At 41.8% G+C, this 141,995-nt stretch overlaps 6 protein-coding genes and 2 long non-coding RNA genes across 16 annotated transcripts; 5 read left to right on the forward strand and 3 right to left on the reverse strand.

The window, feature by feature from the left end:
- The first annotated feature begins 769 nt into the window (after positions 1-769).
- On the forward strand, positions 770-22,245 carry ZDHHC5 (zinc finger DHHC-type palmitoyltransferase 5). Its single transcript, XM_032488711.1, is given in 13 exon segments — positions 770-1,056; positions 4,077-5,265; positions 12,299-12,420; positions 15,385-15,542; positions 16,325-16,372; positions 16,374-16,498; positions 16,653-16,755; positions 17,393-17,484; positions 17,910-18,042; positions 18,505-18,628; positions 19,027-19,139; positions 19,616-20,475; positions 20,903-22,245. Coding segments are annotated over 12 exon segments (2,148 nt in total). The 5' UTR covers positions 770-1,056; positions 4,077-5,161; the 3' UTR covers positions 21,069-22,245.
- An 818-nt stretch (positions 22,246-23,063) lies between these two features.
- On the reverse strand, positions 23,064-27,863 carry MED19 (mediator complex subunit 19). Its single transcript, XM_006172940.3, has 5 exons — positions 27,598-27,863; positions 24,685-24,941; positions 24,426-24,522; positions 24,026-24,120; positions 23,064-23,925 (listed from the first exon to the last, which is right to left on the reverse strand). The coding sequence occupies exons 1-5, from the start codon at positions 27,812-27,814 to the stop codon at positions 23,857-23,859; spliced, it is 735 nt and encodes a 244-aa protein (XP_006173002.3). The 5' UTR covers positions 27,815-27,863; the 3' UTR covers positions 23,064-23,856.
- Positions 27,864-28,137: 274 nt separating this feature from the next.
- TMX2 (thioredoxin related transmembrane protein 2) lies at positions 28,138-35,766 on the forward strand. Of its 3 annotated transcripts, none has more exons than XM_006172941.3 (8): positions 28,138-28,451; positions 32,578-32,638; positions 32,882-32,995; positions 33,273-33,349; positions 33,576-33,682; positions 33,864-33,929; positions 34,009-34,138; positions 34,897-35,766. In XM_006172941.3, exons 1-8 carry the CDS (start codon positions 28,263-28,265, stop codon positions 35,041-35,043), a joined length of 891 nt encoding a protein of 296 aa, XP_006173003.1. In that variant the 5' UTR covers positions 28,138-28,262; the 3' UTR covers positions 35,044-35,766. The 3 variants fall into 3 exon arrangements, with proteins under 3 accessions (XP_006173003.1, XP_032344603.1, XP_014409073.1); XM_014553587.2 differs by lacking the exon at positions 28,138-28,451 and adding an exon at positions 28,510-28,628 and having other exon boundaries at positions 34,897-35,043; XM_032488712.1 differs by lacking the exon at positions 34,897-35,766 and having other exon boundaries at positions 28,206-28,451; positions 33,864-33,918; positions 34,009-34,101.
- A 264-nt stretch (positions 35,767-36,030) lies between these two features.
- Positions 36,031-38,012, forward strand: SELENOH (selenoprotein H). 2 transcript variants are annotated; one of them, XM_032488713.1, is made up of 4 exons: positions 36,049-36,476; positions 36,560-36,705; positions 36,854-36,984; positions 37,821-38,012. In XM_032488713.1, the coding sequence occupies exons 1-3, from the start codon at positions 36,355-36,357 to the stop codon at positions 36,952-36,954; spliced, it is 369 nt and encodes a 122-aa protein (XP_032344604.1). In that variant the 5' UTR covers positions 36,049-36,354; the 3' UTR covers positions 36,955-36,984; positions 37,821-38,012. The 2 variants fall into 2 exon arrangements, with proteins under 2 accessions (XP_032344605.1, XP_032344604.1); XM_032488714.1 differs by lacking the exon at positions 37,821-38,012 and having other exon boundaries at positions 36,031-36,476; positions 36,560-36,766; positions 36,854-36,989.
- Positions 38,013-38,106: 94 nt separating this feature from the next.
- Positions 38,107-44,034, reverse strand: BTBD18 (BTB domain containing 18). Its single transcript, XM_006172980.3, is given in 4 exon segments — positions 38,107-39,734; positions 39,736-39,951; positions 39,953-40,875; positions 43,500-44,034. Coding segments are annotated over 4 exon segments (2,190 nt in total). The 5' UTR covers positions 43,624-44,034; the 3' UTR covers positions 38,107-38,807.
- A 6,602-nt stretch (positions 44,035-50,636) lies between these two features.
- Positions 50,637-94,675, forward strand: CTNND1 (catenin delta 1). 6 transcript variants are annotated; one of them, XM_032488716.1, is made up of 21 exons: positions 50,638-50,874; positions 71,136-71,251; positions 72,473-72,762; positions 74,759-74,830; positions 75,573-75,725; positions 76,082-76,617; positions 79,761-80,224; positions 81,297-81,480; positions 82,394-82,511; positions 82,986-83,139; positions 83,581-83,598; positions 84,070-84,138; positions 84,902-85,029; positions 85,129-85,279; positions 86,015-86,207; positions 86,563-86,677; positions 87,234-87,321; positions 90,056-90,118; positions 90,893-90,996; positions 91,408-91,494; positions 91,768-94,675. In XM_032488716.1, the coding sequence occupies exons 3-21, from the start codon at positions 72,568-72,570 to the stop codon at positions 91,777-91,779; spliced, it is 2,904 nt and encodes a 967-aa protein (XP_032344607.1). In that variant the 5' UTR covers positions 50,638-50,874; positions 71,136-71,251; positions 72,473-72,567; the 3' UTR covers positions 91,780-94,675. The 6 variants fall into 6 exon arrangements, with proteins under 6 accessions (XP_014409091.2, XP_032344607.1, XP_014409100.2 ...); XM_014553605.2 differs by lacking the exon at positions 74,759-74,830 and having other exon boundaries at positions 50,637-50,874; XM_014553614.2 differs by lacking the exon at positions 91,408-91,494.
- A 4,330-nt stretch (positions 94,676-99,005) lies between these two features.
- On the forward strand, positions 99,006-102,762 carry LOC116666386. Its single transcript, XR_004323206.1, has 2 exons — positions 99,006-99,256; positions 101,939-102,762. It is a non-coding gene; the product is annotated as an uncharacterized LOC116666386 (long non-coding RNA).
- A 5,839-nt stretch (positions 102,763-108,601) lies between these two features.
- On the reverse strand, positions 108,602-122,405 carry LOC116666387. Its single transcript, XR_004323207.1, has 3 exons — positions 122,396-122,405; positions 117,544-117,548; positions 108,602-108,978 (listed from the first exon to the last, which is right to left on the reverse strand). It is a non-coding gene; the product is annotated as an uncharacterized LOC116666387 (long non-coding RNA).
- Positions 122,406-141,995: the final 19,590 nt, after the last annotated feature.

Here is a 141,995-nt window from a genome sequence, read left to right on the forward strand (position 1 = left end):
GCACTCCCTGCGCCTCTTTCCACGGTCGGCACTACGGCTCCAAGGCTCGCGCCCGCTCCCTTTCCTCTTCCTCCCGGCCTTTGGCAGGAGCTTCGCCCCGCAAAGACTTCCAGTCCCGGCCGCCCCACAGTGCGCGCAAGCCGCGGCCTAGACCGTCCCATTACCCTGGCATTCTGCTGGTCCTGGGGAACTTGTCAGACCGAGGACTGCTCCAACAAGATTGTTTTAAATAAAGTTTTCGCCACCAAAAAAAAAGGGGGGGGGAGGGGTGGGTAGGGGAGGACTATTTAGTGGCCAAACGGTTGGCCAATGCATGAAGCGGCTGAAGCAGGAAGACCGCGGGGCCTATGGGTGATTGGTTACACCAGAAGCCTGTCTGGACTGTACCATACTTATTTGGAGGGGGTTTGGCGGATTCGGGAGGGTAACTACTCGTTTTTGAGTACTTTAAGTCAACACATACAATTATTTTTTACTTCTGAGGATTTCTGCTTCGACACACTTAAGGTAGAAAGCAGGACGCAGGAACAGGCAAGACTCGCCCGGCCATTTCCCCATTTCCGACTCCTGCGCAGTACGCCCACCCTCCTCGCCCAGTCGTCAACGGTGCCCGACGGCCCTGCGCGCGCGTTCTCGTCTTCTCGCGTGGTACGGCGCTGTGCTCCTGCGGCCAATCAGGCGGCGAGGTCGCCGCGGTCGCCGGGGTTCGCGCGCACGCCCTAGAGCGGAGTGGGGGTGGGGGCTACGGGTGAATGGGAGAGTGAGCGGGGGCGGGCGCGGCGACGCGAGCCGCATGAATGAGAGAAACGTGCCCCGCGCGAGACGTCGCGCGCGCCCGGGACAGGGAACCAATGGGAACGCTGCGAGGGCTCGAGACCGGGCTCTGAGGGCGACGGCCGCGCGCCGGCTCGAAGACGAGCGTCGCAGGGCGGGAGCGCGCAGAGCGGGGCGGGCGTGGAGCGTGCGGGGGCCGCGCGCTGCCTCTCAGAGGCCGGACGGCACTGCCGGGAGGCGGCGGCGACAACGACGGCGGCTGTGACGGGAGCTGCGCCGGGGGTGAGTACCGGGGACACGGGCCCCTGCGGAACCGGAAGTGCTGGGCCAGGGAGGTGGGAGGGGAGAGTGACCTCTAGGGAAGGGGGACCCAGGAGGGGGAGGCGGTTTGAGGCCCCATTCCTCCTCCAGGCCGGGTCATCCAACTGCGGTGGGACCCGTGGGCCCTGGAAACGGACGACGGGTGGAGGCCGGGGATCCAGGGGCTGCCGGGGCTCAGAACAGGTTAGTGCCGGGCCTCCGGGTCCTAGCTCGGGACCCCGGTCCTTCCGCGCCAGGCGCCCAGCCGCCGCCCCTTCCGCCCCCGGCCCTGCGCCCGGGGGCTCTGCCACCTCCCGCACCCCGCTCCCGCAGCCCTAGTGGGCCCTGCCGCCGCGGAACCCGTCTTCTGTGTCTCGGCCAGCCCTGCCCCATACGGTGCTTCTCAGTGCCCCAGCTCCCGGGTGGGTACTGGGTGCTGTTCTCTCCCTACGTTTCAGGTCCGTCGCCCCACTCTGCTGATACTTATTTTGGCTCAAGCCTCATCCTGTTACCTGTTCCCTCGCATCCGTCCGCTTCCTCCCCTACCCCCACGAGCCCGGTGCTCCAGGCTGTTAGTACTTTGTACTTTTTACAAGTGGAACTCGAATGTGTTTGCCACTATTTTACCTATAGGAATGTCTGTTGGGACAGGGAGGCAGCAAATGTTTTACCCACTTGGCCGAATGAAAACACTGAAATGAGAAGTAAGAAAGTGACTTAGTTATTATGGAAGAAGCTGTAGGATTAGATATGTTATACTCTGGACCATTTTTCTGCCTTGGATTTTTCACTTCCTGGTTAATTCCATCTTGTCTAGGTTGACTTTACATTTGCATCCCTATCCTTTTATCCCAGTATCCTTTTGTACTGTATTAAGTCTCTTCAGAATGTTCATTATCATCCGTACCTAATGCTTACGAGATTTATATTGCCTTGTACTTTGCTGCCTTGGTATATAATCATAACATCCACATTAAATTTGTTTGACTCTTCAGCCAGTATCTTGACATGTGGATTATTCCTTGATACCTTGACTTTATATTCAGGTTTACTGTATTATACTATTTTACCGCTTGCTTCAACAGTCGTGCTATCAGCTGTGCTGCCACATTTATTCACCCCTGTAAGGAGGCACTTGTATTAAACCTTTATTAAAGCCTTCAAACCACATAGTCTTTAGTTTGTTTTATGTATACATTATTCCATTCCGTAAGTTACTCTGTGCCTGAATGTGTCATACACATTCTTGTACACCTCTCTCCTATACTGGTGTGGATCCAGACAGCTGGCTCTGATGAGCCCCACTTCCCCTCATCCCTACTACCCACAGTACAGCCTTCTGCTAAGACTTGATGCATCTTTACTATACCCAGTAAGTTCTTAGGTATTGTTTTGTCCCTTTTATTGTAGATCCCCTAAACATCTCAGATGCTGATCTCTTGTTCCCCAGTATGGTACTCCCCAAATTGCATGGTCTCTTATGACTCTGAATTGCTCTGGCAGTATTAGCCAAAGTGACTTTTTTTCCTGTCATAAAATGTAATCTGAAATAATATGTGGTGTCTGAATGATATATTACTCTAGATAAAATATAAGCAGTGCAGTTTTCCATCTTCTCTGATCTTGGGGGTTTTGAGGGGAAAGTTTACTTTAATAGTACTGTCTGCAAACCAGGAATTTACTTCTCATTGTTAACAAACTTACTTAGGCCTAAATTCAGTTGGGCTTTGATTCCTGTAGGAATCATTCTATTCTAATAATATTTTTTGGCCCTCTAAAACCCCATTTTTGAGAGAGAGAGAGAAAGATGATGCATCTTGAAGGAAGGCGCCTTTGCCTTCCATGCCACAAAAGAGAGAGGAAGTCATAAATTCCAGGGTACATTCATCTTTCACTATTCAAATCTTCTGATGTTTTAATTTCTGCCTTTGGTATTAAGGGAAATACTGTACCACTTGCACTTGGGCTGGAAAAAAAAAACAAGTAAAATTTTTGGTCTGCAGATTCAAGTTGTCATCCCTGGGCTGGTAGTGTAGTGGATGAGAAAGAGGTAGAAAGGCTTTGTGTTGGCAAAGGGGACTGTGAACTCTTGGGTTCTGAACCTGACTGTTCAAGTTATTAAGTGGAGTGGCCTCAGGCATTCTGTAGCCTTCAATTTTACAGAGTGGGATAAGGAACTATGTCACCAGACAGTATGAGTTAAGTGCTTTGAGATCACTGGATGAAAAGCATCCTGTAAAATCCCAAGTGCTAGTGTTATTTTGCCACTACCATCAACAGAAATAATTGTTATTCTTAATCATATTGGGGAAGGTGGGGCTCAGTCGACATCCTAATAGGCCAATGTAGGAGTTAAAAACTGTTGAATTGGGAAGAAAAGGGCCAGTTGACTCAGTTTCTCATAGAGGGCATCTCGGCTTTCAGTGCAAGAACATTTCTCATCCAGATCCTTTCATGAGTTGTTCCAGAAGACCAAAAATTCAGCTTTTGCCTCTTGAAGGTTATAACTAAAAAGCGTAGAGGGATGAGAGAGGCATACACAGAAAGGAAATGAGACTTACTGTCCTAATTTTGTCCTACTTTTTTCTTTCTTCTTTGTAGCAATAAATATTCTCTTTGTTCAGAGAGAAATCTCTTTTCTAGGACTGCCCTTCACTGTTGTGCCCTTGTTTGTTTTTAGATTTTGATATTCCTGATATTTGTTACCACCCATCTGTGTCAGGGGAGATGGGCCCCTTACAAGAGCTAGTTCTTTGATGACCTTAGCCAGGTGAAGCCATGTTTTTCTTTTTTCAATATGAACATGCTTTAGAAGAGTGAAGAATTCTGAACCCATTGTCCTCCCAGTTCAGAGTCCTCTGCCACATACACAGAGTGAGGTGGAAAATCATCTTTCTTTCAAAAGGCACTTTTTTAACAGTAGCTTGCGGGGTTTTTGCCTTGATGTTCTTAAGAAATACTCCGAAAGAATTTCTCTGATGAGTATATTTGTTTTTCTCCAGGTGAGGCACTGTAACTCGGTTGAACTCTGCATCCAGAAAGCCCAAGATTGAAGATTAGAAACGTTGACTAACCTGGAAACAGGGACCTCTTTGGAACTTTGCTTCCATCTACAGTAACCTTTTAAAAGTATCATCGAGTGGAATTGACTTCTTCATCTTATTCTGCTTGTTAGGAAGAGCATGGCTTCAGGGATTTTATGTTTCCCTTTAGTTTTGTACAAACTATAGGAAACGGAGCTCGTAAACAGTTGGGGAATAACAAGAGATTGAAGACAGACAAGCTTGCGCTTTCTCTCTCTCTCTGTTTTCCCTCCCCCTTTGAAGAAAGGGATTTACAACTCAACCTTGTAACAGCTGCTGCCCAGCTTTAGCCATCAAGAGAAAGTAAATAAAATTAAACCACCATTGCCAGACTGCAAGCCCTGAAGTCAAGGTGCGGGAGTGGTGGCACTGAGAAAACTGCCTAAAAGGGACAAGCACTGCAGTAAAAACAGCTTCTCTTTAAAGCTGGAAGGGGCCCCTGGTTCCTGCTTGGACTGAAATAGAAGCACAGGGCACACGTCTTTGAGGTGCCACTCACATTCTGTGGACGTGTGGTAGTCGTGGGGGTACTACAGTATCTCCTCCGGAGAATTTTTCCTTGCTTGAACTGTTCTGTCCTAGCCTGATAGCCCGCCTTTTCCTTTTGAAGACTCGCCTCCGTCCATGAACTGTTCCTTGATCTGTCTGACTGCCCGTGTTCTCTACCTGCAGCCATTTGCATGTGTGCAGCCTACAGTGCGTCTCCAGTTTTTAAGCTGTACAAGTTGTGTTTCTTAATCTCTCCTTCTGCCTTGCTCTGGGGAGGTGGTTATTCATCGTTTGGAATCACCTTTCCCCCTCCCATATGCTTTCCTGCATTTGAGATCTTTTGACCTTTGGTTTTCTTTGGGAGGGGGAAGGGTGATAATTCTGAATTTTCTGTTTCCCTGGTTTCCTTCCGGACTCTTCTCTCTGTTGTCTCCCTCATCCCATTTTCTTGTCTGTTCTGCCGCTGTGTGGGCCTGGGCTATGCGGCAGGGCAGATCTCCCATCAGAGCTCCAACATGCCCTCAGAGTCTGGAAAGAGATTCAAACCCAGCAAGTATGTTCCGGTCTCAGCAGCCGCCATCTTCTTAGTGGGAGCTACGACCCTCTTCTTTGCCTTTACGTGAGTCCTTCCCCAGCTGTGGTGTAGGGGGAGGGTGGGCTCCATGGGAGGTGAGGGGGGATTTTTCCTCTTGAGGTTGGCTACCTATTTGCCAAGCCAAGTGACTGGGAGAGTTTGAGGTCTGATACAGGTTAATCCAGATCCCAGAGACACGGTAGGAAGAACAAGAACAGGCCTACCCTTTGGCGTTGTTTTGAATTTTGCTCTGCTGAATCCTCTACCTTCCCCTGCCTCTCTTCCTTTGGAGTCACAGATGTCTTCATATTTTCCTACCCAGCTTCATTATTAGATGGTTCTGAACTAGGAAGGAAGTGGGAGGGAATCACCAGAGAGGTTTGAAGCAGCTTAAGCATTCAGTTCTGTGAGAGAACTAGACTAGATGGAAGGTTTTTTCAAATAGTAGTGGGTTTTCCCCCAGGATATCTGAAGCTCAGGTTTGAGATCGTGGAAACTGAGAGGACTGGAGAATTTCAGAATTGATTTAGAAGTTACACCAAGGAGATAGTTTTGGCTTTTAGTTACTTGGATGGTTTTCTCTGTACGCTAAGAGCCAAAGCCCAGAGATGTGAAGGCCACTGAGAAAGGGCAAGTTTTATTTAGGAAGAAGAGTCCTAGAAACCTTCCTTTATGTTAGTTCCTGCTGAAGGGAGTGGCAGTAATTTCTCCCATTCCTTGGTCCTATTAGGAAAAGCAGTTGGGGTTGAAAGATTTCCCGCTTAGGATCTTCAGCCTTTGTTCATCTGCTTGTTGCTGGAGGAGCCCTGAGTGATTTATCCTCCTTTCCTCCAGTATTTTAGCTGCCAACTACCTGGCAAGCATCTTTGCTGTTACCTGCTAATAAATTAACACGTGCTAGGCTTCTGAGCCTTAAACTGTTGAGTCACTGAGTCAGTGTTCTAGTTGTAGCTCCTGGGACAATCAGAGCGTGCTAGGTTTTCTGGGGAGTTTACTTTGCTGTCATTCAGGCTCAAACCTAATTGTGAGGTGCTGTTTCAAGAGATGTAAGGTTGCTGGCAAGAGGAAGAAAATGAACTGAAGTGCCAGGGAATAAAAGCAACTCGAATTCATTGAAGGATGAATGAAGCAGGAATTGCTGGAGTAGGGCCAATAACTATTATGGGGAGAAGATAGGACAGAAATTAAATCTGAGATAGAAAGGAAGAAAGACCCCCCCCAATTGAGTTTCTGATGCCAAAAGGAATTCTAAAAAAAAAGTGGGGCGTTGGCCCAAAGAGTTAGCAAAGTTATGATATTTTTCTAGTTAGTTTTTAAACAAGGAAAGAATGAATCTGCTGAATAAGATACGAGCAGATACTCCTTTCACCTCTTCCTCTGAAGAGCAGAAGGCATAGATTCTCTGGCCCCCAGCCCTGCAGCCTGAGCGCACCTGCTGAATCCTTCAGGGATCAGAAGCGGCCCTACTCTTCTCTGACTTCTCTTTTCTTCACAGTCTTTTTCTGTTGCTTATGCTCAGCATGTTCAGTGTTCTGTCCTTAACACACTGACTACCAGTAAGGAGTGAGTCTTCAGTGTCAGTCTTGTTTTGGTTTCTGCTATTATGACCACTAAATAGAATTAACATTTTAACCAAGGGACATTTATGTGGGATCTCAGCATCTTTGTAGCAGTTGTGGTGCTGTCAGGAGGGACATGTACAAGACCAGTTTGACACCCTTAGACCTGCTTAACTGGGGAGAGTCTCTTTTCCTTTTAGAGGCAAAGCTTTTGGGAAGTTAGGAGATTTTAGGGACTGCCTAAGAGGTCTCTTTCAACCCATCTAATCTTGAGTCTGGGCAAGCAGAGTCCTTGTTCTTACTTTGCTAATCTGGAACCACTGGAGTGCTTGGCTGGTTACACCAGTTTTGCCACAAAGAGTTGTCCTGACATAGGCATTTTCTCAACTGATAGTTGAAGCTATTTAACCTACTTTCCCGTTGCCTGGTGCCAGAAAAGTAGGGGGCCCTCCTTATTCCGTGGTGTCTCAGCCCCAGGAAAAAGAATGTTGGAGGGCAGTACTGACCCTGGAGTTACTGCCTCTAATCCAGAGGGAGACGAGCCCTAAGTCTTAGCTAGAGTGCCCCTAGCAGTTTCCTCAGGACAGGTTTCTGGGCTGTCTTTCCTCCCTAGGCTCCCCTGCCCGCCTCGTGGAGACATAAACACCCCGTTTATCTCACTCACTTAGCTCTTGGTCCCTTGGAAATTCTCACCTCTTCGTCTACACATGACCTTAGTGGTTCCTCTGCCAGCATATACCTGGGCTGAGGTACACTGTTCTCCAAAGCTGTTCCCCTGTGGATTCTAGCCCTTTTGAGGTTCAGTTCTTTGAAGAACCCCCTGTTTAGAACCATAGACAACCTACAAAAGAATGCATGGTTTTGAATAGAGACAAGAGGAAGGCTCTTTTGGAACCAGGTCCTTTTTGGGGCCTTAAATCTGTAGCTACTGCGTCATCCTCCTGTTCTAGGCTACAGCTGTCTGTTCTTACATCAGTATGAGCCCCAGGTGAGAATTACTTTGGGCCCTAGAGGACTGGGAGTAGGAGGAAGAGCCCTTTCAATTGGCGGACATAGTTAGTGGAGGCACGTAGGCTTCAGCTAGTTAGGAACAACTTACCCTCCGTGTTTCTTTGTCACGTAGGGAGAGCTATGAGCAGAAATTATCAGTTGGGTTTGGTCATCAAAATAAGGTGATCTTCTGCCGCAGAGAAGTTGAGGTCTCCCCCTCAATCCCTCTCATTCATAGAATTTGTCCAGTACTAAAACTGAGCAGGAGAGTTATTGGGGAGCCTGTTTTAAGTCTTCTCCCTTTTCACCATTTGGGAAGGAGAGCTAAAGTAACCCTTGCTGTCCCAGTTAGGTGCTGGACACTGCTTTTAAGATAACAAGCCTGGATCCTCATCTGGCCTAGTTTAGTGTCCTTTTGTGATTGGCAAGGGGGCAGTGCCCTGTGAGAGCAATAAGCACTGTTTGGAGGCCAGGAGACATTGTGGTACAGTCTCTTGACCTTTGTGGACCCCTTTCTTCTCTGTATAATGAGGAAGTTAACCTAGAGCAGTTTAAGCAATGTGACCATTTTTTTCAAGTGAGATCTTACGTGAGACCCCATTATTTAAATAATAAGAGTAGGGCTGCTCTGGAAGCGAGGCTGGTGCAAGGAGGCCCAGCCACTCACTGGGTGTCTCCATTTTTGCCTTCCTGGGGACCCTTGAGACCTTCTTAGGGCTGCTGGCAATACCATTAGAAATAAATCACTGAATTGTACCCCCTAAAGTCTCCTTGAGCAGTGAGTTAAGTCAGCTAGTGTCTTATTTTGTCTGTTTCTACAGTTGGTGGGGAGGGCATAGGGGTAAAGTCCTCTGCGGGAAGAATGAAAGTCAGGGTTGTCCAGAAAATCTGTGATGGTCTTTCCAGTGTCCCATCCATGAGAGAGCTTTCTCCTTTTCAGTTTCTGCCCCTAGCCCCTCCCAACCCTTGTATCCACAGAGTTGGGCAACCTCAGTGACTCTCCCTCGGGTCCTTTTTTTTTTTTTTTTTCGTGACTGCAGAGGTGCTAGCACCTGATTTGAGTGGGAGCAGCCTCGTGATTTGAGGCACTAATTGAGCAGTGGTTGTTCCTTCCCTTCCCACGTTGTTTTCTCATCCAGAAATAAGTGCCCAAGTCCTACATCTTGCACTCAGCTGCTTGAAAGTCTAGGTAAGACACGACAAATCAAGTGTTTTACGAGAAACTTACCCACCAGGAAGGGGAGAGATTGTTTTCCCATGGAATCTTGAGGCTCCCCAGGGGCACGAAGTGGGATATTCATTGCAGCCTTACCTCATCAACAAGGAGCACTAGTCATACACTCAAGAGTATGTGCTCGGCCTGGGAGGAATGCATAGACCTATTCTTTAAGAGCGCCTCTGTTTTAAATGTTCTTGAATCTAGTACTTGAGGTAGAGGAAGTAGAGTTAGGGATGAAGGTGGAGCTGGAATGATAATTGATGATAATGTGAAGACAGTTAATAATGGTTTTGTTGTGTATCCCTCGAATGCTCAGTATTAAGCCAGCTGGTTTAAAAAGAATTCCAGGCTCTTTTCAAACATCGTCTCCTTCATTCTCATACTTTCATTCTCATGTTATGTAGCTGAAGTAACAAGCTTGGAGCGTTTCCTGTGGATTACCTAAGGCTACATAGCAAAGCGCTGATCAAGACAGGATTAAAATCCGGAGGTTCTTGACTCCTACTTTGTTTTTCTGACCAGGAACTCAGCCATTTTTTAATTACAGAGTTAGGGTTAGGAAACAAGATTTTCAGGAGTGTGGGTATTGAAACCCAGTCTCCCAATTTTATTTGGCCTTGAAAACAGGAGTGCTAAATGGGTGGGCAGAAGAACCTGTTCTCCCGGGGATGGTGCAGGGCTGGGAGTCTCATCAGTGAGTCAGCCAGCCTTCTGGGCTGCGGCCACTCCCTGTGCTTTGGAGCGCTGTCATTACTGCCATAGGCTGAGGACGAGCCCCAACAACTCCTCCTCAGCTCAGGCCTCATCTCCTAACATCAGAGGCAACAGATTCAGACAGGCCACTTGGGGTGGTCATCTAGAAATCTGGCAAAGTGCTGTAGCATCAGCAAGCCTCTCCTGGAGTGCGTGGAATGGGGGATATGGCAGAAGCAGACTCTGCTCACACAGGCCTCTCCTTGGTGGGGCTTTCCCTCCGCTAGAGTGCTAAGGTTGGAAGCCGTGGTCTTCAGTTTGAATCTAGGAGCAGCTGCTGCCTGTGAACTTGAGTTATTTGCATCATTTCTTGATACTGCCACTGTGGGGGTAGGCTTTATTTTGGCAGCAGATATTGGAACTTGATTCTGGAGTTACACACTTCAGCTGGGATAGGTTGATACCAAGAAGGCTGTAGAGGTAAAGTTGGTTATCCAGGGACAGGTGGTTGGCAGGATATCCAAGAAATGGAGTGACTTGCTTTGTTTGGAAACGCAGAGACTGAAGGAAGAATGGGGTCAGAAAGATTGACATCCGGGCCTGCGAGGGGGCTGATGTGTCATTCTCATTCACCTTAGTTTCCCTCGGAGATGGACGTACCCTTAGTTTTCAGAAGCTCAAGAGGCCACAGTAGCCAGTTCTAGGAGTGAGATTTCTAAATCATGGACACCTCAGTGTTCTAAGGATTTAATTTCTTTTTCCCTTCTAATTATCTTCCCAGGCCGTAGGAGTCAAGTGAGTGACTCACCCTTTCTCCTCTTCCCTGGGCGGAAATTGAAGTGACAGCTAAGTACTAGGGAGGGGTTCTGACCTGGATGACTGGTTTTCAGTTTCTCTCCCTCCCTCCCTCCCTCCTAAGGAGCCTAGGAGGTCAGGCTTTATGTGGGGCTGTGTAAAGACTACCTTCTTGCTGTATTCCACCCCAAACCCTGCTGAAGTATGGGGACTGCTTTTCTGAATCAAAGAACCCCCGCAGAGGCAGCGGCTTCTGTAGGAGATTTTAATAGAATAAAACTGGAGCCGTGACTGAAGGTCTGTTTTCTCCTTGAAATCATTGCCTTCATTTTAGCTTCATTATTTTGTCCCTCAATTATGTACTGACCCATCAAGAGAAGCAAAGAGTTAATTGATATTTACTATCTAAAAAGCCTGGTGCATTATAAATATTTACTTAAGTTTTTTTTTCCTTAATGAATGGCTAAATGGAATTTGAAATAAATGGTGGTGGTAAAGATTTGTGAGATGCTTTGTGACAGTCAGTTTTGCCTCTTACCATTTGTTTACTTATCTCTCATTAAGGAGCTCAGTTCTTTCGAATTGTCCTGAATCACTGTACAGGGCAGTGCTTTTTATCTTGATAGAGGCATATCACCTCTCAGCAGAATCCAGGATTGCTGTGGATGAATTCTCCAGACTCATTGGCTGTCTTGTTCTCCTGGCCCCTTCTTCTTTTCCTTCACTGAACTCTTCCTTTCCTTCCAGTTGGTCTAGATAAAGGGGACAAGGATAGATGCTGGCCTAATTCTGGAGATTAAGTTCTCAGCCACAAAGCAGATTAGGGTATTTAGCCACTGTCTTGTAATGGGAAGTTCTTCCTGAGTGAGATAGGAGAGAGGGGTTTGAGACTACTGACCAAGCAAAGCAGCGTATCAGATGCTCTTCTGAAACTTCCAGCTCCCAGGAAATCATCAGAGAAAGGATTCTCTGCATTCCTATTTAGACTCGCATCCTGAAAGCAACTAAGCTTAATTGTGGGCTAGGCCACTCTTTTTGTCAAAGAAAAGTTACCTGAAGTATATCTCTTGATTTGGGCCCTGTGGAATATTGGGTATGTTTGGCTGGTTTCTTTTTCCTACAGAATTTAGGGCTGCTCTGGTCTAATATCTTCTCCTTTCTTCTCCTCCACTCTCCTGCTTCATTTATTGACCTCAAGGGGTCTGGTCCTGTGTCTTGGTATCCTTCCTTAACTGTGTATAGTTTCCTTTTCATTACCTTGAGAACTAGCCTCTAGTTGAATTAAAAATGTCAGGAATATTTGATGCAGAGAAGAAACTGTAGGCAGTTGAGAGTAGTTCAGAGCCAGCTGGGAAGAGGGAAGAGGAGCCAGAGAGGCAGGTGGTGTCCCATGCTTTGGGCCAGTGTGCAGGTCAGTGGGGCATGGCTGGGATCCAGAAGCCTCAGGCTGTTCCAGAGAAGGGAATGTAGCTGGTATCAGTTACATGCTTCGTCCCTAGCTCCTGTGCCTGGTTAAAAAGGGGGTAAAGACAGAGTCCAAAACATGTGGAAAGACCCACAGGGTAAAAGTGCGTCTGAAGAACATAGACTTTAGTGCAAGGGGTTATGGTAGGAGAGACGCTGAGTCTCGTACCTTGATCTAAAATGAGCATTTCTGTGGGAAACTAGACCCATTTACTGGGAAGGAGGAAGATAATTTGAGACAGTGAAGGTGAACTCCACAAGATTTATATATAGATAGGAGACTGCGTCTTCATGGGTGTTTATCTGGCCGATGTCCAGAGTTAGAGGCAGCCCCTCATTTTCTTTGTTGTCTGTGCAGCTGTCCAGGACTAAGCCTCTATGTGTCACCTGCAGTGCCCATCTACAATGCGGTTGTTTTTCTCTTTGTGCTGGCCAACTTCAGCATGGCCACCTTCATGGACCCGGGGATTTTCCCTCGAGGTAAGATCTCCCTCTTCTCTCTTGGAATTTCCTTACTGCTTTTGAAAAATAATGATTTTTGGACATACACATTTGGTCTTTTATAGTCTAACGATGAAAAGCAGGTCATGGTCCTAGGAATATATGTCATAACTTCTAGCCATATGATCCACTTTGGTTACTTATTCAGTAGAAATTTATTTTGAGCATGTGAGTTGGGCATTATTGCTAGCTTTGATAATAATCTAAGATGCATTAGAGAGTAACAGTGTGATACAAACTATAATGGAGGCATGAACAAGGTTCTGTGAGACCTTATATCTGCATGGATAAATTGGGGAAATGCTGTTGAAGGTGGGTAGGAAAGACTTCACCAAGTAGAGGATGGAGGGGAAGGGCATTCTAGGCAGAGGGAGCAGCAGGTACAGAAGCTTGTAGCCATGAAATGCTTGGTCAGTGAGGTGGAAGATAGAACACGTGGTGGGGCCAGAAGGGGCAAGAGATAAACCCAGCGCCAAGTGTGTAAAGACTTTATATGCTAAATTAAATAGATGATAGTTCTTCCTTTGGACAGCAAGACCTCTTTCATTGGAGGAATCACAGCATCAGATATCCCTTTACAAAAATAAGTTTTGTTAGAATGTACAGATACCTTTTGGGAGACTATTGCAATAATGCAAACCAGATGAAGGCTTGAATTCAAGGCTGGATTTACAGATTTTCAGAAGTAGACTCAGCAGAATTTTTCATGACTAATTGCTTTTATTGGGTTAGGGTGAGACGGTGAAGAAATTGTCTAGGGTAGTCGAGGTTTCCTAACTTGGGAGATAGGTTGGATGCTGATTTTTCTTAACCAAGACTCAGGTTATAGGAATGTTGAGCAGGTTTGGAGGGAAGATGGAATATCTTAGAAATGTTGAATTTGAGACAGTTAATGGATATTCAAATAGAGTTACCCAGTGGGCAGTTGAGTAGTCAAACTGGAAGACTTTAGTCTCAAAATCTTTAGCCATATGGTATTTGAAGCAACAGGAGTAAAATTATCTGGAAAAAGTAGAATGAGATTAGGAAAGAACCAAGGTCAGACCTGACCAGCATTGACATTTTAATAATGAGCAGAGGAGAAGGAGGAGCTATTGAAGAGGGACAGAGCAAAAAAAGTTAGTACTTGGAGAAACTGGACAAAGTGGGAACTAAGGAAAGTTCATGAAGTAGCTGATGGTTGGCAGGATCAGAAAGTAGATCCAACAGTATGGAACCTCAAAATTGCCCATTGTTTTAGTAACTAAGAAATTAGTGATCTTAACAAGAATAATTTTAATAGTGTGTTTGTGTATGTATGTGCGAGGGGTACTGGTAAATTAACAAAATTGTAATGGTTTGGAAGGCAGTGAATGGGAAATGAGATAATGAGTGTTAAGATTATTCTTTCAAGAAGTTAAGCAAAGAGGCAGAAGGTGGACTGTGTTAGGGGAGAGGAAGGGGTTTGTTTGTTTGTTGTTTTAATGATACAGAATACTTTAGCATGTTGGTAGCATGAGGAGATGGGATCAGAGAAGAGAAAAGTTGAAATTGAAGAAAGAAGATAATTGAGAGTGACCTTCTGGAGAAAGGAGATGCTTTCCTGTGCATGTTGGAAGGGTTGTGCTTACAGAAGTAGGTTGTTTCTGGACTAGGAGGTGAGAGTGAGGACCCTCATTAGTGGAATTAGAGGTAAAAAGAGAGAAATTGATGATACCTAATTCTCTCAAATGTGAAGTTACCTTGTAAGAGTGAGGCAGGTGGGATTGAGATAGCAACTTTGCTAAGATGAGGTTTTTCTGAAATTCACTGCTTACAGAGCCTGTGTCACTGCTTCGTGACTTTGGTTTCAAAGATTCAAAGAAGGAACTTAAAGGCCCTAAAGCCAAGGAAGTCTATTTTAATGAGCATTTAATGTTCACTCTCAAGTATTTACTATGATGATGGTCATTTGGGATTTTTTTTTTTTTAAAAGGTCCACATTGCTTTCAAATAGCTCAGTCTAGAAGGAAAGATAGGGAAGGCATTTACATAAATTAATATACTGTGGTAAGTTTTAAGAGTAATCAAAGAACTGCAGTACTTTAAAAAGAGAAAGGGCTCACTTCTGGTAGATGATAATGTGGAAGAATCAGATATTTCAAAATAAGTAGCATTTAAATTTCTTTCCTTTAAAAAAAAACCCTTTTTAGAAAAAAAGTAGATTTTAATAAGTAGTGGATGTTCATTATGTAGAAAGTATAAAAAAGGTAAATATCACCTATAATTTTACAGCCCAGAGACAACTCCTGTTACATTGTGGTATATTTTCTTCCAATCAATATTTTGAAGACTTGTACATATAATGCTTATTTATATATACCATGTATCTGTAGCATATATGTTTGTGTGTATTTTTATTTCTGTCTTCAAAACGGGATCTTTTTGTTTGTACGGTTCTTTACCTTGTACTGTTCTCACTTATTTACATTGTAAGCATTTCTATAAGTCAGTAAATTTGAAAATCTAGTTTTTGCTAATTACTATGCCATTGCTAATTTAATTTTTCCTTCCCACAGATATCTTTTTTTAGGTTAATAATAAAAAATAAAAAATGCACACTATAGATGAGAAGGCCCATAATGTCCTTTAAATTTTGAAGTGGGGTGGATTATCTGTTTCTTTTGAAATATATTCATAATGTGTAAACCACGAATATCAGCATATCCATAGCAGAGCCACCTCTGAGTCATGTTCTTGAACGTCATTTTCAGTGTAGAATAAATTGCTTCCTCATCTGCGTTTCCATAGTGTTGTAAATAGAGCGGATCTCACAGTATTAGAATTACTAGTTCCTAGTCTCTCTCTCTCCATTAGACTGTGAACTCCTCGAAGACAGAGGCCGTACTTTAAATACCACTGCATCCCTAGTGCCTAGTACAGTTCTGGTGTAGTTATTTTTTAATTAACTTTTCCTCTCTCCAGCTGAAGAGGATGAAGACAAGGAAGATGACTTCCGAGCTCCCCTTTACAAAACAGTGGAGATCAAGGGCATCCAGGTGCGCATGAAGTGGTGTGCCACCTGCCGCTTCTACCGTCCTCCTCGGTGTTCACACTGCAGTGTCTGTGACAATTGTGTGGAGGTAAGGACCATGAGTGGGGTGAACTTAACCTAAGTTATCTTCTCCCTACCCATAGAATGAGAGTTGAATCCTGTGGATTCTTGGCCTTGGATGAAATCTCGTCCCAGCTAACTACCTGGGCTGTGTTCTAGCTCTGTCAGAAAGTGTTAGCAACAATACACACATGAGAGGTAGAGCATAAATGTCCTTCTGTTACAGGAGGGACCCGAGGTGGGTGGGCATGGGCTTTCCCAAGACCAGGAGTCATAGCTCCAGCCTTCCATCCCTTGACTCATCTTCTTGGTCATTTGTCTTGACTTTGTGTTCTCTCTGCTTGCACTACATCATGCTGCTGCATTCAAGTGTCACAGTTATACTTCTCTGCCTGCCTGTCCTGCATTCCATGTCTTTGATTTTTAACCCTTTTTTCCAATCCATTTTTACTTAGCTGTAAGCAGTTGCCTGCCAGATTTTTCTTCCAAACCTCTTTTCTCCTGAATCTTAAGTGTTTTTGCAAAGCCGCTGACTCTTGTATGTCTCAGAGTTCCTTGATCACATAGGATAAGCTTTGAGAGGCGGCCTTGGCTTTTGAATTACCTCTGGAAGTTCTTCTTTACAGATTGAGCAAGATAAACTGCATGAGCTATTTTTGTAACTAAACAAAATTTAATTTTGTAACTACATGGTGAACATGATCACAAATTATTAAAGGCAATACTTAAGTTCTGCTGTTTGTTCTTGACAGAAATGATCTAGTGCTGTGGTCCAAGGATGCCTCTCCGTCTGTCTCTTTTTGCTCCTAGGAATTTGATCATCACTGCCCCTGGGTGAACAACTGTATTGGTCGCCGGAAACTACCGTTACTTCTTCCTCTTCCTCCTTTCCCTGACTGCCCACATTATGGGTGTGTTTGGCTTCGGCCTCCTTTATGTCCTCTACCACATGGAGGAACTCTCAGGGGTACGCACGGCTGTCACGTATCCTTCAAGGCCTGTGGGTTGCAGGACTGGGAGGGGAAAGAGTGAGGAACGTTGAGTCATGTGGCAGTGAGGGTCAAAGGGAAGACGCTACAGCACGGGTTGGGGAAGGTGAGATCACACTGCTCTGCTCTCCTTGACTGTTTGGCTTCAGAATGGCAGTGATGTGTGTGGCTGGCTTATTCTTCATCCCGGTAGCTGGCCTCACGGGATTTCACGTGGTGCTGGTGGCTAGGGGACGCACGACCAATGAACAGGTATGAGGAGAGGTGACGGGGGGGGGTCCCTGAAGAGCAGGGCATGTGTCTCAGCCTCTGATTAGGGTAGAGCTAGCACTTACACATGATGATGCTTAGTGAGTGCTTTGTGTAATGAGGTGTCCAAGTTCTTCATGTAAGCAGGAGAATGGGCCACTTCTTAGTTAACAAACATTTATAGAATGTCTGCTGTATACTGGACAGTTTAGGCTCTGAGCTTATAGAAATAATAAAAGACCTGGGCCAGCCTGCAAGAAGCTTATAGTGCTGCTTAAAGAAAAACAACGAATTCTGTGCACATAGTAATTGCTGACCTTACTTGCTTACTCTTATGTATGTTATCTTAGTTTTCAGTATTCAGAGAGCTATTTATCGCCATTTTACATAAGGAGACTGGTGTTCAGGGTCAGATGGCTACTATGAAGTAGACCTAGAATTTGAACTAAGGACCCTGACTCTAGAGTTCCCAGTCTTAACCATCCCAAGTAGAAACTTCTTTATGGTAGGATTGTCTTTTACTGACTTTTGTATTTCCCAAATAGTAGGTGCACAATAATTTGTCATTAACTAATATTTTGGCTTTTGGTGGTCACGGTCCCATTGTCTGACTGACCTGGTCCTTTCTCCCTCCCTCTAGGTTACGGGTAAATTCCGGGGAGGTGTGAACCCCTTTACCAATGGCTGCTGTAACAATGTCAGCCGTGTACTCTGCAGTTCCCCGGCACCCAGGTACACCTACCACTTTGGTCTAGTGTTCACCTTTGGTCAAAACGTTTGTCTTCTCGGGTTTGTTCTGGTATTGGGGGGATCTGCTGGGAGACTGCCTCTTAGGAAAGGTTCTCTTAGAATGGGAGGTGCCTGCGCGGGAGGGTCATTCCATCCTTTAACGGACCCGGTGAGTTTACTTGCATTCTTTAGATAGTATGTTACTCTCTGGAGTGGTGAGGACTCCGGAGTGCTTGAGCTAGGTGTATCCGCCCCTAGACCTGGTCTTGGTGCTGTTCTTGCTCTTCATGGAATCAGAGAAATCAGTTCACTGCTGATCTTGTCACTGGCCTGGTAGGACTGTTTCCTGTATTTGCTTTATACAAGGTAGGCAACCAATAGGTATTTTTGGGTGAATGAATAAAAGCCCTCTCACTCTTGACACTCAGGTATTTGGGGAGACCAAAGAAAGAGAAGACAATTGTAATCAGACCGCCCTTCCTTCGGCCAGAAGTGTCAGATGGGCAGATAACTGTGAAGATCATGGACAATGGTATCCAGGGAGAGCTGAGGAGAACTAAGGTGAGGAACTTCGGGAAGTAAAGCTAGGTAACTTGGGGAACCTCCCCTGTGGCAGAGAGATGGAAGCTTGATTTGTTAACGTCTCTTGTGGAGCATTTATCACTTTCTGATTTGTGTTAAAGTTACTTAAATACGTATTTTTTTTTCCATTAGATTGTAAGGTCATTGACAGAAGGCATTGAGTCCATTCATTTGCATGTCTTTATAGGACTTAACATAGCAGCTTCCAGATGGTAGGAGTTCAACAAGTGGTTGTTGGTGGAAAGAAACAAGTGACAAAATGAAATCTATGTTGAAAACTTTTCTTTATCCAATACCATCCCCAAAGTGACTCTCATTTCTTGTCTTCCAGTTCCAGTGTAGAAGTAGGTGATGACTCTCCAATACCTGTTACCCTAGTTTAATACTCTGAGTCGCCCTAATGCTCAGCTCTCCAAATCTGATTTTCCCTCATGTACCCAGTCTAAGGGAAGCTTGGAGATAACAGAAAGCCAGTCTGCAGACGCTGAACCTCCACCTCCTCCAAAGCCAGACCTGAGCCGTTACACGGGGCTACGAACACACCTCAGCCTGGCTCCTAATGAGGGTAAGGGCTGCAGCAGGTGGGAGAACGTTACTTGTGAGCTGTAGAGAAGACACAGGCAAGGGCTGGGAGATAATACTTATGACCGAGAACACCAAGTGGTACTTGAACCACTTCTTTGGACATCTGGGAGAAAGGGGATGCCATTTGGCTACTGGCAGTGAATTGGACTCAGCATCTGGATAGAAAACATCCTGGGACCTTTTTGTACATTCACTCACTCTGAGTTCTGGGCCAATATGAGTCTATAGTTTTGATTTCAGCAAAATCATGTTCCTGGGACTTTGCTTCCGCTGGGTGTATTTGTTCCTACCTTGTTCTCTCCCTGTACTTGAAGGAACTCTAGCCAGGGTAAGAGAACAGCTTGTAAAGTGGTGCCCCCTGGGCCTTTCTTCCTGCAGATAGCAGCCTCCTGGGCAAGGAGAGCCCCCCCACACCAACCATGTACAAGTATCGGCCGGGCTACAGCAGCAGCAGCACCTCAGCTGCCATGCCTCATTCGTCCAGCGCCAAGGTACTGAGTACTTGAACAAGTAGGGTCGTAATGCATGCCAGCGTTCTGGGGAAAAGAAGATTGGGAGAAGGGAAGGAAGGAGCAGAGGGAAGAGAAGAAAACCAAAGGCACTTTACTAATTGTTGGCATTAGAGGGATTGAAACTCCTTGATAGTGTGTCCTTCATCCAAGAGGGGTCACTGTAGCAGCATTAGATAAAAGCACTGATTACAGCGTCAGATCTGAGTTCAAAACCCAGTTCTGCCATCACAGGGAAGTTCTTTCACCTAAGCCTCAATTTCTGCATCTCAAAATGAGATATAGTTTGTTCCTACTCATAGATTTGTGTTAGGGGTTAAACAAGATAATGTGCATCAAAGTTCTAAGCATGTTGCTGGTACATAATAGATACTGTTTTGACTGCCTCCTTGGGCTCGGGCCTAGAAGCTGTCACAGCATGGGGAGCACTAAGAGTCTGCTTTACTTTTCTCCCTCAGCTGAGTCGTGGGGACAGCTTGAAGGAGCCAACCTCAATTGCAGAGAGCAGCCGCCATCCCAGCTACCGCTCAGAGCCCAGCTTGGAGCCAGAGAGCTTCCGTTCTCCCACCTTTGGCAAAAGTTTTCACTTCGATCCACTATCCAGTGGCTCACGCTCCTCCAGCCTCAAGTCGGCCCAGGGCACAGGCTTTGAGCTGGGCCAGCTGCAGTCCATTCGTTCAGAGGGCACAACCTCCACCTCCTATAAGAGCTTGGCCAACCAGACACGCAACGGAAGCCTGTCTTATGACAGCCTGCTCACGCCTTCAGACAGCCCTGATTTTGAGTCCGTGCAGGCAGGGCCTGAGCCAGACCCGCCTTTAGGCTACACCTCTCCCTTCCTGTCAGCCCGGCTGGCCCAGCAACGGGAAGCCGAGAGGCACCCACGTTTGGTGCCAACCGGCCCAACGCACCGAGAGCCCTCACCAGTCCGGTACGACAATCTGTCGCGCCATATTGTGGCCTCCCTCCAGGAACGAGAGAAGCTGCTACGCCAGTCACCCCCACTCTCAGGCCGTGAGGAAGAACCAGGCTTGGGGGACTCAGGCATTCAGTCAACACCGGGCTCAGGCCATGCCCCTCGTACTAGTTCCTCCTCAGATGATTCGAAGAGATCGCCCTTGGGCAAGACTCCACTGGGACGCCCTGCTGCCCCCCGTTTTGGCAAGCCAGATGGGCTAAGAGGCCGGGGACTAGGGTCCCCTGAACCAGGCCCAACTGCCCCCTACCTGGGCCGGTCCATGTCTTACAGCAGCCAAAAAGCCCCACCTGGTGTCCCTGAAACGGAGGAAGTGGCCTTGCAGCCATTACTGACACCCAAGTAAGTATTAGTCCATCCTCCCCCGTGTGGGACTTAAAATTAGCAGAGTGCCCTGTAGACTCTAGTGCAGGTGGACCCAGGGTTATCCTGCGTGTAGACAGCCCCTCATTTTCACTCTTAGTCCAGCTGCCTTCCTGGGCCATTGCTGTTAAAGAGACTGAAGATTAATACTTTTTCTTAGTCCTGTCTTCCTAAAAAGTAATGTATTTGCCTGAGGATAAGTATGATAAGACAGCTGCTTTTAGAGAAAAGGGATAAATAGTGGAGAGAGGGAGTCAGGCTTATTTTAAGCAGGGTAATGAAATAAGAGGGAATGTCTGCATAAGAAAGTATATATGTAGAGGGTACATTTTCTCAACTTTTTAAACTGCCTCACTTTTCTGTGTTGTGTGTACCATTTCTGACACCTCTCTTCTTTCCTTCCCAGAGATGAAGTACAGCTCAAGACGGCCTACAGCAAATCCAACGGGCAGCCCAAGAGCATAGGCTCAGCCTCCCCTGGCCCAGGCCAGCCACCTCTCAGTAGCCCCACAAGGGGGGGAGTCAAGAAGGTGTCAGGGGTTGGTGGCACCACCTACGAGATTTCGGTGTGAGCCTTCGGCACCTCCCCTCCCCCATGCCTCTGCACCTACACCAAAGGGCCCCAGGTGGCCACCTTTCCTTTCCTCAAGGGGCTCCCCTCCCCTGCATGGACATTTTTTAAACCACCGATTCCAAGAGGATGAGGAGCGTTTTATAAAATGCAATGGGGTTGGGGAGTCGGAGAGTTGGGGCCCTGAGACTGGGGTAGCAACCCCCTTCACCTTTAAGACCTTCCCTTCCTTAACCCCTGGACCAGACTCAGTGGACATTTGTGCAATTGCTCGCCCTGGAGGGAACCAGATCATTTTTAAACCAGAAATAATTTTTTTTATTATTGTTACGGATTCTATTTTTTTCCTCTTCTGCGTTACCAGGTGTGTGTGTACATATATATATATATATATATTATAAATATCAAAGAAATTATATATCTATCCTGGGATGGGAAAATGAGGGAGGGATATGTCTAAGGAGGATGATCTTACTCTTCTCGTTCCTCAGACCAGCAGGAAAAGAGGGGAGACATCCATCAAAGTCTTCCTTTTCCTCATGGTTCCCTCTCTTCTGTCCTAGTTACCATCTAAGGAGATAGCACCCCCTGTCGTTGGTGCTAAGTGATCAGGAAAGAAAGCCAGGGAGGCGAGTCTGGGTGGGGTCTTGGTCAGAGGAGGGAACGACTTGGAGAGGAGAGTTAGTTTTTTAGGCTCACTGGCACTTAGTTTCCCCAGGAAAGGGGTCACAGCCCCATGACTTTGGTGGTGGTGGTGGGGGGGAGATCAGGAAAAGAGCTTGGCCGAGCTCCAGAAACAATACTGGATAACTTGCCCTTCTTAGGGGTGAGGGATTAGGGTGGGCTGCTTCAACTAGCCCCTCAAAGCCTTCCCCTAACTCACATGGTTGACATTTTTAAATCCAAGGCCGGGAGATAAGAATCCAAAAAGCAATATTTCTCATTACATGCCAAAAACTGAGGATAGAGAGAAGGAGTGGCAGGCCTAGGCCTCTCCGATTGTCCCTTGGGGGTTACCCCTCGGCCCACCTCAGTATGGTGCTGGGTAGAGGGCATACCTGGGTTCTATCCTCTAAGTAGGGGAGACCCCAGCCTCTAGACAGAGGCCCTTTTATTTTTTATTCTGATTAGCCATTTTAAACCAACAAGGAATAAAAAGAAATCCTGATCTAACCAGCTCCCCCTGACTTGTGTTATTTTGTATGGTCAAGGCAGGGCGAATGATCTCTGGTGGGAAGTTACAAAGAAAACCTTGTAAGATTCTCTGATCCTGGCCCATCTTTAGGCAGGAGTGTAGTGAAAATAACCACTTAAAACAAGAGGCCCTGTTTTTATTTTGGTGATTTAATTAAAATTCTGAAAAAAGTCTCTTGTAACCACCAAAACCTGTCATTTCAAAGCTTAAAGAGCTCCTGACTTTTGACACAATTGTTCCTTAATATGGAATTTTGTCTCTGGAAAATGAAGCTCATTTTGGATGTAGCCAAAGGGGAGCCGGTGGCTGGTCACAGTGTGAAAGCCTGTTAAAGCAGACAGACTGGAGGGATATATGGGCAGCAGTTAATTTGACATCTCATAATGTCTCTCCCATCTGTTGAAAGCAAAAGTCTGTGCCCTAATTTTAAATAGGCATCCTCAGACACCAAATCTCACAAAACTGGACAAAATCTTTTACTTTCACTGTCTACAACTTAAGTATATAAGCCCTTGCTCTGAGGTCCTAGGTTAAAACGAGCTGAATGTATGGTTTTCCACTGCTGATCTAGGAATAACCTTGGCTCATTGCAACAGATTTTAACTGTTCTCTGTCAAACTGAGCTTAAATACAGATTACATCAGCTTGGGTTTTCTCATGGATGCTGCCAGTTAGCTGGCCTGCTGCAAAGACTACAGGGATTTATTTTACATTTTGCTTGTTTAGGCTGCCTTTTTGTTGCTGTCTTAGAAGCTTAGAAATGTTTTCGTATCAGTCAAATAATTTCATTGTCTTAAGGAATGAGGCAGGGCAAAAGATTTTATTATGAGGAGAAGCATTTACCTTTGCCAGAGGTTTATTTAAAAAATTCGTAGGCTTGACCAAGAAGCTACCTTGTTGAAATACCTTGGTGACGGTGGGTGCTTTTTCAGTTGGCTATTCTGTTTCAACACAGAATTCACACAGAAAACAGTTGAGCCCTAACTGGATCAGCTCCTTCAGATGAAGCCTGAAGATCACCCAGGTACTTGGTTAACATGAGCAGTGTTCTGTGTCTGCTGTGGAGAGGTATCAGCAAGCCCTGCCTCATGTTTAGACCATGCTGCCCAGTCTCATTTTGGCTGTTTCCCTGCCTGCTGATGAGATAAATGTAATACAAGACCCAAATCCCCTCAGATCTTAGCATGCCTTGGCTTAAATCCTGACTCTCATAGAAAGGCACTTACCTCTTAACAGGCAGCCACGTTTCAGCCAGTTAGATAAATGCAATTTTAAGAAAATTAAAAATCCTAACATACCAGATAAAGTCCTAAATCAGATAAAAGTCCTAAATCAGACGAACTGCACAAAAGAGATGAAAAGAAAGCTTCCTGGGAGAGGAAGGGATGTCCATGAGAAAGCAAACGGCTGAGCCTTACAAAAGCAGGGCCCTTCTCTCTTACAATGTGTTCATCTTAACCAAGCACAGCAGGAGCTGGCTTCTGTCCCAGCAGCAGCGGACGCTCCGGAGGCAGTGACCAAGAGCCGCGAGGGCAGCTTTTGTCAGCAGGTTCAGTACAGCAGGAAGGTCATTCTGGCAGAGTCACTGGTTCTGTTAGCGGAGGCTGCTGCTGCTGCTGGCCTGAGAGCTGCCCATGCCCGGGTGGTCTGGACTGTGTCGGTTCTGGGGAAGACAAAGGAAGAGTAAGAGGACAAGACTCCACCAAGGCCAGGGGTGAGATAGGGAAAAGTCACTGGGGTACAGCCACGGGCCCCTTCCCTACCTTCTTTTTCTTCTTCTCTTTCTTCTTCCTTTTCCGTTCAGGATCCTCTTCTTTTTTCTTCTTCTTCTTTTTGTGATCTGAGTCAGACGGTGTTTCTGCAGGAGACACGAGGTGCCTATCACCTGTAGAGCTCAAATTCCCCACTGATGGAACTCTGAAGACTAGAGGAAAACCCCTAGACCAGGGCAACTGCTTTTCTTCAATGACCAGAGATTCTGAGGCACTGCTCAAGCCCCTGTCCCAAGTTCCTACTTGCCCTGCAGACCCCATTATGTCAGTTCTTTCAGGAGAATTTGGGAGTCCAGGGCTCGTAGGGAACTTAATTGGGTTTTTAACTGAGGAAGGTCCAACCAGATTCAGGATGTCCGGTTTCCTGGCTTTGAATAGAAGCGCTTCTTACCTGGGGGGACAGGATCCTGGGTACGGCTCTGTTTGTGCTTGTGCTTATTCTTCTTCTTGGGAGGCTGAATATGCATCAGACGACACTGCTCCGGCAACTGAAGGAACCAAAGGAAGGTCCAGGTGAGAAGAGGAAGTCCCCGGCTCCCATCATCTGTTCTGCTCAGTACGTCTGTTCTGAACAGACGTGGACAGAAAAACCACCTCCATGCCTTTCAGGCCTCCCCATTTGTCTCCTTCCTCCCGAAGAGGGGACTCACCGGACCAGTATGGAGGCGGAAGCCAGCCAGCATGGTCCCTGTGATAGGATTAAAAGAGCCACCGAGAATAGGGGGCTTCTCGATGAGGGAGCGGAGGCTGCTGTTGTCATGGGAACCAGGCAGATCAATCATCCCTGGCAGGTCAGGCAGGAAGTTACTTAGCTTCTCCTTCACTTTCTTCCCACAGAATTTATTATAGGCCTGTTCCAGGTTGTAGTGTGTGATCAGATTAGTGCTGCCTGTCAGCTCTGTGCTGCCTAGAGGATACAGGGAGAAAAATAATAAAATTAGTCCCAAGAGTTGAGCATTTTTTTTAAGTCATTGACCCAGAAGGGAAAGTTAAAGAACTATATTTTAACTTAAATAAGGAATCTTTCAAGTGATAAATTAAAAAAATATATATTTAAAAAAATAGGAAATAGCAAAAGTAAACAACAGAAACACTAGAAGTATAATACTGCAGAATGGTAGGTTGGAAGGAGGAGAAGGAAAAATAGGCAAAAATTCAAATAGGGCAGAGGTGGGAACTGCTCTGACCCAATGAAGGAGACACTCCCCTCCGACTAACCAGAGTAGTAACTTACACGATGCTTATACTCCATGCTAAACACTGTTCTGTGTTCCATAAATGTACTAGTGAGAAATTACACTCTTGGCCATGACATGACCAGCATAACATAACCTCACAGCTCAGCTACAACCAAGCTTAGGGCCAAATATGACCCTCTGGCCTGGGTGTCTTGCTTCTCCCCACCACTTTTTTTAAACTAGCAAGAAACACTAATCACCTCTACAGAGGTGATTTACAAGAGATTTTTCTAGCTACTGCTGCCTAACTTTTGTTACCACCATCTTTATTCTTCCTAATAATACGAATATGATGCTTTGCCAAGAAGAGATGTTTGATTAGTTGGGCAACTAGAATTCTAACCCTAGCTGTCTTCTATGCCTCAGTTTCCTCTTATCTATAGAACAGGGTAAAAGCTATCTGAAGTACACTTAATTTTTTTCAGGGTTCAAATGAAAACATATTGAAAAATATAAAGTACTATATAAATGGAAGGCATTATTAGCATAAATATTTCATGGCTGACTTTTTTCCAAAGAATACGAACTTATTAGTAATCTAACTAGGATCCAGTGGCAAGGGTAGAAATATCTAGCCTACAATTTCATGTATAGTTATGATGAACACTCAGGGTACAAATGACAAAAGTGACTTTTTTATAACCATTCACTTGAGAAAAACTCAGATTCCGAACTATGAGCCCACTGAGGGCAGAGAAAATGTCTTGCTCATTCGTGTATCACTGGTCCTCAACACAGTACACACACTTCACACGCAACATTCAATGAACAAGGTGTTTTTTCCTCCATACCTACAGACCTTACCCCTGTTCTTGCCCTTGTCTTCCAATGCCAGATGTCTCAGAAGAGTGGTCCACTTGAATGGCAGGAGACTCAGTGCCACGGTACTTCTCCTCATAACATGGCACTGCCTCCTGCCATTTTGGTATCCTGATTTTTCCCCCTCTGTCAGTTCCCTTTCTAGATGATTATACTCAAGGCTCAGGTGAGAGGGCACTCTGTGCTTTTTCTAAATTCTTTAACTTAAGGGTCCATCCAACTTTCTGTTTTGACCATCAGTTCTATTAAGATAATTTATAAATTTCTCTCCTCGGGCCTCACTCCTCTCCTGAAAACTAATCTTCCACTGCCAGCATCCTCTTAGTTCATTCATTGCAGATTCAGTTTTTCTTTTAACTTCAAATCTTCCCCACCTCATTCATCGTTCCTCTATTTAAACATGTGGCACACACATTCTCCAGATATCTTTAGAAGCAGTATTCAGTTCAGATATCTCAATGGTTTGCTATTCCCTTAGGAAAAAGCTTAAATTCCTTTGACTGGCACTTGTGGTTAAACACTTCTTACTGTAATTTACCTCTGGGGCCTAACCAAGCCCTATTCCCCTATACAAAATTTTTGATCCATCCAAAGGGGAATCCATCATCTGAAAAAAATACCCCTCACACTGTTTCCTTAAAAAAATTTCTTTTAGGAAAACTGACCTAATTATCGGAAAAGTCTTCCTAATTTTCTTCACCATGTTAAGTACTGCGTGCTAACAAATTGCACTACTGGGCTCCCTAATTTTCTTCACCAATATGAATTTTGGCGCTTAAATTTTAGCTTTAAAGTTACCTACTCAGAGGGCTTCTCTAATCACTCTAGCTAAAGGAGTTCTGCTGCCTCAATTCTTTATCATGTTTTCTCTTTGCAGACATAACCACTCTCTGACATTCTCTTGTTTGTTACTCTTTGCCTCCTCCATTAGGCATGTAAACTCCCCAAAGGCAAGGATCTTGTCAGTCTTATTCACAGTTGCATCTTCAGCATTTAGAACAGTGCTTGGTACATAGCAGGTGCTCAAAAAAAAAAAAAAAAAAAAAAGATTTTTGAATGAAAGAATCTGGTTCAATTCTAATCACCTCTTTAAACTGATGAGGAAATGCCGAGGCCCAGAGAAGGGAGGAAGGCAACAAGCTCCAAACTCCAAACAGATTTGGAAGTAAAATCTTAGGTCTGCAGAGATGTTGAATCAAGGCTTTCAAGTTCCATACTCAAACCCTGGGTAATTTTTTGGAAGCCATAAACCAATGTCAGGGACAGGGGCATGATACGGAGTGAAAGGTAGTCACGGAGATCCATTCTCTTCCCATCCCTAATCCATCTCAAGAATTTCTATCATCCCTTTGGTTGTGAATTTCAGAGCCCCTCGGACTTAGAGCTCGGAAATCCCGGCAAGCGTTGCCTGGGTTACTCCTCACCTAAGCCAGCGGGCTAAGAGCCACGCCCATCCCCTTCTTGCTATGATCTGATTGGCTGGCTTTGGCCAGGCCTCGTACTCACCTGGTAGTTCCCGCATTAGGTAGAAGGGGCCACAACCTGCCGCTGACTTGTCAGCGCCGGGAGCGGCCGTGGCCGCGGTGGGGGGCGGGGCCGTGCCTGGACCCCCGCCCGGAGGAGGAGGCGGCGGGGGTGGAGGCTTTCCAGGTCCGAAGCCGAGTGCGGTTGGGGGCGGCGGTGGGTCAGCCTGAGCTCCGAAAAGCGCCGTAAAATTCTCCATCGTCCCCTCCGCCCCAGCGCTGTCCCGGTGTCTGGCGTTGGTGATTTTCATTGGTCAATCTTTTCACTGGGTACCGCCCTCTTCTTCCAGGAGCCGCTTACCATTGGATTGCCTCGGGCTCTGCCTACCTTCTTCCGGCAACTACTTCCGTCGCTTTATGAGAACGTTCCGGAAGTGCTGTCTAACTGTATTAAATTCTCATATCTCTGCTCGCCACAGTGCATATCCAATAAAATGACTTAGGTGGATAAACGACAGCTAGATTAACCAATAAAGTATCAAATCCCCTTTTTTCAGTTCTGACCTGCCATGGAAGCCAATAAGAGATCTACTTCCGGGTCTAGAGGCGGTGCACCTGAGACTAGGCCCAATGGAAGCCTCTGTGTTGGGAGAGGCGGGGCCAGACCTACGACGCTGATGAGCGGCCGGCGCCGCAGGGGCCGAAAAGATGGCGGTCCTGGCACCTTTAATTGCTCTTGTGTATTCGGTGCCGCGACTTTCACGATGGCTGGCCCGACCTTACTACCTTCTGTCAGCCTTGCTTTCTGTTGCCTTCCTACTCGTGAGGAAGCTGCCCCCTGTCTGCGACAGTCTCCCCACGCAGCGCGAAGACGGTAACCCGTGTGACTTCGACTGGGTGAGCGAACCCCCGCCTTGGGACCCCGCGACCTTGACTGTCCCTGCCCCTGCGTTTGCTTCCGGAGCCCCAAGTTTCGCCTTTTTGAGAACACCTGAGGTTCCGAGCCTGTAGCGAACCTAACAGACTAAGGAGTGTAGGGCCTGGACCGTCATCGGCCTAAACTTCGTGTTTAAGGTGGGAAAACAGCCGGTTAGCCTGCCCGACAGCCCGGGTCTTCTGACTCTTGAGTGCAGGGTCCTTTCCATCTCGCCATTCATACTCGTCAACAGTCCTACCCAAACGACACATGTACACTGTTTTACGGAGCTGCTCGTTATGTAAAGCCTCTTGAGGAACCAGTGAAAAAAAAACAGACAAGTAGTCGTATTCCCGTTTTATTGATGAAGAAATTGATCTCGTCGTGGTTAGGTGACTTGCCCAAGATCACACAACTAGTGACTGGCTAGGACTTGAAACCACTCTCCTGGCCATGGTACCAGCACATTCTAATCAGCCATTTCTTAATTCAATTAATATTCCAGAGTGAGCACTGTATGCTAGGCACTATGCTGCATCGTGAGAATGTAAAAATGGATAAAATTGTGAGGCCTACTGAAATGGAATTATAAAAAAACACGTTGTAAAGAAATATATCTCACGCCTCTTGCGGTACTTCCTGAGTAGAAGTGGAGTGACCACCCTGAAAAATAGGCTGAAGCTCTACGCCCTCTGCTGTATAGTCGCATCTGTGTTCTGAGGAAGGAGGGTCACCCTGAGTTTTTGTCTTTTTTCCCAAGCCCCAACATGAGCCTTAGCCTTTAACAGAATCCATTCCCTTGCTTTTATTCTCCATCCCTGTTCACTCTTTCATACTTCCTCTGTCCTTTCCCAGACAGTGTTATTTATTCACTCAAATGTAGCTATGCTACTTCAAAAGATCCTACTTCTATCTGATATTCTATACCACTTTAAAATGGGACTCAAACATAAGTGGATAGTAACACAGATTTTAATAAAAGTGGGAACCGTTTATACAATTAATTTCTCTTTTATGCTCTTCTAATACTGTAAGGAAAATATTGTAAGACTTTATATTATTATGCTGTTAGAAAAAAATTTTTTTTAATTACTTAGGGTTCGTAGCCAATGTTCATTTTCTTGGAGTATCTGTTTTGCTGATTTACCTTGGTGATTGGGAAGTTAAGATATTAAGATAAATAGTGTTTTCAATAACAATTCAAAATTTCAGTGGCTTAACAGAATAAGTTTATTTCTACTTTATTAGGTAATAGGAAAGAATCAAGCATTTTGCTTTTCCTGTATATATTGTCAGAGTAACCGAATAATTGATACGGGAATGTTGATTTCCTGCTAAAAGATTTTGAGCTAATATATGCAGAAGGAATAGCATTTAAAAATCATGTAGCATCCCCTGATGAAATAATACATCTATGCAATGATCATCTAAAACCATCAGTTGAAAGGTTGATATGTCCTCTGGAGTGATTCAGTGGGGAGTACCTCGTACCTCTTATAATATATTCTTGGCAGGAGGTTTGGATCTCATTGTATTCAAACCTCTAGATTTCATTACCACTTTGCAAGAAATACGAGAAATAGAGGATCATCATTGTCAGAACATGTACCATGAGTATGCAGGCAGCCAAATCCAAGAAAGCCAGAAAGTTGACAGTACAAATGGTCCAGTGTTTTCAACAGATGAATGGTGTGGGGTTAAAAGGAAGAGCAGGTATCCTTTAGAGAATAAGGAAGACCAAAGGAACATATCAGCCAAACGCAGTTTGTGGATCTTGCTTGCTCGTTCCTAATTTGAACAAACAACTGTACAAAGTTGTACAAAATCTAATACTTGTTCTTACCCTCTGAATTTGAATAAGGACCAGGTATTAGATAACAGTAAGGAGTTATTGTTAATTTTGTTTGGTATGATAATATGTTTGTTTTTATAAAGCAATGCTTATCTGTAAGAAGTACACACAGAAGTATTTACAAGTGAAATGGTATAGTTGGAATTTGCTCTAAGTTTCTCCAGCAAAAGAAATGGGTAACTCAGATGAAATGGAACCATACTGGCAAAATATTACTATTGAAGCTGAGTAACGGGTCCGTTACGGTATTGTAGGGGACAGGAAAATATTTTTCCCTTGACCTTTCTGAGGTCTTGCCTGAGACCCCTGTAATAAAAGACAGACTAAAGGCAATTAAAAGACAACCAAGTTTATTAACATGTATACCTTGTATACATGGGAGATAACCCAGGGAACAATAACTCAAAGGGTGGCTTAGAACTCCCGCTTATGTAGTATCTTCAACAAAGAACAATACATTTGTGGAGCAAGTGACAGAACAAAAGAAAGCAGTTTTAGGCTTCCAACAGCAGAATACTGTGGAAAGGTAAACTAATGGCAGATAAAGACTAGTTTGTTACGTAGATTCCTCTGGTGCTGTCTCCAGGCTGATATGGTCTAAAGTTATCTCCTTGATTAATTTTGTCCTTGGTAGAGAAGGTTGGAGGAACCACTTTGAAATTTTATGTCCTACTTTTAGACAAATAGTGGGAGGGCATGGTGCTTTTCTTTATCTACTTCTAATTTGCCTTCAGGCTTAAAATAATCCTTATGCCAGAGTGGCATATTTTGGGGGTGACATATTCTGCTATTCTTCAGTATCCTCTCTACTTTTGTGTATGTTTGAAAATTTCCTTAATAAAAGGTTTAAAAACAATAAATAAACAAGCAGAACCACCAAAGGGGATTCTGATTTATATAGATATTCTGGAACCCAGTCTTATTTCTGTCTTTAGCCAATGGCTTTAAGGTCATCCCAGCATCATCCTGCAAGCAGATGAAGAAAAAGCTGGGTAACGAGGGCATACCCTTTCTCAACTGCCTGGGCACAGAAATGGCACGTTACTTTCAGTCACATTCCACTTAGCAGTACTAGTCACACAGTTCTACCTAGCTGCGTGGAGACTGAGGAAGTCTAGTTGCAGTATGCCCAGGAGGAAAAGGAAATATGGTTTGGCGTATACATGGCCAGTCTTTGTCACAGACCCATTCTCTAGAGTATATTCCTTTTAGTCCTACCTTTGATCTCCCGAATGGCCACGTTTTAAAAATTTATCTTTCCACAATTACAAGAGTCAATTCTAATCCAGTTTCATTCTTGGAAGCTCTTCCTAATTTCTGTTCAGATGTAATATTTAGTAAGGTCTGTTACATTCCCAACCCCCTACTTTACATGTCCATATCTAACTCCAGTCAGGCTTTTTATTGGCGATTGAGGCTGAGAACCTAGGTCCCTGACTGTTAACTGTAAATCGAAGTTGATTAGTTCTGTCTGAAATAATGATTTGGGTCCTTGTAGTATAAACAGAAAGATATGGAAGGCCTTAGACCATTCAGTCTGTGGTTGGCCCTCCTCCCATGCTTTCTCTCACCAGGTGCTTATTCTTCATTGCAGTCTTTACTCTTTGAAATTATCTTGTTTGTTTTCTTTGTCATGTTTATTTTGTGTCTCACTTGTTCACATGGAGCTTACATTCTAGAAGATGAGAAAGAACTATAAGCCAAGGGTACTGAAAAGGACCTGTGAGAGCTTTGAAAGGGCTCCTTCACCTCTCAAATTATATTAAAGGTGCATGGATTAACACTATGAATATTAGGTAGAGAAGAATGATTTAACTTAAAACCAAACAAATGAAATATGTTGTATTAATGGAGTATTACTAAGAAAGTTTCCCTGGAAAAGTTTTATTTTACCAAGGTCATACCGAGTTGCTTGTAATATCTTACAGTTTTACACCATATACTTTATACAGCTTTGTCATACCCATTGTCTTGTTTAATCCCCACAACAGCATTTTGAAATAGATATTGTTCAGTCAAGGAAATCAAAGCTCAGAGGTTAAGTGCTTTGCTGAAAGGCACCATCCAGCCTGTGCAGGAGTAGAACCTGAAGCTCTCTGACTGCTGTTTTCCCCACGACACCTTAGCTGACTCCACTTATTTCTCTGTTGTTACTGTTCCCCATTTGGATCTCTGCTGGTTTTTATTACCAGCCTGGGTCCTTTGCTCACACAAGTCATTTCTGTTGATGGCATTCCTGTCACTTTCTGTTCCAGAGAGAAGTGGAGATCCTGATGTTTCTCAGTGCCATTGTGATGATGAAGAACCGCAGGTCCAGTAAGTGTAGCCTGCTTCTCAGTCTCTCAGGGTAGGCCTAATGACCTCCAAGGTGCTTTCGTTCATGTTATGAGAGGGGTATTGTTTATAAACTTGTCCCTCATTTCATGCCAAGGCTGAATTTGATCTTGGACTTTTAGCCCCTTCCCCCCTTCCATTTCAAAGTACTCCAGGGAAGAGGGGCAAATAATAGGACACAGGACCCTGCAGCCCAGCCTGACCTGTGACATCTTTGTGTTTCAGTCACTGTGGAGCAACATATAGGCAACATCTTCATGTTTAGTAAAGTGGCCAATGCAATTCTTTTCTTCCGCCTGGATATTCGCATGGGCCTGCTTTACATCACACTCTGCATAGGTAAGGAGACTGTAAGACTTTTTTGTGGGAACCGAATTCTAACCCCAAACCACATTCCCCATACCCTTCTTCCACATCTTGTACCTGATTAATCATGTGTGTGGCTCAACTGGTAAGAATTTATGGAGATTTTATTTTAAGAGGAAGGGGGTGTGTCAGTGGTCTACGTATGCCCACAAAATGCACTCTTTGGCGCTTGAAATCTTTGAGTTGGTTTGAAAGTAAATCCCTTTCCCAAGGCCTTATGTTTCCTCTGACACCTTTTTTCTGTGTTTAGTGTTCCTGATGACATGCAAACCCCCCCTGTACATGGGCCCTGAGTACATCAAGTACTTCAATGATAAAACCATTGATGTGAGTGCTCTTCCTCCCTTCTGTTTCTTGGGTCCCTTGTGGGTTGATTTTGTAGTTGTGCTCTCTTCTCAGTAGGAGGAACAACAGTGCTTCAGAACTGTGGTTCATTTTGGGATCTAGGGGAGAGAGGTGTGGGGAAGCCAGGATGAGGAATTAGATGCTAAGGTCTGAATCTTTCCAGTAGCCTGTGTGATCCAGTTCACTGTTTCTTCTCTGTGTGTGGCAGGAAGAGCTGGAGCGGGACAAGAGGGTCACTTGGATTGTGGAGTTCTTTGCCAATTGGTCTAATGACTGCCAATCATTTGCCCCTATCTACGCTGACCTCTCCCTTAAGTGAGTAGTACAAAGGGAGGGATGATGGAAATTGTACCTTCCCCTCCCATAGTTTTTGGCCTTGAGTTTTTGCACATTGCAGCCAAAGACACTCCTATCCCCAACCCCTAACATCTGTACTTCTACTTTTGTTGACTCATTCCCTCTTCTTTCACTATGTTAAGTAATATATTCTTCTCAGGTACAACTGTGCAGGGCTAAATTTTGGGAAGGTGGACGTTGGACGCTACACTGATGTTAGTACACGGTAGGTAAAGGCCTGGGCAGGGAATCACTTTGAGTGATGTATACAGGTGCATTTACTGAGTACCTTCTGGGCCCTGTAGGTACAAAGTAAGCACGTCACCCCTCACCAAGCAGCTCCCTACCCTGATCCTGTTCCAAGGTGGCAAGGAGGTCATGCGGCGGCCACAGATTGACAAGAAAGGACGAGCTGTCTCTTGGACTTTCTCTGAGGTATAAAAGAGTAGTTTGGAGAAGGGTGTAGAACAGTGGATGAGTTTTGGAGCCCAACCTGTGTTTGATTCCTAGTTTGGCTACTTGCGCACAGGCTTTGAGAGTGTGGACTAGTTATTAGACCTCATTTGTGAATTCATTTAGCAAATTTGTATTACATTTCTACCACCTACCAGACTTGTTAGTATGGGGGAACAATTATTAGTGAAGATTCAGTCTCAGTGGCTCTTGTATCTACAGTCTACAGGCCTTAGGTTCCTTAGCAGTAAGTTGGAGACAGGAGCACTTGGCTCACAGGCTGTTTTGCAGATTACATTAAATAATGTAGCTGTAATTTTTGGCACAGTGTTTGGCACATAATAGGTACTTAAACATTGGTTGACTTTTCCATGTACCCAAAAAAGGAGAGCTAGGTCAGAGTAGATTCCTGACCTTTGCTTCCTCCTTTCCTAGACTGTGTCTAAATACAGTCGGCCCTTGAACAGATGGGTTTGAACTATGCAGGTCTGCTCATGTGGATTTTCTTCAATAGTAAATACAGTGCTATACGATCCATATGGTTGGCTGAATCCACATATGCAGAACCATGGATTTGAAGGAACTGGGATACAGAAGGCTGACTATAAGTTACTGGTGGATTTTTGACGGCGAGAGTTGGTGACCCTAACCACAGCATTGTTCAAGGGTCAGCTGTGCTTCCCAGACTCTGAACTCTCTCTTCCAATCTGAACCCTGATGTGTTCATCTCTTTGGTACAGGAGAATGTGATCCGAGAATTCAACTTGAATGAGCTATATCAACGGGCCAAGAAGCTATCAAAGGCTGGAGATAATATCCCCGAGGAGCAGCCTGTGGCCCCAGTGCCTACTGCAGTGCCAGATGAGGAGAGCAAGAAGGACAAATAGGATCCCTGCCTTCAGTGCTTCCTCTCCTGTGGATCCCAGCGCCTCTGAGGCCCTGCCCTTTCTGTAACCACAAGCCTTGCCTGAGGCCTTGGCCTTTTATTTATATTTCGTTGTTTGGCTATGCCTAGGTAGGGCAGGGTATTGCTTCTGATTTTTAAGAGGCATTCAGGGAAATGACAGGTACCCTCCAGGAAGGCCTCCACTTCTCTGGCCTGCTCCTTTACTGGAGGGAGAGCAAGATCTTACATGGTACGGGGGAAATGCTTTCCCTCCAAGCTTGGGCCAGTGTTTCAGCTGCTGTGTGCCACTCACAGATCTCCACCACGCTCTGGTTTCGTTATTCCTTAGTGGCCCTACACAGCCTACTTAGATTAGGTTAAACCCTAATATAAAATGCCCAGATGCAGAGTTAGTGCTGAGATTTTTTTTCCCTCAAGGACCCTTGTTTCTCCAGGCCCTTCTGGCTTGGTCTGTGCCCTGCATTAAAAAGTATAAGCCTAACTGTTATTGGTCCCAAGGAGAAACCTCTAACCAGAGTTTTCTCATAGAACATAGTCTTGAATAATCTCTCTACTTTATGGAGACTGGGAGGAAGGGAAATAGACCTTTCAGACTTACCTTGTGTGGTGGGACCTACAGGGTTGGAGTTCTTTTACCCTCCTTGCTACTCCCTACACCCAGTTGATCGTTTTCCATAATAAAGGGACTGGCATTTACTTTTGATTGCGCCTTTGTGTGTTATTCTTGTATGAGAAATGGCTGGCAACTGCAGAGGAATCGCCGTCGTCTCCTTAATTCGAAAGGCAATCATGATTAGTTTCACCAGATGCCACGCATTGGTCCCCAGGATGGGGGAGAGTTGAAGTTTTCGTTTCCCTAACCGCAGAGTTATTAAATTGGAGTATAACGTGGAGTTAGTTTGGGATTGGCCCGCGGGTTCCAGGAAGGAGGTTTGGGTAGGGGCGGGGTCATGGTGCACACCGTTTAGCTGGCCGCGCGGTTGCAGAAAAGCCTGTGAAGCTTGGCTCATTTTCCGAGCTACCCCGTCGCCCCTACCGCCAGCACTGGTGGTTCGGTCTGGCCTCGCCCCCGCCTCTGCGTGCAGAGTGCCCGTGCCCGAAGGTCCCGCCTCCAGACCACGTGTGCGCCCTGCGCCACGCTTTCTGCGGCTTTGGGGAGGTTTTGGTCCGGGAGCCAGATTTCTGGCCCGCGGTTTGGAGCTCGGAGCGGGCCCGGCCTCTGCCCGGTGACCGCATCTCCACCCTATTCCCGCCCTAGGTCGGCTCGGTTCCCAGCCGGGCCCCAGGCGCCATGGCTCCCCGCGGGAAGAAGCGAAAGGCCGAGGCGGCGCCGGTCCCGGCGGCCGAGAAGCGGGAGAAGCCAGCGAGCGGCCAGAAGGGAGTGGAGGAGGCGAGTGTCGTTATCGAGCATTGGTGAGGGGTCTGGGGAGTACCGGGGACGGGCAGGGGCGCCGCAGACCGACGGCTCCAGCCTCTGACCTTCCCCATCTCTCTAGCACGAGCTGACGCGTCTACGGGCGCAACGCCGCGGCCCTGAGCGAGGCGCTGCGCCTGGAGGCCCCGGAACTTCCTGTGAAGGTGAACCCGACCAAGCCTCGGAGGGGCAGCTTCGAGGTGACGCTGCTGCGCCCCGACGGCAGCAGTGAGTGGGGCCCAGGTCTGGGGCGCCGGGCGGGGAGTTGCTTCGGTCCTAGGCGAGGAAGGTCGGTCTCATACCGCCGCCACCTGATGATTTCGGGGAGATGTTGGTGGATTCTAAAGTAACTTCGCTTTCCGCGGTCTCTCCCCAGCTGCGGAGCTCTGGACTGGGATTAAGAAGGGGCCCCCGCGCAAACTTAAGTTCCCTGAGCCTCAAGAGGTGGTGGAGGAGCTGAAGAAGTACCTTTCGTAGGGAGGTTTGGGCGGAAGTCCTCACTCTGAGGTTTGAAATGGGGAATGAGGAGGAATGGGTTGATTTTGTGCCTATTTGTGAAGCAGCCCTTAGTGTTACCCCTCATTTCACACAGGACATACATTTTCATAACTCGTTTCTACTCTCAGGATTTCCTCTAGTGGGAATACCTCTTCCCCTTTTTATTGGTGGGAAAAACTGAAGTCTGCAACAACAAAAAAACTTATTCCTATCCAGGGCGCCCTATGCTAACTACCTTGTTTCATTTCACCGTCTTTGAGCCTAAGGCGTGGAATACCGGTGGTAATGTAAATAACTCTTTATAGAAATGCAATTAGTGTCCTTAGGGGATGCAGTTAATTGTTGCCCTCGGGGTATGGACCAGTTTAATTTATATTTGTTAAAAAAAACTAATCTTCTACATCCCTGATGGCACGTTTTGATTCGCTGAACCGGTTACCTCATTTATGAATGAAACAAAATCATTCACAACTGTTTTATTTGTATGAGTCGTGACTTCCCCCTTCTACCAGCCAAATCTGTATTAACTTCAGGAATACTCCTGTCCTCTTGTGTTGTTACCAGTGTGTTTTTTCTGTTATAACCCCGTGAGATAACCCTGCAGTATGGTACCCTCACTCCTGGTCACGGGATCTGACCTTGTCTTTATCCCTAGTGTTTCATACAGTGCTGTGGCATGTTGTCAGGACTTGATATATTGAGTGAGATTTGGGGGGAGGACGCAATCCTTGAGCTCTCCTGGGTTTGTAGGTTTAAAGGTGGGGGACATGTCGTCTTCCTTGGACTGACTATATATGATTGCCTGGATCCCTTCTCTAACTTATCTTCCCCTCTCATTTTCACAGCCTTGGTCCCTGGTGATGTTGGAGCATTTATGACGGGACATGGCCAAACTTCAGTCATGTACCTGAAGCCATGGTTTCTTCCCCTCCAGAAATGATGGTTCAGTAGTGAGGCAACCCTCTAATAAGGCATTGAAAAGTTCCTGGATTTTGTTTAATAAAAATTAAAATAAAGTATCTGCGTTGATATGAAAATATGGGTCATAAAGTAAAACTTAATGTTACGTCAAGGGACGTGGCAAACCAGCCTTATTGGATTGTTCCCCCTTGTGTTTTTCATAGCCTAAGGTTACCAATTAACCTGGAACTCCTATGGTCCCCGTTAGAGTATCTGAAATACTTGTAAAAACTATGGGGGGAAAGTAATTTATTTTTTAAAAAGCAACTGTCTTTCAACTCACTTCTTGGAAGTGATGATGGAAGTATGTTTTCCTGGCCCCTGCGGAGGTTTTGGCTTACCATACTGGCAATGAATAAGCCACACATGTAGGTACTGGACAACATCCCGTCACGCCCACCCCACTTAGTGTTCCACCTCCCACCCCACTTAGTGTTCCACCTCAGCACTGCTTCATACCTTCTGGAACATTTTCTCTATACAGAATGCCCACCACAGAGAGTGGTCTTTCTCAACTTTTCCTAAATAAGTGGTGATTAGATGCCTCATGACTTGGGAGACCTGGCTTTGGCTATTACCTATGACCCACTAGAGTTGGCAACCACACGGTTTATTGTTTTGCTTGTTTGTTACTAACTGGAAAATAGATTATAAAGAAGTAAGGTGGTTCAAGTTCATAATTTTCTAACCATGGTATTACTTCTGCCTGGCTCCAAAAGCCTGGGGAAGGAAGGAGAGGCCCTATAGAGTGAGCTAGGGACACAACTGCCCCTTGTGCTAAGAGGACAGGGCATGTGCTTGCCTGTCAGTGTATCTTTTGCTAGCCAACATTTCCCACCCTCCCAGTGCCTCCAACCTGCCTCCCCACTCCACTACGTTAGTATGTCTACCTCTGTTTCTGACTCTGAGGAAGGGTCGGGCCATACGGAGGGAATATCCGTGGGCGCAGTCCCCTCTGACGACCAGTCCACCACGTCAATCTCTTCCTCTTCAGGGCTGGCAGGAAGTGGACCCAGCAACTCAGAGCTGCCAGATACCTCCTTGCCTGCTTCTGGAGCAGGGTGTAATACCTCATCCATAGGTAGGGACACTTCCAGCCCAGTCTCCACCCAGTTTGAACAGGGAGGTGAGAGGTCCCCATAGGACCTTTGGGGAGGGTCAAGGGAGTCAGTGTGGAGAAGCTTGTCTCTCTGACCATCCAGTGACTGGGAGCTGGTAATTTCCAGGTCTGGAGACCAAGAGCTTTCCACTGAAAACACCTCCCCTTCACTCGTCTCTGAGGGCATGACAAGGGGGCTCAAGGGTTCAATTGGCTCTTTGTTCTCAGAGGGCAAGACAAGGGAGCTAAAGGGCTCAATTGGCCCTTTGTTCTCACCAACAGGTTCCTTTTCCAGTCCTGCAAGCTCCCTGGGCCACAGTTCCATGTCTGGCAAACACCATTCTTCCCCTTCTATCCAGTTCTTTCCTGTTTCTGTCAGGTGGTAACTAGGGGTTCTGCAGCCCTCAGGCCGGGGACTCTCCAGAGACCCCATGGGTGGCTCAATGTCTGAACCACAGAGCATGAAGTCCAGGATCTCCTCCAGCTCACTGGTGGCGGCAGCACTGGTGATTCGGTACTCCTCGGCTTCACAGGGCTGCCCGAGTAGGGCTGTGTCAAACGCATAGGGCTCTCTGCAGTCAACAGCCAGTCCAGGTTCCTTCCCTGCCATCTCTGGGCTGGACCCGAACTCAGACTTCACCACTGGGCGGTGTGGGGAGCGGCTAGTAGAGAGCAGGATGTCTTGCAGCCTAGAGCACCCCTGGGGAGCCCTCACACAGGTCTGTTCTGGCAGGTGACGTTTCCTGCTTGTTAACTGAGGGTGGCTGCATCCCTGGAGGCTCTTCCCAGTCTTCAGGTTCTGGGATCTGAGGGCTATCTTGAGAGTTTCTGAGGGGAGGCTCCTGCACCACCTCCCAGCAGGTGCCGTTGACAATCTTGCGCAGTTTCACTCTTCCAACCTGCCCCTCTTCTGCAGAAGTCTGAGTTAGGTGCCCTGACTTCAGGGCTCCGCTTCTTGCTCCCGCTCGTCTTTCCGAGGCCAGATGGGCTTGAGGTGCTCTGCAGAGGACTAGCTCGCTCTGTTTTCAGCTTGTCCTCTGGCGCTCCTTTCTTTATACTCTTCTGCCGCCAAAGACGCCGGCCAGGGGCTGTGGGCACTGACCTGGGTCCGCTTAAAAGGCTGGCAGGCTTGGATATACAGACATCAGGAGAGGGCTTTGAGCGACTCAGCCTGATCTTTCTGGGCAACAGCTGCTCATCCACAGAGGGGTACAAGCTGGGTGGGGAAAGTGCTGTAGGACGAAGGGCAGGATCACTCTTGTTCTCCTTATGTCCCCAGCTGCGGCTTGATGGTGAAGAGCTTTTTTCCTGTGGAGTTGGGCAGGCTCTGGCCTTCCTCTTGAGCAGAAGAGTGCCAGACAAGTTCTCCACGTTCTGTCGGTTGCTCTTCTCCTGGGACCCCTCTTCCTTCCCCGAGATCTTCAATCTCACTGTCTCAAAAGAACAGGGAGTTGGGGTAACAGGCAGTGGAGTTCGCAGGCGGGGGCTGGACGCCACCACCCTGGCAGAGATAGGTGTAGCACTGGGAGGCTGTAAGCACTCCCGGTTCAGTCTTCGGCCTTCAGGGGCCTTCACCAATTTCCCACCCTCTAGCTGAAGGGATTCGAGCTCAGATACACGGAGCTGACGAGCAGCAGAAAGCACATCCTGGGCTTCTTCTCGAGATACTTCCATCTCTGAGGTGTACAGGAAGTCCACGAGTTTCCTAAGTGTCCTGATCTTTAGGCCTCCCAGCTCCAGCACCACCTTCCGACCCTGAGCCGGCCTCTCCCGCTCCAGGCGCTCTGTGAAGAAAGGGCTGCAGGCCGACAGGATGCAGCAATGGGCTGGGACTGCCTCACCTGGAGGGAAACCCAAACACTTTGTTACCTCATGCAGACTGGCATGTTCATGGGTTAAGCAGACATGTGTCTACCTAAATATGCTACCCCTCCTCTCAGTTTCCCTCCATGGAAGTATAAATAGAAGGAGAAATGTGTTTCTTCTGCCTGGAACATTCTGCCATTACCTAGTTAATTCAATTTTTTTAATCCTTCAAAATCTATTTAGACATCACTTCTTTCAGAAGCCCTTCCCCAACCCCATCCCCTGTCCAGGTTAGGTGCTCCCAGGTACAGAGAGGTACTCTGTAGCTGTCATAGCGTTCAGCTCTCTGCACTGTAACTGTCCATCTCCTTCACTAAACCAAGCTCTGTGGGGACAGAGACCATGTTTGTCTTGCTCACTGAAGTATACCCAGTGCTTGACACAATGTAGGGGATCAAATACTTGCTGAATAAATGTGTTTGACTCACACAAGAGTTTAAAAATTTGCATAGAAGCTGCTTGTGGTCTAACAGAAAGAGCATGGGCTTCGGATATAGGCAATCAGGATCCAGTTCTCTCCTGAGCTCCATCCTCTGCCTGGTATCCACTCTCCTGAGCCACCTTCTCGTTTTATGGGCACTTCCTGGGCAATTTCAGTCTCCCCCATGGCTTCAGTTACCAGAGGCTTGCTGATGATTTCCAGATTCTACTTCTGCCCAGATATCTTTTCTGAGATAGTGACATGCCACAGCCTGCAAGACTACATGGATGTTCCACAAGTACCTCCAACGCAACCTTTCTGGAAAGCGAATGCATCATCCCCCACGCTCCAGAACTTACCAATTCTTACTTCAAAATAAGCTATCACATTCGCCCAGTTGCCCAAGACTGAAAACTAGAAGTCATCTTTGATTCTTCCTTCTCTCCTACCTACTCCATCTAATCAAACATTAACTTAAAAATAAAAGCTAATATTTCTTGAGTATTATGTGCCAAGCACCTGGGGATTTTAGCAATATTAATCCATTTAATCTTCCCTGCAGCCCTCTGAGGTAGCTCTTGTTACCACAGAGGAGACTGGCGTGGTGAGCTCACATGCCCACGGTCACAGGGACAAGATCGCAGCCCAGCTACAGTCTGTACTGCTCTTAACTGCACCAGGCTTTGTAAATGCTCTTTAACAGCTCATAAGCCATTCATTTCTGTCTACTCTCAATGCCTTGTTCAATCTAAACTCTCTTCTGGATTCCAAAACAGCCTCATATCTGGTTCAGTAATAATCTAGTAACTCTCACTGCAGCCCAACTGCTGTTTCTAAAGCAGTTATCATGACTTTCTTTTTAAAACCTTTAAATATATGTCTCAGTGTTCTGAGGACAAGACCAACTTCAGACCTTACACTGCTGCTAATTTCTCCAGCCATATCCCCAATCAATACACTTATAGTCTGTGCTCTAGTCATAATGAACCACTCATGAATCCCTGGTCACATCTCTAAGTTTCTGTACATAGTGTTTTCTCTGTCTGGGAATATCTTTCCCCACTTCTTCCTACTTCTGTTTGTCCTTCAGAATTTACCTAAGGGGTTAGTTCCTCCAAGAAATTCTCCCTAATCCCCATCCCCCAACCTCCTCAATTCTGTGAAAGATGCTCCTCTTTTGTGCTCCGTTATCAGCCTATACTTACCCCAATGTGTTACTTATTATACTGCCCAGTTATCTGAATGCACTGGTTATTTGTCTCTCCCTTACATGGTTTCCTTATAAGGAAGGACTACCTTCGTATCTATGTACAGTATACTAGCATATACCAGGCAACTAATATTTTTTAAAATTTATTTTGAATTAAGGATTGAATTCCAACTCTGCACTTACTAAGAGAACCAACAGGCAAGTCACTTAACTGTGGGCCTCAGTTCACTTGTGTAGAACTGGAACTATATGACATTACGTCTCTCATAAGGCTGTTACAAGAATCAAAGGAGATACTATACTAATTATATTCTGCAAACTGTAGAGTGCTGCACAATGTTGGTTTCATACTCCTTTCTGATAAATGAAGAAAGTGAGCTGGAGAGGGATGAAGTTACTTGCCCATTTGTGACTTTGTTACTAATAAAACTAGGACTTAAACTCTGACTCCTAGTCTTGGGCCTTTTACACTATACCAAGCTGTACCCTAAGCTGATTTAACATTTCAAGTGTAAAGGAAGGGGTGGGAAACAAGCTATATATTTGTAGGTTTAACAACAACAAAAGCCATCAATTTGGAGAAAAGTAAAAAACTTAAAACAGCTTGGGAAGAAAATATGTAACAGTATCATCTAATACTGACATTGTGCTTAGAACGTTAAAAGTACTGTTTTTAAGTGCTTTGCACACATTAACACAATCTTCACTACGGTATTATCCACATTTTATAGAATTCCTATGCTTACAAAACCTTACAATTGGTTTCATTTTTTAAGAGAAAGAGCATAGTGTCATTTTCACTCTTGAAAAATCTAATTGTCCCAGAAATAGCTCTTTACCAATTAGTTTACAGCACTCAAAGGCAATAATTACACATTTTACTGGCTTTGTCCTTCACTGTTGAGACCTAAAATCATTTTATCTTAATCCATGGTGAGTTTTCAACTGAGTCCCCAATAGTGTCTTACCTTCTGCCTGCAGAAGGACATCACAGAACACACCACTCTGTTGCTGGTGATGAAGCTGCAGAAAAGCTAACCGGAGGAACCGGGGATTCCTGTATAGGATTTTGGTACTGGCAGGCGAGCACATGTTGATCTCTTAACAAACTTCTAGGTTTTCATGGATCAGATTCCTGTGGGTGAGATAATACATTTCAGATATATGGTTATACCTAGTTTGATTTTTGTCTTTAAAATGGCAGGGAAATTTTGAAAGTGGGAGCCAACAGCATGAACTAAGGAACCATAAACCCAGAAATTGTGCCAAGGGTGTCTTATGGAAGAATATCCTAGTGGTTACATATGGGGGTTCAGAGATAGACTAGATTTCCATCTCAGCTGTGTTGTTTATTGGCCTACCTGTATAATTTCAGGCAAATGACCTAACATCTCTGGGCCTTACTTTTCTCATCTAGGATATGGGAACTGTAACAGTCCTTACCTTGTAGGACTGTTTTAAAGATTTAATGAGTCAACAGAGGTAAAATTACTTACCACTGTGAGTGCCTGGCACAAAATTAGCCCTCCAAAAATGGAGCTGTTATCCTTAAACCTTCCTCATTCACATTATCACTAAGACTCAACTCCTACAGTGCTGACTACTCATACTCTTCCTGAGCACCACATTTCAGAGTTTGAAGGGTATACTCCCCAATTTAACACATTTTAACCAAACAATATTGAGTATAAAATGATCTCTAGGAAGTCGTACACACCTTTTCTCTGAGCTCACTCTATCACACTAACCAGCAGAGGGTGCACAGTAAAGAAAAGAAGCTGCTGAACTTGGTAGGAAGGTCTCTCACAGAAATAATATTGCCACCCTTGGTTCAGATTTCTTGACCAAAGTGAGCCTGATTCTGCCTGAAAACTGGCAAAGAATTTGACCTTTAGGTCTGTCAATCTGGTTAATTACCTGGCTAACAATGAAGCGAGGTTAATTAAGGTGGGTATTCTGACTTCGGGCTTACTATGTTTCCAGCTTTCTGCACTGAGATGCCCACACTCCCTGCACAGCTGGTGTTCCTTTCCTGGCATGCAGTTTTCTGTCAGGTGGCACCGAGGATCCAAATAGTGCACATCAAATTATCAGGAAAGAACAGAATGGAAAGGTAAATTCAGAAACTGTAAACTCAATTCCATCCCAGCCAGAGAGATGGGATGGAGGACGGCAGCTGTTGCAAGGGCCCAAACTGAGGCGCGGGGGTAGGGGGGAGAAGCTTCCCAATCCACCAGCAATGTGCCTTGCCCCCAGACCCAACCTGGAATAGCTCTGCGGGAGGGGATGCTCCTGCTCGCCTTTCTGTGCTTGGGTCCTCTGTCCAGCCTGCCTTGCTTCCTCCCAAAGTCCAGCCTTGGGCAGGGAGGCTGAACAAAGCAGCACGACATCCTGAGGGTTCCTCTCCCCGTCCAGAACCAAGGTAATGGGGTTTGGCAGGGACAGCAGGACTTCAAGGAAGGTCCTGCAAAGCTGGGCGCCCGGCATGCTCCGGCAGACGGGGGCCCAACTCCTTAGAAGAGAGACCTCTGGGCGCAAGGGTTTCTGGGAATGGAGTGTGGGGATCCCCAAAGCCCGATTTCAAGGCTCACCCTCACCGTCACCTCCGGCCGCACGGGCTTTGTAGCCACTCTCTGGTGCCCTCGTCCCGCCGCGGGCCCCGGCCCCCTCATGCACTGGGAGGTGGTGACAGCGAGGGCCTGAGGCCACGCGACCCGCGCCACACACCTCGCGCCGCCGTCCTCGCGCACGGTGCGTCGCGGGGGCCCGACGTCCCTCCTCCCCCCTCCAGCCCTCGGGCTTACGTCAGCCAGAATACATCATCCCCATTGGCCGAGGCTCCTCGGAGAGCCAATCACAGGAGGAGGAGCGTTTGAGCGGGAGGCTAAGTCTCGAGGGACTTGAGGGCGGAGGGAAGGCCGTCGAGATGCCTGAGGAAGGCGGGAAGGGCCCACTTGGGAGGAATTCTTCTGGAAGCCGTCTTCACCTTCGGCACCTGATGAAAACACACCCCAGAGAGGCTCAGGACTACCAGTAGCGAAGGCTCCTCGGTGGCGGAAGGACACCTCTGGCTTCCCTTTGACGAGGCCGCGGATGGCTGGCCACTGCCAAGAGCGCAACAGGTTGAGTGGAGGAGTAGGCCTCTGGATGTCTCTATTGCACCTTGTCCGCCATGTTTCTAGTCTAGATGTCTGCTAACGCCAGGAATGTTCTGGAACAAGGTCCTTGGGCTAGTTTCTAATTCAAGTTTTTCTCAGATTCCACTCCAGCCCCAAATCTCCGAGACCTGGTGACCAAGGAGGTCACCAGAACTTTACGTCTGGAGCGGTCTCCGGTGTTGGTTCCTTTAGCACAATTCCTGACGGGAAATAGCTGTTTTCAGTGATGATATCAAAACTTAAATGATCTCAAGTTTAAACATTTAGAGAGAATGCCAAGTCCCCGTTAAAAAATGCGGACAGCAGTTATTTTCCTTGTGCACATTGGGACCCAGGTCCCAGCTTCAGGTGGATGTCCCGTGATGTCCAGCTCTGGACCGCGCCGGCCGAATCCACCGCCACCGGGGACAGAATGTGGTGAATTAACACGGAGCAGCCCCCGCTGAGGCCAGCTGGAGGCGGAAAGGACGATGCCTAAGAGAAGGGAAACCTGCAAATGGACAAAACGCAGAGGGGTGAGTAGTAGAGAGCGTGCAATTCTACCTTTATTGAGCTCTTACACCTTTTCAGAAAGGATTTGATGTGATTGAAATATGCGGGTGGGGTGGGGTGGATTTTCAAGTCAGGTAATAGTTTCCCTGGTTTGAGGCCTCTGCTCTTAAGATGGAAGAGGAACAAGGAACAGAGGACATTTTTTGGTTGCCGTTCTCATATTTTGAAGAGGAAGCAATTCGTGAAAGGACATAAATCTTAGCAGGAGGACCGATTTTAGATGTTGTCAGCAGTACACACACACACACACACACACACACACACACACACACACACACGAAAGCCAGCACGCAAGGAAAAAAAAGGCAGAACATTACTTGTTCGTGTCATCCATGACTGGAATCAAGACTTGATTAGGCAGATCCAGTAACACTTTAGGTGATTCTGTGGAGTTGTGAAGAAATATATCCCATCTTGAATATATTGTTATCAAGATTAGATTAATTTTCAAGAAGTAGTGAGGATTCATTTTTTAAAAAAATCCATTTTAGTTAAATCTTGTGTTTAGTTAAATCCCTTTTCTAAAGGGGAATGATAAAGGGCCATCCTACCCAGGGCTTCAAAAATGACAGACTTTGGATGGTAATGTGTAGCCACCACAAGGTAGAAAGGAATAAAAATACTTTGTTTTTCTTTGTATGGATAGCCAGGAGTTTGGTGGTTTTTTTTTTTTTTTTTTTTTTTTTTTTTGATTTTAAGAATTTATTCTTGGCACTCATAGTTTTAGTTTCTCTTAGAAGTAGAGTCATTGCAGCACAGTGCGCTGCCCTGTATAGTCATTTTAACGTTTCTTTTTAAAATACAATTTTATTTCACAACTCTTTCTTAATCTTTCACCATTTTATGATACTTTGTTTTTCTGTGTGTAAGTGGTGATGGTTGTGGGTGGAGAAGTTAAACTTTAAGAGTTGTAAAATCGAGCACTTAATGCAATATTCCATGCGTTAAAAACAAACAAGCCAGAAACAACAAAAAGAGAAGAAAAGGAAAGAAAAAAAAAAACCCAAATAGAAAATAACTCTATCTCTGAACACATCCTCAATTCATTGACTTCTCTCCATTTTTACTGCTACCACCATAGTCAACTCTGTATCACGGCAACTTGACCTTCAAACTAATTTCCTTGCTTTCAGTGTTGCCCCCACTTTAATCCCTTTGTCACATAAGCAGCCAGATCTCTTCAAAATGTGGGTTGGATTATGTCATCGTGCTGTTCAAAATCCCCACAGGCTTTCTTCTACCTAAGAATAAAGTTAAAAACTCCTTTCTATAATTTATAGAACCCTTCATATTCTGATTCTTGCCTATCCCTTCCTCCTCATTTCCAACATGCTCTGCTGGGTCCAGTATGTTTCAGCCCCTACACTTCAGTGCTTTGACATTGGTAGTTACCATTACTCGTATATTCTCATGGTTGGCTGCTTCTTACCATTCAGATTTCAGTTTAAATGTCACCTCTCCAGAGTTTGTTTCTGACATCCAATTTAGAACAAGCTACAAGTCATCTCATCAGTCTGTTTTAACCTCTGCATAGTCCTCCACCTCACATCATATTTGTTAATCTTCTTCCCCCAGCCCCTGCCCCACCCCAACTAGAATGTAAACTTCTTTTTTTTTTTTAACATTTTTTATTGATTTATAATCATTTTACAATGTTGTGTCAAATTCCAGTGTTCAGCACAATTTTTCAGTTATTCATGGACATATACACACTCATTGTCACATTTTTTTCTCTGTGAGTTATCATAACATTTTGTGTATATTTCCCTGGAATGTAAACTTCTTGAGAGCAGGAAACTTGTCTATCTCATTATCCTTGATATCTAGACGAGTACATGGCTCACAGTAAGTGCTCAAAATAACCCAAGAGTAACTAGTCTTTTTATTTTCTATTCACTAAGTATAAACAGCTTTTCCCTTAGTGAATATTAATCCTTGTGATGCTCTATTTGGAGGTAGCTATTTCAGATAAATTTAAAATTTATCAACTTTTCCACCACTGAGTTAACTTTTTGATTTGTGTATAATTTTATTCTAAATGTTACCTACAGATGCATTAATGTTAAATAACTTGTCCAGGATTACATAACTAGTAAGTCAACAGACTTCATTCATTCATTCATCTGTGGCTAAATATGAGATACAAGGGTGAGCTCTGGGGATACACCATGAACTGGAAAGACATTTAATGCCTTCATAGAGCTTATCTTTTGGTGGGGAGACAGGGAAACACACACGAAAAACGAAGGCAAAATCAGGATTTTCTGGAGTATGGCTCTGATCTAGGGACCAGTGAATCAACAAACATTTCTTGTGCTGATTGTTTTCCTTTGAAAATCATCTTTGGCTTTTAAATGTACTGTGTAGGACTAGGAGTAAATGGAAAGTAGAGTTAGAAGATGTGATAAGGTAGTAGGAAAATATTCTTAGATAATGAGCGTTGAAGGCTGTTTGTTTCTCTGTTAAATGTACTCATTTCCCATTCTAGTTTGTTTAAAGCCCATCAGACAAGTGCTGTGATGTCTGTTTGGTCTTCCAGGACTTCTGAGAGAAGTCCTTTTCAGCCACATTAGACCAAATATGAGGAGGGTCGATGAGACTGCAGACCAAATAGGAGAGGGTGGATGTTGATCAGATAACCTGATTAGAAGGGTACTTTCTTGCTGAAGACGAGTGGAATTCCAGTTTAGATAGATAAGGAAAGGTCAGGTTATGGTGACTAAGTGTTACTTTAATGTATTTCATGAATAAATAGGGTACCTTGAACACAATCGAAGGAACTTGGCCTTTATCCTGACTGCAGTGTAAGGTAATGGAAAGGGCATGGGCTTTGGAGTCAGACTGATGACGGGTTCACTTCTTAGCCAGATGAGCTCAGGCAAGTTTCTTAACCTTGAGGAGCCTTGATTTTCTCACCTGTAAAATGGTGGTAATACTATCTCCATGGTGATGTTTTAGAAGTTAGAAATAATGAGTGAAAGTCCCTCACGTCATAAATGCTTCATCGTTGATTGCTGTTATTGGGCAATGGTAAGCCACTGAAAGTTTTTGGTCAGGGTAGGTATTGATAATAATATTCATTCTTACTGAGTTTATTACTATATGTCATGCATTGTTTAAAGAACTTCATGTGTATTTTAATTCTTACAACAGTCCTGTGAGAGAGAGAGTTATTATCTCCATTTTATAGTTAAGAAACCGAGTCAGAGAGATTATGTAACTTCCAAGGCCACACAGTGTATAATACATTCACTTGAGTAAGTACAGAGGAGGAAGGTTTGAGCCAGTCTGACTGCAGAACCTATGCTCTTAACCACTATTTTAGATTATAAAAACTTTATGAAGATTCATTTGGCAGCAGTCTGCAGGATAGACTTTAGATTTTTCAGTAAAAAATAAAAAGGAAATTTTCAGGTCATCATTATCATTTTCATATAATCATTGAATGACCATAAAATACTAGTCTCTGTCAAGCATGTGTAAAAAAAAAATCCAGTCTCTGTCCTTCATGGCCAAACAGTCTAAGCACATACTGAAGATAAGTCAGAAAAAGAATACCTGTTATAATTCTTTATTTAGGTCAAGCGTGAAAGGAGAATGTACGGACTACATTGTCTTAACCTTGAAGTTCACAAAGAAGTTGAATTTTCTAGGTGAGACTTTCTTTTCCTTATATGTACTGTTTATCTCCTCTAAAACTATTGCTTGTTTATTGGATATCATTTATTCTCCCCCTCAAACCCACATTATTTTGATTTGGGGACAAATGGGAAGACAGTGATTTTCCTCATCAGCCAAGTGGATACAGCTTCCTTCTAGGTGGAAGTATAGATGCCAAAAACTGCATTAATTTTTTCTAGTTAGCTCTAATGCATTTAAACCAAAATAATGAAATTGAGAGTTTACCTCAGATATACCCTACCATTCTATCAACACGTTGTAGTTCTGTTTCTAGCATTTCTCTCTCCTTCCCTTCCTGTCTTTGGGAAAATGCTTTGGGGTGGAAAGCAACAAACCAAATAGCAGCAGGCAAATAAAACCAGCTCTTTTCTGTTTCCCCACCCTGAAAGGAAGGAGGGTGCAAGAACCCTATCGTCAAAGAGAACCAAGGCACTTAGGCGTGCCATTCTAAAAAGCCCCTGTCCCTTCAGCGTCCCCCTTCCCCCCGAGCTCTGCAGTAATTCCTCAGAGATTGTATATTCTCCACTTTAAATATATATATAAAACATCCCCTTCTCTCTTTTACTCCTCCTCTCACTGTCTCTCTTTTTTTTAATTTCCTATAATGAAGCTTCCTATTGGATAAAATCAGCTCCCTGATTTATGCCTGGCTCCTATTGGAAGTTCTCAGGGGCTGACATCACTTAGGAAAGCGAGGGGGTAGGGCTGCCAGATCAGTTTGTCACCACCCAGGCTCCCTAGCCTTTGGCTGGGTGCAACTTCCATTTTAGGTGTTGGATCTGAGAGAAAAAAAAAGAGAGAGGGAGAGAGAGAAAGAAGAGCAGGAAAGATCCTGAAAGGAGGAAGAGGTGGCGAAAAATCATCTACCTTGCTGGATTTGTCTTTCTCAGCACATTGACGAAGCCTTGGGTTTCTTTCTTAAAGGACTGGTTTTCAGAAGTCCACATTTAAGGTGTGTGCCTTTTAAAAAAATATGTGTACAGACGGGTGAAGGAGGATAAGCCAAGTCGAATTATTATCTTACGGTAACCAGAGGGAATTTAAAAAAGAGAGAGTCTGTTATGCTGATGGGTGACTTTTAAGCATTTATTAATTTTTGTTTCTACTTATTTGGGGGAATTTTGGCATTTTATTACATTTTTAAAAAGGTAAAGTATTCAAGATCCAGAAACAAACTTCTAGGTCTCTCTAATACAGAGAGATGAGTAGATTTCAGAGGGGTGAGAGCAATTCCGTAAGTTTATGCTTTGGTGTGTTCTTTGATTTTATATATATTTTTTCTGGAGTAGACTAACAAACTTTTGTTTTCAGAGCCCAAACCAAAAGTTGATTTTTTTTTTGGCATGTTGCGTGTGGGTTGGGAAAGGAATTTGTCCGGGTCGGAAGCTGGTTATACAGATGGTTCTTCATCTGTTTCAAAAGTTTTCCTCCCGCTTTTATCATTAAATCTGTGGAAGTGGAAAGTTGCAGGGGAGCTTTGCAGCTTATATGGTGGTATTTTTACCCCCAGAGAGTTTGAACGGCCTAGATCCGCTTCAGCCCTGCTGTTCCTGGGTGGATCCCTCTTTTACTTTTCCAGGTGCGGTGGGTGGGAGCCTCATTCTGCTAGACGTAGCTGCCCTGCTTTGCCTTATAAAAGAAAACAAATGGATCCATGTTAACTGAATTGCCATTTCCTTGCTTCTAAAACTACCTTTGATGGCAAAGATTTGTGGAGGTGTTGTATGTTCAGTCTGCATATACGGTAACATTTGGTTTATGTGCTTAAAGGGATAAGGAAATTCTAATCATGCTTTTTAGTTCACCTGAGTAAAGTGGCAACACACTTGAAGATATTTTCAGCTCTGCTCTCTCTGAAAGGGCCTTAGATTAAAATAAGGTTAGGCTAAGAGTATAACACCCATATAAACTTTAGTGTTTTGAGTGCATCCGAGAAAGCACAGAGGAATTCTTAAAACCATACTGAAAGTTGTTTTTTGGAGGTGAGTTTTTTGTTTGGTTAATTTGCCGTGAAATCAGAAATCTGTAAGAGCTGAAGGCCCATGACTGTGCTTTCATATCTTATATTTAATCTTAAGATTTGTTTTTTTGTTTGTTTTGCAAATACATTCTTGCAAAAATACTGATTCTAGATAATTATATAGCCAACTCATCAGTAGCTGAAAACTGGGTGTTCTCTTCCTTCTCCCTTTGAAAATGCGAATCATTCTGAAAATTATAACTAGAATAGATACTACTATAATTGTAAAAAGATGCGCTTTAATATGTAAGCTGCTCATTAGATTTAAACTGGTATGTAACTATAATAATCCTCTGATTTTTGTGCCCACCCCCCAACCCCTCAATTCCTTTTAGACTAGAACACTTCCTTAAATTTCCTTTCCAGAACAAGAGTATTTCTTGAATGTTGATTTCATTCTTGTGAGGTTGTGGCTTCAGAGGAAATAGAACTTTGTTCTACATTTTAATGTAATTTATACAAGGGCTATAGTAAGATTTTAATGTCTGGATCTCCTAATTAGAGCAAATGCAGTTGAAAAGAAAGAAAAAGGACAATGTGTACAGTCTGTTGAGCTGTAGTTCTTATTTCATTTCCAATTTTTTTTTTTTTCAAATGCCCTCTCTGTCTTGACTTCAGTCGGTGGGTGGGGGTTTGTTGGTGAATCTTTGGGAGGGTTGGTCTTGTTGCTGCCAGAGTGTCGGTTTCCCCACTCAACCTTTAGGGGGAGGGATGAGGGAATCTGAAGAAGGAGTACAAAGGCAGTTTGAAAATAGGTTCTGGATGACTGAGTGGTGGTGATTTGGGTCTAGCTTTAAGTACTGGGCTTTGTGTAGCTGCCGTGAGCATCCTCATTAACTAGCATCCAGGACTATTTTCACGAACTGAGGCATTGTTTTGACTGGTGTGTACTGTTAGAGCCTTTTGGTTGATAAGATGGAAGATTTGTCTTTTATCTTACCTGGACTAGTTCTTCCAGGAAATATAAGGGGTGTGAATAAGTACATTTTTAGTTTTTGTTTTGCTCCTCATTTTGGTTTGGGAGTAAAAGATGTCAAGTAAGTGTGAGTTGTGCGGATTTTTCTTTCCTTGTTGGACTCCTATATACTGTTGGGTTTCTTTGTTATATGACTAAGGTATGGTCTGTGTTCCAGGTGGGGGTCTCTTGGGTGATTATAGAGTTCTAGTGCCTTTCATAGGACTCCAGTTATAGAGAATCAAAGGGACTAGAATATGTTCTTTCAGCTAGGATGAAAACTGGGACGATTGGAAATCTTAAAAGAAAGAAAGAAAGAAAAAAAGGCTCTGAGTAATTGAAATTCAGCCTTAGGTTTATGAGGTAGTTGCTCTCTAGGGATGGGTGAGACAGGATGGATGCAAATAAATTAAGCATAGATCACTATTCAGTTACAATAACAAAATGGTTAGCTCTGTATAATTTATTGCTTTCAATTTTGGTACCTGGTGGTCCCCTGTTACTGACTGCCAGCCCTGCCTCTTCCAACCCCCTCCTTGTTTTTTTTACTGAGTGCTAAGCATTTTGCATAAACTATGTTTTTAAATTGAAGTATAATTGATTTACATGCATAAACTATTAATTTTCCACAAAAACTTTTTTGTTTTTGTTTATTTTTTGTTTTTTTAAGGAATTTGAGCCTCAGAGAAGCTGAGGTTTGCTGAAAATTTCACTGCTTCTAAGTGGTCAAGGGCAGGATTAAACCCTGATCTGACTAACTAGAAAGTTCATGGACTTAACCATTAAAACATTGCCATTCTCCAGACAGAACAGAAACAAGAGCCAGAACTACAATGAGCTCTTGCTTGAGCAGGAGTGTCTCCTCTTGCTGAGGGTCAGTGCTCAGATTTCTAACCCTCTCCATGTTAGGGTAATGTATGTAAAAAAAAAAAAAAAAAAAAATCCATTTTCCATAAAGCCTATGGGAGCTAGATATTCTAGAATGGATATTATCTCAACCTTTAGAGTAGGGATCTTTCCATATGCACACCATTGCTGTCATAATTTCATAAACTTACTGGAAATACCTCAAACTTCATTTGATTATCAGTGAAAGTTTTTCTTTTTAACAGAATTTTCAGGCATGTGGTTTGGAATAATATTGCCAGCTTGCAGGGAGAGGTTTGTAATAGGTAGTTCAAATAATGTTTATAACATTGTATTAAAAATTGTCTATTTATTTTTATTTTTGTCTTTCCGTCTAGACTGAGTTGTTTGAGGGTAGGTACTGTTTTATCTCTATCCTCTTTGCACCTATCTTAGTGTCTGGTATTCCCTGAAGTGCTCAGTAAGCCTTGGTTAAATAAGGTACTTGATGGGAATCAGTGAGGAACTTTTGTGGGGAAGGCTGAAAGGAAGTTGAGATAGGAAGCAATACAACATAGGTTAATAAAATTGTGGTGTAATTTTGAAACTTTAGTCTGTAGTTTAACCTTTTATGTATCTCCTACCTTCCATTTTTAAGTAAAGTTTCTGGAAGTAATTGAAGAATTAAATTTAAAATTTTTATTTAATCCTACTTCCTTTCTGGGCAAGCAGTACAAAAAATAGTGTGACAAGTAAGGGTCCTAGTCAGTTCATTTCATAATATAGGCTGCTGTTGACTTAAGACAGCGAAACCTTAAATGTAGCCATTTTCTAGAGGAGAGGAACTGGTTACCCAGAACATATTAGGACCGCAGCAGGGAAGTATTGCTTTCAGCCATGTTGGAAGTGAATGATTTATATACTTGTTAATAAAAACATAAAACCTTGGGATGATAATTTTGGACATTGGTATTTCAAAGAAAGTATGGTTGGATATCATTGTATTTTTTGTCACTGCTTTCGCCATGAAACTTGAGGAGATTTTGTTCACAGAGTGTGTTGGGAAGTTTGAGTTTAAGAACCCAAATTAATTTTCATAGGAAATTGAAGTAATAGTAACAAGAAATTTGCTTAAATGAATGAGCTATAGGTTATCAGTATGTGATTTCACGGTCTCTTCCTTCAAAACAGGGGTTAAATGCTATGAGAGGCTGAAATAGGAATTGCTTTGCCTAAATGCAGCTGCCTCTGAGGTTTCCAATAGAGTGCATTGATATAGCCTGGCAGGGAGATTGTAAAGTGGGGGAAGAACAACTGTTCTGATTAGAACTAACAAGGGGGAAATAAGGATATGAATTGATATGTATTTAGTTACATTGTATAATGTATTTTTGGATGTAACTTTTTTCCCCCTTAATTCTACTTGGAGTTACATGTCATTGATCCTTAAATATTAAGTGTTGAGAACTGGGCCCACATTTACTATTCTGGTTCAGGGACAGTGTTCCTCATTTTTAAGGCCATTTCCTCTCCAGGGAGTCCTTAAGTCTGACTGAAATGGTGTGGGCAATTTAGAGCAGGGATATAGTGGGGACATTCTGAGGATCCAGAGTATTTTTAAAGTCTTCTTGGATGGCCAACAGGTAGCTTGGTCATGACTTTTGCAAAACATGTCCCATTTTGTGATGATAAAAGCAACTTTAACTTTTTATTTTGAAAACGTTTCAAACTTCCAGGAAAGTTGGAAGAGTAGCACAGTAACTCTTGTATACCCTTCCCTTCTCTTGAGAACAGTTGTTAGAATTTTGCTGCAAATGTTTTATTTACTATTTACTATTTTTGGATCAATATGGTGACCAAACAGAACTTCCAATCTGAGCGTTCCATAAACATGGAAAGGCAAAACAGCTTTGCATGGGTAAGAACATGGATGCTGGAGCCAGACTGCCTGGGCTCAAATTCTTATTCTGTCACTTAACTACTAAGTAACCTTGGGCAAATTGTTTAATTGCTCTCTGCCTTGGTCTCTTTGTCTGTAAAATGAGGACAGTAATACTAACCATTTTATAGGATCGTTGTGATGATGAAGTGACTTAATGCGTACAAACTCATAGGACCATGCCCAGCTCATAGTTACACATTGTGTTTGCTATTAGAATGGATACTTCAAATGAATTCAAACATTGTTTGTTGGACTAAGTGCCCTTTAATGTATCTTAAAACCTGAAACCCTGTGGTAGATATAAATGCTTATATTACAGAATAAATGGGCTTCCTGGATGGATATGCTAATTTTTTTATGGGCAAAAAAGTGTCTTTAACAATAGGCAGGTCTGGGGAGTTGTGCGGACAAGGTTGTTCAAAATAATAAGGGTGCTATGGGAATGGATAACATTTTTTTGGTTGGGGGGAGGTAATTAGGTTGGTTGGTTTGTTTATTTATTTATCTATCTAATGTTACTGTTTTTTTAACAGAGGTACTGGGGATTGAACCCAGAACCTCGTGCATGCTAAGCATGCACTCTACCATTGAGCTACAATCTTCCCCCTCTGGGAATGGATAACTCTTAATAAAGGAAAGTGAGGTGTGAGTAGGGGAAGAGAAGCTTATGTCAAAGCTTGTATGTCTTGCAGTAATTTACAAGACTTGGATACTATAGGGGAAAGAATAGCTATACAAGTTTTTCCTACCTTTTTGTATCTACAAGAGACAGACAAAACTCTAGCATCCAAGGGTAAACTTCCTTTAATTTCTGCAGAGAATGGATTGAAAAAGCTTTGGTTGGGTTTATTATTCTTGACTTTGAACCAGATTCTTTTCCTTGACGTCTCACTTGTCCAACCAGGATTTTGTGGGATAATACTCAGTTTTGAATATAGAGGGAACAATTACATAGAAATGAAGGCAGTCTTTTATTACCTTTTTTCTTGAAGTAAACCTCCCTCTTTTATGTTCAAGAAACATCATTCTCTATTTTCAACCCTTATTTATGAACATTTGCAAAACTGGGACTTGTAGAAATTTTGAGTTCATCAATGCTTCCTGTGAGAAGTGTGCTTCTGAGAAAGAGGTCTGCTCTTGTATGTGGAAAAGCCGAACTCTAGTCTGTGGGAAATATCTGTGTTAGATGTAGCCTTGCCTAGAAACTTTTGGCTTCTTGTAGCCTAAGATTTGCCTTCTTTTTTCCTTCCCTTCATACTAAATAATCCATGAAACTAGCGTTCTGAATAGTATTTAAACTAATTTCTATTGGCACTCCATAGTTTCCTATCATAACTCTGTCACCCAGCTCTCCATTTTTTTTTTTAAACCCAAATTTTCCTCTACTGATTCTCCTACATTTCTTTTTGTTTTCTTTCCTCTTCTTTGGTGTCTCCCTTTGCTTCCCCTATTTTTCTTTCGCCTTAGATTGGTAGTCTTCATGGGCATCGTTTTGCCTCAGTAACACTTAATATGGAAGAAATTTCTAATTCTTAATAGAATAAATTGTACATGTGTTGAAGCTACAAATATTAGGATACTGCTTCTGTTTTATTTCAGTTAGATCTAGATTAGGATTAATTGTTGTAGTTCAAGAAGATTCATCTCTTCTTGTAGTTCAGATAGTTTTTATCCTTCTGGTTTTGAAATCTCTCCATATTTACTAATTAGTTACTCATTTTGGCTCTGTTGACAGTAGAGCAAAAAGAACTTTTCCCAAAGTAAATTGTCACTTTTGTGTGTGCTTCCCATTTCTATATTGCAGTGTGGTAGCCCATTGAGAGAGATCTCTTTGTGGAGTAAAAAGATTTTTGTTTTAGGAAGCTTATATTTTAAGAAGCCAAAATATATATTCTGATGGCTGCTGACCTAAGACATTGTTATAGAAACTAGGTCAACTTTTCAGTACTTTTATAAAGCACTTACAGTTCCCATTTCATTGCAAGTGAAGTAAATCTCATTGAAATAAAGTAGCTGGTGTATATTCAGTACACTTTTAAAATAGAGTAGTCTATTTTAAAGGAGAAATTGATGCCAATCTGATTTCTTTCCACTGTTTCTTTGTTGGAATGGGGGAAGTTTTGTAACTTCTCTGCTGTTCTGCTCTTTGTTGACTGCTTTGTAAACCAGGCAGAATTGGCAATTTGAATGTCTGTCTTGCTAAAGTCAGCCAAACCTCCAGGCAAGGCTATCCGAGAACCTAGCTGATCGGCCTAAGGTCATAATTAGAAAAAAATGTATAGAAAGAAAATGAAACAATGTTGATTTATTTTTCTAAAATTTAACTTTTTGTTTTCATTGAAAAAGTAAAACTTCATTCATTCAAAAGAAATTTGAGAGCCTGTGGTACCCTAGATAGACTTCACAGAGCTTACATTCTAATTGGGAGAGGTAGATGTTAAGTAAGTAAATATATAGTATGTCAGAGTGTGATAATACTGTTGAGAAAAAATAAAGCAGAATTTGTAGGGTGGTAAATAAGAAGCACAAGGGTAGGAGTGAGGTGGTTTAATATAGAGTGGTCAGGGAACACCTCATTTATCAGGTATGTTTGAGAGAGACCTAAAGAAATTCGAGTGAAGTCTTGTTGATAGGAGTACAAAGTGCTAAGGCCCTGAAATGATTGTTACCAGCAAGCCAGAGAGATGGGGGCAGAAGTAGACCTGTTCAGACAGGTCCAGTGAGTTTATTTGGGGGAAGGAGGGACAATATAGGACCTCATCCTGCACTACACAGTACAGGGAAAAGTCTCACTTCAGAGCCCAGAGACAACAGCTGTTAACAATTTTCAATGTGTTTATAAGGAGTTGAGGCAACACCTGGCCCAGCCTCCATCTTTGTCTCATTGCAGAGGTTCCATGTGAGTATAATCACATAATTGACAGAGTAGCAGGATGTTTGTATGTGTTTGGAAAGTGAGATCAAAATTTTCTTCCCTAGAGAAATCTATTTCTCTACCTTCTTATCTACAGAGTCAGATTTCTATGAACAGAAGATGTGACAGCCTAGATCTGGTACAGTTTCCTTTTGAGTACCTTTGTTGGTTTGGTTTATGACCAAATACTATGCCTACCCCACTTACCTACTGCTTTTCTTTTTACTCATTAGACCAAAAAGCTCCTGCTTCCCCACAAGCTGTAATCATTGGGATTTAATGGCTTCAGGAGCCAGTTATAGGTCACCATATCCATATTTATGTCTTGCATGTCAGGGAAGAAAATCACCCCTGATAACTAACTGTATGTCTGTTTTCCCTCTTCATATGTGTATTTAAGCAGTAATGGTTGTTAAAGTATATGCTGAACCACTTGGCCTTGTTGACTTTGGGACTGAGGAAGAAGCACCAACTATTTAGTGATTGATGTTTTATGTTAACCCCATATTTGAAAGTAAAAGGATATTTGATTACCAGAGTAGGTAGTTGTGTCTTGAGTTACCCATTCTTACTATCCCTCTCAAGATTTCTAGTTTAGCTAGTCTGAATTTCAGTGAGAGTTTCTCTGTCTCTGTCTCTCTTGGTTTGGAGTTTAGCCCTAGAACTTGACCTGGTTACCCTCTGCTCTTCCCTTTAATTATACCTATCTAGTTGTCATCCTATCTAGAAGTCAGTCATCCTGTTACTTAATATCATCCTTGGGAGATGACCTCAATCAGGAAACATTTTTTCCCCCTTCCATCCCTTTCTCCTTTGGTCAGGTAACTATCATCTTGCATAGGAGATATTCTAGGCAATCAGATTCCCCCAGATTTTGAAATTTTTTAAATAACTGCTTGATATGTATTATTTCAACATTTATGGATGCTTGTAGTTGTTCTGAGTTTGTCTTTCAGTGCCATTCTTTTTTCCTAAGTCTTTAGTGACATACTTCCTTGTGGAAATGTTTCTCTTTATGCTTCTTCCTCTTTTTTTTTTTTTTTTTTTTTTGGTGGAGGTACTGGGAATTAAACCCAGGACCTCGTGCATGCTAAGCATGCACTCTGCCACTGAGCTGTACCCATTCCTCTATGCTTCTTCTGAAAACATCTTGCTACTCACTTGCTCTCACTTAACGCAGAAGTTAAAGTGACTTGCGTGGATAAATGTCAGAGGTAACACTTGAATCCAGAGTTTCTGTTTATTTCTGTTGTCAACTGGGCTAAAGTTATCTAGGGTCTTGAATGCTAGAGTTAGGGCTTTGGACTTCTTTTGGGGTGAAATGTGGAACCAATCTTTGAAAATGTGGCACAGCTCTTTGTTCCTTGTAGAAAACTTAAACTAAGTTATTTGAAAAATAATCGGATTGTCCAGTCTGCAGTGTAAATAGGGATATCCTCCAGTGTAGCAACTCAGGATTCCAAAGAAGTGAGACCATTCTTCCTTTTAGATTCTGAGTCTAGAAAATAGGATTTAGATTTATGTCATTCCAGCCATCTTTATATTTAAATCCATGTTTTCAGAGAGCCTCTAATCCAGACTGAATAATGATCTGAGTTGTCTGGTGAAAACAGTAAAGCAGGTCCAAATAATGTATTATAATGAGTGCCCTTTGGGGAGAGGAATGTGGTAGTCAGAGGGTTGTCAGGGATAGGCCAGTACAGTGGTTCCCACCAGCTGACTAACAGAATCACTTTGAGGGCTTTTCAGAAACATAAATTCTGAGGCATTCCCTGCAGAGCTTGAGGTATGGCGGATGGAGAGGTAGATTTGGGAGGTTGTATTAAAAAAAAAAACAACACACAAAACAAACTTCCAGGTGATTTGATCACAGGTTTGAGGACCACAAAACCTAGACATTTAAGCTACATACCTATGTCATTTCTCAGATGGGTGATTATTTAAATAGTATGAGAAGTAGAGAAGAATAGTTCATGGTGGTAGACATGGTAAGTTTGAAATTTTCTACCTCTGTATCCTGTATTGTTTTGGAATTACACATGTCATTGCCTGATTAGGGGATTATGCCAGCACTTAGTTGGAATGTAGGACTTGCTTCTTAGGGGAAGGGAAACTTTTAGACCCTATCTCCATTTCCCCTCTCCATTTTGAAATTGTGGAACAAATTCAAGAGAGGATGTTAGCATTGAAACTCAGCTGGACAATTTGTTTAAAACTCAACAGGAAGGGCCAATGTTACTTCCCGTCTGAAAAGGAAGTGCTGGCTTCCTTCCCTTACTCCTTGGCTAAGGCTGGTCAACTTAGAATATGGGTGGGGGAGGGCTGATCATGTTAATACTTTAACTGGCTACCCAGGCCTTGGGAAATTGGATTACTGTCAATGTTCAAAGTGCATAATTTTTGCTCCCTTCTCAGCTGTATGGGCTCGTGTCTCCTTGACCTTAAGTGATAGCCCTGTACTAGGTTTGTTGCAGTCCAGGAAGCCTTCCAATCTCTTAGACATTATTTGACATTTAACTCTATACTGAAAATAGATTGAGGAGTTGTAGAGAAGAAACTGAAATCCATTTGACACTGAGGAGTAGGTTGTGGAAAGGAGAATATAATCAGGCAGAAAGGAGTAGATGACAAAAGTTTCTTATTTTTAAATTGAGCCAAGAAAGCATTCCTTCTGAGAGGGGCCAGTTGGCATTCTTCCTGCTATTTTAGTACTGGCTTCTCCTTCCTACTGGCCAGTCAATTGTATTAAGTGTTTGATGTGAGTTTGAACTGTGGTCTCTGGGGGTGGGGGAAGGGAGAGTGGTGGAAACAGCTGGTGCCTTCATCAAGCTATCTCAATTATGCTTCTTTTCAGGGTGTTTAGCGGTGGGGGGGTGGTAGAGGAATTGGATGTGTGTTAGCAGAGTCCCAGCAACTCTCAGTAGTGGGATTGGATTCTTGGGCACTCTTAATGCTATGTGGGATGTTGGCTAGTTGGAATGTAGCAAAACCTTTCCCAATCACATTCTTTTCTCAGCCTCCCCTCCCTTCAATCTTCAGCTTTGGGCCTGATTTGGAAAGAAAGGGATATGTGGGAAGTTAGATAGTAAAACAGATTCATACTTTTACAATCGTTGAATGTTCAGCTTAAGTCTTGGGCTCTTCCATTGATTTTCTCCTTATCCATTTTTTATTCCTTTGGTTGAGTTTTCTAAATATGTCTGCAAACAGCCAGAGATACAATTAGAACCAGGACGTCTGGTGAAATCATACTGAATTGCGATCAGTTGGCTCTACTGGTCTCCTTTCCTCCCTCACACCATGGGCTGACTGTATTTCGGAATCAGCACGCATACGAAATAGACACAGATGATTGATTCGTTCTTGCAAGCAGCACGCATTCAACGATCTGCTCAATTTGAGACAGAGAGCCTGTCAAGCTTCCATTTGGAGCAGCAGCATTGATATGGGTGTGTCTAGTTCTCTGTCTGGGGTGTGTCTTTTATAACCCTCTTTTTTTTTTTTTTTTTTTAAAGAAGTATCTCAGAAAACTGTCCTATTAGACTCTTCTATTTTTTACCTGCTTTTGGTATAACCGTGTCACACAGTAGTACTTAGTTGACTGATTTATTTGGTCTAGGCTATGGATGACGGAGAATTGGATAAGAATACTAACAACTGTAACTAATTTTTAAAGTTATTCTTGAGTGAAAAAAGGAGTCAGTGCTAGGTAAACTTTTGTGTGTGTGTATGCTTCAGTGATAGAGTTTACAGTGGCTAGGCCCTGCTGTTAAATTCTGTTCTAAAACATAGTGTTGCTAAATATTCTTTTTCTTCTATCCTGCCCTAGAACGGCTGACTATTGTGTATATACCTGCCCCAACTCCTTTCACCTGGTCATATCATATCCAGATACTGACTAATTCCTTCTAAGTGTGCTGTTTTAGACTTAGCTCTTTTTGCCCCATCATGTATGGTCTAAATCAGGCTTCTGCCCAGAGTACTTCTAGCAGATCCAAGAAGGGGAAAGAAGTCGAGGAGAAAAGATAAGAAATGATAGCATATTAGTAGTTAGTTGTCTGAAATGTCCCTCTGGTTGGAGAACTCTGTGTTGGGCCTCGTGCTTTGCTTTATGCAAAGGGAATTGAGCTCTGGGGGCAAAGGGTGTTACTTTTTTGGATTTCAAGAATTTCTGGCTAATGGAGCTTGACTTCTATTTGCATCTTTGCTTCTGGGGTTTAGGGCTAACATCCACTGAGCTTGTACAAGATAATAGAAGAATGTATCATTTATCCCATTCTTGGTATCAGCTGAAGACACTTATTAGGAAGGGGGGGCTTTCTTTTCTGATGAAGTTCCGAATCTATAGCCCCTGACCCACTCCATGGAGAATAGTGAGCAGGAAAAGCTGAGTTTGCTGTCTTGCCCTTTTTGCTGCAAGGGTTACTGTTCAGTTCCTAGTGGGGCTCCTTTCATTCCCTAGGGAAGTCGAGAACTTTGCTCCCAGCACCTGCTAGTGCCTATCCTGCCTCTTTGTAGGGTGGAGTCTGCTGCCTTTGTTCTCTGCCGGGCCTCTTAGGAATCAACTTTTTGCTTGTGGGGAAAGTAGTTCGAAAGACTTAGAAAACAGTAGAAGTTGGTGATAGAGGACGTGAGGGAGGATGTGCCCTAAAGTAGTTCTCCTGGTGCGAATATTCCATTGACTGAATTCAGGTTGGGGATCAGATTGCTATGATGAAGCTTTCTATGGGATGTATCACATGTAGCTGAGTATAATAGCAGTAGCTTTAAAATCCCCAGTGTAAAGTGAAGAAACTAGTCAAATAGGAGTCTTTAAAATCCTCTCTTCCACTCTGAACCCTTAGATCCTTACGCAGTATCTTTCTGCTGATTCTTAAAGGCCTGAGCTTTGTCCCATGTAGTGTTGGCTTGGGGCAGGGAGGAGGGTTGTTTTCCCCGAACATGATAAGGAACTGAGCAGGGCAGAGTGGGAGCTCTGGCTGGTGATTGGTAGACAGGATGCCCTGGAATGCGGTTGGCTTGCAGCCCAGAATCCAGCACTTTGTATTTGTTTGTTTCTGGGAGACTGTGGTCTGGTGCTACTGTGACAGGAAGTGAGAAAGCTGGGAGTGGGGGAACGGAGAGGGGCAATGTCTTTGTGGTTCTCCTGTGAAATCTCTTTGTCTCTGGGGAGCAGCCCTGCTTTAGGGCTCTACTGAGAAGAGAGCAACCTTTGTGTGTCTAATGGGTCTCAGAGCATCTAGCTACTCGGAGGGATTAGGGAGTGTGAATTCTGGTCTTTTGCGTCTTAGCACTTGAGTTATATAAATGGCCTCGATCTTCTAGCATTGGGGATCTCACTGACTTTTATGTGTGCTACTATTATTTATAGATCTCTAGGATTTAATTAAGAAAGGAATGTTGAAAGGAGATAGATGATTATTTATGTAATATTTATTCACTGTATATATTGCAGATACCCTGCTGGGTCTGAAAGGGACAGAGAAACAGGCAATGCTGAGGCCCTACATTTTAGATCTCATCCTTCCAATTGACACTTAACTACGAACAGAGCTGGAGAAACCTACCCATTTTTAATTTCAGTATTGAGAGGTACTGGTAATTCTGTTTGCACTTAACTAGGAATTGGTAGTTTCCTAGGATTTTTTCCCTCTCTGTCTAGACTGAAATAGTACCTGTAGCACTTTGTTTTCCTCTTCCTCTGTTTTCCCTCTTGTTTTGTGTTTTCCTTGCCCTCCATTCCAGCTGTGAAACAGGCATCTCTTCTCACTTTGTGGATTGGGTGGCTGAGTCCTCAACTTTTTGCCAAGCTGGCTAGTCCCTGAGCACACACACAGACCGGCCATTGATTGCCCAGGAGGACAGCTGCCCTAGAGGCAGATTGCTAACATACCGCTAGAACAATCCCTCCCCTCTATTCTGGTGCTGGCCTGCACTGTCTTCCCTGCTTCAAGTTCCTTCTCTTTCCCACCCCACCTCTGATCTCTGCTTTTGGTTTAGTGAGATGTCACATTGAAAATGAAAGTAGGGATATTTGTGATTAGATTTTCTTTCTTGAGGTGTTATTAGAGACTGTAGCAAGTAGCCAGATTTCTAGAGCGGGCCTTTCAGTGGAAAAGTAGGTGATTTTGTACAAAGTAGTACCACTTTTTTCCTTGCACCTTCCGTCCTGAGTTCTTGTTCTTTTTAAAATGGGAAATCTAAGGTAGATTGCAAGTTATTTTTCCCTTTCCCCAAAACTGAGTGAGTGAGGTCTTGTCTTTAAAATGAAGGTGAGACCCAACAGTCTGCATGTTTCCACCTCATCCTTTCTCACCTCCTTTCCCTCCTCGCCTCAAAGTTTACTTTTGGTCATCTTCTCTGTTGGAGTTAGATTGACTTTTAACCACAAGAAGCATAGAAAGTTCATACTTACTTAACTGTGTCAAGGAGAAGGAACAGGGACTTGGAGTAGAACAGATGTGCTTCCATCACTTACTAGTTATATGATGACCTTGGGCAGGATACTGAATACTTCTGAACAGTTTACTCAATAAAAGGGGCCAACCTTACCTCAGAAGTTATTGGGAAGATTATGTGTGATAATTTATAGGAGGAGATAAGTAATTAATAACTCACAACTTTTCTTCCCCTGTAAAGTCAGATTTTCTTCTTTCTTTTAGATAGGGAGAAACGTTTCCTTCAGCTATCTGCTCTGTAGCTGAAATAGGACCTTCATGCTTCTTTTGATTTCTTTATACTCATACCTTTGCTCTCTCTGTTGCTTGTCTTGAAAGGGAGGTGTACTCTAAACCTAATGTCTTGCTGCTCTTGTCAGGGCTCTGAGGAAGCCGGACTGTAAATATGACTCAATTACGTACTTTCAGCTTTTCCAAGTCATCTTCAAATGATGGGCAAAGAGATGGTGGGAATGCCAGAGGCAGGTTAGGGGGTTTGTTGAGAAGCTGCCACTTTAAACAAGGAATGTGAGCTCAAACAGTGGGTGACCTCTAGTAAACCTTAAGGTTAAGCTTTTTTTCCATGAATTTTGTTTTTTTTCCAAGCTTGGGTTAAGGAAGGGTGTAAAGTGTGTCTTTTATGACAAAAGAGTTAAACAGTACCTTTCCATTTTGATTAGAGTTTTTCTCATTTCCCTTTATATACCTGACCTCCCTCTCTTTTTCCCTCCTTTTGTAGGAAGGAGAAAGGCATCTGGCCTCTCCCTTTCCTCCAGTCTGACACCTCCCTCTGTTTTTTGCCCCTCCCTCATATCTTTGTTTCCTTATCGGCCTCACCCTAAAGCTCTCCTATCTCCTTATAAGGCTGGGTGAGGTGCCTTTGGCAGGGTTGCAACAGGGATTCAGGTAAGTAACATGGTGTGTCTCAGACTCTCAGGATTGAGAGAAAATTCCGTGTTAATCTGTCCAGTGGAGGTCCTTGGAGAGGCACGTGGTTAGTGGGGGAGGAGAAGGAGGCGGCCTGGCCTGAGAGATCAGAAGGACTTGTTAGACCAGTCCTGTGTGTGTGTGTGTGTGTGTGTGTGTGTCATACGCGCTCCAGAGAGAAGCAGGTTTTGTTTCTTTCCATACCCTTTCAGTCCTGGGCCCCTCACTACCTGAAAGCCACACCCTTCCTTTGCTTCAAAGCCAGTCCAGCATTTAGCCATTTTAGTATACTATGGATTGAGGGGTTCTCATAATATTTGGGAGGGGAAAAGAAAGCAAGAAAAATGTTCCTTCTAGTTTCTGAATTCAGGGTAAAGATGGTGGAGGTTTTTTTTCTTTCTTTCTTTCTTTTAAAGTCACAGTAAAAACTTTAAATCCTGGGGAATGGGGGTATAGCTCAGTGGTAGGGCTCTTGCTTAGCACGCATGAGGTCCTGAGATCAATCCCCAATACTTCCATTAATCAAATAAATAAATAAATAAAACCCCCCAAAACTTTAACTCCTGACAGGTAACTAGGACATTTAAGGTGTCCTGTTGAGATTGCCAGCTCAACCTCCTTTTAACAAGGAGTATTAAAAAACAAAAAATCTTATATGTATTTGTTTTCCTTTTATTTCTGAAACTCCAGTCAGGTAGAATGTATCACTTTTTCCTAAGAGGAGAGTGATTTGCCAGAGACTCCCTAAATTCATCAGAGAGATTCATGGTGGACACAAATCCAGTCTTTCCTTGTCAAAGTGAAACTCTTCAGTCAGCCTTTTGGGTTCTCTGAAGTGGAGAAGCTGGGTGTAGATTAAAGCAGATCCACAGAGAGGCCCAGAAACTGCTAAACACCTAAGACAAGGCCATTTCCAGAATATCAGTTTTGTAATTCCTGAGAAGTGCTCAGTTGACATGAGATTGTAAAGTGAACAGAGTCCTTGTCCTCTTTCTCTCTTTTTACAAATCATATCCAAAGGTTTGGGGTTAGTATGGGATGAGCCTTTCCAGTGAGGCAGATATACTAGAATTGTTCTGACTGAGCTTTGAATTGGTCTAAGCTTTGGATGGGGGAACATCAAAGTAGTGGGTGGGGTACTTAGACTTTGGACTTAAGTACAAGCACTCTGTGATAAGAAGCCATAGAAAAACTATTGGCAAAATATATTCCCTTTGATTTAAAAATAAAATGGCAATTGTGTGGTTGAACAGGACTGATTGCTTTGAATTTGGGGGTAAATGCCAGTTAAGGCAAATAAATGCCTTTTAGGTGTCTGGAAGAGCTACCTTTCTTGGTTTGAATGTTATGTAATACAGTTCTGTAGTGTTGTAGGTGCTATATTTTATTGATTAGTATTCTTCAGTAGAAGGCTCAGCGTGCTTTTTAAAAAAGCTGTTTGAAATCCCTAGGATGATATAGAAGAGGGGTTTTGCTCATCATTGTTTTTAGAGATAGGGCATAACTTTATGACATTGGATTTGATTTCATATGAATAAATAGAAAGAAAGGAGGAGAGCTGCCTTTGGGGCTGGCTACAGAAGATAAAATTTCTTTCTTAAGAATCCAAAGACCATTTTTTGGGCTTAGAGTTCTCTACCTCAAGACAAATAATTTTTTCTCTTTCTGCAGAGGCTTACATGCCTAATTCTGGTCATCTCTTTGAGTATACTTTATGTGAATTGCATGGAGGTAGGAGAGAGGTTCAGAGTCACCCAGCCTATAGTTTTACATATATTAGCCCATTAAAGCTAAACTTTGAAAAGTAATAAAAAGTAAAGCTTACAGAGGTTATAACTTCTCCAAGATCTCACTGCTATTTTTTTGGCGGAGCCAGGACTTGAACTCCAAGTCTGGAGTTTTGTTTGGTTTTTCCCTTTAAGAAAGTATAGGATTCCTGTAGTTTACAGGACTACTGTGAGTGGGAGAGGGGAGCATGTGGAGACATGTGGTATATTCAACAGCCCTACCAACACCAAAAACTCTAGTCCCTTGTGTTAACAGCTATTTGTAGTAGTATTTGTATTAGTAACAATATTAATAGCTTTCTGTGTGTCAAGACATTCTCTAAGTGCTTTATGTGGATTGTCTCATTTAGTCTCGATAACCACCCTGTGTTTTATTTCCACCATTTTACAGAAAAGAAACCTGAGGTTTCTAGGGATCAAGTGGTATTTTGTCCAAAGTCTTATAGCTAAGAAGCAATGGACCTGCGATGTGAATGCAGTCTTTCCGAAGCCTGTATTCTTAACCTCTAAGAATCATAATTCCAAGTTATATTTCTACAGCCAGTTTACAGTAGGATGAATCATTCTGGGGACTGTGCTATTGGGAAGTGTTTTTTTGGTCCTGTTACCTGGTTGGCATTGTGCAACTGTTTGGTTTTTCTGGGTATTTGATTTCATTTAAGTTCTTTTGGTTTGGAATTCTTGCAAAATAGACTGAGTATTTGCTGTTTTCATTGCTTGAATGTGGGAGCCTTACTGCAGACTCATAGGTCTTGCTTGCTAAGAGTAAAATCAGTTTTTCTCAGAATGTCTGGTCTCAGGGGAATAGCAAGATTCACTTGTTCACTTTGCCTCCCCACCTCCCCTTCAGAATTCCTTAATGATCTTTTTATAGTGAGAGCATGTGTAATCCATTGAAAATATTGCGGCGACCTGTAAAGATGTTGGCCTGGAGTCTTAAGGCTTTCCTGACTCTTAACTACTAAAATCAGTTAATAGTTTGCATATTTTGGTCTATAGCATAATTTTTCAATGATGTGTATGTATGGCATGGAGAAGGCTCTCAAGTCTCTGAGTTGTGAGGTGGTGTACTATCGTTTGCCTAACCGCTTCATTCATATGTGCCTAACTGCCACATATGCTTTCTTTTTCCTCCCATTTATTTCTTCCACTTGTATCATATATATAGACATAATGGATAACCTTTTAACCTAAAGATAAACAGAAACCCTTTCCCATTTTCCTGTGATGTTTGGGAAGAAAGCTCTTAAGAGTTGTAGGAGAGGGGGGCTGGACCATCCATCTTAAAATGTACTTGTTTTTTTGGACTTAACAGCATGCAGTAGAAAGAGAATACAGACTCTGGAAAGGCAAAGATCTAGGTTTAAGTTCAGAATTTGCTATTAACTGAAGACCTTGGGTAATTTCTTCACCTACAGACTGTTTTCTCATTTGCAGTAAAACTTCCTTAGAGTTGTTGTAAAGATTGCCAGGATAATAAATGTAAAACATTCAGTAATTGTTAATTCTTTTCACCTTCTCTTTCTCCTTGGTAATAAACTGCTAAGGCCTCAAATAGTGAATTGAGAGTTCATTATAGCAGATGTGTAATTCTGTGATGACTGCCAGGCATTAGAAAAGCACCCTGTGTCCCTGAAACACTAGTCTAAGTGGGACCTCCTAGTAAATAGTATTGGAGTAGGGAAACCAGCTCATCCACTTCTTAGAACTCAGTTGTGCTCTTGATCCGGTTAATTTCATCTGCTAGTTCACAAAATAGTTTTGGGCTGAGGCATTATCATTAAGTAATATAATTGGAAGATAGAAACTAACTCCTGAAACAACTTAATACCTCACATTTGTATAACATACCTTATCTTACCTGATCCTCACAGCAACTCTGAGTTAGACTGGGCTGGTGGTATTGGCATCTTACAGATGAGAACGTGATGGTGACTTACTGTCACTGGCTAGTGGCAGAGCCAGGACTAGAACTGGCCTTCTGAGTCCTAGTCTATCCTACACAGCTCTGCTTCTGTCCTCTTTGAGGCAGAAAATCTCCCCGCATGCTTTTAGGCCTAGGAATCTGATCTTCTCTTCTTAACTGTTCTGCTTTCTCCAAATTAGAGTCAGGTGGTTAGCTTTTAAAGCCATGAAGATGGGGGAAACTAAGGACTTTCCAGATATTGCTTCCTGACATAGAGTCCTGGGTAGAGTCCCTATTACCCCTCCTAACTCGTTGTATTGTATTAAAGTTGTGGGGGCAAAAAGTGGCTATTTATGGCAGGGTGAGAATTTCTCTGTGCAGCAGGGAGTGTTGTCAGTGTATGCCCCATAGTAGTGGTAGTTTGGGCTTTTATGAGCAAAGAAGATTATAGGGTGGAGACTGCCGGAGTGGTAACTGCAGTTCAGCTTTGTTGAAACGCAGAACTGGAAGAATCTCTTGAGCAGAGTCCTCTTGGTATAGGAGGTTCTTAGGTCATTGTACATAGTGGATAAGGGCAAGTGCTAAAATGAAGCAAAGGAGATGAAAAGGGAGCAACATTAAAAAAAAATAAGGCTACTTACTAAGACCTTTGAGTGGCCTGTGGAATGTAGAGTAGGAATATGAGAAAGCAACAGTGGGCTTTGGACTTAAAGGAAGAACAGGAGTTGAAAAATGATTGTGGGAGCCCAGCTCTGGATAGGAGTAATTTAGAGAAAGGCTACCACAGTCATGGATTTAGGGACTGGATCCACTGGAAGGAGTCTCAGTGATGCAGAATTAATCAAGCAGTTTATTGGTCACCTGTTAATCAGTTCCTCTGGGTACTCTTGAATGCTGTGTACACTCTAAAGCAAACAGGCCCAAGCATTTGTGCTTGGTGGGACTCTGGGGAGCGTGGGAAAGAGAACTGAAGCAAAAGACTCAGCCTAGGCTAGTCCCCACATGTCTTCCCCACTGCGACTATTGCATTGGTTTCTCAATGTCTTTGTGGGCATGCTGGTACTGGGCTTTGAGGTTTCTGCCTTAGGGGTGGGAAGGAGGGGGAAGGGCATTCCAAAAGTGATTCCCCCCCACCCCCCACCCACTTTGCTTGCTGAGAACAAGGGGTAAATGACTTTTTATCCATATTATAACCTGCTCCTGGTTCTCTACAGAAGTATAAGTAGAGGATCTCTGATATGATAGTAGAATCCAGGTTTTAGTGAAAACTACATCCAAGGTCCAGGTATTTGAAAACAGCAAAGTCCAAAGGGCATTTGTCACATTAAGCAATTCTAAGTCATATTTTAAATTGCTCCCTTCCATTCCCAGATTGTTTTTTTTCCCCAATACCTGCCCTTAGTCCTCTTATTTTTTTTAATGTATTAGGTGTATTTTATTTTCCTCTCATTCCTATTTTTCCTCTAAATATTTCTACAGCTCTCTCCTTCCTGCTTCCTCCTTGCTGTGGTGGCTGGGATGCTTCTCCCATGATTTTTTGAATCTAGACTGGGCTGTTCTCTGTGTTAAACCAATCAATTACGACCTCTTAACAGGTGTGTATGTAAATATGTTTATTAAGAATAAAATTTTTTAAGTGCCTTTTTTTTTTTCTGAGGGGTTGATAAGAGGGTGGGGAGTAAGAGGGGATTTATTCTAAAACCTGCTTTTCAATACGGTGTATCTTGAACTGCCCACAAAGTCTCTCATAGCCAACTTGTAAGAGAAAAACTTCAAGTCTAATGGTTACTAGCCAACTTGCAGTTTATATAATAGGGCATGGGGAACTCTTCATTTCTGTATAACTATCATTTATTGTGTAAACATATAAACCCTCCATAAATACTTGGATATTTACCCTGAGTTGGAATAAGTAAAGATGTAAAAATACAGTCTGTATAGAGCTTTCTGCAGGATAACAGAGATGTTGGAAGTTCCAGCCATTGACTGTCTGGAGGTTAGAATATGAACTACTTTAAGGGATAACTTCATAGTTTGAGCCTAATGCTCCTTTTCCGACTCTGCAAAGGGGTGTGAAGATCAATGATAATGGTGCCTTTTTAAACACAGACTTTTTTGCTTTCTTGTCTCCATTAGCCAAGGCACACGTTTTGCCCTCAATAGTAGAATAGTTTTGAAAAGTAGAAAGGGTTTTTTATAAACGTATCAAATATGAGGGTCTTAGTTTTGTTTTCTGCCTTTGATGGTGGAAAGTTTTTTTTTTTTTTTTTTTTTTTTTTACTACTTCCATTGCTTACTGGCATTTTAATTTAGCATATTCATTTAGTATATTTTGCCACCACTGCAGCATTTTCAGTGTTCAGATTTAGGAGAGGTTGAGTAAGATTTGTACTGCCCCCTATCTCTAGAGGTGGCTTGTCGCTACAGGACAGTGAGTGCTTATCTATACTGTGGAGTTACAGTTTTCACTGAGTTGATGCTAGCAAATATTTCCAGGGAAAAATAATCTAATTTTAATCTAATGTCATGACTACAGGCTTTAGCCACATTCTCCCTCTCCTACCAACAGTGTAGAGACTTGAATCTAGTTGTACCTTTCTTTTCAATAGTTATTTATGGTTGGGTATTAAAGGGGGTGGTGGGCAAAGGATCGTGCTTGAGCAGACACTGGTGATGGGCTCCCAGGCTTGGTGGTGGCTCTCTTTCTGCACTGCAGTAAAACCACAAGAGGGTATCTTTGGCTCTGGGGTTAATAATTCATCTGTCTTCTCTGACCTGTGACCTTTTCTCTCCTCTCTCTTACCTTTTCCCGGTAGTGTGAAGTGAGGGGGGCCTTTTCCCTCCTTCCTCCTCCCTCTGTGATCCACCTTCCTTTTTACCCTGCCCTGCGGCGGCTCTGCCCCTTACCTTCATGGACGACTCAGAGGTGGAGTCGACCGCCAGCATCTTGGCCTCTGTGAAGGAACAAGAGGCCCAGTTTGAGAAGCTGACCCGGGCGCTGGAGGAGGAACGGCGCCACGTCTCGGCGCAGCTGGAACGCGTCCGGGTCTCACCACAAGATGCCAACCCACTCATGGCCAACGGCACCCTCACCCGCCGGCATCAGGTAACCCCTCTCTCCATCAGACCTGCAGGTAGGACTTTGGCATGGTCGTAGAGAGGCAGTCATCCTTGGGAAACTACTGTCCTTGTGGTGATGGACTGTCTAGTACCCATGCTTCATGATAGCCTTTGCAGGGGTGATAAATACTGATTAAGAGATAGGGAATGTTGGCTGCTGTGCGGAGTTGGGAGGACTTATCTCTGGAATCCATTTGACTTCCTGTTTGCTGGAGTGGGGTTTCTGGGTTGGGATGCAGTTCTAGTAATGGTAGATCATATAATTTGGAGCTGTACTTAAGTTACTTCTGTTTTTTTCTGTCTTCCCTTACCCACTTTGGTATCAAAAATTCAGGAAATTAAATGCCTACTGCTTAGTGATTGGGGATGTTGGGCATCTTGTATTCTCAATCTCCCTCAGGGAACAGTCTGCTCAGAAGATGTGGCAGTGTCCATAAATTGTATATTCCTGCTCCATACTCTTTTTGTTGGCTGTGTATATTATGTCTTGGAGGAAGGGGTCATTGTTGACTCTGTTGGTTAGAGTTGGAGAGGGAGCATCATGCTGCTGTTTTACTCAGATAACCACAGGAGCCAGTGGTCTCTGGGTTGGCTGACTCTATGATGTGACTTGGGAGAGTTGGTGTTAGAAATGAGAAGTATCTTGTGTTTCCTATGGTTTCTCTAGTCTGACTTTGCTGTGATGTAATCTGTCTGAGGTTTGTGTGTGTGTGTGTGTGTGTGTATGTGTGTGTGTGTGTTTGTGTGTGTGGTAGGCATTGCCTGATACAGATCTCTTGTGGGAACTTAGAACAGTGTTCATGCTCTAGTAGTGCTTTTCATTGATTACTTATTTATTTTTTAAGACAGAGAAGGTCCTTTATGCTGAGGAACATGTTGAGTGAGAGGACATAATTCCAATTGGGGATGATCAGGAATTTGGAAGCAGTGTGTTTGCAATGTTCCTAGAATTTTTTTAGGAACAAGAATAGAGAGTTAAGGTTGAGAGGTATGTATTGAAAAGGAGAGCAGGACTGCTCAGCCTTGGAGGTGGTGGGGAATTCCAGGATTTAGTGCACAGATTCTCTGCCTCTTTCTCTTTTATTTTTAACTTTTGCTCAGCAATGAAACCACACCCTTCCTTCTTCCTGAGAGTAATGTTTAACTTCCTTTCCCTACAGCATTACACTCCCTATGTAATGGGAGTAGGGTGGGGGAAGAGTCTCCCAAGGTGGCTGGATCTTACTGTCTTCTATTTGAAGGGTAACAGTCAAATGTATTTTTATGTAGTATTATGTCATTAGATTATTTCCTGATGTTTAAGACAGAACAACTTAAGAGTGACATTTTCAAATGTGTTCTGTGGCTCTGGTAATTGGTGATGAAGACACTGAGATGTCTGTTTGCTTAAGGGGAGCTGAGATACTTTTCTTCCTACTTGGAAAGAGACTCATATATCTTGCTTCTTTCTTTAAAAAGCTTCCTGGTATGGGAGTTTCCAGTGGTTGTAGATTGTGAAGATGCATGAAACAATAAAGAAGGCTTTTGGAAACGCCCCAACCTAGCCTTTCCGACTTTCCGTATGTTCTTATTGCTTTCCAAAAAGATTGTGTGTTGGAGAACTTACCTGAGTCTCTGCTATTTATTCAGCAAATAGGTTTTGAGTACCTATCATGTGCCAGGCACTGTTCAAGGCACTAGGGATACATCATTGAGCAAAACTAACCAAACACAAAAACCAAAAAAACCTCTGCCCCTCATAGCGTTTACGTTCTTATGTTCCAGAGACCCAGTCTGCCAGAGTTCGAGACCCAGTTCCAATTTTGAGGAAAGTGCTAAGTCTAAGGAGTGATGTGGTTCTTTTATGTGTACTGACAGAAGGACTCCAGGCCACAAATATCTTCTTGAAAGCCCTTTTCCTGTTTGGAAAAAAAGATCATTTGTGTTTCATAGAGCAAAAGAAGGCCACAAAATGAATTGTCTTCTTGTGGGCTGTGTTTCAGAACGGCCGGTTTGTGGGCGATGCTGACCTTGAGCGACAGAAATTTTCAGATCTAAAGCTCAACGGACCCCAGGTAATTGTTTTGGCCCAAGGTCTGGGTTGTTTATTCATATCTTTCTTACTTCCTCAGCCTATAAGTGAATATTGATGTCTTGCAAAGTGCCTGGCACATTGTAATCTCCCATTAATTAATTTCATTGAGGAAAATTTTTAAAGGGGAACTTCAAAGTATATATGTAGTTTTATTTTGGAATTAATTATAATGACCATTGACCCAGTATTTGATCCCTAATTTCTGCATCCTTATTCTAGAATGGGTGTGGTTCTACTTCATAGAAAACCTTACCTATAATCTGGCTGGTCTTGAGCCTTTGACATATCTGGAGAATAGCACAGAGCTAGGCAGAAGATGGCTCTTACTGGGATTTTCTGGTTCATCTTATAATTTCTTACTAGGTGAACTTTATTTTGAAGGATCACTGAGATGTAGATGCAGCTGCAGTTAATATAGTTCATATTCACTTAGATGACTAGTAGTACTGGGAAGTTAAATCTGCTGTCTCTGTCACTTGGGTATTGATGTAGCTATAGTTAACTCAGTTCATGTTTGTTAAATGACTAGAACTAGGAAATTATATCTTCTGCCCATTTGTACAAGTCTGGAAGTGGGGGCAGCCACCACTTTAAAAATCTTGGGGCCCAAAGAAGATGCATGAGGAATCTCTGTCTTCAGGGAGGCAGTGCCTCTCATTGGGATGGATTGTTAATATATATGGCTTAATAGTAGCTCTTTCTTTTTTCTCTTTTTCACATAGGATCACAGTCACCTCTTGTATAGCACCATTCCCAGGATGCAAGAGCCAGGGCAAATTGTGGAGACCTACACAGAGGAGGACCCTGAAGGAGCCATGTCTGTAGTCTCTGTGGAAACCTCGGATGATGGAACCACTCGGCGCACAGAGACCACAGTAAGATTAAGACTTGCATAAAGTCTGGGATGATGGAGCAGGTCTTCCTGTGGTCTCTGTTAAGGGGAGGGGTTAAGCATTTAATTAGGATGGATGAAGAGCCACTGATCTATAATGAAGGCATAAAGAAAGTGATCTCTAGCTATACAGAGAAGATACAAGAGATAAGGAAAAATCTAGTGGAATGAGGAAGAGAGTCTGCAGTAGCTTCGCGTAGAGGCATAGTTACTACCAGCACAATTTTCCTGCCTGACAACTTCCTATAAGATGGAGAGAAGGGTAGATTGCATGGCATTTCTAGGTAAAGTGAACTTAATTTGTTCACTTATTTTTCTTTTCTCTTTCCTTACTTCAAGGTCAAGAAAGTAGTGAAGACTGTGACAACGCGGACAGTTCAGCCAGTCCCTGTGGGACCAGATGGGCTGCCTGTGGATGCCTCATCACTTTCTAATAACTATATCCAGACTCTGGGTCGTGACTTCCGCAAGAATGGCAATGGGGGGCCCGGTCCCTATGTGGGGCAAGCAGGCACTGCTACCCTTCCCAGGAACTTCCACTACCCTCCTGATGGATATGGCCGCCACTATGAAGATGGTTATCCAAGTGGCAGTGACAATTATGGCAGTCTGTCCCGGGTGACCCGCATTGAGGAACGGTATAGGCCCAGCATGGAAGGTTACCGGGCACCTAGTAGACAGGATGTCTACGGGCCCCAGCCCCAGGTTCGGGTAGGTGGGAGCAGCGTGGATCTGCACCGCTTTCATCCAGAGCCTTATGGGCTTGAGGATGACCAGCGTAGCATGGGCTACGATGACCTGGATTACGGCATGATGTCTGATTATGGCACTGCCCGTCGGACTGGGACACCCTCTGACCCTCGGCGACGCCTCAGGTAGGCAAGGAAAGGGTCTTTCCTAGATAGCAAAAAGGGGTAGCTCTTCCTTCTCCTGAGTGCTTTTTGGGATTAGAGATACTTTGGTCCCCTCCCCCTCTGCCTTTTTTTTGTGGAAGCCCATGCTGTTCTTCCCTTTTCTGATTTTACAAAGTATTGGCTTGCTTTTTTGTCTCCTTTTCATTATAAAAATCATATATTCTAATTATAGAAAACAACTTGTGATGGTTATTGGTCTGTGTCCTGAAGAGTGGCCTTTGCTCCTATGCCAGGAGTTTCTTTTATTTCTGCCTAAGATCTGATGCCCTTTTGGTGATACGGGAGTACCACAAGGGAGCCTGGTGTCTGAGGCTATGGAGTACTTGTGAATTTCTTCACCTTCTGGTTTGGTATTAAGAATGGGGTTGAGAGTTTTAGGCTTTCAGGGCCAGAATAGACAGTTAAGGGTACGTATAAGAACCCTCCCTGTGGTGGTTTTAATCTCAAGTTCAAAATAAACCTTAATCTCACAAAACCCCTGACCCTTTGTGTTTATTTAGGTTCTTATATTTGATTGTAAAAGTGATGGAGGTGGGGTGGCATCCTTAGAGGTTGGTACATTGTTGACACACTGAAAGGTCAGTAAGCAGCTGCCTCTTCCGACTTTATTGCTTATCCTTGGGGGTTCTTTGGTCATGTGAAAAAGAGAGTAATGATATTTGGACTGGTAGATGGTTTGCCTTGAGAAAATGCTTTAGAATGAGAGTTAGTAAACCTTTTCTGTAAAGGACTAGGTAGAACTATTTTAGGCTTTGCAGACAGTGTATCATTTTTGTTGTATGTGGTTATTCTTTTTACAACCTTTTAAAAATATAAAAGCCATTCTTAGTTCTGTACAGAAACAGGGTTGGCCTATGGGCTGCCAACATTAGAATAAATTAGAGACAGTGTTTTCCAGGCAAAGAGAAATAATAAGAATTAAGGGAGAAGATTTATGGATGTCTTAATGGTAAGGATATCCTGGCAGCTGTTGTTGAATTTCTGTATGAGGTCATGACTTTCTAAAGCAAATGCCTTAGTGCTCATTTTCCTCATATTAGGTGGCTTTGGTTAGTGAACTGGGCTGGGCCCAGGAGTAGAGGCCTCATTATCTAAGCCTGAGTCACTTACCTTTCAGGTATCTTTTGGACAGCAGATCCAACTCCCATGTGACTCACCTTTTATTCCTGGGGTGAGGGTAAGGGGGCACACCAGACCTCAGCTGGTGCAGCTTGGAGCAGTGGTAGATAATAGCTTTCACCAAAGGAGTCTGTCCAGGGTGTTGGCTCCTTCTGCTTGTTGACAAGTCTGCTTTTCCCGACTTCCTCATTAGTATAGTGATTGGATTTAGGTGCGTGCAGGTGGCCAGGTCATTCTGTTGTCCCTAGCTGTGGCAACTGACATAAAGAGAGGATTTGGGCTTGGTTCTTGGGTTTGTTCCAGGGTGGTTCTGGACTTGGAAACCTGCTTGACTAGCAAGAACATTTGCTGCTTCCTATTCCAGGCCGAGGAGAGCAATACGAGGTCAAACGAAAATAGTAAGGCAGAATGATTAGTAGAAAAACCACTGAACCAGAAGACCTTGGTTCTAGTTGTGCCTTTGCCACTAGCTGCGTAGCCTCAAGCAAGTCATTTAATCTTTCTGGGCACAGCTTTGTAAAACAAGGGAAAGAATGTCATGATCCACCTCTTGTAAAAATATCTCAAGTGACCAAAATCTTGGTTCTAGTAATTATTTTTGTACTTGCTTATATTGAAATAACAATAAAGGTGAGAACATGGCTCACTACAAAACTGAAAAGGAACTGCTGTTAACATTTTGGTGCATTTCCTTTGTGTTCTTTTTCCTATACATGTAAATATACTCTGACTTTATTTTTCCCATACTAAAATGGAATCTTACATAACACACAGTTTAGTAGCCCACTTAAAAAACTTAGCTATATATCCTGTTTGTTTTGTTTAAATAATATTAAAAAATAGTGATTTTTACTAAATGCATTGTCTACCTGAATCACTGTTGACAGCTATGAGGCAGCCCCTTTGCTCAGGTTAATAACCTTGAGGGTTTGGTGACAGTGGGAGTGGTTTTGTGGAACAAACAATGGGCTTATTTGGAGAGTTCCACACAATGGATTCTCCTCTCCTGTGGGAGCCACAGAGTGAGATGAGCTCACAGATAATGGGTCTCTTCCTTCCTGGTGGTTATGAATAAATAATAGTGTGACAGACTCACCCTCTAGTGGTTGTTGGTAGTATTGAAATAGGGAGAAATATCTCCGGTTAGACTTTATTCTTTACCTTCAATTGCTTCGTTTCTATTCCTTTTCTGAGTGCCTGGGTATCCCAAATGTGATGGTGGCCAGTAATGTCTATTTTGACAGAATTGGAAGTACTGTCTTTAGAAATGGGAGGCTAGAAATCTTACCTCCTATACATTTGTTGAGTAGCAGAGATGATCTTGGGATGAACTGTGCAGATTAATGTTCAAGCTCATCAATACCAAAAGCTAGGTCCTCATGAGGTAGCAAGAAATCCTATACTGCTTATACTATTATTACTTCCTTTTTTATAATTTCCAAAATAGGGTAAGGAGAGGCTTAAATATGAAGTGTTTCAAGGGTCTTATCCCATCAGCTATTTCCTGTGTGTGTAAATGCCTCATTTCCCCTTTAGCAAAGGCCTTATGAGAGCTGTTCTCAGACTTTGCTGATTTCTGTGGTGTTGAGTCAGTTGCTTTCATTAACTCTGCTGTCTGAAGGTTATTTCCATCTCTATCTATCTGGAGAAGTTAATAGCTGTAAGGCATCATTCAAATGCTAAGCAGTCAGGATTTGGTTCTTTTTTTGTGATTAACTATCTAAATAGCTTGTTACCCCTCCAAGCTAGTAAACTTCACAGAAAAAAATGGTTTTAATCTAATTGCAGATGCCTTTAAAATTACAACCTTATATCATTAAGAAAAATTGATCAGTATATCCTTTATGCAAAGGAGAAATAAGATCTAGTGTACTAGAGCTGGGATTACTCCTTCCTTGAAGATGAGGGGCAGTGGGAGCTCTCCAGGAAACCAGACTTTGACAGCTTAATGTATTCCTTTTTTTCTTGGTTCTTCCACATTGCAGGAGCTATGAAGACATGATTGGTGAGGAGGTGCCATCAGACCAGTACTATTGGGCTCCTTTGGCCCAGCATGAACGGGGAAGTTTAGCAAGCTTGGATAGCTTGCGCAAGGGAGGACCTCCACCCCCTAATTGGAGACAGCCAGAGCTGCCGGAGGTTATAGCCATGCTAGGATTCCGCTTGGATGCTGTCAAGTCCAATGCAGCTGCATACCTGCAACACTTGTGCTACCGCAATGACAAGGTGAAGACTGATGTCCGGAAGCTCAAGGGCATCCCAATACTGGTGGGACTATTAGACCACCCCAAAAAGGAAGTGCACCTTGGAGCCTGTGGAGCTCTCAAGAATATCTCTTTTGGGCGTGACCAGGATAACAAGATTGCTATAAAAAACTGTGATGGTGTTCCTGCCCTTGTGCGATTACTCCGAAAGGCTCGAGATATGGACCTCACTGAAGTTATTACTGGTGAGTTCTGGGCCCAAGGGAAACTGCCAGGTTAGGGTCAGTGTTATCCCTAGAGATACTGAGAGCTAGAAGGATTGCTAGTCCTTTGACTTTTGATTAAAGGCTGTAAACTGGTGGCTTTTGGGTCAAGTCCATCTCACAGATTTGGATCATGAAAGATTTTCAAAAATTTAAAGCATTATTTGCTAATGTTTTAAATGCTGATTTCACCTAAAATTCCAGATTTTTGCCTTCTGTTTAAAATGTGCAAGAACAGGTTACAATGGATCTGTTTTACTACCTGGCTGTAGTTGGTCTGAGTTGATTGGGGCATGTGCTTTGCAGTTTGCAATAATCTCCAATTTGTTGTCTCTGACTAACTACTGCCATATAGGAAATTGTCTCCCAAACATTGAAGCTGAGTGTCAGTTGCTGCTTATTCACATTCTTGTAATTTCTTTTAAACATCTGCTTGTCCTCACTCACCTGCTTAGAACATGCTGACATTTTAGCTTGTGGTCCTTGCTTTAGAAGTGTTTTTCAGATTGTGGGTTGTGATCCATCAGTGTGTATTGAACACAACTTTGTGGAACACAAGAGAAAGAAAGAAAAAGAAGTAGTGTAGACCATTAGTTCTCAAGTAGGGGTGATGTTTCCCGCAGAGGACCTTCAGAGGTCTGAAGATATTTTTGGTTGTCATAACTCAGGGAGGTGGGGAGGGAGTGCTGTTGGCATCTAACGAGTAAAGGCTAGAGATATGCTAAACATCTAACAATGGAAAGGACAGCTCGCCCAAAATGTCAGTGGTGCTGAGATTGAGAAACTCTTGTGTAGGTAAGCCCAGAGAGTATTGCTTACCTAGAGTATACTCTTGTTTTATGAAACCTTATTTTTATGATTATGTATGTTTGTATTGAGCCATAATATAAAATATATTTCTTACTGTGAGTCACAAACAAAAGCCTGAATGTCTTTACAGGTATTTGATCATTGGGGAAGACTGAGAAATGATGGAATAGGAGATTTTCTTTCGCATTCTTCATATGTATTGTCTTGGGTTCTGGAGAGCTATCTGATGAGTTGTCTCTTCCAGGAACCTTGTGGAATCTCTCATCCCATGACTCAATCAAAATGGAGATTGTGGACCATGCACTGCATGCCTTGACAGATGAAGTGATCATTCCACATTCTGGTTGGGAGCGGGAACCTAATGAGGATTGTAAGCCACGCCATATTGAGTGGGAATCTGTACTCACCAACACAGCTGGCTGCCTCAGGTAACAGAAGGACTTTGAGAGTATGAAGATGGAATTAAAAAAATTTTTTTTAATTGAAATGTAGTTACAATGTTAGTTTCAGGTGAAGATGGAATTTTTGAGGACTAACTTAAATTTCTTTTAAAAAAAAGTTTAAATTTCTTAGCCTGTCATTCAGCCTCCATTCCTGTCTGTATCACATATCATGACTCCAACCTGTCTTATTACCTTTGTCACTGCTCCCTTGCATGCTATGTATGTCTGCGATGTCGGTTTACTTCCTGTTCCCCACACGTCTTAACTCACTTGTGTGCTGCTTTGACTTTGTTCGTATGATTTGGTAAACAGTTGTTCAGTACCTACCACGTATAAGGCAGTTGTTTAGTCCTGGGCTTGCATGTGTCTGTGTCCTGCCTTCAATTATTTGTATTTCAAGTCAAGCTACAATAAATGCAACAAAGGGAGTATAGAATACTAGAAGGATAGAATGAGGAAGAGCTATTCTGTCCGCAGTACCTTTCTTGCTTATTTATCTTCTGAGGCTAAACTCAAGTGCTTTTATTTCATGAAAGTTTTCCTGATTTCTTTTTCTTATCTCCTATAAATGTGCAGTGTATTCTTTCTCTCTTTGGAATATACCCCTGTGTACTGTGCCCCATTCTTCATTTGTACTTCCATACAAGAAGTATTTTTTTCTACCTTAAATTATTGTTTTTATTTATACACCCTCCTGCCCCCAGACTGGTTATAAATGTCCTGAAAGTAGGAATTGTTTTACTCAACTTTATCTCAGCTCCAGTACCTCCCTTATAACAAGTACTCATTATTTGTCATAGTGAAGATAAAAAGTATTAAGGAGGCTTTTAGATGTTAAGGATATTAAGAGAGGACTTCTGGATTTTAGTCATCTTGAAGCCTCTCCTTTTCCTCTCAGGAATGTCAGCTCAGAGAGGAGTGAAGCTCGCCGGAAACTTCGGGAATGTGATGGTTTGGTGGATGCTCTCATTTTCATTGTTCAGGCTGTGATTGGACAGAAAGATTCAGACAGCAAGGTAAGTTAATGGGTGAGTGAATTCCATTCACAGTAACCATGAAGTACCCATAGTGCAGACCTATCATCTCAGGCTTTCAAATAACATTATATACCTGTACCCCCACCTACTCCTTAAAGTGGGTGTTTACCTTAAAAGAAAACTGTTTCCTTTAGAATTTCCTTCACCTGTGTAATATATTTTAAAGCTGTTTAGCCATACTTCCAAGATAGTAAGTTTTTTTTTAGTTAGGAAAAAGAGTGACCCGAAGTTTTGTGTTATACGTCAAATGTTAGAAGAAACCCTCTATTAGCCTGAAGCTACAAGAATTTTTAGACACTTGGGGTACTTAAGAGGCATTGTGAGAGATGATGGATTAGGTTATGCTTTTGAGGATCAGTGTTTTAAAACTTGAATTATGGAAACCTGTACTTACTGGGAAATCACTATAGTCATTCTCTTCTCTTACTGAGACTTTTATCTTGTGATCCCAAGCTTGTGGAGAACTGTGTTTGCCTCCTTCGGAACTTGTCATATCAAGTTCACCGGGAAATCCCACAGGCAGAACGTTACCAAGAGGCACCTCCCAGTGTTGCCAATAATACTGGGCCACATGCTGCCAGTTGCTTTGGGGCCAAGAAGGGCAAAGGTGAGTCTTGGTTCCTTGTTCTTTACTCCTTAACGTAGGATGAGGAGAGGAAGGAACATTTAGCTTTGGGTACAAAATACTTGGTGAGCAGTGCAGAAATCTGCCTAGTCAAGGATGTCTTTTTGCTCTGCTGCTGCTTCCCCTGTGTCTTGTGCTTCATTCACGGTGGTGGTGATGGTGATGATGATGATGGTGGTGGTGGTGGTGGTGGTGATGGTGGTGGTGGTGGTATTGGTATTGGTACCAGTGATTGGACAGTGAAGGCTGAGAACTCAACTAATCTGGAGCCTTCTCCCCCATTCCTCCTTTGTGTTTCCTGTGTTTTTCTTTTCCTCTCTGCTTTCCTGCTTATTTGCTCATGATCCTGTTGACATCTTTCTCTCGCATTTTTCTTTCTTCATTTCTCTTCTCTGCTTTCCACCTTGGGTGATGCACTGGAAGATGAGTGGTTCTCCAGAGGTGAGTGGAATCTTTTAAGGCGCTTATTTACTTCTAATTTGCATGTTTCGGTTTTAGCTTCCATGGTATTTCCTTGCCTAACCCTTCCCTGTGGATGCATGTAGGAAAATTCAGTTGAGGAAGACCATTGAAACAAGTTTAGCTCTTCTGAGCTAATGGCTCATGGCATGCTATTTCTGGGCAGCAGCCCTAGTTATCAAAACTCAAGATAATAGCAGTGATAGTGGTTATACTCACCTTACCCATCTGCTGCCTGTTTTCTGTTCTTGTTTCTGCATAGCCTCCTGCTGAGACAAGCTGGGGACCTTGGTTTTGGTTTTTTTTTTTTTTTTTTCCCTATGTTTTGTGTTTTTGTCCTTCTTAATGCGTTTCTGATCCAAAGATTTTGACTGAAGAATAAAAGAAATATACCAGGTGGACTCTTTCCTTTCTTAAACTTTTTACTCCTTTCCCCTTTTTTAATTTCCAAAGGGAAAAAACCCACAGAGGATCCAGCAAATGATACAGTGGATTTCCCTAAAAGAACTAGTCCTGCTCGAGGTAAGTTATCTTTTTCTTCTTAGACTCCATGGGTCTCATAAACATAGTCCACAGACTAAGTACTTGGCAGCCTGACAGGGTATACAGTATGTTCACTGTTTTGTCTTTTCTGACTTATGGATTTGATGTGATGATGAAAGTATTTGGAAACTATAATTTTATAGCAGTAACTTATAAAGGACTGCTTGTTTTGGCAGCTATTCAGATTACTTGAGGATACGGTAAGGTCTTGATGGTAATCTAGACCAGGAGCTTAGGGTAGTCCCTAAGTAGCCACTATTTCATGGGACTTAAACTTTACTTGTTATAAGAAGTCTCCTTATCACAGTCTGGATCTTTATATTCATCAATATGGTAAGACCAAAGTTCACAGCTCTCCATGGATATAAATAGTTAGCTGTTACTAAATCTTTGAGAGGCCCTTTTACTTAATCATGGTTAAGGTGGGCAGAATGACTCAGTTAAGTTAGAAGTAATTCATTTGAGATGAAGAATCTTTAACTCTTGAGTGCCTTCATTGAGTAAATGAATCCCTTGGGAAACAAGCAAGGCTAAAGCAAACTGGGAGAGAAGAGTCAAGGAGGAAGAAGAGAGAGGAGTTGGATAAATTATACTCAAGTCAAGCCTTGTAATTTTGCTTTTGGGTGGGTGGAGGGCTTAGGGAATCTAATGGTGTAGGAGCATAGACCCGTCACTCCAGCCAGCCGGAGCCTGTCATTGTTACTGAGAAGCATCCTCTGCTTTCTTGCCCTTTCTTGTGCAGGCTATGAACTTCTATTTCAGCCAGAGGTGGTGCGGATATACATCTCACTCCTCAAGGAGAGCAAGAATCCTGCCATCCTAGAAGCCTCAGCCGGGGCCATCCAGAACTTGTGTGCTGGGCGCTGGACGGTGAGTACCTTTACCAGGAGGTGAGATGACTTACTAACAAACTAACTAGTTTGGTACCATCTGTAATCTGTTTTACTTCTTTCCATGTGCTACTTGTAGTATGGTCGATACATCCGCTCTGCTCTGCGTCAAGAGAAGGCTCTTTCTGCCATTGCTGACCTCCTGACCAATGACCAGGAGCGGGTTGTGAAAGCTGCATCTGGAGCACTGAGAAATCTGGCTGTGGATGCTCGCAACAAAGAGTTAATTGGTAAGGAGTTGGATGTTAACTGTTACCTCAGTGTCTGGTACAGTACCTTTAATCCAGCAGGTACTAAATTTATTTATTGAAATGACTGAGAGGAAGGATCCTAGGCCCTCCCACAGTTTGTGAATCTAAGAGTTGGAGAGGGTTATAGTTTAATGGTTCTTTAAAAGACAGGAAGTGATGCATTAAAAAAAATAGAATAATAATAGCTATTATTTATTTAGCATGTACTTTGTTAGTAGGGATTATTAAGCATTTCTGTATGTTCTCATTTAATTGTCACCACTTTACAAAGATCCTTTTTTTTTTTAATGGAATAAGGAAACTGAGGGTCAAGGAAGTTATGTAGTTTGGCCAGAGTTAATATAGTTCGTAAGTGTGGTAGAGCCCAGTTTTTGGGTTTTTTTTTTTTTTTCCTTCAAATTCACAATGACTCTTCTATTGAACTATGATAATATTCAATATGCTGTTTTCATTAGAATATCTGAATGGACTGTGTACCATGTTTCATTGTGACTGAAGGAGAAAACAAATAAAAGAATAGGAAGGATAATCCATTCATGGCTGTGCAGGTCCTTTGTTCTTTTGAAATGATAATCCTATAGGAGAATGAAGTTGATTTGTATGAACAGTACCTATACTTGATAGGATCAGTGCAATTCAGTATAGGGTTAGTCTCCTCAGAACCTGACTCAGCTTGTTCTCTCTGCACTTACTCCTCCTGTCTTGCTGCTGTAGGTAAACATGCTATTCCTAACTTGGTAAAGAATCTGCCAGGAGGGCAGCAGAGCTCTTCCCAGAATTTCTCTGAGGACACTGTGGTCTCTATTTTGAACACCATCAATGAAGTTATTGCTGAGAACCTGGAGGCTGCCAAAAAGCTTCGAGAGACACAGGGTATTGAGAAGCTGGTTTTGATCAACAAATCAGGGTGAGCTTAACACTTTAAGTTATAGCTGGAAAAATTTGAATATGAAGGGGGAGTTGCTAGGAAAGGAGCTTTTCCCTTTTGCTCTTTAATTTTTTTTCCCCTTGTTAACATATAAAATGTGAAGAAGTATGGCTCTTTTTTCTGTCTTAATGTTGATCCAAACATTGATAAGACTTCCATCAAACATTTTTTTTTGTGTCACTCTTTGAGTTAAAATACCAGACTTTGTGAGTGAGTATTTGCTCTTGCCCATTTTGGAATTTATATTCTTATGTTACATTGTATTAGAGAGTACAAGTTCTCAGCTTCTTCCCTGGTCTTACATCCGAATTCCATATGTTACTTTCCTTAAAAGGAACCGCTCAGAAAAAGAAGTTCGAGCAGCAGCACTTGTATTGCAGACAATCTGGGGATATAAGGAACTACGGAAGCCACTGGAAAAAGAAGGATGGAAAAAATCAGACTTTCAGGTAGAATAAATAACTCTTTGGACTGAGACTTTGATCTTTGTTTTTCCCCTTGGTTTCCAGTAATGCTTTTTGTGTTTGGTTTCTTCTGTCTCCCTATCACACTGAGTCTACTTTTGACACAAGTCTCTGTTATTGAGGAAATCATTTGGTTTACTCTTCCCAAAAAAGAACGTGCCTATAGTGCATTTGCTGCTCAGATAGCTCTGGTCTTCCTGTCTGTCTTAGCGTAGTGTGAACACTGGTGCAGTGAAGTATGGTGGCCTTTTTGACTTTTCTCCAAATCTGCCATAGCCCTTTGAAGGAGTTTATCATTTTCTGAGACTTTATCTCCTTCTGATAGTGTTTGGTACCTTTGTAATCTGTTCAGGAACATAAATAGAAGCCATTATATCCTAGTTTGTTTTATTATATAGGTATTTACGTAACCCTTATGAGTTACCTTTTGGTAAGAGTTGTATTTGGAAATAGGGACCTAAAAAGTCCCTGCCTATTAAGGAATAAGATGTTTGTGAATTCAGTACCCTGTGACATTATTGCATTTTATATTTGCCTCCAGGTGAATCTAAACAGTGCTTCTCGAAGCCAGAGTAGTCATTCCTACGATGATAGCACTCTCCCTCTCATTGACCGGAACCAGAAGTCAGGTACGGTGTCCAGGGGGCGTACCTCTCTGCTTTTATTCCACCTCTGCTCTTCTTTAGTGGTTTACTATCTATAGGATGTATATTTATTTCTGAAGGAGCTAGTTGTTTGGTAGAGGAGAGTAATACTTCACTTCAGGATTATAACATAGAAGCTGGTAGGCCTGAGCATTAGAAAATAAACAGGCAGCCTGGCTGTGGTCCCCTATCTCTGCTTGTGGACTTAAAATGAGTGGAAAGTGAACCCTACTCACCTTGTTTTCTGTATTGAAGATATAATTGGCATATAACATTGTATAAATTTAAGATGTACAACATAATGATTTGATACATGTATACAGACAGTCCCTTATCATGGTTTGGTTTGGCTTATGATTTTTCAACTTTATAAGATGGTGTAAAAGTGATATGCATTACATAGAAGTCGTACATCGTATTTTGAGTTTTGATCTTTCCCTGGGCTAGAGAAATGCAGTGGGATACTCTCTTATGCTGGGTAGCAGCAGAGAGCCACAGCTCCCAGTCAGCCACACCATCACGAGGGTAAATAACTGGTACACTTAAAACTGTTCTGTACCCAGACAGCCATCCTGTTTTCTTTTAGTCTAGTATTCAATAAATCACATGAGATATTTTTATTATAAAGTAGTTTTGTGTTAGGTGATTTTGCTGAGCTGTAGGCTGATTGTAATTATTCTGAGTATGTATAAGGTAGGCTGGGCTAAGCTATGATGTTCGGTAGGTTAGGTGTACTAAATGCATTTTTGACTTACATTTTCAACTTAAGATAGGATTATTGGGAAATAACCCAATTGTAAGTCCAGGGAAGATCTACATATTTTTCCCTTTTAAATTTCCATATAATACTAAGTAATAAGTGTTTACTGTGGAAAAATTAGAAAATGCAGACAAACCAGAAAAATGGCAAGAAGAAGATCACTTATTTCTGTTACCCAGAGATAGCCACTGCTATTTTGTAATATCTTTTAAACATCACTATGTGAGCAAGCACACCCAAAAGATGTCATATATTTTGTTTTGTAAAATATTTTCTTTTTCACATAAATGTATATTATAGCCCTTATCTTAATGCCACTTGGGTTTTGCCTCATTCAGGGTTCTTTTTTTCTTTTCTTTTTAATAGAGGTATTGGGGATCGAATCCAGAACCTCATGCATGTTAACCATGCACTCTACCACTGAGCTATTTCCCTTTCCTCCTCATTCAGGGTACTTGAAATGTGGTCTGAGGATCACCAAGTCTCTTGATGTTTGTGTTGATGGTGCAGAAGCAGTGGTGGCACTTAACTGCTGGGGGACTGAGCTTAAACCGGGACAGTGACACCAAACTAGACTAGTCATTGTGGTCTTCGTTGCCATGTACTTGCAGTTTGTAAAGATCCAGTTTCACTTAAGAATGTACTCGATTGTGCTGTAAAAATTATTAGCTTTATTGTTTTCTGCCCTTGAGTACACATCTGTTTAACATCCTCTGTTGATGAAGTAGGCAGTACTCATAAAGCACCCTGCTGCATTCCCCAGAGCATGGTGGTTATCTTGATGAAAAGCACTCATGTTATTGTTTGAGTTACTAGGTAGACTAGCCACTTAAAAAAAAAACAAAACTTTTTTTTTTAATGGAATACTATTCTTTACTTAAAATGACTAAAAAGACAAACTATGCTTATTCAGACTCGGGTATTTGACAGACATTTTCTCGAAATGATTGCAGTGAACTTGTCACTTTGAGGAAAAATAACTGACAGTACATGATGCCTCAATTGTCAAGTGAAAATTTTAATTTTGGAAAACTTATCTGCCACTGTGAGTCTGGTAACATCCCAATACTTAAAACACTTTTAAATGAAATCAGTGGTGATATTAATGAATGTGAGTTTTTAATATTATATCATGAAATGGGTTAACATTTAGAAGATCTGCATAACTCTGTGAACCAGTATGTTCCAAGTGAATTTCAAAATTATGTATGAGTAATTGATCAATTCAGAGTGCAAGACAGACCGGTGGGTTTTAATTTAACAGAGTATGAAGAGAGCATTAGTTTGGATTCAGATTCTACATCGCTGCTAACCTTAAAGAAGCTCTAATGTCGAGTATTAGTATACTATCAAAGAGTATCCACAGTTATCTGAAAAGACCATTAAAATTCTCCTCCAGTTTCCAACTTCTTACCTGTTATGAGGCTGGATTTTCTTTGTACCCTTCATCCAAAATAACATCACAACAGATTGAATACAGAGGCAGGTATAAGAATCTATCTCATCTTAAGCCAAACTTTAAAGAGGTGCAGAAATGAAAAACAATGCTTTTTTAAAAATTAAAAGTATTATTTATGTTAACATGGAATGTTTATTATTTTTTAATGAAATAAATCAACATTAAAAATGTTTAGAACAATAGATATTAATATTGGTAACCTACACCAATGAATACTCTTTGGACCTACATAATTTCCAAGACTATAAAGGGGCCTTGAGACCAAATAATTTGAAACCTTCTGGCTTAGTGAATGATTTCTTGTGTTAGAAGTCTGTAGGAAAGGGATCTTTTTAAGTCCCATGAAGGCTTTGTCTAGAGCCTTGCACTTGGTGTGTGCTCAGTAAAAATTTGATGGGTGGGAGGGGGAAGGGAGGTCAGACTAGGAAACAATTTTTTTATGATGAGTATAGATTTGAAGAGTTGGTTTTTGACTTGGATAACTTTCTAACTTCCTACAGATAAGAAACCTGATCGGGAAGAAATTCAGATGAGCAATATGGGATCAAACACAAAATCATTAGGTAGGTGATTAATTCCTGCCTGAGGATATGGAGTAATGGTTCATTGGGAGGAGGAGAACTGTCTGGCTCTGCAGTTCTTTCCAGTTCCTGAAAGAGCACTGGCTGGAGTTTTCCATTTGGAAGGATGTGACAAAACTGAGTAAAACCTCATCCATCTACTTTCCCCACATTCCCACATGCTTATAGGTTTAAAAGAAATCTTCATATGCCTCCCCCCCATTAGTACAGAATCAAATTTGTGTCCTTAAACTGTTACAGCCTTTCGCAGTCTGACCCCAGTCTTCCTCTGTCCTCTCTTCTTGTGCTCTGTTTCAGCCCACCTAGTCTACTTGGTGTTCTGTCTCTCCACTCTATACTTCTAAAATTTTGCTTATTTAATACCTCCTATTGGAATGTCCTTCCTAATTGCTTTCTAAATTGTCTTCATCCTTAAAGGCTTGGCTGAAGTCCTGCCTCCTTTGTTAGGTCCTTCCTAACAGTTGCAGCATACCTCACTCTCTTCTAATTTCAGTCCCCTTCATAGACAGATCTTTTCAGTTAAGTTTTATTATCGTATGTCACACCCTGCATATTTCATATATATTGCCTTCCCAAATAGATTTAAGTTTTTTTAAGTCAAGGACAATGAGACCTTAATACCTTTCTGGAACATCTGACTAAAGCTTAGTGCCCAGTAGAGGTGCCAATTCACACTTACCTGCTTAAAATATATTGTATAGTGGAAGGGACTGTCATGTTTCTGTGTACTTTTTCTTTCTTTTTTTTTTTAACTAGATAACAACTATTCCACACTGAATGAGAGAGGGGACCACAATAGAACACTGGATCGATCTGGAGATCTAGGCGATATGGAGCCATTGAAGGGAACACCCCTGATGGTAAATCCTCTTTATATACTGTTGTCCTTCTAAGGGTAGTTCTGTTTTGAAGCCTGAGTGTTTTGTGAAATAGGGAAAAGGTACCTAGTGAAAGACAGCATCCTTTCCTTGTAGGGATTTTTCAGAGAAAAAGTAGGAGTTTTGATTCATGTTGGGATTTCTTGGGCCATTCTGCCATGGTTGACATGGGGGAAGGAAGGCTGTAGATGTGTTACTTGTGACTAACGCCAGCTGATCTATTCTCACATTACTCTTTTTCTGTTCCTGCCTTTCTCGAATGTCTTGCCCTTCACTTACTATTACCTTGTTTTGTTTGGGTTTATACATGTGGGGATTTTCCCTAGGTCTGGCACACATTCATGAAGTTCCTGTTTTCTTACTCTCATACTAACAAATTGCATGTATTCACAGCAGGACGAGGGGCAGGAATCTCTGGAGGAAGAGTTGGATGAGTTGGTTTTGGATGATGAGGGGGACCAAGTGTCTTACCCCTCCATGGTATGTCCTCCAGCCAACCCCAAGTTCATCCTTGAGGAAGGAGGTCCCTGTGTGCCAGCAGTTTACCAATCATACTAATCTGATCAGTCTCCGCCACGTGGGGCTTGAGGGTCCTGCTTCTGTGATTATTACCTCTTAAGAGGCTGGGATATGCTGCTGGTGATCTGACTCTCCATTATGTGCTACTTTCTTCCCTCCAGATTTGCTTAACTACCTTTTGGTTCTCCTTATTCCCCAACCCTATTAACATCTCTTTCTCTTTTTTCCCCACAGCAGAAGATTTAGCGCCACTCTCTCCGCTACATCTGGGCTTATAATATATGTATTTTTATTTTTTGGTGGTGAAATGGACTGATGATTTTTCCCTTTCTTTGCTGGACTGTTGTGCCAACTGCCAGGCTGCCTCCTGCCCTTACAGCCCTAAGTGGCTGCCTTCTTCCCATCAATTCCTAACTTCTTCCAGTGAAGCTTAATTGTCCCTCCTCCCCCTCCAGGACCCCTGCAGTTATTTCCTGGAAGCCTGACTCAGTTATAAGCATATCTTGAGAAACTGCTGCAGATTAGCTCATTTTGCCAGCTCTCCCTGGAACTCCTGGCCTTGTGTGGAAGGAGGGAGAGAGTGGGACTCTTCACTGGAAGCCGTGGGAAGAATTGGAAGTTACATGCTGTATATGCAGTGTCCAGCAATGTGATAAACCGATGGTTCTTAATCAAGATTTTTTTTTTCCTGGTGGGAAAGGGGCTGCTTTTTTTTTTTTTTTTTTTTTTTTTTTTTTTGAGAATGGAAAGTTTGAGCTCTTCCCTCATTCCTAATGACTATTTTTGAAGCAAAGAAGGACGGCAACATTGGCACGTACCACCTGGCAAGGGCCCTTGACTAAGTGAAAGTCACCTAGAGCTGAGATTAAGAAACCTTGCTCTCCTCATCTCCAGGGCAGGGAGCATCAAGGACCTACAGACTCCATGTCTTCTCCAAGCCTCATGCCAACCCTGGGCTGCTGCTGCTGCCCCTTACTGAGGCTGTCCTTAACCCTTCTCTCCTATCCTGTGATAATGTCTGCTGACTTTGCCTGACCATTTGCAAGAGGCTTTAGAAAGAGGAGAATATGTCAAGGAAGACTTTTTGGGTGAGAAGGAGCAGAAAGATGTCTTCCGGGGAGGAGAAGAACCCCTAGGAGGAGCTAGTAGGAATGTACATGAATCGTTTAGTCTGAAACTGGCAGGAAGTTTCAAAGCTGGCTTCCCCCTGCCCTTATTTCTCCTTTTCTCACCCTTATAACCCCATCTTCCCCTGCCTCCTCCCTGGATTGGTTACCGACTGACTAAAGGACTTGATGTACATAGTCCTGCCCCCTTTACCCTTAAAAGGTGGGGATCACCCCTGGCTTTGCCTCTTCTTTGTGCCTTTGGCCTGGGGTACATCTCCTCCCTCCCTTCCATGTGCCTTTCTTTGCCTCTGCAGTCTCATTTCTCATGATTTTGCAAATTATATTTTGTTGCTGTCTTACCCACTGTTGGCCCTGAACAGCAGAAAGAAGAGGAGAGGTGACCTAGAGAACCTCAATCTCTCCACTGGGAATTGGAATAGTCTCTGATTTCAGCCATAGCAAGCTTTTGCTCAACAGTATATGTTGGGATTTTGCAAAAATCCTGTTTTGATGAATCTCAAAATGAGGTTGGTGGGAGGAGTGAGTGGTGTGGCTCTTACTCCTTAGTTGCCCAGAATTGTCATCTCTGAAGGGGTTATAGGGAAGTCGTGTCCGTCCCCTGCCCTACCCCCTCCTTTTAGTTTTGTGTATTAGTGGGTTGGGCTAGAGGAATCAGCTGCTATGCGGTTGATTATTTTTTTTAACCCCTTCCCTTATTTGCCTTTTACTCCTCCCCTTAATCTAAAAGCTCTGTTCAGTGCAACTGGAAATCTTTATCCTCCTCTCTCCCCTTTCCTTTATGTATTGAGGCTATGGGGTAGGAGACAAGTGCACAACCCACTACCCTCCTCCCCCTTCCCCTAAGCATTAAAATTCCTTATTCACCCCTTTCCCCCCTTCACATTTGTTCCCTCTCCTTTTCTGGCAAAAAAGGAGCCTTTTCCTCTCTGTGACCCTAAGAGCATACTGCACAGGGGAAGTCACCCCCATCTGGACCTGGCTCCACTCATGGTTTCTCTTGTCTTCTTCTGCTCTTTTCCTGGTGCTCTTTTTCTCGGTGGGGTGTGGGTATTAGAACAGCCATGGGCTTTTGGGGACCTTTAACTGTCTTTTTTTTTTCATTTATAAAAACACTAAACATTCATTTCCAGAGAACCAAAAATCCCACCTTCCCACCGAACACTACTAAGGGGCATGTCTTCTGCTCCATATCTTTTCTGTTTTTCTTTCTCTCTTGTTAATGCTTTTAAAAACAAATGAGTTTTTTTTATATAAATAAAGTTTTTAAAGTGTGTATGTGGGGGGTCTGTGTCATTTCTTCACTTCAAGCTGTATTTCTTCCTCCTTTTCATCTTGGTTACTTCCTTATGTATCAGTGTCTTTTTTTCTCTCCAGAGCAACCAGAAGGGGGTTGTACCAGGATGGATTTATTTTGAGCTCAATCCCAACTCTTAACAAGGAACATCTTTAAAAATATATTTAAAAATCCCCCTGAAGATTCTTAAAAATTAAATGTGGCTAAGTAGAGTACAATAATCTTATTGCTAACTTAGAGATAGGAAATTGAAGTATAAAGAATTAATAACTTCCTTAGTCACTGGGATTTTTTTTGCAACATTTGACAAAACTAACATTGAATAAAGCTCATTGCAGTACATGACCCTCTTGAACATTTATGGGAGGAAGATTAGAAGCTACCAGCTCCAACCGTCATCCTAACAAATAGGAAAATGTAGAATTAAAAGGCTCCCTGGCCATAATGTTTCTTCTCAGGCTATCTGCAGTCCTTTAGTGAGAAGACAAGGGGCAGGCCTATAGCTTCCTTTGTGTCCTACCAAGTAGTAATGTGGGTGGGTGGCAAATATTTGTTGGATTACCAGGGGTGTCTTTATTGCAGATGTCAAGGATTAAGACCTATGGAAAGATGCTTATTTCTTTGGGATTCATATTTCCTGTTACATACTAAGACTCGAGAATTTATGTAAAATGCTTTCTGTATGCCCAATCTTTAGATTAAAAATATATAGCTGCTTCTGGTGATGCTCATGTCTCAATTTTGTTGAACTAGGTCTTGGGTATTAAAACTTTCTTGGGTAGTGAGATCAGGAGATCTAAGTAGTATTGCTGATACCCTTTAAAGCTTGATTCATGTCTGACAGTTTTAGATGAAGCACAGAACCAAAAAGCTATTAGAGTTTGCTTTCCAAAGAAGTTTGGTAGCCCTAGTTGGAATGATTTTTTATTATCTGTGTAGAAAAACCTGGCTACTGGTGAATAGCCAGTATATTATTTATTATCCACTGGCATTGATCTATATACAAATCTTACTCTTCTCCCCTCTCCCTGGATCAGTCCATTTATTTTATCTCATTCAATAAATATTTACTCAGCATCTTCTATATGCCAGGCATTGTTGTGGATGTCAGGTTTAGATTAGAGAATGAAACAGATCCTTTCTCATATAGACTACAATCCATGAAAATTCTATGCAGCTGAGATTGGTATTTTTTCAAAACATTTCTCTGCCCTTAACTAAAGGTATTAAGAATGATCTGTGAAGTCCCTGTGTCTCTTGTTTCTTGATACTTAGTAATGCTTTTGAAGTCTATCTCTTACACCAGCTTTAGGAATCCTGTGGGTTTTGCCCACTTATTCCTGGATCCTTTAGAGACTGAGCCCCACCCCCCCCCGCCCGCCCACCTCCCTCCCCTCCTTAGGTTGTAGGTTATGTTCATCCACTCTTCTGCCTCAGTGAGGCTTTTTTGTGAACATGTTTGGAATGGCTGTAATGAGTCTTGCTGTGACATTCTGACAAAGTTCTAACCTCACTTGGCCACTTGTTCTTTCTTGCTGAACTAATGCAATTTGTTACAAATTAAAAGTCTCACCTAGAAAGAACTAAGGACCATCATTCTAGATCATTTCTCATTTTGTCTATCTTTATATCTGAAGTATAGGATAGTAAAGGTTCATCTTGTTATTTTCATAGATGGAGTTATAGACCAACTAGATCTGGCCTTACAGATCTGAGCAAGTACACAAGAACTACCTGGGAAGCTTGTTAAAAAGACATTCCTACACTCCATTTCCAAAAACTGCTTCAACAGGTGGGACTCAGGAGTCTGAAATCTTGTTAAGTAACCTAGGTCATTCCGATATCTGTGGTCAGTTAATTGCAACTTGAGAGACTGATCTAGAGACTTGCTTAAGATTTCAGCCTCAAACTAGAAGCCAGGATGACTGGCTTAACACCACTGGCAGTAATACTGATTTCATGGGGGTGGTGGTAAGCACAGTAAAGGAGAGTTCATAGAGGAAACAATGTTCTCTCAAAGGAATGAATTGCTTACTTTGAAATTTGATAATAGTGACAGGCTATGTAGCATGTGGGTAGGAGAGATTTCTTTTGCAATTAATGTCATGTAGATAATACCCTGAGAGGTGGCCTTAGCCCTTGATATAGGGGCCTCTAGGGCATAGAGAAATTCCTGAAGCTGACGGCTATAACAAAATCTCACCTCTGGCTACAACGGGTATCACAACAGGGGAGCAAGTGACCCCACTGGCCAAAGCCAAGGAAGTATGTCTGGAAACTTAAATCACTCCTGAGAGACAGCCTTTGTTAAGAAAGCGCATGTACACAAACTGCACACTGTAGGAGCGAATTTATTTTTCATACAACCTTAAGACCTCTTGACTTTCCTGTTGTCTCTGTCAGGTAAAGCATTAGTTCATCAGCTGATCCATCCAGAATTTAGGGGCAGACATGGAGAGGAAGCTGGAGGAAGTGAGGTAGGGAAAGCATCAGTGAAAGGAATTATCTTGTTCTGTCTGCATTATTATGTCCTGACTTACATTTTTTCCCCTTTTATGCAGTACGAAATAACCAGGAAACAGCCAGAGTCGCCTATCCACGAATGGATTAAGAGCTTTACCCCTGTTCGTGTAATTTAGGAGCTTGTGGCAACTAGCTTTTTTGTTTTTTTCTAGTTGAGGAAAAAGTGCTGTGCTTCTTACCATATACATTTCTATCTTTTTTGTTGAACAGGACAGATTCTTCCATTTATTGAGGATACAGAAGGGATTGCTATCTTGCTGTCTTTCCCTAGATATCTTGCGCTTATGGACAAATAGTTTGAATGCCATAAGGCACTTGTATCTGTGGTAATGTGCAGGCACTTACTCTGCTCTTCACCTCAGTCTTTTTGTTCCATCTCTAGGGCAAAGTTTATCATTGGTCTTTTGTAAACTTTGGACTCTGGGCCTTTTTACAGCCCACTCTTGTTATGAGAATCAAGGGTCGGGGGAGTGTAGTGTATAGTTGGAACTAATTCAGGCTTCTGTTTTCAGCACTGTGGTGGATTAGATACTCTGAAAAATACTTTCAACAGAAACAAGATGCTCAGTAAAATGTATTTATAAAAAAAAATCCTTATAAACACATTGCTGAACAAGCACAAAAGTAATGAATCCATAGATCTTCAAAATGAAGTGAAAACTGGAATCCTAGGAAGTGAACAACTGCTAAAGCTAGCTTTACTGTTTTTGCCAAACTCAGCAGGCTGTAAACATCTATTTTAGTGACTACGCAGGATATGGGAAACGAAATGAAACTAAAGTAATTGCAGGTAAAGCTGGGATCCCCTCAGTGTGAAGGTGCACAAGAAATAAACTCTGTAGAGTATAATGGGGGCAGCAAAGAACTTACTTGTTTCAGCCTTCTTGCTGTTACCCCAAGACTGGGTTTGCCTCTTGGTGGGTGTTGAGCCAGAAGAACCAAGCCAAAGTTGGGGAGAAGGGAGGATTTATTGCAGCAAGTAAGGAGAACACCAAGGATCTCTCCCAAAGCAGTGGCTCTATGAACAGCAAAGTTGGGGAATTTTTAAGCCCAAGGGTATATGCATATTCATAAAGTGGCTTGAGCAGAGGAGAATTCAGCGTCGAATTGGGGCTAAGGTTGACAGAGCCCAACCTTCAGCTGATTGAAGGCAAGAGGGTCAGAAAAGGTTATTGTCATCTTCCCTTAGGTTCCAGTGGTTGACTGATCTTTACCATTGAAACAGAACTGGGAGTCTTTACAACTGACTTAATATTATCTTTGTTGTTACTTCTCTTGCCTGATAACAGTTCTTTTGTTCCCTTAAGATCATTATCACTGAGACCTGTTCAAGGGCAAATATTGTGGCCAGGTAGATCACAAAGTGGCTTGGGGCTAAAATGGCTTCTCTTGTAAAAATCTACATTTGGTTCTTTTCCTCAGGGGACCCCCTACCCTATCTGCTTACAGTTGGTCATACCTCCAGGTGTTTTCAGAAGCAAATGTAATCCCTCTAAAGCTTCAATTCTCATATATAATAACTTCCAGGGCAAATGAACAGCCTTGCTCAAAAATTATAAGATGCACAAAGAAATGACACAAGTGATGGGGGGAGGGTATAGCTCAGTGGTAGTGTGTGCTTAGCATGCACAAGGTCCTGGGTTCATTCCCCAGTACCTTCATTAAAATAAATACTAAAACCTAATTACCCACCCCCCAAATAAATTAATTTGTATGCCACTGAGGTTTAAAAAAAAAAGACCACAAGTGGTAAGGGGAATAAAAGAGACGCAGAAGCTGATCCTTGAATGCTTCAGGTGATGACACTATTACACAGACTAATGAAATAACTGTTGATTAATGAACTAAAACAAGCTTGAAAATAAGGACAATAACCCAGTAGATTTGGGAGGGCAGGGGGGGAAGCCTTTCTGCATTAGAAATGAAAAATACAAACTTGAAATAAAAACTCAGATTAAATTGGAGAAATTGAAGGGGTGCTAATGACTTGGAAAATCTCAAGAAATCATACAGAATACAGTCCAAAGAAGGAGAAGGAAGAATGGAAAACAGCAAAGAAGTTGAGAGACAACAGAGGACGTGAGAATGAGAAGACCTAATTGCTATCTGGAGCTCCAGGAGGAGATCATAGGAAGAGGCAATATTCAAGGAGGTAATCCTTGATAGTTGATAAATTTTCAGATTTGGTGAAAGGCACCAAATCTCAAATTTGGGAATCCAAATGAATTCCAAGCAAGATAAAAGAACCCATGCCTAGAGACTTCAAGGTAAACGCTATCTTGAGCAGCTAGAGATAAGATACAGACTACCAACAGAAAACAGCCCCGATGGGGGACTTCTCAGCATCAACAGTGAAAGCCAGGAAACTGCAGGATGCTTACCCTTCATCCTGTTAACAAAAGAACTATTTTGATAGAAATTGATCCTGAAACTTAAAACAAATTTTTTAAATTGAAGTTTAGTTGATTTACAACGTTAGTTTCAGGTGTACCAGCACAGTGATTCAGTTTTACATATACATATATTTTTTTCAGATTCTTTCCCATTATATAATAAGTAACATGTTATTACAAGAAATTGAATATAGTTACCTGTGCTATACAGTAGTAAAACTTTAAAGAAAGCTAATTCAAAACATTTTCAGACAAAAGCAGTATTTGTCACTCTAAACAGGTAATACAGGATGTCCTGAGGCAGAAGGAAAATGATCTCAAATGGAAAGTGAAATGCAAGAAGGAACACTGACCAAAGATAGTGGTCAACGATGTTGGTGAAAGTAAGTAAGCAATAACTGTGAAAGCAATATGTAGTTTCTGGGAGGGAAATACGGACTAGAATTAAAATACTGGACAACTGATAGCATGTAACTTGAGGTGATGAAAGCACTAATTTTCATGTTATATTCGGGAGGAAAGTAAAGATATTGATTAACTTAAGACTTGTGAAACCATACATATTAGCTAGAATAACCACTAAAGAATAGAGCATGTCACCTTCAAACGTAGAGATGGAAGAAGGCAAGAGGAGGGTAGGGGATTAGATCCGGTTCTACCTCTGACAGAACAATCTAAGCTTGCAGGGTACCAGTTACAGGAGGTGGTGAGGAGCCTACTTCAATATTACGGTACTGGGACATAGTATGTGCAGATGAAGTTAGGTGTGTGCAGGAAAAGGACAGCGAGTGACGTGTGAGAAGGGGTGAAGAGAACAGTTCCAAGACAATTTCCATTAGAGCAAAGTTGAAATAAAAATTATTTGCTGGCTGGTGTGTGAGTTGGTCAATCTGACTTAAAGACAGAATATTTTCATATCTTGTTGAGTGAATTGTTCACTTCTCCGGCCCCTCAGGATATGGAAACTTAGTTTTATGCCAGAGGAAGAAGAGTTAAAAGGTTGAATCTATGCCCTCCAGGTTTCCAGGCCCCAGACCCCCCTGAACAAGATCCAAACACTATATATAGGAAGATCAGAAGAGAAGCAAATCATCCAAAAATGAAACAGATCAAAGCAAACCCTACTCTCTTTGTTGCTAGTTAACTTTTCTTGGTACTGGGAAGTCATGCAATCTTTAAAAAAAAAAAAAAAGGAAAAATTGTTCCTAAGCCAGAGAGTTCTCTAATCTCCTGCCCCTTGTGACGTCATCAGCATTCTAGGGAACAAACTCCAGTCCTTTTAGTCCTCTTTCAGGACCTCCTTTCCCTTCTTAAACACTGATTGTGCTACCAGGGTTCAAATCTTACCTGCTTCTGACTTGTCCCTGATGGAATTCCTACAGAGGATCCTGGCTCAGCCTGATCTCACCATGCCTCTTCTGTCTTTTTGAAGTCAGGCCCCAAGCTCTCCTCTCAGTCTGGTTAATGTCTGACTGGACACTTGGTAGCTCAGCTATACTCCATCTTTACTTGTAAAGTGTCTTAAATTCTGGTAACTCTTATTCTGGTTACCACGTTGCCAGTTGCTTTGTAACTTGTATTTTACATAATGTCACTTAAGTGATAACTGACTTCTGAAGTAAAATCCTGGCTCCATTAATATTTCATTCATCCTGCAAATATCTGTTCAATTACTACTATATACAGAGGCGAGGGCCAAAGGCTGTTCCTGTTTTTGAGGCGCTCCAGCCCCAGGGATAGAGACGTTGAATTTATGTCAGGCATTACATTTATATGTTTATAAGCATTATTATAATGACACATTTCTACATTAGAAGAGGGGTGAGCTCTCCTGGGAGGGAGGGTAAGTCTTCACTGAGAGGTGATGTTCAGGTTGGTTTGAAAGGATAACTAGCATTCCACCAGCTGGAGATGTGAAGTCATGCAGAACAGACAGGGTAATGTGCAAAAGTATTGAGGTGTTGGTATTGTAGGTGAGGGGAAGTTTATATAAAAACATTTTATCTAATAAATGGAGTGATTGAAATAGAATATCACTATTTTCTAATCTTTAATAAAAAGACCTTAGGCGTTGAGCATCAACAGCTGCTAACATCACAAAAGGAAACAATCAGATACCACCTACAAAGTAGTTTTTCAAAAAAAAAAAAAAAAATTCAAGCCTGAGTCTGATCAAACCTCTATATCCAGTTACTATTTTATAGGAAATACAGAGGATTGGGGGAGATGTTAATCTGCTCCACGAGGATGCAGTTAGCAAAATGGGGAAAGAATTACAAAATAAATAACCTAATTCTTAAAATAACTGCAAAAATGATGGAAGGATATCTACAGATTAAAGAATCAGTTTCCATAGATTAAGAGACATCAGCAATCTCAATGCACCAGCCTTATTTGGATCCTGATATAAAAATGACAGGAGAAAACTGGAAATTTGAACACTAGATTCTTGATTTTATTAAGGGATTATTACTTTTTAGGTGTGACACTGGTATTGTGGATTATAATTAATTCCTTGTCAATGTAAGCAATGTAATGAAATTCTACTGGATGAAATGTTATGAGGAAGTTTGCTTCTAAGTAGTATGGGGCAAGAGTGAACAGGGAAGTATAAATGAAACAAGATTGGCTGTGAGCTGATACCATTAAAGCTGGGTTACGGGTATATGGAGGTTTATTATAATATTTGATTTGATATTTATGAATTTTTAATAATAATTTTTTTTAATGGCAAAAAAAATTTGGGAGCTAATTGTTCCAGGTAGATGAGGCACAGGGGCACTTAGATAGTGGCAGGTAATGGGACTAGAAGGAAGGATGGTGGTGGCAGTTGTAGTGCTTGGGTTATGAAGTTCTTTTCCTGCCATATGCAGGCCAATGGGTTTCAAACCACCATGGACACCTAGAGTTCTGTGGTGTTGCCACCAGGGCGGCCACAAGGATGGAAGGGTGGGGCTGAGCAGAGGGGACACCAGGTCACTCACACATTTTAATAAGAACAGCTTTGCTTCTGACTATTTTATTAAATTGGGCTTCTCAGTAATTCATATTTCATTTAAAAACAGGATTCTGAGGCATTGAAAATTGTCTCTAACCACTGGAGGAACAGTTGAATATTTGAAGACTCTCACTTGGGCTGTAGGCAGAAGATTGGAGGTAGGGAAAGCAGCTAAGAGACTGTTGTGATATCACACATGAATGAGAAGTTTGTTTTGAGGGGAATTCAGCTAATGAAGATTCGGTCCAGGAGGTGAACCTTTTATGATAGTATTTGTAATACTTGTTTCCCAGTTTGCAAAGGACAACCAAGAGGGTGTGGAAATATGCTCATTCCTTTAACAAAGTCAGTCTCACTGAGCACCTCCTAGAGTCGGGGCTGGAACGCCGCTCCCTCCTCTGTCCCATTCTTGGCAGAGCACTAGAACTCGTCCTCCTTGCTGCAGTCTCAGCGTCTTCGACCAGTCTCTAGTCTGGTCCTCCTGTGCACCAGTACTGATGGTGTGGGGAGGAAGGGAATGCTGCCAGTTATCTGGGCTCATGGTGGACCACTTCTGTCATTGCTGCCCCCTCTCAACTACAACTGCCTCAGATCGAGCCCACCAGGACTACTTGACTGTCTCCAGCTTCTTATAGGAGGTGAACTCCAAACTGTAAAACCCACCAATTAAGCACCTTTTCTTCCCTTATCTCCACAACGTTGCCTAGGAAAGTCCACCCACCTTCCCCCCATTACTCTCCCTTGGAGATGATGTCACCCTAAGCCACACACCCACACACCAAGCTCCTGGGGCTGATAAAAACAGCCATTAACATTCCAGACTTACAGGTGAAAACAGTTCAGGTACATCCTCATGGTTCTGCACCTCTTTGGCTTTCGCATCACTCCATCCTGCGTCTGCTTGGTTTCTAATAGTTTGGCTTTGTAACTTTCTGTTCTTTTTTCAAAACCCTACCTTTGCCCCTCTGACCCGATGCCCGAGTGAGCTTCCCTAGTTCTTTTTGTGCTCATCAAGACAGTTCTTAGCCTTGCTGAGTTATGGAACTCCTGAGAATCTGGTGATAATTATGGACTTTCTCCAGAGAAGTGCGCACACACAGTATTTTGCCTGCAATTTCAGACTTCCTAGATTTTTTTTGGTTATTGTTTATAATACTTCTCTATTATCCTTTTAATGTCCATGGGACCAGCAGTGATAGCCCCTCTTTCATTCCTGATATCAGTAGTTGGTGTCTTTCTTTCTTGGTTAGCCTGGCTAGAAGTTTATTAATTATAGTGCTCATATCAAGAAACAGCTTTTGGTTTTGTTGATTTCCTGTTTTCATTGACATTGATTTCTGCTCTTATCTTTATCATTTCATTTCTTCTAGCGTCTCCAGGTGATTAAAGCTGTGCTCAATGCATCAGGAAGCCTTTTGGTGGTGGTGGTGGGAATTGTTTGATAAAAATACATCATTCTTGGTTCTACCCCAGACCCATTAAATCAGAATTTCTGGTGGTAGAGCCTAGGAGTCAACAATTTAAACAATCTCCCTGTTACTTCTTTTATTTATTTATTTTTATTTTAAAAACTTACTGCAGTAGAGTTGATTTACAATGTTATGTTAGTTTCAGGTGTATAGCAAAGTGATTCAGTAATACACACACACATATATATTCTCTTTCAGATTATTTTCCACTATAGGTTATTATAAGAGTTTGAATACAGTTCTCTGTGCTCTACAGTAGGTCCTTGTTGTTTATTTTGTGTATAGTAATGTGTATATGTTAATCCCAAACTCCTAATTTATCCCTTCCCCCACCCCCTGTTAACCCTTAAGTCCACTAAAATTTGAGAAAATCTTCTCTAAAGACTCAGTTTATTGTCACAGTCTATTCATCTTCCCTTCCCAGCCACTTAACTGTTGCTACAGGAGTTCAAACTCTAGAGTCCTGTTCCTCATCCAAAGAAAGTAACTACTTTCCTCTAGGGCTATAGTGAAGCCTCTTGGTGGAGGAGCTCTGGAGTCTGACACCGGGACTGGGTTGCTTTCATTCCCAGGCATAGTTCTAAAGTCAGAGAGCCAAGCCATGTCTGAGAGACCCATGTTTCCCGCCTTCCTGTGATCCATCTTCCGTTAGTTCTTTCTATATTCACTTTCTCCAGTCCTGCTTGGAAACTCCCTTGGTGTGGAGGTGCAGATTTCTGCCCAAAGCAAGATGTCTTGTGCTTCTGCATGTCTTCCTCGTCTTTGGCATATTATTCCTTTGGATCGCAAGTGGTTCAGGTTAGAGGGCTTTGTAAGTGGGGTGGAGGGATACAGAAAACAGAAACCTTAACCTACAGAATCTAACTGGACCTGCTGGCATTTAGGAGTTAAGGTTTTTTTTGGAAGGGGGTAATTAGGTTTATTTACTTACTTAATTTTAAATGGAGATACTGGGGATTGAACCCAGGACGTTGTGCATGCTAAGCACACACTCTACTACTGAGCCATACCCTCCCGTCACTTTTTTTTTTTTCAAGCAGAAGATAAGTCAGTTATTATAATTCTGGGTCCTGCCATCCAGAGGCAACCACTGGTAACATTTTGGCATCCTTCCACCTAGTATTTTCCTATTAAAAAAGCATAATAGAGTTTATACAGTATGAACAACAGTTACCTGCTTCTCTTGTCTAACGTTGTTTTATAACATTTCCCAGTTAATTCTTCAAGACTATCATTTTTTTTTCATGGCTGCATGATATTTGATCAAATGAACATAACGTTATTTATTTAACTCCGTTGTTGAATACTTAGGTGTAATACTTTTGTATAGTATTAAAAATATGCTGTAATAAACATCTTTGTGCATAAATCTTTGTCAATGGGGTTATTTCCTTAGAAGAGGAATTTCTGGGTCAAAAGTTAAGAACATTTTTAAGGCTTTTGATATACTGTACCAAACTGTTTTCAGGAAAGGTTAGCTGAATGGCAATGTCTTTCCACACATAGAAGTTGCACTATGTAACAAAAATACTTCAAAGGGTTTGCGCATAAGCAAGATGTTACAATGAAGTGTGGGTACATGGGGGGAGAGGATCAATGGGAACAGCACTTTTTCTCCCCTGAGGTGGAGGGGGGTTCCTTTTTGTTCACACTAGAAGTGTAACTTTTCAGTTCTGCACCACATCCTCTCAGAGACTTCAGGCCTGAGTAAATATTATGACAGAGTTTTAGATTATGAACCCAACCTAGTTTGCCATTGGTATTGTCAACTCTCGGGAGACTTGCCTCCTTTGTTCTTGTTCTTTCTCCTGTGGCTAAAGTTATTTCCCCTTTGGCGCCTCTGCTAAGACTCCTGCTATCTTTTCCCCAGGCAGTTCCTGCCTTAAAATTGGAATTCAGTTTTCTTCCTTTGGTAGGTAGATGTCCTTGCTGGCTGACTCTGGATCCTTACCTCCCACCCATGCTCAAGAGTGGTTTTAATTTTTCAGTTTCTTACAGTTCCCTCCATCCTAGAACTTGGAGCATGTTCCCCAGAGACTGGGCTGGGGAAGAGCTCCAGGGTTCTGTCTTATCTTAGATTTCCTGAGGTTCATTTGCACATGAGGTGCCCTGTTTTGCCCACTACACCTCAATTAATAAGTGAACACATCTCTGAAATTTTCTAAGGTTAAACTGCTTGAAAAATTGGAAGATTAAATTTAGATTATCTTCTGACATAGATGAAAAACTCCTGGGTACTAGTCCTATTTCTTCCTTTAACCAGTTGCATGACTAGTTTATTCTATGTACTATCTGGGCCCCAATTCCTCATCTGTAAAATGAGTCATTTGGGTATTGTCATATTTAGGTTCTGATGGTCTGTTAGCTCTAGTAGGCTATGATTTGAAAGGAAATAGAGTTGTTTTTAAGGTTCACTTGCAGAAACGAGGGACATAGAAAGCTAAGAATAAAGATAAACTCACTGGGTGATGAGTAGATCAATTGTAATTCAAAATGTTAAATGGACTAGCGCAGAAATAGGTCCTACTCTGCGTAAGGCTGCGTAAAGCATCACAGATCCGAGGGAAGAAATGTCTGTAAATGGTGTTGGGATGATGGCATTAACAGGAGAAAAAAAATTTTTTTTCCCTCCCGTACCACATACTATACTAATTTAAATTTTAAAAGTTATATTTAAAAAAGGATAAGAGAAACAAGTGAATACTAAATCTTGGGGAGAATAGCTTGCAAACTTTAAAAAAAATTACAATAGACTATTTTTTGGAGTAGTTACAAAAAAATTGAGTGCAAACTACAGAGAGTTTCCATATAGTCTCACTTAGTCTCTGCCTGCCCTGAAGCAGTTTCCCCTATTAACATCTTGTATTTGTGAGCCAGTGTTGATTGGTACATTGTTATTGACTAAAGTCCACAGTTTACAATAGGCATCACTCTTTGTGTGAGTTTCTCTTTCTATGTGTTCTTGACAGATGTATAGTGATATGTATCCACCATTACAGTATCATATAGAGTGGTTTCACTGCTTTAAAAATTCTCTGTGCTCCTATTCACCCCCTCCTCCTCCCTAACCCCTGCAACAGCTGATCATTTTACTGTCTCCATAGTTTTGTGTCTTCCAGAATGTCTATAGTTGGAATCATACTTTATGTCCCTTTTTCAGATTGTCTAATTTCATTTAGTAATATGCACTTAAGATTCCTTCGTGTCTTTTCATGGCTAGATAGCTCTTATTTTAAAAAAATACTGAGTAATATTTCATTGTATGGCTATACCATGGTATGTTTATCCATTCACCTACTGAAGAACATCATGGTTGCTTCAAAGTTTTTTTTTTTAATTTTAAACCAACACTAACTTTCTGTCTGGAACCTTCTCTGAAAGGTCCAATCCAATCCATACCTGCCCAGCCCTCAGTTCCTGTAATATTTATTTCAACCAAGCAGTTTAGGCTTTAACTAAATACAGCTGATCCTTAAACAGTGTGGGAGTTCAGGGCTCAGACCCTCCACACAGTGGATGACTTTACAGTTATCATCTCTGTGTAACTTTACAGTTGGCCCTGCGTGTCTGCAGGTTCAGTCAATGTCAGATTGTATAGAACTGTAGTATGTATTTACTGGAAGAAAAATCCCCATAGAAATAGACTCTTGTAGTTCAAACTAGTGCTGTTCAAAGGTCAACTGTACCTTTACATTTGTCCCTAATTTTACACTTTTTTAAAAAGTAAAAATAGATGTAATTTTTTAAAAAAAATTGAAATATAGTTGTACAATATTATGTTAGTTTCAGGTGTACTACATAGTGATTTGACATTTGCATACATTATGGAATGGTCAACATGGGAAGTTGAGTAGCCATCTGTCTGCATACAAAATTATTGCAGTATTATTAACCATGTACCTTATTCTGTATATCACATCCTCATGACTTATTTATTTTATAACTGGAGGTTTATATCTCTTAATCCCCTTCACCTGTTTTGCCCTACCCCTATTCTCTTCCCCTCTGGCAACTACCCATTTGTTCTTTGTATCTATAAGTCTGTTTTTTTTTTTTTTTTTTTTTTTTTAGATTCTACACATAGTGAGATCATATGATAATTGACTTTGCCTGACTTATTTCACTTAGCATAAAGCCCTCTAGATCCATCCATTGTTGTTGCAAATAGCAAGATTTCTTTCCTGTGTGTGTTTGTGTGGCTGAATTATATTCCATTGTGTGTGCATGTGTGTATATATATATATATATATATATATATATATATATATATACACACCACATCTTCTTTATCCATCCATCTATTCATGGACCCTTAGGTTGCTTCCATATCTTGGCTATTGTAATTAATGCTGCAATAAATATTGGCATGCATATATATTTATTTATTTGTTTATTTTTATTGAGGTACAGTCAGTTACAATGTGTCAATTTCCAGTGTACCACACAATGTCCCAGTCAGGCATGCATATATCTTTTTGTTGCCGAGTCCAAACTCATCCTGCTCACTGCACGACAGGCCAATAAATTGGGAGATGAGGTGTTGGGGCAAGGAATAACGACCAAGAGGATGGCAGACTAATGTCTTGGAGAACCGTCTTGCTCTAGTCAGAATACAGGGTCCTTTTATAAGAAAAATAAGGGAAGGGGTGTGGTTGATAGTTGCAATCTTCTTGCTGTAGGCATTTTTGTTCTTGCAGCCATCCACATGGGCTAGGTCATGGTGTCCCTGTAAACCTCCAACAAAATAAAGGCTGTTCTCTACTACAATTCCTCACAATGTCAATGTCCATTCCACTACCTTGTGGGAAAAGAGGCAACGACCACTCTGGCTACTTCCTGCTGGAAAGGGGCGATGAAGGGGTGATTATGGAATGGAATTGATCAGCCTTGGCCCGGGAACATTCCTGGGCATTTTTAGTCAGTAGTATAATCTCTCTTTCTTTTTTCTCTTTCTTTTTATTTATAACTATTTGATCCTGATAAAACTCCTTGATACTTTGTTGAACTTTGAGTTTTGGTTCCTGTTCCTCAAACATATCTGTTAATGTTAATTTTTCCCACTGTACCGTAATTACACTAGATTCTTGTGCTATTTAGTTCATAAGAAGACTTAGAATGGCATCATGATGCCTCCAGGCAACCAGTTCTATAGAGGCTAGCGGTTGTCACTCTTTCCATCTCTTTATCTTATAGGCACCCAAGGTGTGGTCTTGGTAATTCAGGCTATTTTGTAAGGTTACAGTCCTGTGACCTTCTCCCTGGAAATCAGCTCAGAGACCAAGCATGATTATAGCTATTGATTACTGGAATAAAGTAGACACAATAAGATCAATAGCTTTAGTTTCAACAATGGGCCTGGAACTGTGAGTAGCAACAGGTCAGTCAGATCAGTTGACCGTTTCAAGGGCAAGCATAAGAATAAGCAATGTGTTAGCCTAAGTGCAGCCATTTTATTAATCCTCCTTCAAAATCCCCACTGTCAGTTTCTCTCATTCCATTTCTATGGAAATAGGGAGATGGGTGTCATGTTCCTGCTGAAAGGGGGCGTTGTTTGGGGCCCTTGAAATGGAATGAGTGAACCTGATCTTGCCATGTGGCTGGGGGTTCAGAAAGAGCCTTAGCTGCATGTTTCCTGCAACTGGAAAACAGTCTGAATATTAGATATATGCCAACTCCTATTAACAGAAGTGATAACAGAAACTGTAAAATTCCCATAAGAATGGATTTGAGACCTTGGGGTGTCCATGAAAAGGGACCAGAAAACCAGGTGTTAACTTGGGTTATAACTTTTTGCGCATGCGCTTCTGAATTCTCTACATTATGTATTTGTTGTTTGATGTCCTCCAAGGAAGTTATGATGTTCCTGGATTTATCTGATATGAAAATACAGCAGGCAGTATGAATCCAGAAACTCAATAACTACAAGAGGAGAACTTAAACCCATAAGGTTGTAGTTACAAGTTGCCAGCGGACACTGCTTTGAGAATGGCTGGTGGCATTCTAATTTTGACACCGCTCAGAAAACTCAAGTTCTCAGCAATACAGAAACTTGTCTGAAATCACATCTACACTGGTTACCTAATTGTACCTTGGATGTCTGAACTACAGTTATTCCATTTTGATTTTAAGTGCATTTTTCTCCTTAATGGCCAAAACAGATGTTACCATTAATGATTTTAGTACTTTTCTAGATATGAGGAGATGCAAGAATTTGGGCTCATAAATCTTTTCCTGAAAATATCTAATTATCTGAAGGCCTGTTCAGCCAGTTTTCCCAGAGCGCAGAGCGCCTCATTCCTGACCTCCATCCTGAACTCCTTTCAGGGTGTGTTGGAGGTCAGTGGCTGCAGGGGCTCATGATTTAGTCCAAGTAGAGGTAGATGGCAAGTGCCAACGTGATCCTGTTCCTTGTAGAGGCAGATGGCAAGTGCCCTTATGATCAGAAATTTGACCACAGTGTGGCATGACCATTTCATCCCATGGTGCTAGGAATGCTTATTCCTAGGTCAGGCAAGGATTTTTATTGATAGGCCACTCAATGTGCTATTATGGGACTAGACCTTGTTAACAGTAATAAAAAGTTTTTGGACCACCTGTCTTACTAGCCTGTTATGGTCAGGAGACTATTCCCTCTTGTTGCTTTTTCCCATATTTAGAATTGCACTATTACGATCATTGGTCTCATACAGAAGTGTATATCTGATCTGCTGTTTTAAGTTACCTAGTCATTATTTTATCAGAGGCTCAGTCACACAATTGGTAATACAAGAAACAACAATTTTGTAAAACAGGCAAAATACAAGTAATATAGTTAGCAGTATTAGTAAGGTCATAAGTGAGAATTTAAGCCAAGAACTTTCATTAAGTGCTTACAAAGGTATAGTTTACCAAACAGCTATAAGTCATAATTAGCTTGAGAAGAAGGACTTCTTTATAATTAGAGAACACAGATTAAAAGCCAGTAATATTTCAGACCAAACCAAAAATTATAACTATATTCATCAGTTTACTCAGTCCCATGTAACTAATCCTTTTTTTCATGAAGTTTTGTAAAATCAGAGTTTCCATCAGACTTTTAAAATTTCTTCCTCAGTTTAGTTCAGTGCTATAGTTTGAAATTAGAAACCAGTAAATCTCCTTGAAGAGAGAGCAAAAGCATCAGAATAAAACAATAACTGTCTATAAATGACAAAAGACTTAAAAGCATGGTTGAGCACCCAGTTACACTGTACATCGATAAAGAGACCTGGTCACCATAACCAGAATTATGATTGGTAACATTTCAGACATACCAGTTTTTTAGGGACTCCATGTAGTTTCTAGAACATCTATATCAATCATATTTTTCATACAGTATAACCTAGGAAGATTTATTATTCATTTGACAATACTTCCCATGTTGTTTAACACACCAAATGAAACTTACTAGTTTGAAATCTCTCTTTGAGATGTTTCAGGGGCCCTCTGAAGCATCCCAGATTTAGCTGGAGGTCAAAAGAATTCTAATTAAAATTAGATATTTGGGAAGCTTGTTAAAAAGTTTCAAAATACTTGGTCAGATAAAAGTTTAGGTCACTGTGAAACAGTACTTATTCATTAACAATAAAAATATTTCAAGGGTAAATACAGAACAAGTTACTTAAAGGGTAAAAGAAACTTTACAATCTGTTACTAAAAGCAGATTAACATTTTAAGATAACTTTGTTCTCTCAATAGAGAGAAAGAAAACCAAACCTAGTCATCTTGTACCAGCTTACTTTTAAGGTTTATTTAATCAACCAAGTTTATTTTAAACTTAGCCAATCCAGACATTGTACAAAACTGTTCTCTCAGGGTTTCTCTTTCACAAACCTTCCACCATTCTCTCTATCTATACTATTTTGTCCCTTATTTTCTTTTCCATTCAGAAGCAACCAGCTTTAGGAAAAAGTCACTCTTTTTCCATTAACAAAATATGATTCCTTTTCTTATACCTTCTTTCACTGAAAACATTCATCTTATTTTCCTAGCACAGAGATGTTTCCCTTAGTAGCAGAGAATATTTTAGGGGGCACCAAACATTTGTTAATATTTATTTCTAAATATCTTTAGTTTCTCTGTAAGAGGAAGTCAATATTCAGCAATTAATGTTTTGATACCTTATTTTATCTGAAAATGACCTAGCTATTTAATAAACTTTGATCATTTAACTTGACTTAGCAAAACTCTGAAATTTTAAGTTACTAAATATCTGGGGAGATCATTTGAGTGGACATTCCTGAAATAATCTTTCCTCAAAATTTTACCCAAAAGTTCTTTCTTATTTACATTTGTTACTTACAAGAATATTATTCCAAGTTGTTTTTCTTGCTTACAAATTTGTAACAGATATGACAGTGTCTTATTGGACTTCTGTTAAACCTAAGTACAATAGAAGTTTTATGCTTAAAACATTAATGAATCTTGAGACATGTCTATATTAGACCAATAAGCTTAAGCTAGCTTCAAATACTGGGTATCGATTCAGTACTGAATACTTATTTTAGATCACATGAACCTGATTTTCATTCTGGCCAGTTTCTTTTATATTTCTGAGTATATAAGCATTTAATTTTCTTTAAGCCAATCAAATAGAGCTCTTTTACAAATTAACTTTGGCAATGCCACATATCTACAACACACATAGGTACGTACAAACACAGAGACCTCATAGTTCCTGTTTTAAACTTCTAGATATGAAACTGATGAATGTAAGACTCATCAGTTACAAGAGGTTGGATTCAAATTGGGTTTTTGGCAGATGGAACAAATGATAGTTGCCTGACTAGATAGCTAAACATTTTTAGTAACTTCTAACTTCTATGGAAGACATTTAAGATTTCTATTTGTTTCCAAATTACTCCCTTTTTCAAAATTTGCATTCCAGAGGTCATAACAGCTGTTGAGTCACTGGTGCTGGGACAGAAGTTTAGAAGTTACAAAGTGCACTAGTTGAGACCCCACTGTCAGCTGCACCTAAGGCTCTTGGGTGGCAGTTGTTACAGGGTCTTTATTTGTTTTTTATTTTTCTAAAACTTTTTTTATTGATTTATAATCATTTTACAATGTTGTGTCAAATTCCAGTGTAGAGCACAATTTTTCAGTTATACATGAACATATACATATTCATTGTCACATGTTTTTCTCTGTGAGCTACCATAAGATCTTGTGTATATTTCCCTGTGCTATACAGTATAATCTTGTTGATCTATTCTACAATTTTGAAATCCCGTCTATTCCTTCCCACCCTCTGCCCCCTTGGCAACCACAAGTTTGTATTCTATGTCTATGAGTCTATTTCTGTTTTGTATTTATGCTTTGTTTTTTTGTTTTTGTTTTTGTTTTTTAGATTCCACATATGAGCGATCTCATGTGGTATTTTTCTTTCTCTTTCTGGCTTACTTCACTTAGAATGGCATTCTCCAGGAGCATCCATGTTGCTGCAAATGGCGTTATGTTGTTGGTTTTTATGGCTGAGTAGTATTCCATTGTATAAATATACTACCTCTTCTTTATCCAGTCATCTGTTGATGGGCATTTAGGCTGTTTCCATGTCTTGGCTATTGTAAATAGTGCTGCTATGAACATTGGGGTGCAGGTGTCATCCTGAAGTAGGGTTCCTTCTGAATATATGCCCAGGAGCGGGATTCCTGGGTCATACGGTAAGTCTATTCCTAGTCTTTTGAGGGATCTCCATACTGTTTTCCACAGTGGCTGCACCAAACTGCATTCCCACCAGCAGTGTAGGAGGGCTCCCTATAGGGTCTTTAAAATGGCTAAGAGCCCTGGGCCCTGTGAGTCATTACCTTCCTCATTATGGGATTTCATAAAGGCTTATATATATGGCATTTCTTCCTATTTACCTTTTCTCTGGCAAAACAGTTCTAGCTGGAGAATGGTTTAGTAATTTCCAGCCCAGTGTTCCCCAGAGCCTAAAGGTTATACCGCTCAAGCAGTGTTACAGTAAAATGCCATCTTTTTCTTAGTCACAGGCTCACAGCTATATTTTCCCATTTACTTAAGACACGCCCCAAAGGGCTTTCCTTAGGGACAGGTGGAGTATTTCCCATATCTATAAGTTTAAGAACAATAAGACAGAAAAGGCACAGACAAACCCCAATACCGAAAACACAAAGTATGACATGACTAAATACAAAACTGAAGTCATCTTTCCCTTAGGCATGGATTCATAGCTGTATGTAATCAGACCACTTATTCAAAATGTGCCTCAAAGAACGTTCTTTAGGGATAGTTGAAACGTTCCTTATCTTTTTTTTAAGACAAGAATACAAGACAAACAAAACACAAACAATGCACACAAATGCTAGCATCCAAAGAAACAAATGAACCGGTTCCAAATCGGGTAAAAGTCCAACAACTATTTCCTCTCACCAGCAGGGTACCCCACTAAAACCCATTGGCTTATTCCAGAGGAAGAGCCCAAATGGAGAGGAAAGAAGTTCTTGGCTGTACGCACCAGAGCGACTTACCCGACTATATGGGGCCCGTCGGCCTCCAAATGTTGACTCCTTGCTCCAACTGCCAAAAACTGGGGCAGCTGGTGCTGCTTCAGGAAATTTTGAAGGGAAGATCCTCAAGACAAGGGGTCCTGGCAGCTGCTAGTCTCTCACCTAAAAATTCCCCAAATAGGGCCGGCTGGCCACGAGCAGCAAGGCTCCTGGCTGGCTTCGCCAAAATTGTTGCCATGTCCAAAACTCATTCTGCTTGCTGCACGATAGAACAATAAATCGGGAGACGAGATGTTGGAGCAAGGAGTAGCGACTTTATTCGGAAAGCCAGCAGACCGAGAGGATGGCAGACTAATGTCTTGGAGAACCATCCTGCTCTAGTCAGAATACAGGGTCCTTTTATACAAAAAATAAGGGAGGGGGTGTGGTTGATTGTTGTAATCTTCTTGCTGCAGGCACTCTTTGTTCTTGCAGCCCTCCCCTTGGGCCAGGTCATGGTGTCCCTGTAAACCTCCAACAAAACAAAAGTTATTCTCTGCTACATTTTGAACTTAGTGTTTTTGCTTTCTTTAGGTAACTACCCAGAAGTGAAATTGCTGGATCATATGGAAGTTCTAGTTTTTATTTCTTGAGGAAACTCCATACTGTTTCCCATAGTGGTTCCACCAATTTACAATCCCACTCACAGTACATGAGGGTTCCCTTTTATCTACATCCTCACCAATCCTTGTGAGTTACTGTCTTTTTGATGATAGCCATTCTGACAGGTGTGAGGTGATATCTCATTGTGGTTTTGATTTGTATTTCCCTGACGATTAGTGATGTTGAGCATCTTTTCTTATGCCTGTTGGCCATCTGCTTGTCTTCTTTGGAAAAAATGTCTATTCAGGTCCCCTGGCCATTTTAAAATTGAGGGTGTTTTGGGGGGAGGGATGTTGCATTGTATGAGTTCTTTCTATATTTTGGATATTAACCCCTTATTGGGTGTATTGTTTGCAAATATCTTCTCCCTTTGAGTAGACTGCCTTTTCATTTTGATAATTTCCTTTGCTGTGAAAAAGCTTTTTAGTTTGATGTAGTCTCATTTATTTTTTTTTCTTGTGTTTCTCTTCCTGAGGAGACAGATTCAAAAAAATATTGTTAAGACCAATGTCAAAGAGCATACTGCCAATGATTTCTTCTAAAAGTTTTATGGTTTCAGGTCTTACACTTAATCCATTTTGAGTTTATTTTTCTATGTGATATGAGAAAGCAGTCCAGTTTGATTCTCTTGCATGTAGCTGTTCAGTTTTCCCAACACCATTTATTGAAGAGACTGTCTTTTCCCCATTGCATATTCTTGGTTCCTTTGTTGCAGATTAATTGGCCATATGTGTGTGAGTTTATTTCTGGGCTCTCTATTCTGATCCATTGATCTATGTGTCTGTTTCTGTGCCGGTACCATACTGTTTTGATTACTGTACCTTTGTTGTATAGTTTGAAGTTAGGGAGCATGATACCTCCAGCTTTGTTGTTTCTCAAAGTTGCTTTGGCTATTTGGGGTATTTTGTGTTTCCATACAAATTTTAAAATTATTGTTTCTAGTTTCTTCTGAATTTTAACAATTCTGAGCAGAACTGCTATAAACATTCATGCAAGTTTTGTGTGGACATAACTTTTCAAGTTATTTGGATAAATAACCAAGAATGTGTTTATTGAATCATACAGTAAGAATATGTTTAGTTCCAAAGTGTCTGTACCGCTTTGTATTCCCATCAGCAGTGACTGAGAATTCCTGTTGCTCCACATCCTCACTAGCATTTGATGTTATCAGGGTTTTGAATTCTACTCATACTAATAGCTGTGTAGTGGTATCTCATTGTTGTTTTAAGTTGCAATTCCTTGGCAAATAAGGATAAGAAAAGGTGCCCATCTTTTCATATCCTCGTTTGCCACCTGTATATCTTCTTTAGTGAGGCATCTGATCAGATATTTTTAAACTGGGTTGTTTGTTTTCTTATTGTTGAGGTTTAAGTGTTCTTTGTATATTTTGGATAACAGTCTTTCTTCAGATAAGTATTTTGCCAATATTTTCTTTCAGTTTGTGGACTGTCTTAATTTTTTTTAACTTACGAACTTTTAAGTGATAGAATAAATAAAAAATGAAAAGATATATTAGACTACACAGACATTTAAAGTTCTCTACATAAATAACCAAAATAAAATGAGACCCACAAAAAATGGCAAAAATGCAGCAAAGACAGCAAATGGTTAATGTGTTCATTATACAAAAATGTCATACAATATCTGGCCAGAAGACTTGGACAAATAAATCATAAAAAGAGTTACAGAACTAATAAATATGTGGAAAACTGTTTACTTTTGCCAGTAATAAAATAAATGCAAGTGAAAATGATAACAAGGTACTTCCACTTTGGGGGCTTATCAGAGTAGCCAAAAAATTTCCAATGCTAGTACCTAATAATGTTGAAAAGTGTTCCTACAATGCTGAGAGGTATCTAAATTAGTAAAACAACTTGCTAATAAATGAAGGTCTTAAAATGTCAGTGAGTGGAGCATAGTTGTTAAGGATGCAAACTTTGGAGTCTCAAAAACTTGGTCATAAATTCTGACTCTGCCCTTATCCTTAATACCGGGATAATAATGCTGTCTATCTCATAGCGTTGATGTGAGGTCTAAATGAGAGGATGCCTGTAAAGCATTGGAAGAGTAACTGGCACATGGTGGGAGCTCAATAAATACTATTTTTTTTATTATTAGTAGTAGTAGCATTTGTGATGTAGTGTCAGGGATGTGAGGAAGTTTTCCCAGTGCTCTGAAAAACCTCAATACAGGGGGAAGGGTACAGCTCAGTGGTACACTGTGCGCTTAGCACTCATGAAGTCCTGGCTTTAATCCCCAGTGCCTTTGTTATTTAAAAAAAAAACCAAAACCTAATTCCCCGCCCCTCCCCCAGAGAAAAATCGCAGTACACAGACAGTGATCTACTTAGAAGGGAGGAGAAATTTCACTAAGATTTACTGAGTGCCAGCTGTTTGCTAGAGAAGGTGATAGAAGCCTTTTCATAGCTTATCTGTTCCGTGGCAGAGCAGGAGGACTTCTTTCATGAATTGGGGAGCAGTAGGAAGGTGTTACTCCTTGGTCATCTCCTTCAGCCTCTTAGAATGAACGTCATTCAGAGTGGCTCTCTTAAGCTTCTCACTTGCATCCTGTCGATGAAATGGCAAGGAGTTGTGATGAGTTCGGTGGGGTCATGCTTGGGCTTTTATCTTCTATGACTAACATGGATTATTGGCACCCATTGGAGGATGCAGAGCGAGTTTGGAAGGTTTAGCCTGGAGTCTCAAAGAAGAATGATTCAATATGCACTGGTAAGTCTCAGACACTTGCTATATTTTTATTCACTTGACACCATTGTGCTGCTGACTCAACCACTAGTAAGAATTGAGCTGCATGCCTGTGCCTCTTGTAGCTGACAGACTACATGCTGAGCACAGAGGTAAGAGACCTGTGGGGAAATGATAGAGATAGTAGCAGTAGGTGTGTGCAGTTTGGGAGACTTTATAATCACAGGCCTTTGTGAGAGATGGGCATGAGGAATGGAGGTTTGGAAGGAAACAGAATTCTGTGTAATACTTCAAGGTATTAGTAATATATGTGATACTCTAGTAACACATTTGGCAATTTCTAACTCCTTTATTCCATGATTTGTGGACTTAGACTTTGCATATGACTTGGTGTGTTTAAAAATTGTTATGCAGGGCTTCACTTCTGGGATGTCATTGAGTGTAAGGAGTGTCCAAGAGAAACAGATGGATGCCAGCTAAAAGTGGTAAAGACAGATTTCTTTCAGTACTATTGCTGTAGGGGAAAGAGATTTCAGTATAGAACTGAATTTGATTCCAAATACAATAATGCAAGTGGGAATATATATCCAAGATGCAGAATCAGTGGATGGAATATTACTAACAAAAGACATCGAGAACAGGGGGAGTCTTGGTAAACTAACTTCGCAGAATACTTAACAGGCCAACGTGATAAAATATCAAGGGTTAGCGATGAAGAACTTGATCAGACATCAAGGGTGATCAGGTCTCAAAGCTAGGGGGATTAACTTGGCAGGATTCTTTGCTAAGACTGTCTTCAGCAGGCCAAGGACAGACTAATATAAGACCTAGTCAAAAAGAGGGCTCAAAAAATTTGCCTAAAATTTGGTCAAGAAGAGAGTCTTTGTTAAGAATTCCAGGGAACTTCTTCCCAGAGAAACAGGCATAACTGGTCAATATTATAAATGACAACAACCATTTAAGATATCGTGATGGTTCTTAGGGCATACAACAAATTAAGAAACATGTATTGAAGAAAAGCTACTTGTAAGAACATCAAGAGTCTACTACCTTTCAACCATGACCTGCTCCCTCCCTTTTTTGTCCCAGCTCAGCCTGAAGGAAACTCCACCCTGGGCGGATGTGGCTGGGAACACAACACTCCTTCTTCCCCAAGTTCCCTGTTCAGGGCGATGCTATCTGCCCAGAATACCACCACCAGCATTTCTCTCCACACCGGCTATTTGTTGCAGAGGCTAAATTCCAGGCAAGTGCAGCTCAGAGGTTGGGGCAGAGGCTCTACCTCAGGTCCTGCACGCTGAGAACACAGGCCCCAACCCCAGATTGTTCACAGGTTAGAGACAACATGCTGGGAGAGGCAAGCTGAGAAGGCGAGAGGCTACTGTCCCATCCGGCACCTTCCCCCTAAAGCAAGGGTGTCCCTCAGAGAGAAGTACACCAGTGTCCCTGCCCCAGGTTGGAAACCCGGCTCCAGGATTTTTCTCAGGGGAGGAGACAGGCTCTAATACTGAGAACTCTTAAGTTTTCCACCAAGGAACAGAGTATTTGAAATAGAATGTAGGGAAGTTAAAGTCTAAGGGTGTTATCAAAAAACAGTGGAGGTTTTGTTGGAAAGCAATTAAGAAGGGGCTGGTGGCTTCATGAAAGATGCAAGCTAAGCATGGACAAGCTGGTTTACCAGAGAGAACCAGGTAAAGAGACATCTAAGAAGAGCCCTGCTGGGGACAGAACAAACCTCAAACACTGCCCCTGCAAAGGTGTATACATTTAATTGGGTTAGACTGTGGAGCAATTCATGTCCGGGCATTATCAGAAACAATAGCATAGTAAGCTGGCAATTAGTGGAGCCTACGAGCTGGGAGTGATCTAGAACAGAGACAGCAGAAGCGAGCCCTGCTAAAACCAGCTGCCATCCTAGGGTGACTGTGCACAGACCCAGTACTGCACCCTCTGAGAAGTAACATCACAGCCTTCACACTGTGGAGGAAATTTAATTCACTAAAATACTCCAGCCAGTCAATAAGCAAACAAATGGACAAAAACAATATCAAGTCCTGGTAGCAGAGGGAGGAGACTGCTGTCCAGAATTACTGCTGTGTACTATCTGGAGCGTCCACTTTCAACAATTATGTAACATTCAGAGAAACAGGAAAGTGTGACTCATGCACAAGATAAAAATCAGGTAACAGAAACTGCCTGTGAGAGGGGCAGATGTCAGACTTAATAAAGACTTCAAAGTAGCCAATATAAATATATTTAAAGAACTAAAGGAAATCGTGCTTAAAGAAGTAAAAGAGGATGTGATGACAATGTCTTATTATGTAGAGAATACCAATAGATAGAAATGATAAGAAGAATTTAATGGAATTTGTGGAGTTAAAAAGTGTAATAACTAAATTTAAAAAGCTCACTGAGGAGTCTCAAGAGTAGATTTGAACTAGTAGAAGAAAAAATTAGTGAATTTGAAAATAGGTCAATAGAGATTATGAAATCCAAAGAACAGAAAAAAAAAAAAAAAAGGAAAAATAAACATCACCTCAAGAGAAATCTTCAGTGGCTATAATGATATCAGACAATAGATTTAAAGTAAAAAAGTGTAACGAGATAAAGAGGGGCACTTTATAATGAAGAAAGGGCCAATCCATCAGGAAGACATAACACTTATAAACACATACCTAACAACAGAGCCCCAAAATACATGAAGCAAAAACTGTCAGAAGTAAAGGGAGAGGTAGACAGTTTGCCAATAAATTTTGGAGACTTCAATACTTCACTTTTAACACTAGAACAACTAGGCAGAATATTAACAGGAAATAGATTTAAACACCAAAAACCAACAAATCCTATAGAACACTCTGCACAACAAGAGCAGAATATAAATTCTTCTCCAGTCCACGTGGAACATTCCCCAGAGGAGACAATGTGCTTAATGATAAAAAAAAAAAAGACTGCAAAAGATTCAAAAGGACTGAAATTATTTAATAGTCTCCAACCACAATGAAATGAAATTAGAAGTTAACAACTGGATGAAATTTTGGAAAATAAGAGATACGTGGAGTTAACACAGTCCTTAATTGCCAATGGGTCAAAGAACATCAGTAAAGAATTAGAAAACACAAGATGAAGGAAAATAAAGACACTATGACAAAATTTAGGAGATACAGCTAAAATAGTACTTTGAGGGAAATTTATACCTATCAACACTTATATTATAAAAGAAGAATGATCTCAAATCCATAACCTAACCTTCTACCTTAAGCCATTTAAGGAAAAAGAAGAGCAAACCAAAACTAAGGCAAGCAAAAGAAAGGAAATAATAAAGATTGGAGTGGAAATTAAACAAAGAATAGAAAAACTACAGAGAGAAGTCAACCCAAAAGTTGGTTCCTTGAAAAGATCAACAGAATTGACAGAACTTTTAGCTAGACTGACCAAGAGAAAAAGAAGACTCAAATTACTAAAATCAAGCATAAGAGAGGGGACATTATTACTGACATAATATAAATAAATAGATGCAGAAAGAAAGGTCTTGCCTTATGCATCTCTTCCTGTGGCTGTTCATCTGTATCCTTTATCATGTCTTTTATTTGATAATAAACGGGTAAACGTAGATATTTTCCTAAGTTCTGTGAGCTATTCTAGCAAATAACTGAATCCAGGGTTTGGGGGGTGGTGGTCATGGGAACCTCCGATTTGTAGCCAAGTCAAGCAGAAGTTGGGGGTAACCTGGGGACCCACTGCTTGGCTTGGTGTCTGAAGTGAGGAGCAGTGTTGTGGGGCTTAGCTGCGGGGTCTGTGCAAACTTTGGTCAGTGTCGGATTGAACTGACACCTAGCTGGTGTCACAGAGAACTTCTTGGTGTGGGGGGAAAGCCCCAACCATCTGGTACCAGAAGTTTTGTCAGTGTGAGGGTAAAGGAGAGACACAGGAACAGGAGAAGTGTGGATTTTTTTGTCCTTAGGTAAATTGTAGGGTATAGGAATGCTATCTTGATAGATCTGTTGCAAGTAAAATGGTTACAATTGCTTCTACTTAGAAATGTGAAGATAGGTAAGGGTGGGCAAAAACTTAATGAATGAAAATTCAGATAATCATTAACGTTTGTACAACTTGCTCTTTCGTATATTATATATCCACACCTCTGAGCTTCCTTCTTATGCCCAGTTTGGTTTTTCTCTTTCAGTAGGCAAATAACCACTTTCTGTTACCTAGGGTCCTGCTGCCTCTCAGCCAATAGTTTCATTTTAGCAGTGTTGCCATCTAAATACGGCAATGTCTGTGTAATTACGTGAACATTTTATCGCTCATTTGCCCTATTTATAAAAGTATAGTGGAAAATGGAAAATTAAAGTGCTGATGTTAATGATTTTACAACTGAGACAAAGGAAGATATGATTTGGTATGCCAAAAATAGTAAATTTGATGCTTATTGAATTTAAGCGAGTCTGACAACTGTGCTCAATTATAATGGAAAACAACAAGATTTAAAACACATGTGTAAAATGCTGTACATATGTTCCCAAAGTCTGTGGCTCAAAGGTAAGATGTAGTCGTAGAACAAATGTGTGGATCTGTACAATTAGGTGTAGTAAAATCTTATTTGGATATGCAGATTTTTTTTCTAATATATTTTTTTAAAACTCCACAATCCTCCCGTCAAATTAGAAGTCTTGGCAGCCACACCTTGGGGTAGGGTTGTTGCAGCATAGTGCAGATACCAAAAAAGTCAGTCCCTGGCCTTTGAGGTTCAAAATTTGTTTTGGAAACTCAAGGCAGAGATAAAACTTTCGTGATAAAGAGCTTCTGAACTTCAAAAGCTAGAATCATCAATAACCCAGGGCATAAACTCATGCTTTAACCACAGGCATACAAGAATATGTGATCAGTCAGAGCCAGTTTTTTTTTTTTTTTCCAGTGCCTTTATTTTTCTCAAAGACCAAATAAAAATTCCCTAGGCTTGTAAGATGAAGAAACAGCAGAAGTGAATCTGGAAGGAATCCTATGGCCCAACCTTGAGAGCTTCTTTCCCTCTTAAGGTGTAGGGGCAATGGAAAGAAATGGCTGTGTGGCAGGGCTGGGCAGAGACCCAGAGTGGTGTGGGAGAGGAGGTGAATGTGTCCAGTGCTCTCTGAGAGGGTACAAGGAGTAACTGAGTCTAGAGCAGCTTTCCTTTTGGGACATGGAGTCATGACCATCATTTCATGGTCTGGCAATTGTAAACCAGATGGGAATAGGATGTCACAGTAAATGCCAGCATGGACCGACCATGATGGAGGACCAGGCAATATCCCTATCTGTCCCATCCTTTTTCCCTTGTACTCTAAGCCCTGAGAAAGGGAAGGAGTGTGTATATGGGTGGGTATTGAGGAAGGGTAGAGGCGGGACTATTAAACTGACTGTGATTGGCTGGAATTGACAGAGAGAATGTTTTTGCCATCTGGCAGAAGAGGAGCTCAAGAGAGACTTGCCAAGAAGAAATAGAGTCACACTTTTCATACAGGTGAGTTTGGAGCATTAGACATGCACCTATTCCAAGCGGGCTGAGAATCAGCATCAGCTAACACTTCACAGAGGGATGTTCACAGTCCACCAAGCTGCGGACCATGATTTAGCTTGTTGCAGTCTCCTTTACAAAGGGAGAAGGACGATAAGTGTTTAAATTTCTCTTTACAAATTTGAAAGGAGTGTAGAAAAGTCATTTTCATAGTTACACAGTCAACTGCTCAATCATTTGCATAATTTCTATTAGCAGACCTTTATATCCAACATTAAAATTAAATTTTCCCTTTCCAAATATCATTTCAAGTAAACCTAATGAATAAAGATTTTTGAGTTACAAAGTTAAAGCAGAAAATTAATTTTGATTGTCAGTATTTAAAGTACAATTTATTGTTAATTTAAATTTAACTATTCATGTATACAGTGTATAATATTCAGATATGAAATCAAATTAAGCATTTATAATATATTTGTGACTTTCTGATTCTTTCTTAGCCCTTCCTCCTTTCATTCCAAACAAATAAAACATATTTTAAGTATAAAGGTCAGATTTCAGGCATTTCACTTTCCAAAACATTTTCCAGGAAAGCATTTTCAAGAGAGTTAAGGATTGTCTGAATAGGAAAATAATTTTCTTACCCCATCCCAGCATATTTAAATAAAAATGATCAAGTCACTAAAGCTTTCAATAGTTTTCTATTTTTATCATGGCCTTTGGCCCATCCAGTTGCAGCATGAATTGGAAATTCATAAATTCCTTGAAATCAGTTCATTTACTGCCCTTGGGCAAAGGCATCGAAGAGTAGAAATAGCATTGGATTTTGAGTCTAAATATCTGGGTTTGGTTTTAATACTTTGTCATCTTTGTGGTCTTCATTTTTGTCTTTGTTTTTGTAGTTATACTTAAAATATTTTAAAACTTTATTCAAACTATGTATTCAAAAGTTTATTAAATGCAACATACACCTGAAAAAGTATATAAAATCTACACCATTTAGAGACTATTGCTATGCTAAAATGAACACCTATGTATGTACTATCTACCTTAAAAATAAGAATTTACAAGTATCTTTAATGTGCTCATGAATCATCTGGGGATCATGTTAAAATGCAGATTATGATTCAGCAGATTTGGGGGAGAGCCTGAGATTCTGCATTTCTAGTCAGCTCCCTGGTGGTGCAGACATTGGTGGCCCACAGGGCACAGACACACTGACTGGTGTGAACTAAGAAGGCTCCTGGATGCCTTTCTCAAATTTCACCCCCTTTTCTCCTCCAACAAGTGGTAAGCACTAGTCCAAATTTTGTGTCAATCACTTCTTGCTTTATTTTAAATAGTTCTTACCACCTGTGTGTGCATTTCTAAATATCATAATTGTTCAGTTTTGTCTGTTTTTTTTTTAAATTTAAAATTAAGAACATTTGAATACAATTTCTAAGGGTTACTTTCCATTTACAGTCATTACAAAATATTGGTTCTATTCCCTATGCTGTACAATACATCCTTGAGCCTATCTTACACCCAACAGATTATACCTCCCACCCCCCAAGCCTTATAATGCCTCTTGCACCCCCTCGCCCCTCTGACTGGTAACCGCTAGTTTGTTCTTTATATCTGCAAGTGAGTCTGCCACTTTTTGTTATATTCACTGGTTTGTTGTATTTCTGATTCCAGATATAAGTGATATCATATAGTATTTGTCTTTGTCTGACTTATTCCTCTTAGCATAATGACCTCGAAGTCCATTCATGTTACTGCAAATGGCAACATTTTGTTCTTTTTTATGGCTGAGTAGTATTCCATTGTATATACATACCACATCTTCTTTATCCATTCATCTGCTGATGAGCACTTAGGTTGCTTTCATACCTTGGCAATTGTAAATAGTGCTCTGTGAATGTATGTATGTGTGTATGTGTGTATGTGCATGCATCTTTTCAATTTAGTGTTTTTGTTTCTTTCGAATATTTATCCAGGAGTGAAATTGCTGAATCATTGCCTGTTTTTAAACTTTATATAAATGGAATAAAACTGTGTGCATTCTTCTGTTACTTACTTATTTCACTCAATCTTATGTTTTAGAGACACATTGATTTTGATGCATAGATCTGTAGTTCATTTATTTTTCCTGCTGTTTAGTTTCTGTTGTATGAATATGCTCTATTTTATTCATCCGTTTCTACCGTTGACAGATGTCTGTGTTGCTTCCACTTTTTTGCTATGATGAACAGTGCTGCTCTAAGTATTTCTGGTACATATTTCATAATGCTTAGCTTAGATCCTCTTTTCTTCATCAGTAAAAGCAAGATAACAACATACACCTCACAAGATATTGCCCATTCGAGAGAAGGGCCTGCCACTGTCCAAATGACATTGACTTAGCTTACTTTAGATGTCACTTTGACCAATATTGTTCTTGGATGTAGGTCAGTGGAGGATGCATCTCCAAATGGAGTAAACAATGGAGAGATGATGGGAGCCCTCAGAGAGGCAGCCTGGGAGAAAGGAGAGGGCTGTATCATCTAGTGAAAAATACCCCAAATCCCCAGATTCCTAAGGTTTATTGTTCTGGTTGAGGTAACTCGAACACCTTTCATAAACAACCCCCAAATTCCAGTGGCTTAACAAAATAGAGTTTATGTGTTATTCCTGTGTTCCCAGTTAGAAGGCAGCTTTCGTCCACTGATTTAGGAAACCGGGCTCCTTCCACTTGGCTCTTCTATGCCCTTGGGCCCTGCAGTCCCCTGCTTGCGTCTGTTAGCAGAGGAAATGGACAGTCAAGAGGTCCTAACACTCACACACTTCTTAAAACTCCATGCCTTGAAGTGAAATCTCTCTTGCAATCACATTCCTTTGGTTAGACTTGCACATTTGGCCACATCTGTGTGCAAGAGGGCCTCAGAAATGTAGTTCTGGGTTGGGCTCCCACCTGCCAGCTGGTCATTATGGAAGGGAAGCCACAGTCATACACGATGTTAACCCATGAAGGCAACCTTTCCCACCTTTGTTAAGACAAAGCTGGTGGCACTGCCATCTTATGATCCCGTCCCCACTTAGGTGACACGGTGCTCCTGTTCATGTGGATTCTTCTCTTCATGCTCACTTTAACTGTGGATCACACACAATAGTGAAGGCACCAGGCAAGAGGACATAGTTTTCTCACTTCTTGGCTTTTGTCATGCTTTTCCCTCCATTAGGAACAGGCTTCCAGACTAAACTGTGAGCTCTAGGAGGAGAATTGAATACCTTGTTCATTCTTAAATTTAGAGCTAGATTGAGGCATGTGGATCAGTGCTTCTCAGAATTTAATGTGCACACAAATCACCTGGGGGTCTTGATAAAATGCACATTCTGATTTGGTAGGTCAGGGGTGGGGTCCCAGATTCTACATTTCTCAAAATTCTCAGGTGATTACAGTGCCACTGATCTGAGGAAAACAGGCATGTAGATGCCCATCATTTATTTATTCAACATATTTTTCAGGTGCCTGTAAAGTGCTAGGCACTGTCTTAGACATTGAGGATGCAACAGTTAATGGGACAGGACACTAATTTGGCACTCCTCAGATTGAAAGGACAAATATTTGTTCAACATTTATATAGCTGGGGTGGACAGCAACTGATATCTATTCATTTAAAATTGTGCAGTAGAGCTGTGTCATATGCACATTTAACTTGTATTTTTTCGTTTTCTGACTTTCATGTTTTCAAAATGCTTTCATTTTTGTGGCTTCTTATTCTCTCTTCAGGAATGTATATGTGTTTGTGGGTACCAACTCTTGGGGTGATATATTACAGGGTTTAAACTTAGACAAGACTGCTCCTGGTAAATACTACTGTGTTGTGCATTATTTATTTTTGGAATTCAAGGGAACTATGACCTCCAACTTCAGGCAACTGTCAACTAGCTGGTCTCAGAGTTAGTTATACTGTTCACAGTGGCACCATGAACGCAGGTGTGTGATTCAAAACATACTTGACAGAGGTAGTTCAGCACAGACAAAGGATGTTTAAAGTTCTCTACCCAAAGAAATAGCCCTCCTCAATTATGCAGAAACATGAGTTAACCAGCACCTTATTTCAGATTTAATCTGTTGATGTTTTAGAATTCCGTACAGGTGATGGTCTCATCAAATGTCCAGTTAGTCAGTGACAGATGTAAAGCTATCTATTTACTAAATCTTGTTTAGTTTTCCTGTCTTTAGATAAAAAGAAGGCCAGTCTCCTTTGCAATTATGTTTAAGCCTAGACTGATTTCAGGCTAATGGCGTGTATGTTGAAGTGATGTGAGCCATCCTCAGGTCAGGTAATTAGAAGCAGTCTGTGTGACCTTCTTGATCATTTTCCCCACCATTGAAGTCTTGCAGGGCACTCCAGGTTGAGATGGTGACACTGTAAGATGAAAAGGGTCCAGACAGATGGATGAAAGTTGCCCTGGAGAGTCACTGATCTGTCTCAAGTTTAGCATAGGTGAAAGCCTTTGTGGTGTTGACTTACTGACATTGTGGGGTTTATTTGTTACTGTAGCATAAACTATCTGACTCTACATGTTCTGACTTAATCTGGGTAAGGCCTGCCATACTGTGTTGTGCCTAATTGCCTCATAAATGTTTTTACAGATGAGTCAATTAGATTAATTTTTACCAGATTTCTTCACAATAATGTTCCCGTCCTGACCTCATTGCAGATGTATACTGAAATCAGTCTAGGTTTATTAGTAACAGGAATGTGGAACATAGGAGGAATTTAGTAAATATTTACTTAATGAAACAAGACAAAAGTAAGAAAATTTCACACCTAGTTTGCTGGGAAGGAATTTTTTAATTATTCATTTTTAGGATAAAATATCAAACTTGAACATGCTCATTAAGGAAAGTTTTGTAAAATTTTTGAGAAAAATAGAGAAACATTTTCCCATTGTGCTAGCACTCTGTTACAACCATTATTTACATTTTCGGTGTGTTCTTCCCAGGCTTTTCCCACTGATGTTTATCACATTATTGCAGTCACACTCTAGATGTTCTGGCTTGCTGTTTTCCGAGTTGTTATGTAGTCTTCATAAGCATAACACTTATTGGTTACAGTATAATCCTTCTAGGGGATGAACCTTTTAATCCTTTCCATCTTTGAATGTTTAGATTTCTTCTAAATTTTTATTTTCATAAATGACACTGTGATAAACCTGTTTATCTAGTAATATTTTCTATATTTAGAATCACATCCTTAACATTGATCTGAAAACAGAATTTTTAATAATCCAAAAATCTCAGGGTGAAGCCAGCTCAATTCAGATAAACACTTTGCATTACCTTAAGAGCATGCCCTCCAGTCCAGCGTTCAGCCCTGAATTAGGTCAATTCAGCTTCTTTATTTGTGTGATTCTCTAAAACATGTCTAATCATCATGTTATATGTATATGTAAAGATGTTTAGGCCAAATATAATTTTTCTGAGTCAGTCTCCTAAAGCACAGTATCTTATTTAATGCTGTAACTGACTTAATATCACACACATGCACGTGCGTGTACACACACACTTGAGAATTATGCAACGTGTGCACACATCTGTCTAGAAAACAGATGTATGAGAAAAGTTCTCTCTTGATCCTGAGGTTTTATTTAGTGGGACAGCCCAGCAAAATGCAATAGCAGTAATACATGAGGGCACTTATATCCTGGACATCTTTCTTTTTGAGACAGGAAGGAAGAACTGAGCCACTGGGGCCTCTCCTGGCAATTCACTAAATCAGTGGCAAAGCAGAGATAATTGTCAGATATTTCTTGGGAGTTATGATGAGCTGCCGATAAAAGACTTAACTTGTGGCCATGGTGTAACTGAAGGCATCTCTGGTTTTGGTGCAGAAGTCCTAATGCTGAATATGAACTCTCTTACCAACTGTATGACTTTCGGTAGTTAACTAATTTTTACTAAATCATATATCCTTATTTTGTAACATAAGATCATCATTACAATGGCTTCCTCACACTATGGTGGCAAAGATTCAACATGATAATAGACACTAAGTTGCTTTACAGTTGCAATGCTCTGTATAAAGTATGGTATTTGCTCTTTCTTTCTTATTCTCCCATTCCGTTAAAACCAGAGATGCTTTCAGTTAAGTCAATTCACAGTGTGATTTAGACGATGCTATGCCCTCCTCATGCCAACAAACAGCCTTGCAGGCTCAGCAGGGAGCGATGCTGCCCTGCAGCGTTCCCTGCAGGGCGTCCTTTACCTCCTTGTTCTGGAGGCTGTAGATGAAGGGGTTGAGCATGGGGATTATGACGGTGTAGAAGACAGACACTATCTGGCCACTGGTATCATCAGTGGATCCGCGAGGTTGGACATAGGTGAAGATCACAGTGCTGTAGAAGATGGCAATGGCCAAGAAGTGGGAGGCACACGTGGAGAGGGCTTTCTCCTTCCCAGCTGCCGAGCGCATCCTGCCGATGGCCACCAAGACCAAGCTGTAGGAGGTGAGGATGAGGGCAGCAGGCAGAAGGGTAACCAGAGCAGATAAAATATAGAGGACCAGTCCTGCTGTAGCTGTGTTGGCGCAAGCCAGGCGGAGAAGGGGTTTGATGTCACAGAAGTAGTGTGTTAAGTGGTTGGGCCCACAGAAGGGCAGGGTAAAGACATTCCCGGTCTCAATAGCGGAGTTAGCTCCACCAAATGTGTAGGAAGCAGCCACCAGCTGGAGACAGGTTCCCTTGGTCATGACAGAGCTGTAATGGAGGGGTCGGCGGATGGCCACGAAGCGGTCATAGGCCATGGAGGCCAGCAGGAAGCTCTCAGCTGTCGCATGCATCACAAAGAAGGTCATCTGGACCACACAGCCCTCAAAAGAGATGGACTTGTCAGAGGCTAGAAGGTCGACCAACAGCTTGGGTGTGACGATGGAAGAGTAACAAATATCAAGAAAAGAGAGGACACTGAGAAACAAGTACATGGGGCTGTGGAGACGGGAGTCTGTGAAGATGAGCGCCATCATTCCCAGGTTGCCTACCACTGTCACGGCATAGATGAGCAGGAAGCCTCCAAAAAGAAGCTCCTGGAGGTCTGGATAGTTGGAGAATCCCAGCAAGATGAACTGGGTAACTGGGGTGTGGTTGCCACTGGCAAGAGCTAGTTCTCCAGGTGTCATCTGCAGAGGTGACAACTGTTAGTCGCTCAGGCAGTATTCCTTGGGCATGCTCCCCTGTGCAAGGCGCGATGAGGGGCACACCAAGCACATATACGGCTTCTTCTGCAAGAAGGTAGCGGGAAGTGTCGTGCCATAGTGGACAGGACCTGGGATGTGAAGCCAGACAGACCCAGGTCTGAATTCTGACTATGGCACTAACTAGCTGTGTATTCCTGGATAAGCTGTATCTATGAGCCTTAGTTTTTGCATCTGTGAAATGGGGAAAATACACCTACTTCTCAGGGTTGCTGTGTGGCCTAAATCAAAGAATGAATGTAAACCATCAGAATGTCTGGGACACAGTAGGTGATCAGTAAATGTGAGGCCACTCCCCCAGTTTCTTGTGCCTGTATCTATAAACATGCTCGTGACTGTGTTTAAGAATTAATTCATTCTGTCCTTTAAAAAATCAAGGTAAAATTCACATATCGTAAAACTGATTATTTTAGAATGTACAGTTTCGTCATTGTTTGCATACTCACAATGTTGCACAACATCCCCACTGTTTAATCGCAGAACATTCTCATCACCCAAAAAAGAAATCTCCATATCCATTAGTAGTCACTCCCCGTTATCCCCTTCCCCCAGCCTCTGGCAACCATGAATCTACTTTCTGTCTTTGAATTTGCCTGTTCTGGACATTTCATATAAATTGATTTGTACAATATATGGTCTTGGGTGCCTGGCTTCTTTTGTTTAGTGTTTCCAAGGCTCATCCATGTTGTAGGATGCACCACTATTCATTTTGTCTTGTACTTGGACATCGTCAGGGCATCCACTGCTCTATATTATAACCATTTTGTGTTCTGACAGGCTGTTGAGTTAAGTGTCACCTGGGAGGTCATCAGCTTGGACGTGGTGTTTTCCTGTTTCCTTCCTTGACTGTCCTCCAAGATGTTTTTCCACACGAGGACTGGAAATGCCCAGAGGCCTTACTTTCTTCCCCACACTGCCCTCTCTCTTCGGCTCCTCATATCTCTCTTCATTGAGAGTTTGGGCTACATCCTATAATCAGTCCTGGGAAAACCCCTTCATCCATGCCAAGCAGGCAGCATAGACGACAAGGAGGAAATGTGTTGTCACATCGCAGAAGAACACAGGACAGCCTCACCCGTGTCCCCACCTGTTGTAACAGGTGCAGCGTATGGCAGAAGAACACCGGACTGACAGCATGGGGACCCGCTCTCTAGTCCTGCGTTGTTGCCTATTGGCTCTCTTACCCTGGGCAGTCTTCCTCTCCGGGCTTCTGATCTCTCACTGGCAAAGTCAAGGTTTGGCGTGGAAGGTATCTGAAGTCACGCCTGGTCCTGACAACTGGCAGTGAGTGAGTGCATCTGCCCTGAACTTCCTGCCCGGGTGTGGATCTTTGTGCCTGTGTAGCCCCACACAGCACACAAAGCATTCGTGGGAGTGTGCCTAGAAGAAGGGTACTCCATACCTGCTTGTAACAGGCAATTTTAAGAGTCTGTCCAGCTCACAGGGGTCTATTTAAGTACCTTGGCCAGTCATAGCAGTAATCTGGCAAATATTTTGTGCATGAAGTAGGAAGTATTGAGAAACCCGGTTAAGGTAAACGAATAGGTGAGAATATAAGGAATTTTGTTACTGACAGTAATGTAATTTAATTCAATGAACTCCTTCTTAGTGAATGCCAAGAGTCCCGTAGTGGTGTATGATCAAAAGTTATTTTTAATCTTCCGTCGTCTGCCAATTTGAAAATATCCTCCCTTCATTTTGTTTAAAGATTTCCATCTGACTTCAAAATGTTTTTTATACATATGCAGTCATTAAAGTCATTTGCCTTTTCAACTGTTATTTTTGAAATTATCTCTTTGTATCCTGGAAGTTTGCATGCTGGTGAAATGCCTTATCCTAAGATTAAGGATGGGTTAGAAGCATGCATTTCTTTTCCAAAGTGGGAGGAGGGCAGTTGTGACAGGGAAGATGGGAAAGGAGTGCAGCGCTCCCCATGGTGCCTTTGCAAGGGTACTGGTTTTATGGAAAAGCAGATATGGTTCTGGAAATTGGTTCCCTTAAGCATATGAACTCTTTGAAAAGTCTTCACTTGTCCTCACAGATACACAACCCCAGTTGGAAGCCTGTGGCCTTAGAAGAACTAGTCAGTTAGGATGCTGCCTTCTGCCTGCTGCCTCTCCTTCCTCCCAGAGCTGGTCTTGTGATTACGTGACTGTGGGAGAATTCACTGGACCACCCCATGCCCTTTACCGACCGACCTCTGTTTATTGTAAAGGTCAAAATATGCAACGCTGGAAGTCAGGGTCCTGGTGGGTGTGGTGAAATTCTATCACATGATTCAGCCTTGAAGCCTTTAAGCTAGCAGAGTCAGCTTCCTGCTCTGTAGCCCAGTTTCTCCACCCAGGTGCCCCAGATATTTTTCATGTTTACTCTAAGAAAGTTAGAAAAGGAAGAGTTCCTCTTGCTGTTCTAACTTTCTTAGTTTAGGGTTTTACTTTTGTCCCAATCCAAATGCCCACAAGGCTCTGATACACCATAAATATTAATATTTTCATTTTTCTCTCATAGGATGATCGCCCATTTCCCTAGACACACAACCACACACACACACGGTCACATCCAGCATTGTATGTAGGCTGAGCGCCTTGATCCTGCTTTCCAGTAAATGAGGTTTCTTGTGTACCTCCCCAGCTTCCCCTCTATCTTTCATGGTCTAGACAGACAGTGTTCCCTCCTAATCTTCTCCTCCCGTCCCCGTTCCCAGAAGACCTAGTCTTTCAGAGAAACATCCACCAGTAATTCTCAACTGTGGTGACCTTGACCAACAGCCTTGCAGAAGTACTCTGAGGTTCTCAGGTAGTGAAGTACCTCCAGATTTTTCCCATAAATCCTGCAGAGCCATCCCTCAGCCCTTCTAGCCAGTCTTCCCTTAGGTAACTTAATTCCCTTTTGTTTGCTGTTGTAATCTGGCAGTTGAATTTTCCTGACACAGATGTATTTAGAATTGTTTAACAGGGCTTTGTCAATGTTTCCAAATCTTTCCCCCACTGGGTTGTTTGGTTTCCCTATCACACTTCTGAAAGCAGAGGCCGTTCCAAGTTTTGTATCAACAGAATAGCAAATATTTGAACAACTGCTGTTACCCAAAAGTGTTTGAACAATTGTGGTTGTTCAAAAGTATTGAAACAATTACAGTTGTTCAAAATATTTAGGTGACTACTATTTAAAGTAGCATAAAGCATAGCTTCAGCCATGTAGGATCTTGAAACTGTGTTGAGAGACAAACTCACTCCCGTAACACAGGAGTGAAGTTGGGTGGTGCCACTCTGCAGTGGTCCCCACTGGAGGGAACTTGAGAGGGCTTCAGAAAGAGGAGGAATGGGGCTGAGCCTTGAAAAATGAGGGAGGTGGGGTTCTGCGCAGGAGATGGGGAAGTGCAACAGCCTGGAAGTGGGAATTAATCTCCTCCATAAAGATTTACTGGGCAAAAAGTGCGTTGCAAAGAGTCAGGAAACCTGGTAGAGTTACTCAACTTCTTTGAGCTTCAGTTTCCTTGGTTTCTGTGAGGACTGGAAGACAGTGTGTGTCCATGTACTTAGCACGCGTGTGGAAACAGGGTAGACAGTCGATGCACATTACAAGTTAGATTATGAACACATAGTGGATGGGGAGCTGGAAAAAATTGCCCAGGACCCCTGAATGCAGCGGGATCTCAGGAAATGCTTAAAGGCTGACAGAGTAGGGATGGGATGGGTGCAGATTTTGGGGGAGAGGAAGGAGAAAAGAACAGGTGATCTCAGGTTTCTGTTCTGGTGCAACTTGGTAGAATTTCTGATAGACAAATACCAACCTTAGCAGATGGTGCTTCCCCGCCTGACACACCTCCAATGGGGTCTCAAGATCCTGTCCACCAGGCACCTGGGGCAATTCTGAGACCCACTCTCACTTCAGCTTGTATGTTTCTGTTCTCCTCCCTCGGGCTGTTTCTAGGGTGGCCACACATCTAGATCTGACGACAAGGCACAGAGCTCAGGCAAACAGAATGTGGCACTGAGGACTGAAGATATGGACGTATCCTGGTCCTGCCAGAGTTTATAAGGCTAGCTCCATGCCCTCATGATCCCAGGGGGCTTTGGAGGCTCAGAGCTCTGGGAAGGTCCTTGAAATGCTCCTTCTACCCCATTTCCTCTTCTGGGATTCTGGAAGGTTGAGGTCTCAGAGAAGAAGATATTATCCCCTACAGATTTTAGTCACTTGATTTGGTCTCGAGGCAGAGGGAGGTTAGGGTCTCCTTGAGGAATTGGAGCTTATGGTTCCATTCTTGCCAGCAGGGAGACAACAGGATCAGGTAGGAGCCCTCCTCTCTCCTCCCTGGAATCTGAAGTCTGGTTGAAGAGAAGTCATCTTGCCCCCTTGAGAGCTTGCAGGACCCTGGAGGACAGTTTACCCAGCTTTTCTGACTAAAGGACCTAGGGGGCCTTTTCTGGACATTGATGACCTGTTCTGGCCTCTAAGACTGGTACGACAAGTCGGTGACACTAAGCTGTGTGGAGCATGGGTCTAGGGCTAGGTCAGGCTCGGGCTGGTTTCCTGGTCCTTTTGTTTGTGGGTCCCAGCTGTGGTGGAGCACTGAGAGGAGGTGGGGGCACACGGGGCAGGCATTCTGGAGCCTGACCCTCCTCTCTGGGAAGCTTTCCTGGCTTCAGCCACCAGGGAATCATCTAAGGAGGTGCTGGGGGCCTTGTTAACAGAATGGGTAGTTTATTTATGTTAGCAATTAAAAAATGTATTTTTAGAAATGAAGCTAACTTCTAAGCATAGGAAACGCAGATGGGCTTAAGTTGGAAACAAGGGAATTTTTAACCAAGAGCCAAAACAGACAATGATCATCTCCCAGTTGTGGCCTTTTCCCTCCTTTTCACCCTTCTGACTGTCCTTTTTGGGTGGGGGGAAGGCTTCTTCTCTACCCATTTGTCAGCTGACTCTGCTCTCCTGAGACTGCTTCACGCTGGGCTCAGCTGAGGCTACTGGAGCGGGGGTGGTTGTGGTTCTGTGAAGCAGGATTGTTTGAGCTGGCGACAACTGCAGAGCGTCTAGCCCAGTGGGCTCTCAGCTGAGAAGAGATGGTACAGCGGTGCTCTGAGTCAGGACTGGATTACCCAATGGGAAGACCAGGAGCATGCTTAGGGCACCAGCAAAGCAGAGGAAACAACATTAAAAACAAGACATATCTGGACATTAAAAAGAGTAGCAGGAAATGATAGGACGTTGGGATTTTCTTTAAAATTATCTGGATGGGGAAAATATAAAAGACATTCTGGGGAGAATTGACAAGATGTGAATATAAATTGTCAGTTGGATAACACAACTATATCACTGTAAAATGTCCCAGGTTTTTTTTTTTTTTTAACATTTTAAAAAATTGAGTTATAGTCAATTTACAATGTTACATCAATTTCCAATGCAGAGCACAATTTTTCAATTATACATGAACATACATATATTCATTGTCACATTCTTTTTATCTGTGAGCTACCACAAGATCTTGTATATATTTCCCTGTGCTATACAGTGTAATCTTGTTTATTTATTCTACATATGCCTGTCAGTATCTACAAATTTCGAACTCCCAGTCTGTCCCTAAATGTCCCAGTTTTGATAAAAGAGAGTGATCTATTTTTAGTTCTGTTCATTGAAATATTTACTGCTAAATGGTTTGGAAAAAATTATATACATGAATATTTTATGTTTATATTATGTACATACATATAAAATGGGTCAAAAATATAAAGAATTGGTGATTCTAAAGGGAATTTAGAATTCCTGTATTATTCTTGCAATTAAAAAAATTATATTAAAATACATTATAAAATATGTTAACTTACATTAAAAATAGTAAAAAAGGTCTGCATAGGAGGAGAGGTTGAAGTTGGTTGCTAGGCACATAGGAATTAATTTATCATCCTGTCTGCTTTGTACATGTTTGAACCTGTTAATAATAATTTTATTTTAAAATTGAATTATATTTGTTATGTAACGTTGTGTCAATTTAAGGTGTACAACATACTAATTTGAATCTTTTACATATTGTAATATGATTGCTGGTGTAGTGATAATTATCAGCTCTACCTTGTCACATAACTATCATTTCAATTCAGTGGCTGGAATAATTAAGATCTAGTCTCTTAGCAAGTTTGATGACAATAATACAATATTGTTGTCTATAGTCACTATATTGTGTGTTATTAGATCTCTAGGACTTACTTACTATTTGATGCAAGTTTGTACCCTTAACCATTCACCTAATCGCTGGTAACCACCATTTTACTCTCTGTTTTTATGAGTTTGGTTCTATTAGATTCCACATATAAGTGAGATCACACTGTGTTTGTCTCTCTCTGTGTTACTTCTCTCATTTCACATAATGATCTCAAGGTCCATCCTTGTTGCAAATGGCAGGATGTCCTTCTTTCTCATGGCTGAAGAATATATATAACATCTTCTTTATCCGTTCATCGGTGACGGGCATTCAGGTTGTTTCTGTATCTTGGCTATTGTGATGCTGCTGCAATAAACATAGGAGTGCATATTAACATTACTATTTAAAGAGCACTGAATCATCAGAGAAAAATCACAACTTTCTTGCAATTCTTTTCACTTAGTTTATAGTTTAAAGTTCATAAGTAGAGTATGCATCATACTTTTTCAGTACTTGTCTTAGAGGAAACATAACTGATATTCAGAGATAGGAATTGACGTACCCAGTGTCATGCAGCTAATTAGTTTTGGACTCAAAGCTTTAACCCATGTCTCCTGGGTTCCAGTCTCCCAATCTTTAGGCAATGCCTTTATCCTCTTGAACAGTGTGTTGTCATTAATTTGGGATTAATGAGTACATAGAACTTTCTATCTTGCCCTAAAAAGATGCTTCGGTACTTTACCCACCCACTTTTTGGAAAAATTTTTTTTTTATTTGAAAATAGAGATTAATATAATACCATATGTCCACCGCTTTGATTTAATAAGTGTTAATGTTTTTGCTATGTATCCTTCAGATCTTTTTTTTTAATCAGAGAAATAACATATTAAAGGTCATTGAAATTCTCATGCATTCTACCCCAGTCCCATGCCTCTCCCTTCTCAGAGACAACCATTATCATAAATGTGGCTTGTATTCTTTAATCTATGAAAACATAATTTTCAAAAAAAAAATTAAACTGTGACTCTCATGCAGATATAAAAGAAACACATATCAAATAGTTTATCCAGCTTATCAGTGAGGAAAACAGTAAGATCTTAAGGCTAGTTCAAAGTGCATTTGAGGGGATGAGTATCTTTAGGCAATAAACTTGATAAAATTAATAAAAGAAACTTCATTAACTTAATAAAAGAAAGTTAGAGAAAGATTGGTTAGATACCCAAGTGTCTTGTGGTATATGGCAATAAACTGTATACTTTGGGGCTATTTTTTTCTATAAGATAGATATTATTTGCATTTCTACTGGACCAAAAAATCTATTAGTTAACACATAACTTCACTAAGTCTGGAACTTTTGATCAATAGTAAACAGTGAGTCAAACCAGGTTTATTTCCCCAAATAAATCTTGGGTCATCCTGTTAGGCAATGCCTCAGTATGACATTGAAAGGTGCCACTCATCTTTTCCCATTATTTCCAGGTTTTGGATAGTTTTTCTTAGCAAGTCTATATTTCTATATTTTATTACAGGTATAAATCCGTAAATAATAATAGTAACTACTATTTATTGAGTGTTTATGTGTGCCAAGCACTGTTTTAAGGGTTTAATATGTAGTAGGTCTGTTTAGTTCCTCAATACCAAATTAGGTACTATTAGTATTCCCATTTTATAGATGAAAAAACTGAGGTTAACCCCTACAGCTAGAAAGTGACAGAACTATCATTCAGTCTCAGGTTGTCTGGTATCATACTGTGCACGTTATTTTGCAATTTGCTGTTTTGCCCTCAGTATCATACTTTAAGGAATTCCCCGGACAATAATGTAGCTATAGTTCATTCACTTTCAGTACAATTTTACTGTATAGTGTTCCAGCTTATTAGTACACAACAGTTAATTCGCCTGTTCCTGCATATATTTATATTTATTTATAATTTACCTGTTGGCGAACACGTAAGTAGTTTGCAGAGTTTCGTTATCAGAGTGCGCCATGAATATGCTTGCAAATGCGTCCTTGTGCATGTGTGGGAGGGTCTCTCTAGGTTCATTACCACAAAATGACATGGCTCTCCTTTACTTTGGAAGGAGCAGATGGGTCTTTAATAAGGGATCTTTCCATAGCCTCTAACAGACTCCAGAGGGGCCCAGATGTGGCTCACAGCAGGCAGGTGCCTCTTCCCCTTTCCCAAAGAGAGAACAGTGACAGAGGCTACAAATATAGACAGGAGCAGAGACTTGTGTCTGACAGACCTGAGTCCGACTGAGAAATAACAACTTATTTGACCCTTTAAAAGAAGAGGACTCTCATATCCATTTGGATGACTACTGTACAAAGACTCCAGAGAATAACAAGTGTTGGTAAGGGCATGGAGGACTTGGAACCTTGGAGCATTGCTGTTGGGAATGTGAAATGGTGCAGCAGCTGTGGCAAACAGCATGCTGGTTCCTCAGAAAGTTAAATATAGAATCACATGATTAATTAGATCATATGGTAGTTCCACTTCTAGCTCTATACCTAAAATAATTGAAAGTAGGGTGTACTCATTTGCTAGGCTGCCAGAACAAATTACTGCAGACTGTGACTCTTAAACAACCGGCATTTGCTAGTTCTGGGGACTAGCCGTCCAAGATCGGGGGTTGGTGATTTTGGTTTCTTCTGAGCTCTCTCTTTGGCTTGCCTTCTCTCTGTGTCCTCACATGGTTTTTTCTCTCTGTGTGTATCTGTATCTTAATCTCCTCCTCTTATAAGGATCAGTCATGTTGGATTAGGGCCCATCCGCATGAACTTCCTTTATCTTAACCACCTCCTTAAAGTCCTTATCTCAAAATACAGTAATATTTTGAAGTACTGGAAGTCAGAATTTCAACATATGAGTTTTGAGGAGGACATAATTCAACCCATAACACAGGGACTCAAATAGGTACTTGCTCACCAATGTCCCTAGCAGTCATCTTTATTTTTTAGGTTTTTATTTATTTATTTATTAAAAAATTTTTTTTAGAGCAGGTATTGGGGATTGAACCCAGGACCTCATGCATGCTAAGCACACATTCTACCATTTTAGCTATACCCTCCCCCACCCAGCAGTCTTATTCATGGTAACTAAATGGTTAAAAACACCTGAAATATCCACAAACAGATGAATGGATAAGCAAAATGCAGTATCTAGATACAGTGGAATATTATTCAGTCAGAAAAATTGAAATTCTGGTATACAATACAGCATGAATGAAACTTGAGAGGTTTATGTTAAGTGAAATAAGCCAGACACAAAAGGACAAATATTATATAACCCTCCTTATATGTGGTATCTAGACTGGACAAATTTATAGATATAGAATGTAGAATAGAAGTTAGTATGAACTTGGAAAAGGGAGAATGGGCATTATTGTTTGATAAATACAGAGTTTCTGCTTGGGATGATAAAAAAGTTCTGGGAATGGACAGTGGTGGTGGTTATACACTTACAATGATTAAAATGGTAAATTTTGTTATGTATATTTTACCATAATAATAAAAAAAAGGAGATAGAAAGGCAAGGGTATGTGACTTCTGCACTTGCTCTGACAATTAAATAACATATTACTCGTGAAAGTGTGTCCTAGGGCACATGGCAGATGCTCAGGAAAATGTAGCTGCTACTTGTTTCTTCATCTTCTTTGACTTGTGTTAATTTCCAAGTCCAGGGTCTCTACGGACTGAATTGTGTGCCCTCCAAAATTATATATTGATGCCTTAACCCTCAGTGTGACTGTATTTGGAGACAGTGTCATTAGGGAGGTACATAAGGTTAAATGAAATCATAAAAGCAGGGTCCTAATCCAACAAGAATGATGCTTTATAAGAAGAGGAAGAGACACCAGATCTCTTTCTCTCTCCTTCTCTCTGTGTAGCAGACACAGAAGAGGCCATGTGAGGACACAGCAAGAAGGCAGCTGTCTACAATCCAGGAAGGCTTCACCAGAAGCCAACTCTGATGGCGCCTGGATTTTAGACATCTAGCTTCCAAAACTGTGAGAAAATAAATCTCTGTTGTTTAAGCCACTCAGTTTGTGGCATTTTGTTATGGCAGCCCTGGTTCACTAATGCAGAGTCTGAGGACATGGTGGAGTGGCCAACTTCCCACTGTGCACATGGGCATTACTTTTCAACCTACTTTCATTTCTAATCCTCCCAGGTGGTCACTTTTCTCAGCTTGGGCTTTTTTACCCTGCCATCACCAGCTGAGTATTTAGGAAGTTCAAATTTCTCTTAGTGTTAGCTTGAGGAAAATATGATTCGAAGGAAAATCTGCTTTAAAAACAAGTTACCTTGTGAGTTTCTGAGCCAAACATGCATTATGTTTGGAATGTCAGTATAATTGCTCTCTCCCCACAGATGCTGATAAACAAGTGCTGAATGTAAATTATACAAACACAGGTAGAGAAATGGAGGTGCATGTGTGGGTTGTGTAGATTGTTCAAATAGCATAAGCCCGAAGGAACCAATTTACATGTAAGTGAGGGTATGTGGGAGAGAATGAGGTAGAAAGAGCATGGCTTTTGCAGTTAACCAGGTTAAGACAACCTGGTTTCATCACTTTTACAAATTGTATACCCTAAGTCAATTACCCCTAGTTTTTCACTTTGCAAAATAGGGTTAAAGTACTTACCCAGAAGTGTGATTGTAAAGATTCACATGAGACAATGTTTGCAAAGCATGGAAGAACTCTAATCACCTTCCTTCTCTATTCTGAAATAGAATCAATCAAGACATACAGAATGTAAAATAGAGGAAAGACCAACAATTTCCCAAGGGGTAAAGACAGAGGAAAGAGTAAGAACACGGCAAGGGCGGCAAATTTAATGGAAGGTTTGAAGGGAGAAGGGCTTAGTTCTAGAAGGGGCTTAAAAACACAATCTACTGAATTAATTGGAATTATTAGATGAGCATACAGTTTATTTTTGAACAATGCGGGGGTTGAGGTGCCTACCCTCCACACAGCTGAAAATTCAAGTATAACTTTATAGTCAGCCCTCTGTACCTGTGGTTCTGTATCCGTGGATTCAATCAAGCACAGATCATGTAGTATTGCAGTACATGTTTATTGGGGGGAAAAATTCATGTGTAAGTGGACCTGCACAATTTAAACCAATGTTGCTCAAGGGTCAACTGTATTACATTTGCCCAGTTATAAGTAACAGAAAACTCTGGCAAGGTACCTTAAGTGATAAGGATATTTATTCTTTTTTTAAATAATAAATTGGGTGGTACAGTTCTTTTAGTCTGTGAACAAATATCTTTCCCAGAAGACAGGTAGCTAACTTCTCCTGGAAGCTCATTGGCCAGAAGTAGGTCACATGGTCACCTCTAACCACAAGGTGACTGGGAAAGAGAGTGTCTGGCTTATTAAGCCTCTGTAGTTTGAAGCAGGCAAGAGTGCGGGAGTAGGAATAGTTATTGGGTCTGTGACACTGGGCTTAGATTGATAGGAGAGCCAGGAGTGACTGTTTAATCTGCTGTATTAGTGGAAGGTCAAAATGTAGGACCAGGATGGATTTGGTGTCTATATTTGAACTGTTTTCTCTGTGAAGGGAAAATAGAAACTTTATCTTATCCCACTTTGAATATCTTCTCTCTTTATTACACTTTCAAATCTTACTTATTTATAAATGTCTACTGTTAACTCATTCATGCATGTGTGTAGGCATTCATTTATTAATTCATTTACTAGAATACCTACCATGTGCAAGAAACTGCATATGGTCTTTTTGTCATAGATAAGCCGTTGTCTTTGATATCCAAAGAAAGCAGGAAGAGGTACCTCGTGGGAGCTGAATACAGAGGACTCCAGGAACTCACCAAATTAACATGTGCAAATTAAAAGAAAAATATAACTGTTGAGATTAATTTTAAAAATTATGTTTTGCCTAAAATTCTGTGGTCCACACTAACATGGCCTTGGAAATCACTTGAACCAGGTTAAAA

This window comes from Camelus ferus, chromosome 10, assembly GCF_009834535.1.
Source record: "Camelus ferus isolate YT-003-E chromosome 10, BCGSAC_Cfer_1.0, whole genome shotgun sequence".
NCBI lineage: Eukaryota > Metazoa > Chordata > Mammalia > Artiodactyla > Camelidae > Camelus > Camelus ferus.

What these genes read in the sequence shown, in the direction of transcription:
- MED19 (XM_006172940.3), bottom strand. Translation starts at nt 27,814, where the DNA reads ATGGAGAATTTTACGGCGCTTTTCGGAGCTCAGGCTGACCCACCGCCG. An exon ending in TCCGCCTCCATACTGGTCCG is followed by an intron (nt 24,523 to 24,684) that starts GTGAGTCCCCTC and finishes TGGTTCCTTCAG; the next exon opens with TTGCCGGAGCAGTGTCGTCT. An exon ending in AAGAGAAGAAGAAAAAGAAG is followed by an intron (nt 23,926 to 24,025) that starts GTAGGGAAGGGG and finishes TGTCTTCCCCAG; the next exon opens with AACCGACACAGTCCAGACCA.
- TMX2 (XM_006172941.3), top strand. Translation starts at nt 28,263, where the DNA reads ATGGCGGTCCTGGCACCTTTAATTGCTCTTGTGTATTCGGTGCCGCGA. An exon ending in ACCCGTGTGACTTCGACTGG is followed by an intron (nt 28,452 to 32,577) that starts GTGAGCGAACCC and finishes TTTCTGTTCCAG; the next exon opens with AGAGAAGTGGAGATCCTGAT. An exon ending in TTACATCACACTCTGCATAG is followed by an intron (nt 32,996 to 33,272) that starts GTAAGGAGACTG and finishes TTCTGTGTTTAG; the next exon opens with TGTTCCTGATGACATGCAAA.
- CTNND1 (XM_032488716.1), top strand. Translation starts at nt 72,568, where the DNA reads ATGGACGACTCAGAGGTGGAGTCGACCGCCAGCATCTTGGCCTCTGTG. An exon ending in AAGAACTAGTCCTGCTCGAG is followed by an intron (nt 84,139 to 84,901) that starts GTAAGTTATCTT and finishes TTTCTTGTGCAG; the next exon opens with GCTATGAACTTCTATTTCAG. An exon ending in TGAAGGGAACACCCCTGATG is followed by an intron (nt 90,997 to 91,407) that starts GTAAATCCTCTT and finishes ATGTATTCACAG; the next exon opens with CAGGACGAGGGGCAGGAATC.